General features: G+C 38.7%; 1 protein-coding gene and 1 non-coding gene across 5 annotated transcripts; one reads left to right on the top strand and one right to left on the bottom strand.

The window, feature by feature from the left end:
* Positions 1–43,310: 43,310 nt before the first annotated feature.
* Positions 43,311–119,434, top strand: lrfn5a (leucine rich repeat and fibronectin type III domain containing 5a). 4 transcript variants are annotated; one of them, XM_077621567.1, is made up of 10 exons: positions 43,311–44,128; positions 77,871–77,957; positions 96,837–97,059; positions 98,354–98,482; positions 98,572–98,752; positions 100,008–100,163; positions 100,335–100,594; positions 101,837–102,304; positions 115,987–116,260; positions 118,138–119,434. In XM_077621567.1, the coding sequence occupies exons 3-10, from the start codon at positions 96,863–96,865 to the stop codon at positions 119,017–119,019; spliced, it is 2,547 nt and encodes an 848-aa protein (XP_077477693.1). In that variant the 5' UTR covers positions 43,311–44,128; positions 77,871–77,957; positions 96,837–96,862; the 3' UTR covers positions 119,020–119,434. The 4 variants fall into 4 exon arrangements, with proteins under 4 accessions (XP_077477693.1, XP_077477696.1, XP_077477695.1 ...); XM_077621570.1 differs by lacking the exon at positions 43,311–44,128 and adding an exon at positions 71,162–71,225; XM_077621569.1 differs by lacking the exon at positions 43,311–44,128 and adding an exon at positions 72,161–72,190.
* On the bottom strand, positions 55,478–55,550 carry trnaq-uug (transfer RNA glutamine (anticodon UUG)). The gene has a single exon. It is a non-coding gene; the product is annotated as a tRNA-Gln (tRNA).
* Positions 119,435–144,179: the final 24,745 nt, after the last annotated feature.

A 144,179-nucleotide genomic window follows, 5' to 3' on the forward strand; every position in this document is an offset into this window, starting at 1 on the left:
AAAAATGTAAATTGATTTTCAGAACCTTTAAAACCTAGCTTCAGTGATTCGTTGAAAAATATATCCAGTGGTACCTATACTTACAAAATTAATTGGTTCCAGAACTTTGGTGACTTGGATTTTTTTGTAAATACAGTATTTTATATTTAAGTTCTCTAATTCGTTCCACGGTGCTCAAAAAACTATGTTTTCTATTTGTGCAGGCGCATAAGTGTAAGGAGGAACTTACATTATGCAGCAACTTCAAATTACGAATTCAAAACAACTTAGCATTAAATAGAACTTGCAATATCAGTCACGGATGGATAACAGAACCCACGTTTATATTTCATTTGCACCTTTAGTGTTAAATAAAAGAACCAAGTTTCTTTAATAACACTCGAAAAACGAAAAACAAACAATTATCTTGGATCTTGTTTTTGTATATTGGAACAGTCATTTTCATATCAAAGGGTTTCATAACCTGAAAATATTGTATGATGAAGCATTTGCAAGTAGAAGTACCACTGTATATTCGTTCTCAGAGCAATATAAAAGGGCCAGGCATTAATGTAAACTTATCCAAGAAACTCACATTGAACACTAGGATGTTGAATTCTGATGAGCAAATGTAAAATTGAAGTGGAAGCAAGAAGTGTTGAAGGGTCCCCATCAAATTTCAAACCGCCTACATTTGAATTGCAAAATTTGGCACATGAAGTACGGATTTATGCATAGTACAGTAGACGGTCATGATATGAGCACCTTAGCTTACACGTTTTTTATGATATGAGCACCGTCATGAGAGAAATTGCTTGTCATTACAAGAGCATATTTTCACTATGGATGAGGAGCGAAATCCAGAAAAGCCTCTCTCTCCCTTAACGTATCCGAGTGCCTTGCAGTCTCGCCAAGTGGCATCTAAGCTCTTGTGCATTGTCTGCCCAAGTGTCTTGGCGTGCCCCTATGGAACATACAAGAATCTTGCATCAACAGAATCCCCCATCTGCCCACTTGCCGGTCGTCCTCATGTCCCCGGTGAATTTTGTATCGAGGTGCATACGAATCATTTATGCTTACAAGTGAAAATTTTGTTCTGGCCGTGTTATGCAAGTTCTTTTGGTACTCGGACGTTTGGTCGCCGGACGTTTGGTCGCCGGACGTTTGGTCGCCTGGACGTTTGGTCGCCCGGACGTTTGGTCGCCGGACGTTTGGTCACCGGACATTTGACAACATGACAGAGAGTTTACTGGTGAAACCAGCTCTCGAAATGACATTCATGAGAGAGAGAGTTTAATATCTAAATATCAACTGTTGAAACCAGCTCTCAAAATTATATTCACCCGGGCGAACAAACGTCCGGGCGACCAAACGTCCAGGCGACCAAACGTCCGGCGACCAAACGTCCGGCGACCAAACGTCCGGCGATCAAATGTCCGGTCACGGTTCTTTTAATGTTAAGTTGTACATACTATGGCTTTCTCTCCTCCTGCTCAGATGGCTAACATTTTCATTGTGTCGCTAGACTTCAGTCATCAAGGAAAGTGCTTGAAGATATTCATTCATCTTCAACACTGCTTATCCTCGCCAGGGTCAGAGTAGTGGAGCCTATCCTAACCGAAAAGCGGGCTACACCCAAGACTGGTTGCCAGTCAGACGTAGGGCACACAACCATTAACACTCACAATCACACCGCCACTGAGTGGGAATCGATCCCACGCTACCTGCGTTGAATGAACCGCTGAATCGTCTGGTGGCAGCTTGGATATAAATAACATTTATTTATTATCCATACTATTCATCCTCAGAAGGGTGGCTAGGGCTGGTGGAGCCTATCCCAGCCAATTATGGCACCCAGGATAGACCCTGAATTGGTGGTCAGCCACTTGCAGGACACAAGGTGACGGACAACCACTCACACTCATATCTAGGGGAAAATTAGAGTGTTCAACCAGCCTACCACTCATGTTTTTGATGTGGGAGGAAATCGGAGTACCCGGAGAAAACCCACGCAAGGGATAATTGCCGGGGAGAACATGCAAACGCCAGACAGAGGTTGGAAGCCACTTGGGATTGAACCCTTGATCTGAAAACTGTGAGGTCGACACGCTAACCACTCAAACACCGGGCTGCCCATGAAAATAACATTTAGTTTTTTATACTTTAATTTCCTTCTACAGATTAAGAAATCCTTAAAATGATCCCTTGATTTATTATTTAAGAGAAACATGACAGGTCATGGGAAGTGTTGCACACATTAACCTGAATTCATTAATTTAATAATGGGAAAATCAATTCATGCTATGTTGACATTCACCTTATGAGCGTGGCCATGGAACAATTGTGCTCGTATCCAGAGGGTCCACTGGATTGAAGCTAATCTTGTATTTGAAACCATTATCCCCATGTTTAATGTTCGTACACGTATGTGTAGAAAAGCCAGAAGCAATCAAAGTCTGACTTACTATCTTGCCCTTGCTCAATGATCAGCATTTTTCTATAAGTGAAAAATGCCAGTTGGTGATTATAACTTACCCTTAAAAAGACACAAGGAATGTATTGTATTTTATAATTTTGACCAGAGAAAATATTTGGGAATTAAAATTGCCAGTCTAGACTACAAAGTTCACAAGACCTTTCATAGATGGTATCGAGAAAAAGTCTGTCCTTTGAAGTTGTGAATGCTTTTTTTACTAGACAAACTTTTGGAAGGTGAAGTCTGAAGTCTGCCATGAATGCTGCTAATGACTGCAACAGAAAAGAGGCTCTTGGCTGTCTTAACTGACATGCCAGCATGCTTATCCAAGATTTCAGAAAGCTTTCTGGCATCTGTAGTATTGCTGGCGCATCTCGGTGGGCCAACTCTAATACAAAAAAAAAATCATGTCAATCACATTGCCAAAGCACATGACTGTTACTTTCCGCAATGTTTTATACTTTTAGTTCTAAACTATTGCATGGCTGATAAAGTATTTACTGAATTCAAAGAAACTGAATTGTTTTGACATTCTGATTAGTGTATATCTCGCCTGGCAAATATATTGACACATGCCTGTGCTTGTATTTTTGATGCATACAGAAAATTAGTAGCCTGAAGTGCAAGTAAATACAATTCCAGAGAGAATACATACATTCAATTAGAGAGCTTCCTCAATGAACTTCGCAGTTCTAACATGAGGATACGAGTATGACAATCATACACCCGTTGAGACACACATTGTGTTCTACCTTTTTTAAAAACCCTCCATTTAGATTTCAAAATACTGTCAAGGGGATATCAAAACAACACTCTGAAGGGGTAAAGATAGGTGTAAACATGTTTTTTTGTGGAGGTAAAAGTGGAGCAAGCCTACAAATTGAGCATATAATTCATATTTCTTTCTAAAAGTGGATTCTGGAAGTGGTGCATCTGCTAAACTTTGCTTAATATGGCACCTGCTGTCATATTTTAGCCTTGTTGATAATGAAATGTTAAGATGCAAGTTTTTGATTTTAATGATAGTTGTAGTCGAAACTGAATGCCATTCACAAGAGATTTTGCTTGCTGTCCCAATGCCCTGCCCATTCGGCTCAATCAGAGGCTAGTATGACAACAAAATAACTCAGACAACAAACAGATATGACAGTGATCGGCTAACTTTCTCTTTGCAATCTAGCAGTTAATTGAGATTAACATATTGGGTTTCTCTGTTCCAGACTATAGAATGATATAAATCAAATAAATGAATGAATCAAATGTTTTTTGTGCTTTTCCCCCTTACTCATAGAGTGCAATTGACGGTGCTAAATGTCAAATGTATTATGACTGCGAGAGCTGGCAGCGATTATTAGATTACTGAATTGGATTAAATACCTATCACTGTCAATAGCAGTGAAACATGAATGCTCAATGCTAGCCATAATATTTTTTTTAGTATTTAATGTCAATCACTGGCAATGGCAGTGAATAAGTTAATTTAAAAAAAACAAAGCAATAAATTTTTGCAATTCCAAAATTATATGTTAGTAATTTCAAACTCAATATGCAATAAATGATTTCCTGACATTTTGGCCTGGAAGGAGACCACTATGATGTAAAGGAGGTAGGAAAGGTGTTCATATTCTTCAGAATTTATCACAGCAATAATTGCTTTAGGAGCCAATCAAATATTTCTCTTGGGCATGCTTAATGAAAACCTACTTCTGTACTTCACATGCACATTTTCTCCAAAGGACACCTAAGATTTATTAGGATATGGGGCATATTGTTCACTTGATCAGATCCATTAATTGCTTCCTCTTTCTCCGCTTCAGTTTTTTCTCCAGGGGAATGTGTGACAGGGAAATGGACGCTGGAGTTAAAATGTCACCTTCATTAAGATGAAACATAATCAATATGTGGAAACTGATAAAGTCCCACAGTGGCTAATCATGCTTTTAGAGGTCAGAGCGGGCAATAACGTGCCACAGAAATTGTTCCTGTAAAATGTGTTAAGTTGCAAAGAAGGAACACAACGTGCACACGCACACAATCTTGAGACTGGGGACCCTGGGAAGAAGTCATTGCAACTAATAGAAGCTAAATTCGGATACAGTGGAGATCAAATTCATTCCCCCGACAATTTCCATTTCATAATTTAATCATCTCCGATTTTGATAGGTTTATCCTTAGGTATTTCCAAATTCACCTTTCAATAAAAGAGGCATCTGAAGTCACATCTTTTAATTCTTGCAAGAAGAGAATACATCCACCCGCGTGTCCGGTCAAGATCATTCTCCTAACTCGATGTCGCTCTCGCTTACTTATTCATAAGATTTTAATACCATGCCCCACAGAAGTCTAAACATTTTTAGAGTCTCATAACAATTTATCTCAGTTCTCAAAACAATTGCAGGTCTGTCGAATCTTCCCAAGAGAGTTTTGATGTGAACCATCCTGAAAAGATGATGCTTCCCAAAGCAATCCACCGTTCGATGTGAACCATCTTGATGCACAGTTCTCTTGATGCAAACCACAGTTATTACTTTTGCAAGAGATGTATTCAAATGCCCCTTGTATTAATGTCAATAACTCTTCGTTTGCAAGCACATATATAATATAATAATATTGATTTCAATAGTTTTATTTGACAGTGTTATAACATTCAAAGAACAATCAGTACATTTACATGAAATAAATAAACAAACATTTAATTTTCATTTCATGAAGGAAAATAAAGTACATACTGTCGGCCCTCGCTACTTCACGGCTTCAAAGTTGGCAGCTTCAGTCAATCGAGGTATTTAAAATAAAAAAACGCTCATAAAAATTAAAAAAATCCTCAGTCTTATTCTAAAATAAAGTTCTTCTGGTTGGCAAGATGGTCGGACGCCGCAGAGGAGCGGAGTGGATGTTGGATTTTTCCATAAGTGCGGGCACTGGGCGGAAGCTGTCTGACTTTTCTGAAAATAGAGCTCTCCAAACGTCCTTGTACAAAACTATATTTGTACAAAAAAACTTGGAATAAAGCACTCAATAACCTGTGAAGTAAATCTTAATTTTCATCATCTTCACTTCACCTTCATTGTACTGCACAGGTCTCTCTTCATTTTTTTTTTAGATTAAAATCAAGCGAAGAAGAACTATAGTCATATTGACTAAAGTACTTAAAGTATTTAAACATTTATTATATATACATTCTATTTAAATATTAATACATTACAATATTTACATATAGATATAACTGTGTAACAGTTAATATATACACTTCTTGATATTGAAGTATAGGCGCGAAAACATGTAGTATGCCAGTAATAACAGGGGGATCCTACTTTACAGTTTTTCGATTATCACAGCTATGTCTGGTCTAGATTATCACCGAAAATGGAGGGATGACTGTATTTGAATGAAAAGAAAAACATGATTTAAAAAATCATTTGGGGGCAAATTCAGTCAAACAGACCTTTTTTGTAGAAGCATACTAGGCTGGCACACCCACCACGAGTCGTTTTAGTCCCCTCGTCTCTGCAGATAATCCCCAAATCCTGGAGGTTTTGCAACTGTCATCTGGAAACTCCAATTTTCAGCTCCAGCTGTAGATTTTCTATAAAATGAATTTCGGAACCTTTCCGTGACCTTCATTTTTTTGAAGCTGTATTCCTTTGTTTCTCTTGGCTGTATGTTTTAAATTGTTGTTGTGTCGTCTGCGAGCAATTTTCATTATCTTGGAGGGAGAAGGAGGTTGTCAAACAAGATTTGGCGATATGTAACCCCATTCATCTTCCTGTCTGCCCTTAGAAGGGAAAGACCCCCAAAGCATAATGCTTCCATCACCATGCTGCTCAGAGGAAACTTCTACGACAGCAGGTTTTAAAACCCCTGCATCTCAACGGATTACCAATGAGTTTCTGGGTGTCACTTGCCTTGAGATTATTAACCACCTAATTTGTGTAGTACTAGACCATGGGTGTCCCAACAGATCCTCAAGGGCCAATTCGGGTTGAGGTTTTTGTTCCAAACGATCCACCAAAACTGTCTAACCAATGAGGTTTCTGCCAAAACAAGCAGTACCTGACAACACTCAAACGATTACATCTGTAAGAGACCAGATTGGTGAAAAACTGTCCTCTTGCTCCGTTGAAATTAAAACCTTTGTTGAATATTTTGGACACTCTTATTTTATATTATTGCGATACAATGACAAAAAAAAAACAAGAAGCGAGAATTAAGAAGTAAGCGACAGCAGAACAGATGCCAAACAAGATAATATGGCCCTTTATATAGAAATGAAACATGTATAATAGAGTCATATAAGGCATATCATACATTTCTATAGGTTGTCTACAAGAAATTCATGAATAGTGAATAGTGTTACCTACTAAAGCCACTATACACCACCCACTACTGCTAGGTGTTGAGTGCTTCAACAGTAGGCATTCTTTACCCTCATTTTTAAAAACATATATATTTTGCATCTGTGATGACACCAAAAACAGATGACAATGAATTACTAAACTACCAGGATATTGTTAGTGTTAGAATCTGTTTATTTTTCAAATGGAACTTTTTATAGATATAACATTACTAATTTAAATAGCATGTCAGCCACTTCTGTGGAATTATTCAAAGAGGGCATTTCTAATTTATTTAGCATTCCAAAGTTTTATGAAAATACTGTACAATGGATCCGATGGAAACTACTGGTGTGTCTTATTTTACACTTGTTACAAGTGTGCAACAAAACCATCAAATTACATACAAGTACCCACATTGATGTTGAAGTACGTATTTTGGGAGGAGGTTGTTATTGAGTCAATTGGTGGGTTTGAAGGATGTTTCATTATTACATCAGGGATTTAGACTAACACATTTTACTACTTGCACAGTATAACCCTTAAAATAATTTATTTTCTGTTATTTATTCTTGTTTTTCAACTTCATTACTCTTGTGCCTCCTGAATCTAAGTGCACTCAAGGAGTCCCCTCTGGCCAAGAAGCTCTTTGTCAGGCAAGCATTTGCAAAGAGTGAATAGAAAGCTTTTAAAACAGTAGTGCAAAACCAATTGGAGTCTATGGGCAAGTCGCAATACTTTGAACGCTTGATCAGTTATGCATAAATGCGTCAGGTTAACAGAATATTCTACTTTTGTGTAAAACTAGGGATAACATGAATAATTGTTTTGTTTAGTTTTTCCTTTTTCCTTTTTAACTTGGCATTTCAATATTTTTACTCATGTAGAATACTGTGTGTGAGGCTTTCAAACTGAGGAACTTGTATAATTTTTGATGGCCCCTGTTAGTTGCGCTACATTTCTGTACATGAACACATTTGTAATACACTCTAACATGTCATCATCCTGAGACACACCTTTTAATTGTTGCACTAACACTCACACTAATGTCATTTAACTAAGTTGCACTAGATTTCTGTACATGAACACATTTTTAATCCACTCTAACCTGTCATCACTCTGAGACACACCTTTTAATTGTTGCACTAACACTCACATTAATGTCATTTTACACTCGAACCGTGTAAATTAGTACCATAAAGGGTTTAAGACTTCTGTTTGTTATATAACAACAATAAAATGGTAATGTCTGCTTACAGATGACTCTTGAATGAATTATTCAGAATACTCTATTATAGTCTTGATCATAATCTTAACACCAGTTGATAAATGGTTAGAATTTACCATCAGCACATTTGGATCTAAATGAGGTTTTAAGTAGAGCTAAAATATGCAAAAGGTAGAAGGTGGAGTGTGACGAAAAGCACTTTGTAAAACTCATTTAATGAAAACAACAAGAAAATGGATGTAGGCAGTTTATCATCTGATCAAATACTTAGAAAAATGACAAAAAAAACTCCAAACCAGAACCTTTTCTCTGGGAAAAATTTAGCAATGAGTTGCTCCACTGGATTGAGAACTGCATCGTTGTTCTATTGAAAACCCCATCTGTAACCAAACAGACGAGGGCCCTCAGTCATGAGGGAACATCTGCACATGATCAGCCGGCGTTTGATGACCCTTCACAACCTGAAGCCTCAGTGCTCCACTGAATGTAAAAGCACCGCTCCACTGTGCCAGATATAAAACATATCAGGTAGCATCTACTTGTCATGCCAGTAACGTTGGAAGCCATCTGAAGGATCAAGGACATTTTTTTTTCTCAAGAAAAAACTTTTTTTCCACCTTTCAATGTCCCATGCATGATGCTCCTTGCCAAAGTCTAAATCAGGGGTGGGCAAACTATTCCCGAAAGGGCCACTGTGGGTACGGGTTTTCGTTCCAACCTATAAGAGGAAACCTTTCCACCAATCTGGTATCTTAGAAGTGCAATCAGTGGATTGCAGTCAGGTGCTTCTTGTTTCAGCAGAAACCTCATTGGTTGAACTGTTTGTGTTGGATCGGTTGGAAGAAAAACCTGCACCCACAGCGGCCCTTGAGGACCGGTTTGCCCACCTCTGGTCTAAATGGACAGTTTTGTGCTACATTTGATACCAGTAGGGGTCTTGATTTGGGTCGAGGACCACCCTTCAGCTTGACGGACAGCGGATGGGGCCCTTTTGGCTTAGCGCATTCGTTCATTCATTTTCCGGACCGCTTATCCTCACAACGGTTTTGGGGGGTGCTGGAGCCTATCCACACAGGAAGGTCCGGACATGGGATCGAACCCTCAAACTCAGAACTGTGGGGCCAATGTGCTAACCACTCGCTCAGCGGTCATCGCAGGTGTAATTTTTACTACTACTTGACTTTTATCTTTGTTCCATAATGGTCAGAATTTTTCAAATACTTTAGGATGACTTTCTTGCTGCGTCCAAACTCAGCGGCAAGGGCACTCTGCAAGAGGTCGTGCTCATGCAGCTCGATGATCCAAACACATTCAAAAAGAGAGATTCAGCCATCAGGAGGACATGACCCTGTGAATGCCTGAGAGAAATTGAGAATTTTGAGCAGATTTTGGCTTTCATAGCCCTTCTTCTTAAACTTTTGATCAGGTGATGACCTATTTCAGGCTTCTTTTTTTAATTGAAAGTTCCACTTTGTTTTCTCACTCCCCCTTGTTGCTTTTGCATATTGTAGCTCTATGTACTTATACCTCATTAAGGTCCAAATATGTAAAAAGCATATTCTAGCAATTGGTGGAGGAACAGAATGTAGTACTAAAACAACCCTCAAAAGGGGAACATATGTTTTTGATTCAGTTTATTTTTGGTTAGTTTTTTCGCAATTAGCTTTAGGCCCCATGTATTGTATACTGCCATCTCATTTCAACCTGATTGTATTGTATACTGCCATCTCATTTCAACCTGATTTTTTTGTCCTTTTAATGGTGATTGCCTTCTTAGGCCTAAACCTCTTTAGTTTGCCACTTGGTACTTGGACATGTGCATATTTTGCCCAGCACACTCAGTGTGATGTTCTTTGCTAGTTTAAGACAGAAATGCCTTTTCTCTTCTGTTTAAACACGTTAAAGCAGTTTTCCTAACTATTTGTGAGCTCCAGCACACATTTTGAATTGAAAAATCTCAAGGCACACGTTATCTGAAAATATAATTTAAAGCTCTGTTACCTATATTTACAATATAAAGTCATTCTCATCAAAGTTTTTTCAACAGGAATCTAAGTAACACAAAATAAGTATTTCGATATTTAATTTTTCACGACCCAATGTCACCAAATTTCATTTGTTATATTTACATTTATAAAATGTCCTTTCTTACTAACTTGTTCATGTAGTTGGAAGTAACAAATAAATAGGCTAGTATGTAAGCAACATGTGTGTTCATGCTTCATCCCAGTGAGCCTAACAACTCCTCAACACTTCATCCATTTGTTTTTGTTGTTGTACCTCAAATGGAAAAGTAACTTGGTGGCCCTGAAATATAGGCAGCTCAAATCTTACAAAATAGAAAAAAGGATACCTCTACTTTACTCATTAAATTGAAGATACTGTACTTCTTCTACACTATATGGAAAATGTTCTAACAGTGTTGATGTTGATGTTTCTCACTCATCAGCATCAGAAAAAATTCGGTGGGATTGCTGTTGTCCAGATTTGATAAAATACAAAAATATTTGTTCTCTTGGTGTAGATATCCACATTCTGAGGTGCTGGAATTTATATCATTTGCAGTGAATGGCTTTTTGTGTAAAAAGACATGTACTAATGACTCATTTGTTAAAAAAAATCACCTAGTTCCCCAAGGATACAACATCTTGTCTAGATTATATATTTTTTCTTTTTATTTTGTTTTAATTCTGGAGTCATTTTTATGCTCACCTGAAAAACATCATAAATGTGGCCAAATCCTTTTTCACTGAAAGGCAAAACATTTAAAATGTTGAATAAAAACATAATGGTATATTTTATCAAAATTTCACAACATAGTCAGCACATTTTATAAAGAGGTAAAGGTAAAGTATTTCCCGGAAAGTTGATTTTAGTGACGGTGATTGGTGAGTTGATTTCACACATTACTTTTACTGTGTTTTTAACCTTAGGCGTGAATGATGAAAAATGAGCCAGATGAAAATTTTGATTTATTTCAGTTATTCCATTCAAAACTTCGAAACTTTTGAATTATATCATATCCTAATACACAAACTGACATTCATTCATTAATTCATCTTCCATACCACATATCCGCATAACGGGTGCGGGGGTTGTTGGGTCAATATCAAAGAGACTTTGTGTCAAACTTTAATGACATAAACTCAAAACACTTGGTCTCATCCAATTGCACCAGAATTATATTTACTTTGACACTTTTAACTGTTTACCATTAAGCAGTTGTCTGTATCAGAGCTATTTCACTAACCGAAATGTTAGGTTGCTCATTAAAATGATAATTCCTGATTTCATTCTTTCTGGGATTTTTAATGAGCAGCCTCCGTCTGCCTTTCTTGCTGTCTGTCTACTTTAATTCCTCTCACTCTCCTCCCTTATTGCCTACTTATTCCCCTTCATTTAATTCTGATTAAATTGTGTTCAATGATGCCCTCCGTCATTCAATCTTGCCCATCCTTTCCTTTCTTATCTGTCTATTCTCTATATATCATCTGAGCCATTCTCAGTTTGATCGTGTTTACTCATGGTTTACAATTCTGTCTTCATATTGCCACAGCCCCCCCGAGATATGAAATTGTGTTTTCTGTCTCATCTTCTGGCTTTAACAGATTGTATGAATTGTGATGTCGCACATCATCTGACTTTTACTATACATATGTTGTATGATCAGTGAACGTATACAGAACTGATAAAAAATGACAACCCTTCAAAATCTTTTACAACCCAATGACAAAAGATCTGTTGTGTATGGCAAGCCGTTGAAAGGTGGATCCACCCACAACTCAGGAAAATGAATTAAGATTTACAAAACTAGTGGTTACAAAGGGGGAAAAAGCGAGTAAATAAACCACAAAAAGCACCACCGACTTGGTGAATAAAACTAAGAATCAAGAAGAATAACAGAACACCACGACAAAATATGCAAGTACAAAATGACACAAAATACAACCTTGTAGGAGGTCTCAGCGAAACAGCTTTATCCTGACTTCGAACACAGCGTGGGGGCTACCCTGAATTGGTGGCCAGCCAATCGCAGGTGACGAGGAGACAGACAATCATTCACTATAACACTCATGTCTAAGGGCAATTTTGAGTGTCCAACCAGGCTAACGTGCACATTTTTGAAATGTGGGAGGAAACAGGAGTACCCACAGAAAACCCACGCAGGGCCTGCGAGAACATGCAAACTCCAAACAGCTGGACCGACCTGGATTCGAACCCAGGACCCCAGAGCTGTGAGCCCGACACGCTAACCACTTAACAGGCGGGCTGCCTTAAAAAAGGTTTTTATGCATTTTAAAATAAAAATGAATCTGGAGATTAATTATTGATCAAAACCCTTTTGCTGAAAATGTGAAAGGATTTTTTTTTTCTGCAGTTTTCATAATTGTATCATAATTTTTGTTCTAAGCACGTTGGCCTCACAGTTCCGGGGTGGTGGGTTCGATCCCAGGTGGCTCCCAACTGTCTTCTCCCCAAGCGTGTGCTGGTTTTCTACAGGTACTGCGGTTTCTTCCCACAACCCCACAAACATGCTGGTTAAACTCTCTAAATTGACCGGTACACGGTCGATTGGTCGCCGGTCATTTGGTCGCCGGCCTTTTGGTCGCCCGGAAGGTAAGTGATAATTACCATTTAAATCGTTGCTCAAATTCCCTAAATACAAACTGCAAATTACTATTTAGTCATACTTAATGCCCTAGTGAATATTAGGCTAAAGAAAAGCTCAAAATTTCCCGGACTTGTATTGTTTTTTGTTGGAGAACTTGTTAAGACCCTGACTGACGTAGCTTCTTAAAGGGACAACGCATGTACATACAAACTCTTATACACTCACACGTCGGCTCAGTGAAGCTGCTCATGGCCATTGTTGGCTTTTATTGATGCGTAGACCGTGTTGTTTTACCTTGTTTTGTCGCCGGTCTTCTGGTCGTCGGTCTTTTGGTCGCCGGTCTTTTGGTCGCCGGTCTTTTGGTCGCCGGTCTTTTGGTCGCCCGTTGTCGCGGTCGTGCGACCAAAAGACCGCGACCAAAAGACCGGCGACCAAAAGACGGCGACCAAAAGACCGGCGACCAATCGACCGCACACGAAATTGACCCTATGAATTTGAGCATGAATGGTTGTCGGTCTTCCGCCAGTTCGGAGTTCCCTGCCTCATACCTATAGTTGGCTGGGTTAGCACCCCACCATGACCCTTGTGAGGATAGGCGGTACAGAAAATGAATGAACGTAAAAGATAGGTTAAACCAGCATTTGGAAATAAAAAGTACATGAAGCGCACCATTGGCACTTTATTTCTTAGTACAACCTGTTATGTATAATGTACTGAATTGGTACTGATACCTTGTCAAATAGCCAACAATACCAAAAGGTTAGAATGTCTGAATTCTGATTTAAGATATTTAGATTAATCTCACTCGTATTTTGTAGTTTAATGATGATTCTATCTTACTTTGTGTTCATTGGAACGGCGCAGGCAAATTTCTACCATTCACATCTGCCTCTGAATAGAAACACAACATGGGTTATTTGTCGTGCTTGTATGTACTTAAGATGCCCTCCCTCTGATTATTCAAATTTAACATATACTTTTACTGTATTTAATTAACCCCCCATGCTCCCTGTCAAAAACACACACACGCACGCTCTTCTTATTCTTGCCTGTTGTTGTTGTTGTTGTTTTGGTTACGCTCCAGGCCAGCATTGACCTTTGTAAAGGGATAATCCACTAAATCGCTCATGTGGTCATAAGATTTTTTTTTATTTACTGCACAGTGTCTGCTGGCATTTCAAAGCTTTCGTGATCCTCCCACTATTTTCCTGCCTCCACTGGCTTCCATCTCACACGACTGCAATGTAACACAGACAAATCAAGACCAAATTTGTGTTATTTGTTTATTTAAAAGCTCCTTGATGGTGCAGTTGTTCAGTCGCCTGACTTTGATATGGGCAGGCGTGGGCTCGATTCCCACTGGAGGCTGTATGATTGTGAGTGCGAATGGTCGTTTGACTCTCTGTTCGCCCTATGGCTGACTGGCGACCAGTCTAGGGCAAGGGTGTCAGACTTGGGTTGGTTCGCGGGCCGCTTTAACGTCAACTTGATTTCACGTGGGCCGGACCATTTTAGATTTTTTTTATAAATGGATTAAAAGAACTGGATTAAAAGCCCTGAATATTCAGTTTTTATAGATCTAAAACAATGTTTATTTTAGCTTTTTTAAAATATATTTTTAGATTTTAGAAAATGATTTTTGAACTAAAAACACAGAAAAAATGATTAAAAAATTACAATTATTGAGTTAAAAAGGGGGAAAATCAGGAAATTTAATATACATCTATACTCTTCATTTTAATTTGATCCTAAAACAGAAAGTCGGCACTCATGATTTACTTTCCCGGGCCACACAAAATGATGCGGCGGGCCAGATTTGGCCCCCGGGCCGCCACTTTGACACATGTGGTCTAGTGTGTAGTCTGCCTTGTGAGAATGCACGTTTTTTGGAAGAGGAATAAATGAATTTTTATGTAAAGTAACACATTTTTTAAAATTCTCTATATTTTTCTTGTATTTCCTATTCTTGTTTAAATCTCTTTTTATCGAATCGATCAAAAGAAGTATTATAAAAAAACAAGCCTTTTTGGACAAAATTCTGGTGCCTTTGGAAACATGCGCGTAACATCCAGTAGCGTAATTTGTTTAAACATAGCATTCATGCACGATTTGAAAGGACTTCTTTCAAGATCAGTGGTCAAACAGAATTTTTATGTATGTGTATGTGTTCCTTTTTGTGACGGTCAACGAACACATTACACTCAGACCAAAATGGTAAAATGCCTGATTTGAATATCTTCATAAGTTGAACACACTGTTTGTGCAAGCTTTAAGCTGATTAAGGACAGTGAATTTTGATCACCGGGGAAGAGGATTATACTGACAATGAGACCATGTTGTAGAGGAAGCCTGACTTAAAAACAAACCTATAATAGCTGGAAGGTGGTATGCAAAGTTGAAGAGGTAAATTTAGGGCTAGGGGAAAAACAACATTAAATTGCAGGGGAAAGGGTTTTGATGCAATTCTATGCAAATTGTTTAGCACAGTAAATGATAGGGTATTGTATGAAGCAAAGACAAGGCACACAGAGAAAGCACCTTCCATCCTGTTAGCCACTGTGCAATGGGAAATGGGATTTATGTCACATTGATCTGGCAAATTGCTGCACAGTGCTGTTTTAGAGAGTGAATGCACCTTCTTGACATCTCAAGCTTTTCAGAACATAGCACAGGATTCAAAGCTAAACTACTGCAGAGCTTAAATAGTTGTTTGCATCATTCAAACTATAAGTCAATGTCTGGCGATGATACTATTCCCTTATATTGAATTTACAAAAAAATCATCCCAATCTAGACATTTTGTGGGATCCTGCTGATTTTAAAATAGCCTTATTGACATTTTCTTCAATGAGATAGGAGACATTTGTCGTTCGTTGACAAAAAATATATTTTCTTAAATCAATTCATTATATTTATATGGTATATTATCATTTCCAGTGATTGGCTTGCAACCAATTCAGGGTGTCCACCACCTGCTGCAAACCCTGTGAGGATAAACAGAATGGAAATGCAAAAATGAAAATTATTGTTCATATGTTAAGATTACGGTTCATACTAATGATTTCATTTACTGACAGTGGTCACCATTAAATGCTATCGAACTCGAATGCAATCCGATTTGAATAGGGGACTGGCAGCAATTGAAGAAGAAATGTCCCCAAAAAATATTTATATCTCATTATTCGATCACTGCTAGCGCACCCTTTTAAAGTGGGTTGGACGTCTAGCGTAGTTAATAGCAACCAAAGAGTTAAAGACACTGTTATTTTAATGATTTCCCCCCCCTAAATACAGTAGTACCTCAACTTACACAATAAATATAATATAATGTCATATATAAGGAAGGTATAGTTTACCTATGTTAAAGTGTGCTAAAAATATAAGATTTAAACCATTATTTCAGTATATACATGTAAATACACTTTAAATACATAAAAGTATTTTTTCACCAGGGATAACACTCACTGAGATAACTGAAAATAGTGTTTCAAGGAAGGAGATAAAATTGAGATTTTTTTAAATTGGACCAGTCTGACTATTGAAGGTGGCTTGCTGAGATTTAAAAAAAAGCTTTGAGACAATCTTAAAAAACAAAACATAAAATAACTCACTGGTGGCCCCTGCCCGAGTGTTAGTGTGTCTCCCTCACAGTTTTGAGATCCTGTGGGCAATTTGCATGTTCTCCCTGGGCTAGCGTGGATTTTCTCCGTGCTCTTTGGTTTCCTCCCATATCCCAAAAACATGCATGTTAGGCTGGTTGAACACTCTAAATTACCTATAGTTATGAGTGTGTGTGTGTGTGAGTGCAATTAGATGTTTGCCTTTTTCCCTGCAATTGGCTGGCCACCAATTTAGGGTGTGCCCTACCTGGTGCCAAAAGTTAGCTGGGATAGGCTCCATTAGTTCTCAAAACCTTCTTAAACAATGTTCACTATGAGACTTATTTCTCATGAGACAAATTTGAGAAAGCTGAAAATGTCACTCTGGTCCTGATTGTTGATCACTCATTTCTCAGAGATATGCAGACATGTGTAGTCTTCAATTATGCTTTCCTATGGGCAGTCTTAATTACAGAAATGAAAACAGACTGTAGAGTGACGGCAGGTGCAAGCCATTACACTAGTCGACTACTTAAGCCTGCTGTTCCTCTTCACACAGACCAACACTTTTGGAATACATCCAGCATTCAGGTATAAATGACTATTATCACAACCGACTAATCTAATTTTTTTGTTCTTTCCAAACATCCCCTGTGGCTGACTTCTCATCTGTACCACAGCCTGAATACTGTCCCATCATTCTGCCCTTGCCAGCTAAGAACCAGTCTGCAATGTGCACCTGCTGCCATTTTCACTCCCCTGACAATAAGCTTTGTATTACCATCACTGCCATTATCACTTGTCTGGTTTGGGGTGCACCACGCAGCACCCACTAACAGCAATTTGAATTAACCATAGAATAGAGAACAAGAAGCTTAAAAGGTGTATTCTATGCTAACATAATGCATTATCAGACTCAGGGTTAGGCAGGTTGGGTAGATGTGCCTTTCGCCCAATCACAGTCCCAGGACCAGATGGGTGGAGCAGTGACAGGTGCCAGCAATCATCATCATTGACCTACTTAAGCCAGTCAGAGCTCAACCACCTCGGTGTGTCGTCTCTATCAGGTTACTTCTCGTGTCACTTTTTGTTGCCTGATCTCCGACTTCTTGTTTTTGCCCTAGAACCACGGCTACGCCCATGCCTCTTGTACCTTTGCCTCAGATTCTCCTAGGGACCTCACGGCTCTCGACCTCCACGCTACGTTCACCGGCCTGTCTGATGCACGCCTCTGTCACCTTCGCCCAGGCTCATCAAGTTCCAATAAAGATATATTGTCACCGTCAGAGTTTGACTCTTGCCTGCTTCAGCTAACTACAACTAAACACCGAACTGAGGAGAGATAACAACCATAAACAATCATTACATGGTGTTAGAATTTTATAAACATGTATTCTAGTGAGGCGGCCTGGTGGCTGATTGGTTTGTGCATTGGTCTCAGTTCTTGGGTCCTGAATTCAAATCCAGGTCCGTCATCCTAAGGGACATTTGCATGTTGTCCCTGGGCTAGTGTGGGTTTTCTTTGGGTACTCTGGTTTCCTCCTATTTTCCAAAAACTTTGGACAATCTAAATTGCCCCTAGGTATGGGTGTGAGTATGCATGGTTGTCGGTCTCCTTGTGCCCTGTGATCAGGTGTCCACCGATTCAGAGTGTGCGGTTCAGAAAATATATGTATGAATGAATGTATTCCTGTGATAGAAAAATATTTTGTTTACAAAAACATTAGAGTAGCCACCTTGTTTTGGCAAGACTTAATCAGGGGGCTTCCATGATGTCCGGTAGAAGTGCAAAGCCACATTTGTTTGACCATAGCCCCTCTGCGTACTTTTAAGACGCATTTTTGTTGTAGAGAAAGTAAGATAAGTCTGCACTTTTTTCCCGAAGGCAAAAAAGTTACAGATAAATTGGAGGATGCGTTTGGATGCTTCCCACTCCCCCACAGGTTTATTATCGCTTTGAGTTTATGAAAGCACTTACTGGTATGTCTGGTTACAAATGACGACTTAAACCCAATGGGGTATATATGTATAGGACATTATGTGTTAAACAACTGGGCTACCATTCACAGGGCCAGAAATGAAGTGGAGCTCTCCATCTGCATTTTTGGTGAATATTTTCTTCAGACATTGGATTGGATTGGATTGGATAACTTTATTCATCCCGTATTTGGGAAATTTCATTGTGACATTAGCAAGAGGGTGAGAATGCAGATACAGGAAAGGCATAGTTACACATAGTTACAAGTTAGACAATACAGTCGCAAAGGCCGCAGAACAACAAAGCAAAAGTACAAAGTACACAAAAGACATGACATTGAACATGATCATTCCTCCCATATTTTCTACATTTACACAAAGTTATTACATTTTAATATTTTCGTTTAGCGTTGGCTTGAAATGAAGAGACTGACTAGTTGACCGAATTGCCATTGATGTGGGCGGCATCATTTTAGTTACTACCCAGAATACATTGGGACATAAAGGAAAACATAACAATGTTTTTTGATATGATATCAAACTAACAATGAAATAAAGAATATAAAACCTTCATGTCATTTTAGTCAGAGTTCCCGTTGAAAAAAAATCACATATAAATTGCTTCAGATAAAAATTTCACCCCCGGCCAAACTATTAAAAAAATTATAGTCCAAAAAAATACTGTAAATTCCTACGGTAGTTCTTATTCATGCTTAATGGTTTCCCAGCTCATTGTGGTGTTTGTCATTTTTACTGGCAATGCAGTTTTATTTTTTCACAGCAGGATTGTCTTCACATTGTGTGACAACTGCAACATTTTTCAAGGCTGACAGACGTGTAACACAGAAGTTAGCCTTTTAAGCCACACTCCTTCTGAACAACACATTCATCTCCTACCAGCAAGTTACATTGGCAGTTTGCCCCTTTGCTGCCTGCTTGTTAGCGTTTTCCTGTGGTGTCGGATTGACCTCAACCCTGCAGGCTACTGCCACGAAATTGACAAGTATGGCGGCCAGCTCAGAATATTTCCCTTCCCAGAGTTTTAGCACTGCTGCTTCAGGAGATAATGATATGTCATAAATATACATAAAACTATTGGGATTTTTAATTAGATGAAACATAGTAGCATTTTAGTTCAAAGCTAGATAATAGAGAGTTCTAGATTCCGCTGTGATATTTACAGCTGCTTAAACATGCTATTATAGCACCGCGCATCATCATAGTCCACATTCGTGACCAGACGTTTTGTCTAAAGACGTTTGGTCCCCGGACGTTTGGTCGACCGGACGTTTGGTAGAACGGACGTTTGGTAGAACAGACGTTTGGTAGAACGGACGTTTGGTCGCTGGGTTCGGTCGCTGTCAAATTATGACAGAGTTTGCTGTTGATATTTTGATATTAGATATTTAGATATTAAACTCTCTCTCTCTCATGATTCTAATTTTGAGAGCTGGTTTCAACAGTAACAACCCAGCGACCAAAAGTCCGTTCTACCAAACGTCCGTTCTACCAAACGTCCGTTCTACCAAACGTCCGTTCTACCAAACGTCCGTTCTACCAAACGTCCGTTCTACCAAACGTCCGTTCTACCAAACGTCCGGTCGACTAAACGTCCGGTCGACCAAACGTCCGGGGACCAAACGTCTTTCGACGAAACGTCCGAGTACCGTCCACATGTACCCCCTTTACACCCAGGAAACCTGGGTGCGGCCACACCTCCAGCAGCCCACTCAAACTATGCTGAACGGAGTGGCATCCCATTATATTAGCAGCCTCACATATTCACATTTATACATCAATGGGCAGCTGCTGTCATGGAAGGTGCTGCCAGGCCCTCTGGGCAGTGTTCAGAGCTCCGTGTCCAGACAATGGACTTGCAACTGCAGGCATCTGAAGCTTGGAAACAAATATTTGATTCACTCCTGTCTTCCTCTCACTCTTTCGGTTTGGGTTTCCTACTTGAACGCCGTCCAAAGTTCCCAAGCTGTTGGCACTGAATGGTTAGCAGGGTGTAGCTCCCTCTGGGTTGCGACCCTCTCATGCACTGTGTCTTGGGGGCCTTGTAGAGTCTCACTGCTTTCCTGGTGAGGAGTTGTGGCCATGGTTGGGGCCTGGTTTTGCATCTCTTTTCTTCCTGAAGGCTAGTTGAGGGCGACTCAAATCGTGTGTGGTCGATTGGTCGCCGGTCTTTTGGTCGCGGTCTTTTGGTCGCGGTCTTTTGGTCGCGGTCTTTTGGTCGCGGTCTTTTGGTCGCGGTCTTTTGGTCGCGGTCTTTTGGTCACCCCGACCGCGACAACGGGCGACCAAAAGACCGATGACCAAAAGACCGGCGCCAAAACAAGGTAAAACAACACGGTCTACGCATCAATAAAAGCCAACAATGGCCATGAGCAGTTTCACTGAGCCGACGTGTGAGTGTATAAGAGTTTGTATGTACATGCGTTGTCCCTTTAAGAAGATACATCAGTCAGGGTTTTAACAAGTTCTCCAACAAAAAACAATAAAAGTCCGGGAAATTTGGAGCTTTTCTTTAGCCTAATAATTGCTAGGGCATTAAGTATTACTAAATAGTAATTTGCAGTTTGTATTTAGGGAATTTGAGCAACGATTTAAATGGTAATTATCACTTACCTTCCGAGCGACCAAAAGACTGGCGACCAATCGACCGTGTACCGACTCAAATGTGTCCCATTAGCTTTTGCATTACCAGTCAGCAAGAGTCGCAAAGAATACATTTTCACCAAGTATCTTAAAAGTTTAACCAGTCGATTCCAGTCAGGTGCTGCATGTGTCAAAAGTAACCTAATTGGTGAAACTTTGGAAAAAGCATTTCTTTGCTCACTATGCAACCCACTTCTGAACCACAAAACAAATATAGTCGTCACAAAGACAACTTAAATAAGATCTAAAAGAAATGCACATTTTATGGAATTGAACCAAAAAAACGCAGACCTCTGGTTTCAATTTAGGATTTACTGATCCTGGCCTTCCTGAGGGAAGTTTGCATGTTCTCCCTGGGCTTGCAAAGGGGTTTTCTCCGGGTACTCCGGTTTCTTTCCACATCCAAAGACATGCTGAGTCGGCTGGTGGGACACTCTAAATTGCCCCTAGGTATAAATGTAGCCTGAATGGTTGTTTGTCTCCTTGTGCCCTGTGATTGCCTGGCCAACAATTCAGGATGCCCCCCGCCTGGTGCCCATAGTTTGCTGGGATAGGTTCCAGCACCCTCCGCAACCCTTACGACAATAAGCGCTATGGAAAATTAATGAACAAATGCTCTGAGCCAAAAGGATCCAATCGGCTCGCCATCAAAATGCAGGGCAGTCCATTGACCCAAATCAAGGCCCTTACTGGATATAGTACGTCAGGATTTGCAAAACGCCATCAGAATAGTACAGTGTTTCTGGTTTCTAGACCCATGATCAAGCTTTATTACCCTGGGAAGCATATTTTACCCAAGAATACATTGATATTCTGGAGAATTCATTGTACCATGGCACCGATTTAAGAGGTTCTCTAGCAGATGAAGCACTGTAGTAAATGCAAAAGAGCCACCTCCATGTCTGACAGCAGGGACAGTGCAAATTAACGTGACCATTGTGGTGGTGGTATGTCTGTGTGCATCTTTATCTATTTATTCAACATAAAAACGTTAGAAAGGGACAGTGTTTTGACAGGAAAGGGAAATACGAATGTCAACTGATTGAAAATGTCTCTGAGTGGGGTTTCAAATAAACATGTTTTATCATTTCCCAATGTGTTTACCAATCATTTTTCTATTTTTTTTCATTTATAACCCTCTATTTCTGGTTTGTATTTGTATAAAACCCACGCAAGCCTGGGGAGAACATGCAAACACCACATAGTGAGGACTGATGTGGCATCAAACACTCGACCACAGAATTGTGAGCCTGACGCCCTAAACACTCGTCTGCCTGGCTGCTAAGTATTTTTTATATTACCTAAATATTAAATGTTCTTTAAAATTGTATCTTTTCTGAATGTCACAGCTGTAATTCCCTTTAGACATAGTCTGCTTAAGTAACAGCTCTTAGCAGTCACGTCTTGCACATCGCTTTTTTTGTTTGTTTGTTTAAGTGTGCATTACTCAGAGGTGAAGGGCAGGGAAAGGAAAGACAAACACCATCACACCTGTCAATCACATCATAACAGAAAGAAAGTGACGGAGTAGAGTACTGATAACACAATTAGGAGAAGAGGGAAGTGGAAAAAGGAGATCAGATCTGTACAGAGGATTAATCATGATTGCAACACACATTGATGTAACAAAGAGTTGCTTTAAAGGGTAGACAATTAAAAAACATCTAGCGTTTCCTTGAGTTTACTTGCTACTTTTTCTTTCTTGCTCTTTTTTTTAAATGAGCAGAATAGAACAGAAGTCCAATTAATGGACATGTACATTTTTTCTATCATGAAGCGATCTAGGCGGCATGGCGGCGCGAATGGTTAGCACGTCGGCCTCACCACTGTAGGGTCCTGGGTTCAAATCCAGGTCGGTCCACCTGTGTGGAGTTTTCCATGTTCTGCTGGGCCTGTGTAGGTTTTCTCCAGGTACTCTGGTTTCCTCCCAAATTCCAAAAATATGCACGGTAGGCAGATTGGACAATCTAAAAATGGCCCCTAGGTATGAGTCTGTGCGAGCTTGTCTGTCTCCTCGTGCCCTGCGCTCGGCTGGCCACAAATTCAGGGTGTCCCGTGCCTCTGGCACGAAGTCAGCTTTGGATAGGCTCCAGCACCCCTCGCGATCCTAATGAGGATAAAGCGGTTCCGAAAATGACTGAATGAATGAAGCGATTTTAAAAGCGGAATGTAATTATTTTACACACACAAAAGTGATATATATAGAATATTATAATTAGTGAAACCTTTTATACACTCAAAAATAGTGAGCTGATTGAATTAAATTGATTGTAATGAGGCATGAACAATGAATAATTCTAAGTAATATCTTCGAGTACTGCTCACTGAAGTGAGTTGGGTCAAATACATACGTGAAGTAAGAAAATGTCACCGAAATGCTGTGTTGACCATATATGAATAGCTTAGTCGAAGAGACTAAAGTATCTCAGTAAAAGCAATTGAAATCGTTTGAGAAAATAAAGTCAAATTTGCTCATGACAAAAAAAAGTGTTCTTTACAAAATGAAAAGGTGGTAAATATATTTCCTGGCATATTTTTAAAAAGCATATATCTATGAATTTCCGAAACTCACAATCACACCGCCTGAATCGGTGGCACCCAATCACAGGGCACAAGGCGACGGACAACCATACACACTCATATCTAGGGGAAATTTAGAGTGTTCAACCAGCCTACTGGGCATGTTTTGGGGATGTGGGAGGACTTTCTGCCTGTCACCGAGATAAAGACAATTTAGAGGAGCCAAACCACAGGATATTGATAAATGGCTGTCCACAAAATGTGACAAAACCTGATGAAAACTCCTTGAAGAGATTAGTTTTTGTATCATCCATGTGTATACTATAAAGTGTCAAAAGAATTGTGTAGTATTTTAATCTTGCAAGGTTAGAAATTCAAAAAGGTTATTTCAAATGCTAGCGTGATCTCTTAAAAGTGACAAATATTAAAAAGAAAAACAACATTAAAAATGCATTTGTAGATTTAAAAAACCTCTCCAAATCACTCTCCCTCAGGTTGCCCTTTTAAATTTCATTTTGCCTATATCTACAATGAACACACGACTCTCTCATCTAATTTTGAATCACTTATTTTTTTGCTGGCCCTTGTCCTTAACTGCACCGTTATCCTTATTTAACTTCAAAATTCAGTCCAAAATCCCATCTCCCTTTCCATAGTTGACCAAGAGAGGGGAAAACGCGATAATAAAAAGGGCTGCATGTAAGCTTTTTTTATGCTTAATGGGAAAACTTCCCTTTAAGTTATTAAATGCAAACAGGCATGATATTCAGGAAAGTGCGTGAACATTATAAAGTGAGGTCAAACGTATTGAAGTTGAAAGATGTTGGGCTGACTACCCAAGATGAGACCACACGATACACATACTTAGTCCAGCATTTTATTCCATGTTATTTGAAAGTCTCAAAAAGTGGGTTTTCCTTGACCTTGATAAATATTTTTTGTTATTGTTGATTGATTCATTATTTAAATGTGCAATTTTCATAATTCTTTTTTGAGGTTTCTTTCACGATTGACGCTGATAGGCATCCAATCGTCCGACCTTTTCCATTTATTTACTGTGATCTGGAATGTTTAACACTTTATCACTAGTAGATCTCCAATTCATTTAAGATGGCAGACTGACAGCAAATAAACGTCTAGGATTGTCAATGACAGCCGATGATAAAAAGAATTTTGGCCATTGCTTCTCTTTAACTATAACAATTCAGCACAGCCCTGAAAAAATGTCTCCAACGTATGATTGACAACTCCCCAATGCTCAACAGTTGAATGCTAAAGCTCAGAGACCCTCTTTGAATTGCCTTAATTCTATGGCTGTTCCCTCCCTGCCCTCTTCTCTTACGTGGAGTAGTTTAATATGAGATAAGTCACCGCAGATTGACTTCCACTACAGAATAGAGGGAAAAAAGGATGAGCTATCACGTTGCTCCCAGCAGACCTGCGAATATGGATGCAATCTAGTCAAAGTGCGGGAAGAACATCTCATATGGGCTGGCATGAAAATAGATTTTAATAATGGTGAAGCATAGGGAAGTGGAGGACATGTTGAAGTTGGGAAGTTCAGAAAATCAGAAAATCTCAAATATCATCTTATCATTTTATTGTAATCACCCAAAGATAATTGAGATTCTTGCAGCGAAGAAATAGAGAAAAGACTACTTTTGAGGTAATTGATTTGATACATAAAAGCGTAACAACAGTTAGACAAGGGAAATAAAAAGAGATAGAACACGACACATTTCTATAATCATGCTTTTCCTAATCAGAAGAGACACGTTAAGATGAACCCATGATCCTGTAGGCTCTCCACTGGTGTTCCAATAGGTTGCCTGGTTCCTTTTTAATTGCTTTGTGTGCACTCTGCACTCTGTCACAACAGCCAACATGTCGAATTCCTTACCAAAGTGATCACTGCCAACCCTGCACAACCTATGGTTGTCATAAAAGAGTCATGTTTATGGTTCCCAACCTTTCCAAGACTATACCTACAGTATCAATAGGCCCATTAGCTCATTGGCTGCCTATAATGGCGCTAGACGTCCAATCAACTTTGACTCAGAGGAAGCAAATAAACATTCTCCAAGTCAAAGAAATTTGAATATCTAAGCACTGAAAGATCAGCATTCACAGCCAGTCCTCCTACTTTCAATGAATTGGATATTTCTAGGTAATAAAATAAATATTTATATATCTTTTTTTAGTCATGTCTTTCTCCCTTTCATTCTATTGAGAAAAATGGTCAGTGCCCTGATGGCCTCTTTTTCTTTTTCTCATTCAGCTCACATCATGTCTCACTTCCTCTTGACCTTCCTTAGATTGTTCCCAACTGGTTGAGCTGATCCTTCTCGTTTCATTCTTTACTGTTATATTGCTCCTATCCCAAACAAAGATTCAATATCGCTGAGGTGACCCTTCTATGGATGACACTATGGTGTAAAGAAACATCAGTAGCACTCAGTATTTTCATAATATTGCTGCAAAAACATGCAAAAAGTAAAGGTATGTGTAAGATAAGATGACAAAGTCTCTTTACAATTGCTTGTTCATATTGTATCAGTTTTTGTAAGTGATAGGTTTATTATTAATATACTTTAATCAAACAGGAAGACATCTTTAAACATACACTGGCTACAACTTGCAAGGAAAATCACTCCCGATTCATCTTCATCCAGGATGATTCTGAAGAGCGGCATCCTCTTCTGTCCATTTAGTAGCGCATAATTCAAAACATCTAAGGTAATCTCATTCAAACAATTGCATAAGCTAACCGAATAACACCATCGAGGTCAAAACAATTGCAACAATAATCGCATATCAGGTATTCGATTATCGCCACCTGCTCCGGAATCCAAGTCCAAGCAATTTAAGAGTCCTTCGCAGATCTTCATTGCAAACTTGCATCTGGGTAAAGGGTCGAGGTGTATCTCCCAGTAAACAGTCCTTGGAGCCGAGGATACGGTGAGGTGTTACGTCAACAAGCTGGAGCCAGCTGTCCTGGAGGGTGACCTCGACTTTGCCCCAGTCTGAAATTAAAGACACTCTTATACAAAATTAATAAAAAATGCATACATCTATAATAGTATCCAGAATGACCCCAACAGTAAGTATAAAGCATTGTTGTCATACAAACTGTGAATGGTTGACATGTCAGCATAAACACTTAGCTGTCTGCTTATTTTCAAGTGATCATGCAATCAATGGGACCTGAGTAGATGAGCTGTGTGGTTGTTTTGCAAAATTTACAAGAACTTCAAACTAGAGTTGGTCTAGCAGGCTTTCTTTTAACTTGAATTTATTACATATTAACCTCTTTGAATTCTTGGAGGGTCTTTAAAATGTATTCTGACATGTTTAAAAGATAATTGTAGTGCCTGTTCCTGAAGTTGTTTTACAGACCTAACTGTATGGACTCAATCTGACGCTTATTTTAACTGCGCAGTGCGTTTAAACATCACTTAAAAGTAATTTTCTTATACTTGCTTTTTTTTTTAATGAGATGTTCTTACCCGTATATGAAAGTGTCTTATGTCTAATGGGGGCACAAATCTATATCACAATTTTTGTTTTCCTTTTCTTATTTGTTGTTTTGCCCGTGCAAACTACACACCAACTAAACCTACTGTCCAGTATATATCCATTGAAGCATGCTCGTGTGATTCATGCATCAATAATCTTACACAAAGCACACACACGCACACGCACATACATATAAATATTGTGTATTGGACACACGTACGTACACTACCTTTCATTGTGTTTCCCTCAGAATTAGGGAAGAGGTGTGACAGCACTAATCTGCCACAATTGGTCTCCCTCATTCATTACTGACACTATAATCCAGCACACCTCTGATGTGATCAACTTCCAATTAGAAAGCCATCAGACTCTGGGTGCGTTTAATTGCCTTCTCAGAGCCACAGTTCCAAAGTAGTATTCCCTTCCTCTTTGTAATGCTGTGCTGAGCAGCAGGATGCAACACCGAATAGTGTTCATCCATTAAATATTTGCACTAACATCCAGTACTGAGTTTGTTCATAGAGCTTATGAAGAAAGCGTTTTGCTATTCAAAATGAACCATGTTCGTTATAATGTTTTGAAGAGGTAATAAGCCGCTTAATATTCCTTAAAATTACATGTAATTACATCAAAGTATTTGCTGCACAGAGCTTTGTCTATTGCAGGGATAGGGAATTTATGTCTTGGGAGCCACATGTGGCTCTTTTGATGGGTGCGAATCGTGACCGGACGTTTGGTCGCCGGACGTTTGGTCGCCGGACGTTTGGTCGCCCGGGTGAAAATAATTTTGAGAGCTGGTTTCAACAGTAAATATTTAGATATTAAACTCTCTCTCATGAATATAATTTTGAGAGCTGGTTTCAACAGTAAACTCTCTGTCATGTTGTCAAACGTCCGGCGACCAAACGTCCGGTGACCAAACGTCCGGGCGACCAAACGTCCGGGCAACCAAATGTCCGGCGACCAAACTTCCGGCGACCAAACGTCCAGCGACCAAACGTCCGAGTACCGGTGCGAATGGCTCTCCGCTAACATGTGAGCAAAAATATGGAAATCGCTGAATACCGAATGCACCAACAGGAGAGTCACGTCAGCCCTGTGGCGTTGACGCAACCTTTAGTGCCGCTTTAATCATCATTATTTTTATTGTGTGGCTTTTGGGGGGGTTCTTTTGACACTTAAAGTACAAAAAGTCTCAGAATTATTTTATCAACATTCTTACACTGTTGTTAATCAATGAGGATCAATGAGAGTGGGAGTCTAAGAAGAAGAAAAAAAGATTATAGCGGCGGTAGAGGTACATTTTAGCTTACAAGTTAACGGAGACCCATATGCACCCGACAAATGAGCCACATATGGCTCACGAGGCTGCATTAGAGTCTGCTGCATGCATACTTTTATTGATCCTGACTGATTAGCAACAGCGTAACAATGTTGTCAAAAGAATTCAGAGACTCTGTGTACTTTAAAACTTCATATATTTTGACTTTTAAATTCCGAATATGTCTCTCAAGGAATAACATTTCAATATATGAATTGTTTACGGCTCTCTCTGTCAAAAAAGTTCCTGAGCCCTAGTCTATTGTTTTGCTTGTCTGTAATGACATCATTCTAAAAAGTGGAGACTGATTTGAAAATACAAACTGATGAAGACAGCTGGTGAAATGTCTAAGCATGATAGTGAGTTACTCTTTTTATCTAAAAATATTATATGACAGATTTCTATATTTCAACACAAAAAAAACCCAATTATTGCTCAAAGACAGGCACACAGCCACATGGAAGCTTGATTTGGAAATAGATGATAATCCACAAAAAGGCTTTCACCACACATAGTAGTTCGACAGACAAAAATATTTATACTTGTTATGAAAGTGTTTACAAACTCACTGGCCACTGTATCAGGTCTCCTGCGGGGAAAAATTATATATGCGCTTATGATGCCTTTGTGGAACACATATTTCATTCTGTACTGCTTCTAGTAATAAAAACACAATTTGTGCTTTAGCCTCAAAGGCATATTTATCTGGCAATTTAAAACATGAAAAATGCAGCACTCTGAAAGTCTTTCAGCACCATAATCGTCCATTTCCAACGCCGTTATTCATAGTAGCACCGTCCAAAAGTGTCCCGCATTGGCGCTGCTATGCTAGGTGACACCGTGAAATGGTCACTCACAGGGCACATGATGGATGACCATTGGCATCTACATTCATTGAGTGGGAATTGATCCCATTCTGCCCGTATCCAAGGAAATGGCATAACCTGAGCTACTCTCCAATTGCCATGAAATGCCTTGTACGGGGTAGATAACAACCACAATTAGCAGAATTTTGCATAAAAGTCAATGAATAGTTTTTTTCTAAAGCAACTACACATTCTCATGATCTAAACCAAGGGTGTCAGACTCGGGTTGGTTCGCGGGCTGCTTTAAAGTCAACTTGAATTCACGTGGGCTGGACCATTTTAGATATAATATTTAGATTTTTTTATAAATGGATTAAAAGAACTGGATTAAAAGCCCTGAATATTCCATTTTTCATAGATCTAAAACAATGTTTATTTTAGCTTTTTTAAAATATATTTTTAGATTTTACAAAATGATTTTTGAACTAAAAACACAGAAAAAATTGATTAAAAAATTACAATTATTTATTTAAAAGGGGGAAAATCAGGAAATTTAATATACATCTATACTCTTCATTTTAATTTGATCCTAAAACAGAAAGTCGGCACTCATGATTTACTTTCCCGGGCCACACAAAATGATGCAGCGGGCCACATTTGGCCCCCGGGCCACCACTTTAACACATGTGGTCTAAACAATGAAAGATATGCTTAAGAGCTTCTGTAAACAATGTAATGTACTTTTTTCAAAGTAGAAAAAAAATGGTAACTGGAAAAGATTTCAAAATTTTTCCCCCTGCCCTCTGCAATAAATTCTGCTTCTGATTTGGGACGCCTTAATAAATAATTGCCCACCCCTGGTGTAGGGAATATGTGAACAATTGTTCACTTCGCTAAGCAAAAGACCATATTTTCTTCCATAATGATCATATATGTAGATCAGGTCCATGGTTAGATCCAGTCTGGTGTAAACCTTTCATCTGTGCCTTATAAAGATAACACTAGTTCCTGAGGGGCAAAACAAGCTCTACACTCTGCCGCCCTAATGACAGTGTAGTGTGCATTACTGCTGTGCAGCATTTGTGTTCTCCAAAGGGAGATGTAGACGTTCACTTGGCAGATTTTATATGCAGTAGTTGCTATGCAGCAATGCGTATCTTGAAAATAGATGCTCATGTCCACCCACTCTGCATTGCTGTTATGATGTAGACAGGGTCTACATAATCACATAGGCTCATGGGAGAGGGTAACTACAGAATATTTTATAGATGGTTTTACTCCGAATGCCACATCGTTATACTCAAAAGTATACTGTTAAAAAAAATTCCCTGAATGAATATGGAACGTTTGCTATGATTATCTTTTAAACATGTCAGAATACATTTTAAAGACCCTCCTAGAATTCAAAGAGGTTAATGTGTAATAAATTCAAGTTAAAAGAAAACATGCTAGACCTACTCTTAGTTCAAAGTTCTTGTAAGTGTTGCAAAACAACCACACAGCTCATCTACTCAGGTCCCATTGATTGCATGATGATCACTCGAAAATAAATCAGTATTGTCAACAATAAAAGATTTAATTAGTGGACTAAAAGAGCAGAAACACAGACAATGTCCCAATTTAAAATCTATTGATTTAGGTCTCAATTATTGCTACCGCTCTAGTTTAAAATGCAGCAGTTCCAGCTGAGCACAAACAGCCAGGTTATCTGACTTGCTGCTCTTGTGTTAGTCCAAAACGTTGAGAGCAGGCAAACCTGTCTCCTCCATCTTCTCATGTGTGACGAGGTTTAAGTGATGGTGTAAAGCAAGGTTCAGCAGAATGAGCATACACAGAAGAATGGTGTGTGGCTGTGTTTTCAAGCCAAAAGCCACAAACCGGCAAAATGTGGGATTTGTAAAAAGCCAGTCAGGTTTAGTGGAAACTCCACCAATTTATATAAACATATGTTTAAATATATATATATATATATATATATATATATATATATATATATATATATATATATATATATATATATATATATATATATATATATATATATATATATATATATATATATATATATATATATATATATATATATATATTTCCAAAAGAAAACATGTTTTCTCAAGAAGAACACGGCATATTCCGAAATATAAGTAACACTTTTTTATAGTTTGGCTGGGCTTGCAACTTATATATGTATTTTATTTGTTTCATACTGTCAGCCAACAGTTTATGTTGTGTTTTTTAGGCTGCGTTTATCCATTAACAGGTTTTGTCTCTTGTTCCCTATTGTACTATTTTAGTGTAACTGTATAATCTTTGTTCTGGGTTTCCTCTAAATTTTAAAAATCTGCCCCCAAAAATGTACAACCCTTTTATCGTCCATTATTTGGCTCGTGCGACTATAGGTCAGTCCACCTGTGTGGAGTTTGCATGTCCTCCACGGGCCTGCGTAGGTTTTCTCTAGGTACTCCAGTTTCCCCCCACATTCCAAACACATGCAAAATAGGCTGATTGGACACTCAGAATAGCCCCCTGGTATCAATGTGAGCATGGATGTTTTTTTTTGTCTCCCTGTGCCCTGCATAGTAAATATTTCCATTTAATTGCCCATTTTTTGCTAGTTATAGTCTGAATTATATGTTCCTTTTTTTTCTTTAACCGCAACATATCCTCGCACAAATTACATGCTGCTACTGCTGGTGTGAAAATGTTAGTGCTGTTTGATTAGAACAAGTCACCTATGGGCACTGAGTTGTTATCCTATTTCTTACCATGTAAGGCCTAATCTCTACCTAAGCAGTTGCATACCAGTGTTTAGTGATACTTATTCATGCGTGTACTCATTGTAACCCGTGTCAGAAATGTGGTGAACTGAGTGCAGGAGCTGTCAGACCCAAACGACATCTCCCCCGCCACCCTCGAGGGGAGTTGACCCAGTGCACGGGGCCTCAACCGATGGGATACCATCTGTAGGGCATGGCTGTCATTCATCGAAATTTTTGAACCAACAGAAAGTGTGAGTGCTCAGTTTATTAATGATTTTGAAGATAAAATTTAGGATCATTCATCATCATCTTTTGAAATTTTGAAAGCTGAGTTAACTGCAGTATTAAGACTTTACTTGTCCATTAAACCAAGCAAACATCCCTCTGATAGAATTGAGGTGACCTTTACTAAAAGAAAAAAAAGAGTGAAGTCAGATGGATGAGATTAATCTCAAAGGGTAACACAATTACACCAAAATAGAGCGCAATACTCTCGCTTTGGTTTGATTGCCTCACTTGATTGTGTGTTGATTTAGTTTTATTTGATACAGAAACAAGATCAGTAAGTCATCATGGTAAAGTACTTCATTTGTCATTAGTATAGAATATTATGTATGCGTAAAAATATCAAATGCCAATGAAGGCTAATTGTGAAGTAAATTAATAGTACAGACTCCATTTACACAAAATTTATGAAAAGACTTAGACTTTGCTAACATTCTAATTACACTTAGCTTGCATCTAAAAATTTGTGAATTGAATTGAAAGGAATTCAATTCAATTAGTGCATGAGAAGAATATTTGGGTGGGCAGACCTGTGACCAAGAAAAATAATGTGTTAGTGATAAGAACAAGACAGTTGACTGAAAGACGAAGACATAACTGATGGACATAACGTTCTAAGATGACGCAGTCAAGCCCACTTCCGAATTATGCTGACTGAAGATAATTAGCGTTGCCCTGACCACAAAGATGCAAACTCTTACCTCAAACCAAGACTGATCCCAACCCCAGACGACACTCCACTAGCCAATCAGAACCGACACCCCATCTAACAGCACTCTTAAAACAGACTGAACAATTCTATCAAACATCGTTACTTCTCTGGATGCTTATCGCCTGTGGCGATGGCCCCAGTTTTGATCCCTGTTGCTCGTTCCCTACGATGTTGTTAGTATATCTTTTCTTCAGATGACAAATTAATGTTCTTGGAGCCAGATAGTAGGTATAACAAAATGGGACTATGCCATTTGGCCAAGAAGTCAATAACCAACAGAAGTTAAGCAATACTGTTGCGATCCTTGAGCCCACCCATAAAGTCTACTATTATTCAGCTAGCCACATCTCAAGTACCAGTTGAATTCCTCCATCCTCTATATACTGTGTTCTTCCCACTGCTTACCCACACTGTTTGAGTCAAGAATGGAACCCACATGCTGTATCAGCACACCCGGGAAATACCTGCTTTGTACAAGCCACACCGCCAACACAGACAAGTGCTTAAAGATTGCTCAGGAGGCATCTCCAAAGCAAAAATGCATCACATCCCTGGAAACTTTCCGCCAGAGGGAGAATAAAGCTTCACTTATTTGACTCAGGAATCATTGAACTAGAGCCAACAACTGCAGCCAAGCGAGGAGGATTGCTCGACTTCAAAAGGGGGCTTTCAAAAAAGACACAGATGCCCAATGGATCACATATATGAGTGAGCCAGTTGCAATTGACTGAACCTTTGTTAGAGTCCGGTGTCCACTGTAGCAGTATCCACACACAGTAGGGCGGAAGAAAACCTCAGGCAAAGAAATTGATTTTGCTCTATTAATGGAGTATGGCATGCAAAAACTAGGATAACACTGGTTACGCAGCAATTCGAGATTTGATAAACACTGGGTGGCTGTTATGGACTGTGACACAGGGGAAATTACCTTCATAACATCTCCAGAATACATTAACAAGCACCTGCCGTGACCCTTGTGAGGATAAGAAGTTCAGATAATGAATGGGTGTTTGATTATTTTTCAAGCAAACATACCATATGCTATAATTTAATTCATTTCATTTGTTATGAGAAAGGCAACATTTTCCTTTTGACATAACCAAAACATGTTAGCCCCATTATGAAATCAGGAGTAATTGCCTGCAAAGATGAGCAGAGAAAATATACTAGCTTTAAACCTGCTCACAATGACAAAGCTAAAATATGTCCATGAATGCCATGTATGCTAGTTAAAGTCCTAGTATCATGTGTTTTAAAACACTAACTAAATGATAGAATCTAGTCAGAGTATTCAAAAATATACTTTTTAATAATTACACAGATCCATAATTTTTTAAATTGTCTAATAAAAATATTTTTGTGACCATTTGCTTCTGAATAATTGAAATCGTAGGCATAAGGGGACAGGCCATATGACTCAAGGGAAAATGAAGAGACTTGTCTTTATTGGGGTGGAGCTCGAATATTTTCCCTGTACCTGATGGGTTTTCTCCGGGTACTCCGGTATCCTCCCATATTTCAAAAACATCCATGGGTAGCTTGGTTGAAGACTAAATTGTCCTTAGGCTTGAGTTTTTGTGTGAATGTTTGTTCGTCTCAATTTCCCCTGTGATTGATTGACAACTAATATAGGGTGTCCCCGACCCACTGCCCTTAGTTGGCGGGGACAAGCTCCAACACATCCATAACCCTTGTGGGGATGAGTATGGAAAATGAATAAACAAATGAATGAAGTTCAAACCATAGGCAAAATCACCACAACGCGGTGGGAGCTAATGAGAGAGAAAATTGGATATCTTGGGCTCATTAACATCAGATCTCAGACACTTAGTGAAAGGTACAGTTCTTACTTTTATGACTCTTGGCTCTACAAGCAAACAGAGACAGAAAAAAATGAATAATTTATCATATAAGAATATTAAAACCGATAATTTTTACTAATGCACTTTTGGCAACACCAAGGCGAACAAGGCCAGCTAAAGCCTCATTGTTTCAGTTTCCATCTTTTTGTCAAAGACTTTTTATCATTACTATTAATATATTCTTTGTCAGTTGGTTAAAAAGTCTTCAGTAAAATGTTTTGATCAAAACAAGAGCGCAGACTACTTACCACCTTGTCCACTTTCTTCTGTGTGCTCAAAAAACTCAGCTCACCGCTTGGTTGGACAGAATACAGCAGTGTTCATTTTTCAGCAATTTCCAACACAACATGTATTAATATTTTTTTCTGATAAAACAATTATTCTTTGTAAAAAAAAAAGAAAGAAAAACAATTAAAAATGGATAAGAACGCAGTGTGGGAAGAAGTCAAACCCTGCTACATCACTTCTGATAACAACGCTAGCTTTCTGGTCAACAGCGAAATGGGGTTAAAATTGTGTTTTGCACTTTTATGGTTTATTACACAAAGACAAAGATGATGGCTTGTGTTTCAGTGAAGTCAAATCTATCGAATTTAGTAAAGTATCCCCTAAAGTGGTATTGCTACTTAAAAGGAAGCAGATCAGCATCCACTTAAACATACAGCAAGAGCAGTGAAGTTGTTTCCCGGTAGTTATGCAAATTACAAAGTAAACAATAAAGTTATGACTATACCTTGGAGGCTGCCCCAAGAGTTCACTGTTTTTAGAAATATGCTCCGGTTTGACTTGTGTCCAAGCACACCATTTTACCGTACCAATGCCCTTTTAAAAGGTCAGATACTTTAACACAAGAATAGCGCAGACAGTTGGATGGTAGCTAGTATTTTGGACATTAACCCACGGGCACATCCATGCACTCTGACAGGAAAATAAATATTGAAAGAAAAAACAAATACAACATAACCATGCACATTGTACATTGTTATTTTGTATTTGTTTTCTAGCAAAAGAGCAAAAATAAGCAATATGGTTTAGTAAATTATAATCCAGACTATTTTTCCTTACACGCAAAAAATAACAATAGTACTTAGATATACTCTTCTAAAACATTTTTCTTATTATTATTATGATAATAATAATAATTATTATTATTATATGAAACTTACTTTCTACATTATATTATATATACTTAATTGCAAGTACTTTGCAGTCAATTACATCCTGGCCAGATGCTGGATTTCATCCCTGGTGATTATTACCAGGAATCCATGGCAACGATCCCCAGTTTCTGCTAGCTCTTCTGTTGTTTTTCTCCTCAATCTTAGTCGTTTGTAGGTGACCTCCATGCTCAACTGGATAGATTTAGGTAATTGACATGGTCCATGTCAGAGCATTCCACATATTTTCCATAAACTCAATTTTAAAATATTGCCACAATAAAGACCGTCATTACAGTGAAGTGCTGTCTATTCCTTGTAAAGTATTAGGTTGAATTGTAGCACTTGCCCAAAACAGTTCAGAAGCCAGCCCGTAGTCAACAATCTCATCATCCCAAAAAATAAAATAATGATACAGTGGAACCAGCTAAACTGACAGCTGTATATGTCCATACATGCTTATAATATTTTGAGATTTGACTACCACCTTACATGATTAAGAGTTAATTATTTCTTTAACTCAACGTCAACTGTTTGTCTTTGATGACTTGTGGAGTCATATAATGCTTTTCTATGCATACTTACAGGTCTGTTTTCATATATTTAAAAACATAATTTAAATTCCTTCAAAGAGGAGTATTAGGCTGTGTTTATTAGTAATCCAACAATACCAACCGTTGATGCTGTTAGCACTGAAAGAATAAGCAATCAGTTCAATCTTATCCATCAAAATGAAGGTGCATATACTAGCACAGTATAAAATAATAGTCATTACAGAATTGACCATTTCTATAAATATACAACCACACGTTTATTTGTGTGTTTAATGCTCGTAACCAACCTTTTTAGAGACTGTACAAACAATCTCATGAGCATATGTACAAACAAGCTTTGTTTGGTCACAGTGAGACATGAACAAGATGGGTGATTGTGGCCTGGCTTGTCTTGTTAGCCGCTGTGTGAATAAGAGGCTTGCAGAGAAGGCTTATCTGTTTGGCAATATATACATATACACACACGTGCACACACATGCACACACACACACACACACACACACACACACACACACACACACACACACACACACACACAAATACATATCCACACAGTTGGAATGCTTATCTGAGTTGAGGTAGATAAGACTGCAAGGCGCAAAGGCAGGTGCAAATCTCACCATGAATGGAACATGTATTTTGCTTAGGGGACTAGTCACAGATGCTCAGTTCCCTAGGTTACAGAACAGATGCTATGACTTGAAGCAAACACTACATTTGGTTCTAACAGCATAGGGTGTTTGGCGGCATGCATGAACAATAAAAGACATATGGCGCAGCTAACTGGTATAGAGAAAAATATTTTGACAAAGAACAGTTTAACTGCACAGGACAGTACAAATTTTCAAATAATAACAAAATAAAAATTACTGGAATGTCGCTTGAATGTTTATCAGTAAATTGATTTAACAGACAAACAGTAAATATAGTTGTGAAGTGGAGAATATGAATATAAAAAAGTGGTTCCTAGACTTTTCTAAGATCTGCACTTAGCCATGAGGCCAATTTTGAATCCCACTGCAGACAAGATGGAGTGCAGGAGGTGTTGTTGCGGAGTGTCTTGTATCGACCGACCTAGCAAGGTCTTGAGGAAGGAAGGGAGGGCCATTTGAGAGTCTTCCTGCAGTCCTTCATCGTATATATGTATTTTGGGACGAAATCTTGATGACTCAGAATGTACGGTGGCACTTCTACTTATGAATGCTTCAACTTATCCAAGTTACGAAACATTAAAAGTTTTATTATTCATTCATCTTCCATACCAAGCATCATCGGTGCTATGACTTGAAGTTTTTTTTCTCCAAGATGGCGCCGTCACGCGGAAGGCAGTGGCAGTAGCTCTGTCCACTCTTATGTTTTTCGTGTTTTACAGCCCTTCTATCTTTTTTTTAATTAGATTTTAATATTTCTTAATACATTCCTTTTTCTTTACTTTGTACTTTATACTTTTTACTTTAATGTTTTTACAACTTTCTTTGTTCTGTTAGCCTGGCTTCTTTCTGCTACTTCTTTTTTGGAACCATTCAGCCATGCCTACGCTGTCACACACATGGGACTAGCTGTTACAATAGCCAGCAGAAGGAGCAACACCTCAATTACCGCTGGAAATTCGGAGCTGGACAAAAGTGCCGGGAGAAGAAGCAACGCTTCTGGTCAACCATTCCATCATGGGATAAGATGGAAGAGCTGTCGGCCCTTACCAGGCCGGAAACGGAGTCGAGGAGTTCTACTCTGCTACTGTTGTCTTCAGCTCCAGACTACTGAGGAACTGTGCGGATAAGCTTGGAAGAGTGACTCTGCATATTCTCTACCTTGGTCACAGTCTGCAGAAGTTCCCCATCTTGTGGAAGACTTTCTATGTGTGGTTCCAGTTTTTGTCCAACTTTACCACGTCTTTTTGAGTCTTTATCCGTTTTAGCTACCACAACCAAGATGGCGCCGTTCAAGTGGCAGCCGGCGGCGGTAGCTCCTTCCACTCTTGCTCGTTTTGTGTTTTTGCTGCTTTTCTGTCTTAATGATTTGATTTGGTGATTCTCAATGATCCAATTTACTTTGATTTGCTTTGTACTTTGTGCTTTTGCTTTGTTGTTCTGTCTAATCACCCTCTAGCTACTGCAACAATGAAATTTCCCGAATACGGGATGAATAAAGTTATCCAATCCAAACACTACATTTGGAAGGGTTGTGGGCGTTGCTGGAGCCTAAACCAGCTGACTTTGGGCAAAGGGCAAACTCCACCCTAGACTTGTTGCCAGTCAGTTGTAGGGCACAAGGAGTGATAAACAACCATCCACACTCCCAATCATACTGCCATCAGCAGGAATCAATCCCACGCCTGCTCGCACTAAAGTCAGGCGAGTGAACCTCTACACCACAAGGCGGCTCCACGAAAAGTGATATAGCATATAAATTAAACAATGAAATGCCGCAAGGCATGCCATAGACTTCACTTTCTACAGCCATCATGCAAGCCATAATTACTAGTTATACTCCTTCCAGCAACACCACGCTAGATAAACTGTCATGATCGATGATCTGCACAACACTTTACGGCCAGAGTGCGCATCAATCAGCCCTTGCGCCCATGAATGCACCACAAGGAGCATCACATGGCCACATGGCACCAATGTGAGTGACGAAAGAGAGTGCAGAGACGAAAGAGAGAGAAAGAGATTTTCACTAGACCAACCCCTTCAGCAATTGCATATTTGAACTGAGGTGCTTTTGATTTGTTATTGTTTGGTTTAGTGTTTCAGCGTCATTTTAATGATTTAATAAATAGTGTATATTTTTGCTGTGTTTTTGCACACAGATTTGCAAACATATTTCATACAAAACTGGTGTACTTTTAACATTTTTAAGGGTTTATAGTGCCTAGTATTAAAGATTGTGGAATGAATTATGCTAATTCAATGTAAATGCTGCTTACTAAAAATCCAAATCACCAGACAAGTTCCGGAACCAATAAATTTTGTAAGTAGAGGTACCAATGTTTGTTGAAAGAAAATGGCTTGAACAGGTGAAACGTGTTATTGTATGTTGGTGGAACCTACCAGACTACTTTAAAATGGCATTCTGATGATAGTTTATTTCTTGGCTCTGACAAGAGAATAAGTCCTAGTAATTTATTTCCCCAGACAGGCACATGGGTCTTGATAAGATGGTTAATGTCCAGAGTCTCTTGAAATTTTCAGAGCAAGTGAAAAATGTCACAAGCAGAGGTAGTATTTAACTGAGTGGTTAAATGGAGCATGATCACTGACCACAGGCATGAAAGCTGCTACCCCTCTGGGTGCACTGAGTTAAAAAATCAGATGGTGTAAAAAATGCCACAGCCCAACAACACCTGCTTTTCACCAGCAAAATCAACACACTAAATTACATTGTTTATCATGTCCAAAAACTTTTGTCTGACAATTGTCACCAACATTTCACTGTAATTTTTCTACACATACCATCTTCGACCTCAGAAAAAAACTCCATGCAGTTGCTCTAAAAAAAGAAATGAGTAAGTAGCTGCAATTCCCATTATATTTTTTTCCTTTCAATCCTTTCAGTATCCTTTCAGTTTTTTTTCTGTCATGTTGCTCACTCAGTCCTACATTGTTCTGCATGCTGCCATATCTTGTTTGAATACGTTTACAGTAGTTTTATCCATTCATTCATTTTCTGTACCGCTTATCCTCACAAGGGTCGCGGGGGATGCTGGTGCCTATCCCAGCTGACTTCGGGCATCAGGCGGGGGTCACCCTTAATTGGTGCTCAGCCAATGGCAGGGCTCAAGGGGACGAACAGACATTCATGCTCACACTCAGCCTAGAGGTAATTTAGAGTGTTCAACCAGCCTACATGCATGTTTTTGGGATGTGGGAGGACTCCGAAGTACCCAGAGAAAACCCACGCAAGTCTGGGAAGAGCATGCAAACTCCACACAGTGTGGACCGACCTGGGATCGAACCCTTGACCCCAGAACTGTGAGGCCGACACGCAAACCACTTCTCTGCCTGGCTAGCTGCAGTAGTTTTAGTTCCAGTAATATGTTTTTATACATTGTTCTGTTTGTGTATTTTTAAATTGCTCCAAACTCACCTTTCTTGTCTCCTAGGTTCCTTGAAAATGCTTCCACCCTAACTCGCTCTTAATTTCTCTGACAAACTTGACAGCAAACCCCAGACACAACGTAGTACATATTAAGCATATTTGCTTAGGTTCCAAATTGCTCGAAGAAAAAAAATATGGTTGTCGCTCAGGAAGATATAGTGTCAAAGTTTGAAATATTACCTCTTTGGATGTCAACTGGCTAATTTGCCAGAAAAAAAGGAGTCCGGACCCCTATACATATACGGGCGACTGAGAATGTGCTGAAAGTCATTACAAAAGTGACTATGAATCCTAACTGGATTTTAGGGGATTATTTTGAGTGCTGATATTTTATTGACATACAGTGTATGTCAATAAAATTACATATGCATATGTTTCACTATAGGTCTATGTCAAGGGTGTCAGACTCGGGTTGGTTCGCGGGCCGCTTTAACGTCAACTTTCACGTGGGTCGGACCATTTTAGATATAATATTTAATTTTTTTTTAATAAATGGTTTAAAAGAACTGGATTAAAAGCCCTGAATATTCAGTTTTTTATAAATCTAAAACAATGTTTATTTTAGCTTTTTTTAAAATATATTTTTAGATTTTACAAAATGATTTTTGAACTAAAAACACAGAAAAAATGATTAAAAAATGACAATTATTGATTTAAAAGGGGGAGAATCAGGAAATTTAATATACATCTATACTCTTCATTTTAATTTGATCCTAAAACAGAAAGTCGGCACTCATGATTTACTTTCCCGGGCCACACAAAATGATGCAGAGGGCCAGATTTGGCCCCCGGGCCACCACTTTGACACATGTGGTTTATGTCATAGACCTATAGTGAAACATATGCAACAGTCAACAGTCCTTTTAAACTGCTTATCTGTCTTTAATTAACTAAAATATAATTAATTCCATGCTCAAATCAAGTAAAGGCTGCTCATATACATATATATACAGTAGTAGTTTACTGCTAGGAAGGTATGCTGTCAGACAGATATGTGGTCAAAATTGCAATTATTGCTCTCATAAAGTGCCGCAAACCCTTAATAAAGTGAAAGATTTATTTAATCGTGCAAGGAAGCACAATTTGAGTAGGGCTGTAGGGTGTGAAGAATTTGATTAGGCAATAAAATTCTAGTGGTTGTCCATTGCCAGGGGTGTCATTATCATATAAGGAGGGATGGTCAAACCGGTCCTCGAGGGCCACTGTGGGTGCAGGTTTTTGTTCCAACCAAACCCAGCAGAGACACTTTGACCAATGAGATTTCTGCAGAAAACAAGAAGCACCTGACTGCAATCCACTGATTGCACTTGTAGGAGAACAGATTGGTGAAAAGGTGTCCTCTTGATGGGTTGGAATGAAAACCCACACCCACTGCAGCCCAGTGTTAGTGTTATAGATACATAACATATAAATACATATATGCACGCACACATATGATAAAGATATACATACACACAAATGATAAAGATATACATACACACAAATAGACATAGATATGGGGGAGTATACAGTGGTACCTCGTCATACGACCGTTCGTCATACGGAATGCTCGTCTTACGGGGGAAATTTCGATCGAATAATTCGCCCGTGATGCGGTCAAAGTTTCGTGATGCGACCAAGCCAGGTTGCCATGGCATTTTTTTTGGCATATCTTTCGTGTATAACAATATTTACGAGCACCGGATGAGCTATTCAGACCAGGAAACGCACAACGCGCATGCGCGGTGAAAAGAGGGCTTTCTGGGTAATGAAGTATACTCGTGCTCGCAAAAGTATCCCCGGTAGCAACTCTATCATAGGCGCCGTTCGATGGGACGCGAACACAGATGCTACAAGCTAAAAGGAGCCGCTAGCCAGCGCCCCTGTAGCTCCCATGAGAAATCCGACTCGGATCGCTGCCGCCTGTGCGACGAGGAAACAGAGTCGTCTGAACACTTATGGCTCCGCTGTCCGGCCTTAATGACCGAACGCTACCATCGCGGCTTGGGCAACTCCCTGGATGAACTTATCCGTGTTCCAGTGGCAGCCCTAGCGCTGCTGAGGGTAATCCTCAGGCGCCTGAGGTGAAAAAGAAGAAGAAGAAGATGAGCAGCGGGGCGATCGCTGACAAGACTGCTTGCTGCTCGTTGGCAAGTGGTCGTGCGTTCTCCGATTGTGAGGACATTTGTGTGCATCATTTTCGGAATATTTTGAAGGGAATAGTACGACAGCAAACAGCCCATCGATAGCGAACGTGAGGGTGGAGTGTTTGTTCTGTTTACGAGTGCGTTGTGTGGAGGGAAAAAAAAAACGAAGCCCCTCTCCCCTCGGCGAAATCCGGCCAATTTTAGTTAGATTAAACACTTTATTTTTATTAAACCACTCGTTATTTATTACTTTGTCAATATATGGCGAATTATAAGAAATAAAACATTTTTTTTCAATCCAATATCCTGTTTCTGGTGTTTTTTTCAGAGAGTTGGAACGAATTAAATTGTTTCCCATTCATTTCAATGGGAAACTTTACCTCGAGTTACGAGTAACTTGTCATACGAGCTCAGTCCCGGAACGGATTAAGCTCGTATCTCGAGGTACCACTGTATTATACTTTGAGTAGCATTTTAAGCATTAGTCTGTCATCTTTGTCTACAATAGCTTTAATTTGAAAATAAAAACCCATAACGGAAATTATAGTTATCCGCTGCTAATGATTATAAATAGTTTCGAGGAAACGCTTCTCAAAAATTTCGTTTATTACTCAAAAAATGCAGTTTCAAAATGTTTTGTTTTGAAAATCTAAACACAGGAAGTAGCTTTCATTAAACACAGTAACCTGACTGTTACTCTATGCGCTGTTCGGATTAAACGCGCAAGAGAAGCGAACACCGCGGACCGAGGATCAGCGGAGTTAATGTACTAACCCGTGCACGAACTTCAGTGTAACCTTTATGGCTGCAAAAAAATGTATATTTTTATTTTATTTTTTCCCGCGGTCTTTCATTGTAAGCAGTTACAGTGAAGGCGCACATTGAATTGAATTGGCAAACATTCAATGCCAGAGGAGAAAAGGGGAGACAAGCCGTTTGCGTTTTGAAAGTGAATGAAAACATCATTCTAGATATCGGGACACGATAGGACTTGAGATTTTTTTTCTCTTATTTATATAACTGAGCTGGTTTTGCGTCACTCGGGATATCGGGTTCTTGTAGTGGAATTCTTGGCTCACCTGCGACAAAGACCGGTGCGGAGGGGGAAAAGCCAGCATTGGGGCGACTGAGTGGAAGAAGCAAAGGTAAATGGAGGAGAGGGGCAACGGCTGAAGAGGTTCTGTGTGAAGTTCTCTCGAATGGGATTCTTTATTAAACCTGCGGATGAAGGGATGAGACACGGAGGAAAAAACGGGGAGAGAGAGCAAGAGCGACGAAGGCGAAAAGCAGGACGCCGTCGACCGCTGTGTGAATGCAGAACGGACGCACCCCTCTGGAAGACCTCCATCTAAAACTAAACGGGATATACATTTCCCTCTTATTCATGTGTATCCTTTCATTCTTCCCATTATTTCAATCGGAGCCTTTAATTGTGGAGTTACGTCCGTCAATGATTTCTGACGATGGGATTTGAAGAGATAATTGAACCCTGACGCTTGGCGATCGAAGGAAGCCAAACAAGGCGATACGTCCACGAAAGGAGGTAAAGTTTTTATTTTCTTCCCCTAATATTCTTTTTATGGGCAGTTTTACTTCCCAGCATGCTTTATGCTGGACGCGTTTTACTGAGTGCAGGATTCGAATGATGGGATGAATGGTGGACAGCTCCTTGGTGCTGAAGAAGATTTATTAGCCCCCTTTTCTATGTTGGGTGTGCACCATGGGACGAGGTAGTGGGCGGAGGTGTAGGCCTTTGGCTGGGTATTGGTTACTGGAGGAAACGAAGACATCCCAAGGTCACTGTCTGAGTCCACAGCAAGTTATACAGGTGCAGAGTGTGTGTGTGCGTGTGTAGTGCGCGCGCGCGTGTGCGTGTGTGTGTGCGCGCGCGCGCAAACGTTTCTGTGCGTGCGTAATCCCAGGCTAAAATCCACCAGATGCCCGGGGTGAGCAAACTAAACGCTGCGTGTCAAAGAAGTGTGACTCAAATGCACTTTCTCGTGTGTACGGATGATACATGGAGTCAATTTACGCTGAAACAATTCTTCAGGATATAAAGCAAAACCGCACTACCCTCAGCTCCTCATTTAGTGCGTCATATTTTTGCACTTGCGTCTAACCAGAGAGGGGCGGGCAAAGACTAGGTTTGGGACATTATATTTGTGTTTCGGAGTTCAGAGTGTGGAATGAAAAAAAATGTCTACATATTGTGGAATAAGAATGTGAACAGTGTGTGTGTGTATATATATATATATATATATATATATATATATATATATATATATATATATATATATATATATATATATATATATATATATATATATATATATATATATATATATATATATATATATATATATATATATATATACTTCTCATGCTCTCCCTAGGCTTGCATGGTTTTTGTCCAGGTGCTCAAGTTTCCTCCCATATCCAAAACACAGGCATGGTTGAACACTCTAAATTGCACCTAGGGTATGTGTGTGACTGTGATTGGTTGTCCATCTCCTTGTGCCCTGCAATTGGTCACCGATTCTGGGTTTTCCCCGCCTGGTGCCCGTAGTTAGCTTGGGATAGGCTCCAGCACCCCCTGCTCCCCTTGTATATATGAAATGTAACAACATAAAATAGCTCTCCAACGCCCAAAGTGAAAAACATAAAACTAAAAGATCATAAATGAAACCTATTATAATCCTACCGTTACAGACGCCTTATTGAACGTCGTTTTTAACTTGTTGAAACCAACTGAAAGCCCACTGCAACATGTTTAGGACCCTTGAATGGGCCATCAAAGTGCCTGTTACAATACACAAACACAGTGTAAGTGTCCACAGAAAATGCAGCACATTAAGGAATTTATGTACCTATGACAAATCTTTAATGAGTTTTAAGATAGCGGGGAATGTCATATGAGGAAGTGCAGTTCTCAGTGGCTGTATCAGCAACATAAAATTGATTTATAACTTTTTTATTGGGCCTTCAGCATTTTCAAGCTATATTTAGACTGATTCCTAGACCCATGTAAAGATACATCATGCATCATTTCAATCCAAATTCACTTACGGTTCATTTTTTTTAACCTCTTGTCTCCGCAGTTTCTAATTAGCTGTTCTCGCATGGCAAATGATGGACACGATTGATGACATTAACGGGCAGTGTTTAACTTTTTTGTTTAATCATTAATCCTAGTATGCAACATTAAACATAATACATAGCATTATTGATTAGTGTTGCCAAGTAGTATCTGGAACGGAAATTTGAATGCTACAGTATTGGTACCCATTCATTTGGTTTTGCAGTTTTATTAGGTAAATTTCATTTTTGCACTACACTTATAGAAATAGTGGATATTTTTGCATTTTCATTGTTGACACATTGGATTCCTTTGTCAGCTTCAAACTTATTGAAATAATGTTAATCTGTTTTGATAGCCATATTATTGAATGCCTATCATTACCATACGTAAAGGAACCTTTACATAATGCAGGAAGACAAAACTTTAATTTCACACTGGTCAAAACCGCCACTTGTCAAAAAATCCCCCACACTCAAGTAGATTGAATTCCAAAGACTGTACTCTCTTCATGATTGATTTTTGTCACCTTCAAATAGATTTTATGGAATTAAAAATTCTCTTTTGCTATGTTTGATCCTGTGCAGCATGAGCTCAATTTTGAGGCAGTTGCAGACTTGAACATAATGATGCTAAATATGAAAACAAACTAATAACAAATCACAAAATAAAAGCCAAGGTATTGTTTGAAAATACCCGTGTTTTTGAATGGTGTGTAGCCTTTTCATTTTCAAAGACAGAGAACCATTCACACTTAGAATCACACCACCGGTGAGTGGGAATCGATCCATGCAGCAAAGTCAGGCAAATGAACCACTATACCAGGGGCCCAAATTTTCTTCTTAGCATATTTTGTATATACTGTGGCTCTTTCCCTCATTTTATGTTTCTCTTATTTTATTATCTCTTAAAACACACTCAAATTCACCAGGGCCTGTTAAAAACAAATAATACATTATAATTACAAAATATTTTGCCAGATTGGATTTTTTATGCTGCACCTGATGTAAGGTGTGGCTCTTTGACTCTCACAGTTTAAAATTTTTGCTCTATGTCTCTAACTTGTTCGCCACCCCTGCACTAAAAGATCAGTAAATTCAAACCAAACATAGCATTATTCCCTGTGTGTCCCACTTTACCTGCTTTGTCATATTTTGTCCCGATGAAAACATTATGCAAATGTTCTCTGGCACTAAGTAGAGTGAGCACCTGAGAACGTGTTGAACTGGTGCTTTTCACTCCATTCTGTTGAAGTGTCCTATTCACATGTAAAAGAGTAGTTTGCTTTTCTTTTAGCTTCAGAATAAATGGCCTCGGATTGCAATTTTGACAGAAGATTGAAAGACAGAATGAATTGCTCTATTTTTAATCTTTGCCTGATTTCATCGATGTTTATCATTTAGACTTTTTGCTCTTTGACTATTGCTCTAATAGTGCATATTTTTCTTACTAGGTTTGTCATATTTTTTGGAATATCTTAAACCATTTCTTCATAGATTTGCAACCACTCTTCAGTGAAAAATGTATCTATTTGTAATTTTTGTGATTAAAATAAAAACTATTTGAATAGACATATTTTCATCTTGATAGCAATATTTAAAAAAAAAACTATATTCCATTAAATGGTAAATCGCCTTGCCCCAAAAATATGACACTATTGTTTTAATACTCTATTATTTTTATGAATGAATGACCTGGAAATCCCTAAAATCATCAGGAAAGGATCCAAAATTTACAGGAAGTGACCTCAGGTCCCACAATGTACCAGACATGACCCAAACACAACAGAAGTGACTCATTAACACTCTAAAATTAACAAGGAAGTGACCCGCAATTAATTAATTACCATCCTATTTATTCTATTTAAACAGGGAGGAATGACTGTGAATGTTTACCTTTCATTGCCATTGACAATGCTGAACATCCCATTGATGTTGACAGCGAGGGGTAAATAAACAAATGTTCATACATCTATTCCATTGAAACTCAATAGGACGCCCATTTCCATCAATGGCAGCCAATGAGTTAACAAAGGAAATGCAAAACTTTCCTCCTTTACTACACTAGAAGAGCAGTGTGAAATCAATGTTCAACTTTTGTAATCAAATATCGTAGCTTGATACAACATTTCAGTATTTATACTTCTATTCTACTCTTGTGGTAAGCTACAGTGTCTTCTTTTAGGGTCATGTTTGTTAGATTAGCTTTGTGATATATTTATGCTTCAAACAATTATTGTTGTCTCTCGCTGTCAGCAATGGTGTCTTTCTCTCTATTCACATCAAACCATCGTGAACAATCTCATTTTTGTCGATAGTTTACTTACGCCAAACCTCAGGAAAGACAAACATACAGTGTCGACTGTTATTAAGCCTACAGTACGAAGAAGTGGAGGTTGTTAAGCTCCTTCTTTATCGGAAGAGGGGGATTTTTATTACACTCTCTTCCCTCTTTCCCTCTGTTTATCTCAGCTTTCCACAGCAGCTTTCATTCACTCTCTCTTTAACTATCTGACAGAGGGCTGCAGGATCCTGCAGAGTCGATGGTGGAGCTCTAATTCAATTTATTCTACTGCTGAGAGACAGAGAGCAGAATAAAGAGAACTAGAAAGAATCAAAGGGAGTAAGAAAGCTGGTGACCACACGTTACTTAAAATATTCAAAGAGGTAACTCAAAGATTATAAGGGCAGTTTTCAGATCAACTCAATCAATATTGGTCAATTTCCATTAGAATTATTTTTCCTATGGTCTATTTGAATGATTGTCAATTGTACAAAAGGAAGCAGACCTTTATGTGGCAGCGACCAATTGGATGCAATTCTGCCATGGACCCGCTGAATTTCTAGTCTTTCTTCTGAGGTTTGGAGCAAACAAGTTACAACCCCTCATCAGTAAAATGCATATTTTGTTGGGTGTGTTCATCAAATCTGGGTTTTGTGTAATAATTCATGTCCGTCATCACAGCATGTAGCTAAACCAGTGGCGGGCAGTTAGGGCCTTCAAGGCATTCTCTGCTGGCCTAAGAAATATCTGAATCATATATTATGTTTTGGCCATCAATACTTATTAAATAATTCCAAATTGTCTGTTAGCTTCCTTTGCACTGCTTCCAGATGTGTGTTTTCATATTGAAGCATTTAACCAATCACATTTCAGCCATTATTTGTTGCCAGGGTCAGAAATCTGCCTCAAGGCCTTCACAATCAGTTCTGCGGGCTCTGCTGCATTAATCAAGCGTCGATAAGACTGTTGCTTTAACCAATCAGATTTTGAGTTGGCAACACCACAATGCATTGTCGCAGGCGTAGGGATACGTCATTGCCTTGTCGCAGGCGTAGGGATACATCATCGCTTTCACCAACTATGATTGGCTAGTGGTTAGCCATAGCTACCAAACTGTATTTGGAGCGAACTGCACACGCAAATATATTGTTGTGTTGATTTAAAGCCATTTTCAAGACGGACTATGCCAGAAATACGACAGGACAGGCTCGACTTTCAGCATTAGCTTTAATGGCGATAGAAAAGAAGGAAGAAAGAAAGGAGGATGGATATTGTGTACAATTAAAAAGGATTTTTAGTAAAATATGGCTATATTCCTAAATAATATTTCAATTGTGGGCCAAGTTCTGATATCTGAAAAGCTTCATTGTTTGTATTTAATCACTAAATGCTGCTAGGAAGTGGATTTTACCCGTTGAAGGCGCTACAAGAAAATGCACGGACCGCCACTGAGCTAAACGGACCAATCAAGAACCTTATCCTCTAAAGATTTTTCCTTGAAATGCCCTGTCTGATTTTATTTCCACGATTTAGTTAAAGAACTGTCAATGTGTTATCCTCCATGAATTGTTTGGAGACAGGTGTACGGGATAAGTCCGGACTCTTCCTGTAATTGAATCTCTTTATGGCAATGTAAGACCAATAACAACGATAAGAGTGTCATCAGTGTTTTTTGTTGTTGTGGCAGACGAGGGACTGTATACTGAAGAGATTAACTGTTACATTTAATTAAGAGGCCTGGATTCTGGATCTCAAAGATCAGTGGTGATTGCTGCCAAAGGTAGCTTCATTTAGCCTAGATTGTTTTAACACATTACATCTGTTTATGCATTGAGACAGAAAAACAAATGCTATATGTATTTCTGTTGCAATAGACTAGCCTTATTCAACTTATTGACAGCGACTGAACTGATGGGGCCACCAGTGATAAACTCAGAATTCAGAGCAGAAGGATGAAAAGAGTCACATGATTGGATGTCTGTCTTCATCAATGACACTGAAAAAGATGAAAGGTTGCGATCAATTCAAACTCCAAACCAAAAAGTCAGCAAAAGCAAGGACTGAAAATATAACAAACTGTGCAAATAAATACATCTCAATCAACATGCCTTCGCCTGATGGGTGCAAACATAAAGATCAAACATGGAAAATATAGCAAGTGTTCCTAAAGTTATCCAACCAACCAAGTGAAAAATAAAAATATAAGGTAAAATTTATGAAAAATTCACATTATACAGAAATCTGAGAAATTCAATTTTTTTAAATACCATTTTAGTTCATGTTTATTTTTTAATCCTTATGTTTTTGTTTTCTTTTTATGTAATTTTTGAGACAAATCGTTGTAATTGGTTTTATTGGTGTTTTAATTATTATTATTTTTTTTAAATGTCTGTGTAGCAAATCTAACGAGCCGAAAGTCCACAATGCTTGAAATAGTACGTTTCGGGAAATAAGTAACGATATACAATAGTAATAATAATAATTGTGTTTAATTTACTCTGCGGCTTAAGTTCCACATAGCATTACAATTACATTATCCCCACAATATTTAAATTTGTTGATATTATTTTGACTTTTATTTTTAAATTTCCAGGCTTGCGTCTTTGCTTCCTTGCACTCAGGTCTACCCCGCATATTTCTCCCTGTGACACAGGCCTGTGGGTGAAAAAAAATGCCTTCCAGCTTTTCCTTGAGTGCGAGCAAGATTAGTCAAGAAGGTTTAGTTACTCTTTAGAGTTGAACCTTACGCTATCTTAATCTTATTAGCGATTTAATCTTCTAACCTGAATGCATTGATGGGTGGCAGGATTAGAATTGAGTTTTGTGTACAACAACAAGTCAAGATGCTAGGGAAATGCTTGTATTGAACAAACAGTAAGAAGCAAGTCGGGATTATTTTTGTGCTTGCCAACAATTTTTAATTCTAGCAGGTTGGGCCTGCAATGCAACACCAAACAAAAATCTATTCATGTAAATTATTATAAAAATCCAAATGATAAACACTTCCTATCAATATTGTAACCGATATCAATAATAGCACTGAAACTGCACGTTGAATGACGTCATTGGTATTGGGGAGTAAGAAATAATATGTCGATGCTATGCAATATGTACTCTTTGAACTCGAGGGTCTTAATTGTTTGTTGCCCTTCCCAAGATGGCCAGTTGCTACGCAGTATGCACACTGCTGTGGAAAAAGGAGGCCTTGTCACTCATCCCAAGATGATGATAGGCATTTAATTGTGGAGCGTTCAATCTTTCTGCTGTTAATTTAAAAATTAAATAATTTTTTTTTAAAAGTAGTTTATGTCCAATACAGGGTGGCAGCGATTGAATGACTATTCAGTGAAATATACAAGTTCGACTGGAGTATATGTTGCATTTTTGGGGTTCAGTTTTGTAATTTATCAGAAACCAAAAACAAACATTATACAGAAAGTAATAGTAAGACAACAGACATAATAGACACTAGTTAATGTAACATATTAACAGTTTTTTTTAGTTATATCTTAAAAACAACATATGCTGTTGGAGGTCAGAATGAAAAAAATAAAAGAAATATAATATATATAATATGTATAATATATAATAAAGATATAAAATATATATAAGTTGCAGCCCCAGTCAAACTATGGAAAAAATATGACTTATTTTGCAAAACCAGATTGTATTAAAATAAAAAAAAGAAACGCGTAAATTACCCAACCCAAAAGCATGACAGTACAGTATTGGCCGATATGTCAGGAGCAGCTCGTTTGTCGCTCCTGGCTTGCCGTTGGGTTCGAGCAGCTGTGAGTGATTCATGATTACTTCCTGATGTGTGTATTTAAGCACCACGGAAGTGGTAGTCTTTGTCGGATCGTACTGCGTGAAACTGCATACATTGCTGCTACTGTTCTCCATGCTCTGGTTTTGTTCCGTTTTGGGATGTACGAGTCCTTCTTATTTTGTAAGGCGTTTTGAGTCATTAAAGTTACTATCATGAGCACAGTTCGTCTCGTCCCCTCCTGCTTCCCCGCTACTGGGTCCAAATCCCTCCGATCGCGCCACGACGTCTCGGCACGATCGTAACACGATACCACACAGACCGAGATCAGAATCAAGAGGCAAAAAATAGTATCGGTCCAACACTAATCTACAGTATGACAAAATCATTTAAATGCTGGGCCAGTCCCCCTACAAAGATCAGATATCGAAGAGGGCAGCACCACATTTTCATGTGCCAAATAATTAGTCCCTTTTCCACTTTTAAAATCAGTCCTGGGGCTCTGTTGATGACTCTTTGCCAGGTGGTGGGCTTACCATGTGCAGGTGTATTGTAGCATCCAGTGAGTCACAGTCAGTGACCTATTTGAGGTTTGCCGCTCACGTGACCCCATTATGACTATGTAGTAAAACAAATGTAATGCTCCTGCAGCTCTTTTTTCTTAGCCATCTTTGGGCATGCACATGATTTTAGATGATGCTGAGCTTACAGAAAAAAACAAGTCTGCCTTTATCCTTTAAGAGAACGCGAGTATAGCTGTGTCATTGTGCGTGTGAGAGAGTAGGTGTGTGTTTGCTCATAATGGATGTGTCATATGTAGCACAAAAGCTCACACAAAACCACACAGTACGTGTTGAGAGACTCTAAGCTTGTTAGCAAGGCTTTGGCTCAGAGGAAGTATCTGATTGTGCTGACAATATCGAGGCAGCACTTTGCTGTGTGTAGGAGGGTAGTGGTGTGCTCAGGGAGACAGTGTGCAAATGAGAGTAGAAATACCTGGGCGCATGACCTCTGACAGAAAACAAAACGGTTTAATAAGTGAGTGGGTTTTTTAAATATACTGCAATGTGTAAAAACGGGTATTGTATTTCTTGTTTTTTTTTAATATTGCAATGATGCTGAATTTTCTCTAAGCACCCTGTTCTTTTTCTACATTCCAAAAAACACGCATGGTAGGAAGGATTAATAAAATCCAAATTACAGCTATCAACAATCATATAATCTGTCATTATTTTAAGTAAGAACAGTGAGCCTGTCAGTTTCCCCTCATTTTATCGCAAAAGGTGCTGAGAGGTGCTTCAGGGTATTGTTATCCAATCCATTCCACTTGTTCGTATAGAGAACACATATATCATTGTAAATCCAGTTCTCGCTCTTCCTGTGACCTTGCTTGCAGTCCGTAGGTGCGGTGTTGTGTCTTTGAAGCACATAAACCTAAACAGTAGGTGGAAGGAGAATTGATGTCAGACAGTTTTCCAAGAAAGTATTCATCACTGGTGGTAAAAACAGTTGGTTCGCTCCAGACTCTGGGTAACAGCAGAAAATCCCATGTAAATAATACACTACACACTCTATGCCACCTTTTACCAAACTACTAAATACGCATTTTGTATAAAAAATATGAAAAAAATATTTCAAATTAAATGATTAAAATACTTTAAATTGCAAGGTATGATTGTGAGCGTGAATGGTTGTCCGTCTCCTTATGCCCTGCAGTTGGCTGGCCATTGATTCAGGTTGTCCCCCACCCGTGACCGGACGTTTGGTCGAACGGACGTTTGGTCGACAGACAGTTTGTCGAACGGACGTTTGGTCGACAGACAGTTCGTCGAACGGACGTTTCGTCGAACGGACGTTTCGACGAACTGTCCGTCGACCAAACGTCCGAGTACCTCCCCCGCCTGGTGCTTATAGTTAGGGCTAGCCTCCAGCACCCCCTGTGACTCTTGTGAGGATAAGCGCCCAGATAATGAATGAATATTTTGTCTATTATTTGTTTTATTTATTTATTTATTTTTTTAACTATGTGAATATCGTACCTGTTAAAATTCATCTTTTGATCATGGTAAAGGAAGAAGAGAAAGCAATCTGTTAAGATGTGCTGGATTTGACCGAGTCAAAGGTTTCTAAATGAATGAGTGGAGCACATATATGCCTTCTTTCCTATTTTTCCTTTTTTTTTAAAAACACATTACATTTTATTGAGTTTCTCTACCTCGTTCAACGTATGTAAGACTCTCTGTTGCTATGACAGCTCTTGTTCTGCCATTACAATTTTAGGATATTGTCAGCGGTTGCTTGAAATGGGTCAATAATTCTAGTTATTTGTCAAGCCAATTAAAGTTTAAATGATTGTGATATACTTTTGACGGAATTGTCTGCATATAAAAATGTTATCTTTTTGCCTATATGTGTATGAATATATGATTACTATGTTGTATTCCCGGTCCATCTGGGTTAGTTAGCTATTATGCACATTCGGTGCTAGTTATAATGAATATTTATGACAAAGGGCTAAAGTAATATGAATATTCATTTTGCCTCTAGGGCACAAATTGCCAGATCGGCTTTTATTTCAATCAAGAGAACAAGAGACTTGCTGAACCTTTGATTTGTCACTCAAGAAGAATTGATGATTGCTGTGCGTCCCTTTGTATGCTGGGTGAATGGCATATGTACTAGGTCGAGGAGGTGATTATTATTACTACTGTGTAATAGCTGTTAATGCATCGTATTATATGTAGGTAGCAGAGTAGGCAGACGATTACCGCACCCATACTTACAAGAAAGCCCAAATTGAGTTGGATATATTAATTTAGTATTTATTTCCTGATCATATACATTAGTATTACTTATTTTACTATAACTAAAAAGTCTGACAAGTAGAACAAACCTTCTCCAAATACACACAGATTTTATCAGTGATCTCTATACTCTTTGAATTTTTTCTCACATTACTTCCTTTTGGATAAATTAATACTTTGTGGTGGTTGTCTGGAGATTGACTTAAAACTAGTTCTTTCAATCAATGAAATTCTTTTTCTTGTTCTGAGAGAGTGTTTTTTCTTGCTCCATGATGAAAGATTTCCCAATGGCTTTTGGCACGTTGTTTTTTTTCCCTTTAAATTTCAAACAAAATAGGGGTGTACCTAGAGTGCCTTTCGCCCAAAGTTTGCTTGTGAGAATAGGCGGTACGGAAGATGAGAGAGTGAATTAATGTTTTGTGACTTACATCCATTGTTGCGGAGATGTCACTGCTGACCAGGGAGCTAACCACAGTGCTGCAGCCGATAAGGACGATGTGGTGAGAGAGAAAGGGGATAACCTGCATAAAATGGTGCTTCTGCCTGAATTTCACAAAGCTATCCTTTGTAAAATGATCACTCTCTGCACTGGGTTGGCATGCCTCAGTGACAGAGTGTGCATTAAGTGCTTTGAGTGCATTGAAGGTAAAAATCACTATACTACAAGTGTGTGATCATTTACAAAGTTGTTTAGATTGGGGACTTGTACACCTCTGTTATCGGAACAGTTGGAATTCCCTGTTAGTTGATTGAGTAACTACCGTAACTAAAGCTTGAGAAGGGGAGAAAGCAAAAATATGTTTTCATATTCGTCATTTTGTAGTTACAAACATGTTTCTCCATGTTGTTTAGTTGAAATCAAATCAAATGCCTTTATTGTCATCAGTCACAGCTCCATGCAATGAAATTGGTGAAAACCTTTATGGTTATCATACACAGCTGCATATAAGGAAATTGGTGGAATGACCACAAAGGGACTTGAACCCTCAATCTTCTGATCCAAAGTCAGACGCCTTATCCTTTAGGCCACGTGGCCACTATTTTAGAATAAAGGGAATGCTTATCAAAGCTATTGTGGTATTGGTTATTGCTGAAATGGAAAACCAACTGACCAACTAGGGGAGCCACTGATAGTGCGTTTAGGCTTATAGACCAGTTGGAGTGGGTCAGAAAGCAGGGCGTGATGACACCCGGAAGAGTGTAGGTGGCATGGATGAATGACCATTAATTTTGACGGTGTAGAGATGATCGTTCAAGATAACATTTAATTTTGCAGCAGTACGGAACACCACCCTTAAAGGTAGTATATATACACTGTGGGTTTTGGTGCAAAATCCAAACAATAAAACCACAGTCACACACATTACTTTTCATTTACACTTTTTAGTACCGCTTTTAGATATGATTATATATTTATATTGCGTGACTTCTCTGTGTGTACCTGTATGAAAATTGGGAAAGTCAAAGACTGGAACAACTTCACTACTTCTTAACCCCAGAAACACTGCACTCAAATGCGCACATGAACCCAAGTGCTTAGGAAGAAAACACTAGGGAGGAGAACAAAGAGCCTCCTTGAAGAGCAGGCATAAATAATTCACTTTGTCAGATAAGAGTAGATAGAGGAAATGAGACATAGTCAGGAGTGAGATGTGATGCAAAGTAAGAAGCAGACAGATGGACACACAAGGATAGTCAGTAACGTTTGATTGCCTTAGCAGTAAAGTTTGACTGAGACATTAAGACTCTCCTCAAGAGATTAATGCATGTTCAATGCCTTCACACTTTAACTCTTTCTTTTCATCCTTCTGTTATCAATTTAAATTAGTTTATGACCACTAGACGTCAAATACATATCAACCAGCAGGTCGGAAGCAGATGAACAAATGCAAAAATTGGCCACTACAACATAGAAACTAAACGGATGAGGGCACTGCATGCGAAAAAAAAAGCATGCCTTCGCTCACAACACTCCCGGTGACCGAATGTTGGCTTCCTGGCAACCAGCGAAATAGGATTAAAACTGTTTAGCCCATTCTTTCGGTTTATTTTATAAACAAAAGCACTACAGGTTGTGGCACAGTTTAAGTCTAATCTATCAAATTCAGTAAAGCTCCTCCTTATGTGACAGTGGGACTTTAATGTAAAATTAAGCTCATTAAAATTATTTTTTTCTGTTTGTTGTACATTTTACTATTGTATCAGTTGGGCTTATTGCTTTATTGCTGTTACCCTAGTATGGTGCAAAAATGGTCCCTCGTCAACAGGAAAAAAACTGAAATGGATGGCGACTCAAAAATGTATTTTCTTCTAAAATGGCTGTAAATCCATCAAATGAGTCATGTCAAGCAGCTGTTTGGGTTGGCCTCAGTCAGTCATAAAGTTTTTTTTTTTTTACACATTTTTGCCTCAAAAAGAGAATGAGATGTCGCAGAAGTTCCTAAATGGATGTTATTTGAATATGTATGCCTGCTGCCTGATACATTAAAATAATACTGTTGCAGTACCCATTTGCTATAATAGGCATAATTGCCATCACAGTAGAATACAAAACAAAAGAAGAACATGGTTTGGATGGGACATTAAAATCTGCCCACTTATAACTTTTGTTGTTGGCCTTTTCTCAGTATTCATTGGCTGTTGTAAACCAAGCTTGAATTCTTGTAGTTATCGGGCTTTTTTTGACAGTCATTATTGTGACAGTTTATTTTCCGTACCGCTTATTCTCACAAGGTTTGCAGGTGGTGCTGGAGCCTATGCTGGATAAAATGCAAACTCGAAATAGGAAGGTCGAAACAGACCGGGTTTCTGCATGTAAATATTAAAAGGGAAATTTAAATTTCACGAATACGGGTTAAATAAAGTTATGTAATCTAATCTAAATCTAGAACTGGATCACCAGTCCATGTTTCTTTAACTATCCCAGCTGACTTTGGGCAAAAGGCCGACTACACCCTAGACTGGTCACCAGTCAGCCATAGGGCACATAGAAAGACAAATGACCATACGCACTCAATCATATAATCATACAACCACCAGTGGGAATCAAGCCCGCGCCTAGATGCACCGAAGTCAGGCGAGTGAACCTCTACACCAAGGGTTGGGAACCTTTTTTGATGGGGAGAGCCATTAACAATTCATATTTTCAAACATTATTCCTTGAGAGCCATACTCAGAATATAAAGTAAAAATAGATGAAAATGTGTGCATTTATTAATCATTTCACCACTTTGAAAGTAAAAAAAAAAGTGAATTGTTTTGAGAACATGTTTTAGCAAGAGACAGCTGTATCTGCATATTTACATCAGCCCTTGAGGCATTGAGGCATACAGAGAGTAACGGTCATAATTTTCTCAAGCAAAATATTGTTTTTCTCTTTGGTTTTAATTTTATACTTCTATATTTGTTCAGAAGACGGAACACAGTACCAGCGTTGTCCTGTTATTTGGTGCACCCCAAGAGCGCCATTGCTTGACTGGGACCACCCTTGTAAAATAAAAGGCCAGACTAAAGCTCTCAAGAGTTCTACGAAATCAAGTGGATACCGGCCCGATGGCTCTATCTACTTATAAAACAGTCTAGTGCCGGCAGCTAGTACTGCACTTACAATACCTGTGAGGAACCAGAGACCTAATGGAATCCACATAACCGGCTCACACAATCTTTTAACAACAACATTGGGCTGTGAAAGCTTAAGTGGTGGATAGACTATTCTATAAACACACACAATGCCATTTTAATACAAAATAGGGCTTGATTAGACTTGTGAAAATTTCATTATAATTCATAGATGTTTTTTATTTTTAGATTTTTCCATTCAAATTTTACCTAGGGAGCTGATAACGAGGTTCTTTTATTTCCAACTCTACTTGAATCCTTCATTTTCAATCATGCTTAATAGTAGCACATCATCTGTGGATTTGGACACTTTTACCTGATACCTCATTTACATATCCAGTGGACCCTCATGATACGCACTTCACCTTATGAGTTTTTCACAAAACGACTATCTTCACTTGATAAATGTTATTATGCAATCACATTTTCAGTTTACAAACACGAGAAAAGACTTTCTCTTGCTTGGTGTATCCGTGCACTTTCTTTTGCATTGTCTCAGCTTCCCGCTACATGGAATACGAGGATCTCACATAAACAGAATTCCTCAGTATCCAAGGCAACTAAGGGCACCAGGGAGAGGACACCCTTAATTGGTGGCCAGCCATTCACAGGGCACACGGAGACGGACAACCATTCACTCTCACAGTCATACCTAAGGGCAATTCAGTGGTCAACCAGCCTACCCTATATGTTTTTGGGATCTGGAGAGAAACCGGGGTACCCGGAGAAAACCTACGCAAGAACATGCAAACCTCACACAGACGGACCTGAGATCAAACCCGCGATCGCAGAACTGTGAGGCCGACGCCCTATCCACTGCACCAACAGGCAGCGCACATCCAGATTGGATTCAACATCCTGGACAAAAAAGTCATTTTTTTTGGTCCAACGCCTGTTTTTTCCTGTCAATGACATTTGTGTGATGTATATCGATTTATATGGTTAAATAATAACGAAGCGTTGTGACGATAGTCGCTTTGTGAAAAGCTCGTAAGGCAGGGGTGTCAGACTCGGGTTGGTTCGTGGGCCGCTTTAACGTCAATTTGATTTCACGTGGGCCGGACCATTTTAGATATAATATTTAGATTTTTTTAAATAAATGGATTAAAAGAACTGGATTAAAAGCCCTGAATGTTCAGTTTTTTATACATCTAAAACAATGTTTATTTTAGCTTTTTTATATATATAATTTTAGATTTTACAAAATGATTTTTGAACTAAAAACACAGAAAAAAATGATCAAAAAATTACAATTATTGATTTAAAAGGGGGGAAATCAGGAAATTTAATATACATCTATACTGTTCATTTTAATTTGATCCTAAAACAGAAAGTCGGCACTCATGATTTACTTTCCCGGGCCACAAAAAATAATGCGGCAGGCCAGATTTGGCCCCCGGGCCGCCACTTTGACACATGTGTCGTAAAGTGAAGTGCGTATCATGAGGGTCCACTGTAATATATATAAATCAGGTATAGTAAGGTAAAAGTGCCCACATTTACAGATGACATGCTACTATTAAGCATGATTGAAAATATAAGATTCAAGTAAAGTTGGAAGTAAAAGAATCGCGTTATCAACTCCCTGGGTAAAATTGGAATGGAAAAATCTAAAAATAAAAAAAAACATCTATCAATTATAATGAAATGTTTTCATGTATAATCAAGCCCGATTGTGTATTAACAATGGCATGAAAAAAGGGGCTGCTCTGATACGATACGAAATGTGCGTTTTTGATTTGTTACATTCCTTTGTGTGTGTTTATAGAATAGTCTAACTCCCACTCAAGCTTTCTCAGCCCAATGTTGTTGTTAAAGGATTGTTTGAGCCGGTTATGTGGATTCCATTAAGTCTCTGGTTCCTCACAGGTATTGTAAGTGCCGTACTAGCTGCCGGGACTAGACTGTTATATAAGTAGATAGAGCCACTGGGCTGGTATCCACTTGATTTCATAGAACTCTTAAGAGCTTTAGTTTGGCCTTTTGTTTTACAAGGGTGGTCCCAATCAATCAGTGGCGCTCTTGGTTGCTCTACTGGTTTATATATAGCACTGTATGTACTGTGTATTTTCTATTTTATGATTATTTTTCGATTTAGACCAAAATTCGGATTACGCTGTGTCTCAGGAACAGATTGACGGTGTAATCAGAGGACACTGTATTCTATGGTTGTGACTTGCTTCAAACTCACGCATGACCTTGACCTGCGATGTCACATGGTTGGATGGGGCTTGAGAGAAAAATTGATGAAGAAAAGAAATGGATAATTACAAGGCATTTTCAAAAAGATATTCATAAAACATGTATGTGTATTGTCCCGCTTTATATCACAATTTACTGAAATACCTGTAATATTGCGCAACTCTAATTATGAGTAAATTTCCTTTCCTAAATGCACGGTATCCAGGCTCAATTTACTGAACCTGTGGTGTATTTGTGTGTGAATTGTGGACAAGCGATAGAAGTGTCACATTTTAAAGCACAGCGTGTTGCGATAACCCTTCATAAACACGTTTTCATTGGTTATTGGACTTTGAGTTGCAAAAGGATTTTATAATATTATTCCTATCATTAGTGATTGAATGCCAAATGAGCACACAGACAGCACCTCAAACAAACCGGCTTACAAAATGCACAACTGACGGTGGTGGTGTTTAGTTTTTTCTCAAACACGCATGCTTAATTTCCCTCTTTTTTATTGAAAATTACTAGTGTTGGAAAATAACCTGAAAACATTGATAGCATTTTGATTTTTTTTTAAATGTTGTTTATTTTTATCTGTTATATTACATTTCCATTTACTTTTTCATATTTTGCATGGAAATTTATTCGCCAGAGCTAATTATTTTAAAATTTAGGTTGAAGAGAAAATTGTGCCACTATATACCATCCAGTTGTTATACTGAGTAGAAATTTGAAAAGAAGAGAAAGCTATATGGGGGAAAAGAGGATTGGCAATAAAATTTGTATCCAGTGCACAGGTGTGTAAATTACGGGGTCATTACCACCATAATTATGCTTTAATAACATAGTGGAAGTAATGGGAATGAAAACACTCATCTCTCTCCTTCTTGAACTGCATGTTTTCAAATCCGTTCATCTCTTTCTATTCATGATGTTGCAGCAATAAATCTGTGTGAAGATTATTTACTGTGTACACTTAAGAGATTTGTGGAAATGATCCGTTTTCATTTTGATCATGATGGAGGAATTGCTACTTTGTACGGCGGGATGCATGACTGATGGCCAGTCGTTGCTAGAGGAAAGTGGTTGGGACATGTGACATGCATTGTGCGCAGTGGCGTGACAATGGTAGAACTGATGTGCCTATTTACCCTGGCATACACACACATACGCACACCCCCACACGCATGTACACACAAATACAGATGTATGCTGAACAACCTGTCAGCCTTGCATTAGGGGCTTTTAGCAGCTCTTGGGAAATCCTCATTTCTTGACACTGAAAAGATACACAGTGAAGAAACAACACAACACAATTGGGAATATTTTGTGATCCCACAAAATCTTTTATTAACCTCCTTTATAGAATTTGGTACAACACTTCTCGACAATCAATATTTTATCAGTATTTCAGATGCAGTGTGTTATCAGGTCACGTCCACCTGTGTGGAGTTTGCATGTTCTCCCCGGGCCTGCGTGGGTTTCCTCCGGGTACTCCGGTTTCCTCCCACGTTCCAAAAAAACATGCATGGTTGGACAGTCTAGTGTGTCTAGTGTCAGTCTAGTGTGAGTGCATGCTTGTCTGTCTCCTTGTGCCCTGCGAGTGGCTGGCCACCGATTCAGGGTGTCCCCAGCCTCTGGCCTGTAGTCAACTGGGATAGGCTCCAGCACCCCCCGTGACCCTAATGAGGATGAAGCGGTTCAGACTTTAGGGTTAGAGAGAATTTAGGGTGGGGGTTAGACTTCACGGTTAGAGACAATTTAGGGGTAGGGTTAGACTTTACGGTTAGAGTTAGGGTTAGGTTTAGGGGTTAGGGTTCCTAGTTTATTGATTGACATTGTTGCTAACTATGTTTAAAGAAACATTTTATCACATATGTTAGGCTAATTGGTAGCGTACCTATGTTATGCTAGTTGCTAGCATATGTTAGGCTAGTCGCTAGCGTATGTTATGCAAGCTTCTAGCATATGTTATGCTAGTCACTAGCGTATGTTATGCTACCTGCTAGCGTATGTTATGCTAGCTGCTAGCATATGTTAGGCTGGCCACTAGTGTGTTTTTTTATAATGCTTTATTGAGGTATAAGGTATACTCTGACATAGATGGTTCAGCGTGCTAGGCTCCACTGTCCGAGTTGTGTATTCCGGGAACTTGATTCCAGCTTTGGCAGAAGCTCGAACAAGAGTGCTGGCCGACACTTGAGCCCAGTCATCCACAATCCATTGTAATCCATCCATCACTCTCAAACCTTCTATTCTCCTCGCTGTTATATTGTTATACTGAAACGAGAAGCAACTGACTGCAATTCATCGGTTGCAGGCACTTTGCTCTCATACGCGAGCAAAAAGACTGGCATGAGCAGGCATTTAACGGTTGAAATCGTCAAACATCTATATCAGGGGTGGCCAAGTCTGGTCCTGGAGAGCCCCTATCCAGTCTTTTTTCCATATCTCCCTCCACCAACACACCTGAATCAAATAATCCGGATCGGTATGAAGTTTCCGGACAGCTTGCTGATTAGTTGATCATTTGCTTCAGGTGTGTTGGTGGAGGGAGATATGGAAAATGGGGATCAGACTCTGCCACACCTGATCTAATTTATCATCTAAAAGATGTAAATGTCGATACAGTCTTGTTTAACTTAGATTTTGTTACAAAAGACAGGCTTTAATCTGTTATCGTAAATCACCTTCCCTCCTCCCGACTTGGGTTGGGAGTCCCGACTCCTCACAAATAAAATAAGAGGTCATGTAATTGGTCTAAGTTTCAAGAAGTGGAATCTTTAATTTATGTCAACCTGACATTTTAGTCTTAAAATGCTTGCAAAGAGTGAAACAAGTTCATAAGTGTCTCTTTGACTTTTTTACACTGTAAAAATCTCCATGTGCCATACATACCTTAAGCTTTTGTTCAGCTCCTGATATTACCTGCCACTTTTCAGGTGGTGCAGATCATCCGCTTAGTGAACCTGCAAAATGAATTCAGCTCGACATATCACCAAAATGCACCTGAATGAATTTAACGGTCTGGAACAAACACCAGCATTATGTTGAGTGGATTACCTTTACAGATGTTCGGGCCACCCGTTTCATGAAATCAAAGTTGGCACTGATCACAAAATATATGAGTTAGCATCAAATACATGAAGTAGTATTTAATTTAGGTTTGACGCAGTAAGAGCGAAGTGTTAAAGGAAACACTAAACAGCTCTTTTGTTTCATGCTGACTCGCTTTGCTATTTTAAAGGTCTTAAGTGTCTGAATTGTCTGTAACCTGTTAAGCATCCTGAACAGAGAATGTGATTTTGATGAGTGGTGTGCTCGTTCATTAGGCTTCAACAATTAAGGTAATGCTAAATAAATACCTCATATATTTGCTCATGTCTTGTTGAAAAGGATATTTTTTGTATATCGAGCAAATATCTATATGCATTTAATCAACATATGGTACCACATTATTTTAAAGTGGAACAACATTTCTGAAGAGATTTCAAACACTTCTGTGTGAGTGGCTATTTTTTAGGCAATTGGTTTCATTGTGGTTTATATTCATTTCAGAACTTGACCACTGAGGAAATATGAACTTGTCTTTGCATCATGGCAACTGGAAGCGGGACACCCTTGCTTTAACAAACTTCTTACATTGCTCCCTCCCTGACATTCCCCCTTAATGTCGTCACTCTTACGTTGGTTTTTCGAGGTCAGCCGTTGAGTATATAATAGAATTTTACATTTTACTAAAGTCTGGGGGAGAGTGAACTATAAGCCCAACTTATGAATATTTTATACTTATTCAGAAAAAATAGCCCTTATCATTACTCAGCAGTCATGCATGGCTGGAAATTTTTAAGATCCACATTTCTAGGCTTTAGGGTAGTATGTGACATTCATAACTAAATTCTTATTTATTTATTTTTTTTAAAGAACTGAATATGGTATTTTGTAAGACTACATTGTAATCTACCCTGCGTAAAAGGATGTAATGGAATCTTTTCCTTAGCGTGGCAAAATAGACTTGCTTTCCTGGGTGATTATTTTGAGAGTTCAGATTCCATCATGTATAAGTGATATGTGGTGATGTGTATGTGAATGTCTATCAAAATCTTTTTTGTTTGGGAAGCAGTACCTTTTTTGGGGATAGGGTTGTTTTCAAATGTGAAGCCATTTGTGACGATGTGCATCGTTCTTTTGGTAGTGTGAATACAGCTCTCTTATGCATCCAAAAATATATTTCCTATGAATTGTAGTCAGCCCAAGCGTTAGCTAAGCGAGAACCTGCAACCTATCTTTAGGGGAAGTGGGACACGGGGGAGAGGATCAGCACAACACATGAGGCGGGATCCGTGAATAAGGCAGAGATCGGTACTGTGTTGTGTGTTTCAGTAGCTCTCAGCGTCAGACAGGAGAGATTCAAAGATTTCTCAAGCATATTTGAATGGTTCCAAAAACTACTCCAACCCAGTTTTTAAGCAGGGAATAACAATGTAGCTTGATTAAAAACTCAAAAAGTGGAATTTGTATGTGTCCGCTCTTTAAGTGAATATAAATTTTGAAAAAGGAGGTGTGCATTTAAATTCATTATTTTTTTTAATGGTGGTTGATTTCATAGTCATGACACAAGCCTCAATCCATTCCTATTAAAGCTTGATAATCCTCCCAAGGCTGTGGTTATCCCTGTGGCTGTGGCACCTTTTTATACCACATTTTCTTTTCCACTCATTCTGTCAAAAATATTTGGATAAAGCACTCCATGAAATCCAGCTTCTTCCTCAGAGGATTTTTGAAACTCGCGAAGGGTTTTGATGACATATGTCAAGGCAGCAATGTAGCCCATGATTGTGTAGTTTTCTAATTTAGATAAAAAGGAATTGAAAAGGCTGAGGAAATCTTTGGTCGTATTTTGAGTTACCGAAAACAAATAATCAGGCTGTTAGCCCTTTAAATCTAGTATTTTTGAGACACTTAATACTTTCATTATATATAGACCATACATTAATTCACCGCTTATCCTCACAAGGGTCGCGGGGCGTCCTGGTGCCTATCCCAGCCAACTACGGGCACCAGGCAGGGGACACGTGAAATTAGTAGTCAGCCAATCCTAGGGCACAACGAAGGGCAATTTAGCGTGTTCAACCAGCCTACCATACATGTTTTTGGGATGTTGGAGGAAACTGGACTATCCGGAGAAAACACACGCAAGCCCTGGGAGAACACGCTAACTCCATATCGTGAGGACCCACCTGGTATCGAAACCTCAACCCCAGAACTGTTAAGCCAACGTGCTAATCACTCCCACTAAATATATACCATAATCATTCGAATCATTTCAATCTGTGTGTAGTCCATTGGTAGATAGATGGGTACACGGTCGATTGGTCGCCGGTCTTTTGGTCGCCGATCTTTTGGTCGCCAGTCTTTTGGTCGCCCGGAAGGTTATTGATAATTACCATTTAAATCGTTGCTCAAATTCCCTAAATACAAACAGCGAATTACTATTTAGTCATACTTAATGCCCTATTAATTATTAGGCTAAAGAAAAGCTCAAAATTTCCCGTACTTTTATTGTTTTTTGTTGGAGAACTTCTTAAGACCCTGACTGACGTACCTTCCTAAGGGGACAACTCATGTACATACAAACTCTTATACACTCACACGTCGGCTCAGTGAAACTGCTCATGGCCATTGTTGGCTTTTATTGATGCGTAGACCGTGTTGTTTTACCTTGTTTTGTCGCCGGTCTTTTGGTCGTCGGTCTTTTGGATGCCGGTCTTTTGGTCGCCCGTTGTCGTGGTCCGGGCGACCAAAAGACCGCGACCAAAAGACCGCGACCAAAAGACCGGTGACCAAAAGACGGCGACCAAAAGACCGGTGACCAAAAGACGGCGACCAAAAGACCGGCGACCAATCGACCGCACACGAGATAGTTGTGTTCTAGATGCAAATAGTAAAAATTACTGTTAATGTGATATGCTTAACTCTGCCTTTCACATCTCATTCGGCCTCATAGAGTTAATAGAGAAAATACTGTGGCTCAGCAGCACAGGGCTATCTTTCTCATCAGTACAATTTAACATGGTCTCAGGGGGCTATGTTCAATAACTGGACAAACCCACTTTACCTTTGAGCCATGCCGGGTGAGTTTAGAGGGTATCTCAATTGACTTTTTTTCCATCCACAGCTTGTAACTGTCATAAATGATAAATGAAGTTCATCTCCTCAGAGTGCCAAGTGCTTTACACGTCTGTTGCTTTTCCGTGAACGGTAGCAACACAAATACATTTTCAGCTTCAAGCTAGAATTCCAAGTGTGTTGAATGAAATAAAATATGTCTCAACAAATCTTTATGTACACATTGATGTGATTTATCCATTCTTCAATCCATTATGTGCTCCGGTTATCTTGATCGTGGGGTTGCTGGAGCCTATTCTCACAATCGACTGTGAAAAAGTAAAAAACAAACCCGTAGTCATGTCACTTATAGCAAAAGCCAGCTTCCGTTCACTCCCCGATGTTTATTATTAAGGGTGCCATGAAAGCCTCCATGTTTTTCATCCACCATGGAAAACCCCATATAAGGTATATCTGATTCATTCATTCATTCATTTTCAACACCACAGCAGAATTCGGGCACAAATAAAGACAGACAGACCATTCGCACTCACATTCACACCTCCTCCGAGTGAGAATCGATCCCACACTGCCCCCATCAAAGTCAGGTGAATGAACCACTACTCCACCGGGTAGCTAGAAATTGTCAAATTAAAAGAAATACATAAATAGAACAGCATGAGTAAACAGCTAGGTGTCCATGTCGGTAGGGGCATGGCCTAGAAAGTAACACATATTGGCTATTTTTAAAGTAAGTGTACGCTATAATGATTGTACTACAATAATAATAATTATAATATAATATAATCGGACATAGGCCCTGTCGTCATCATCAACAACAAAAGCCTACTTGTCATCACACCCAGAAACTGCGCATGACAAAATTGGTAAATTATAGCAATAACAATAATAATAGTAATAATAATAATAAAAATAATAATAATGATAATAGAAATAACAACGACAACACCAACAATAATAATAATGATAATAATAATAATAATAATAATAATAATAATAACAATAACAATAACAATAACAATAGCAATAGCAATAGCAATAGCAATAGTAATGGTAATAATAATAATAATAATAATAATAATAATAATAATAATAATAATAATAATAATAATGATAATAATGATAATAACAATGTTTACCTTCACCCAACTGTCACTAACCGATGGTGTTGCCGTTCAGTGTAAATTCTAACTGCACCAGGCTGTCTCAATATTGTTTTGTTTTTATGGTGCCATTTCACAGTTTGGAATGGGGCTCTATGGAAGATTGCTCTGTTTTGAAGCCAGCCTCCTGTGTCAATCTACGGTTCTGAAGCATTTTATTTTCCCAGATGGGAGATTGTGCCTTCTGAACATATGTAGGGATAAACCCTGAACCGGCTGCCAGCAAATCAGAGGGCATATAAAGACTAGCAGTCAATCCCAATCACATCCAAACTGACTTTCAGAAAACTCACATCCAGTACATTTCTTAAAACATGATCAATAAAATAAAACAACACAGATTTAGAACAAAAGTGTTAATGCATATGATTTTGCTCCTCTAAGATATTTTTTTTGTAGTTTGTCTACTCAGGAAAACCTAAACAGGCACACCTATGAGAATTTGCCAGTGTGCCTCTCATCTTGTATCATATTATTGTACTAGTATTCTAGGATTCTGGATTTATTCCCATTATAGTATGAAAGGCATCAAAATTATACTCTAAAATAAATACTTTCACTGTCCACTGGGACACTTTCATCTTGAGCTTACAATCAGATGATCCATTTGCCAAGCTTTCAAACCAATAGAGAAATAATAATCCCTTATTTTGTATACCAAAATGGATGCCAGATTTACTGAGTTAAAGAAAGTTCTTTCATTTTGTTGGCTGCCCAGTTCTTCGTGCGTGTGTATTTTTTCATTGTTGTTCAATTTGTCTGATCAGATTTCAGCTTCTTTGTGCCTTAATTTTGTACAAGATCAAAATATAGACTAATCTCGATTATCTCGAACCTTTTTGTGTTATTTCTCTACTGCTCTGATTATTGTAGCAATTATGTGTCAAAGCAAGGCAAAGCATACTGTCTGAAACGCTCAAAAAGTCCTAGCAGACTTTTCAAGATAGACTGAAGATTCATTTATCAACACTTTTGGTAGCTGGCTTGCTTCATGCCCTGAAAGGATTTACGGGTATTTAATAGCAGCGTAAAAACCACTGGAAGGGTATTCAAATATTTAGTTTTGCTCAACCTCTGCAACAAAGGACACGCAGTATTTCCACTTTTGGCTGATTTAATTAGACACATTCAAGGAAATGCCACAGTAGTTCCATCAAGACTTTTGTCAAAAGAACATTTGTGGTCCTTTAACTTTTCATTGCTACTTTATTTGAATGTAGTTGCAGCTGGCGCATCCCTCAGAGATACCATTATTCTTTCTGTACAGTGCATGTGTTCGTTCAGCAGGCACAAGGCTTATTTGCAATTCAGTTTTATAGCTGCTCAATGTCGGAACCTCACAGCGGTGAAACATGATGTGCTTTTCCTTCCTGAAAATCCCTATTTATGCAAAAACAGATGTGAAAAGCATAAAGATCAGAAAATCCTTCTGTTTCTCAGTTTTGCAATCAAGTGTAGTGGTGCACTATAATGGAAAAATATTCTAATTATGTGTTGAATGATTTTTTTGTCCCATTTGAGTTAATAAATCAAAATGACGATTCTGTGGAATTTGTCATGGTGTTTTGGATGATTTAAAATGAGATTACACGAATAAATTATATGATTTTGTGCATGTTTCTATGATGAATGTTTTGTATGTTTAACATCATTACAATCTGAAACATTGCCCTTCTTTCTTCAGGTAGTTTTACATTACAACTACTATGAGTTGTAGTTTTATGGTAGTTTTGTTTTAAATTGTGAAAATAGATATATTCTTAACTCTTGTATGCATGTATGAATAAACCTTCACTTCAGAAACTTGAGAGTTTCAATGAATTTGTCACTAATCCACGTCCATTCCCTTTAAGGTGGGAGGCTAGCAGCAAATATTTTTTTTCTAGCATACTTGGCCAATGAACATGATTCTGATATGTTCAGTGACTCATCTTGAATTACTACACTACTTCAGTAGACCTTGAGTTGGGTCAGTATTGAAAGGTATTCAAATAGTTTGCGATTTTTGTTGTTGTAATTCCAGTAAGTCATCGTCATTTGAGGTTGGTAAATGCTCCCATACTAAATTACTCTTGTTGTGTTTACAAATTCATTATATAATTCTTGTGTGAGTACAAATTAAAGATCTTAGCGAGTAACATGAATACACACATTTGGAAATGACTGAGTTCAATGATTTAATCGTAGGTTTTGTATATTTGTTTTGTAAATCAGATGAACGCATGATTGCTCAAGACTGTTTGCTGAGGGGTTTTGTTTACTTCCTACACCAGGCTTCGACTGAAATATATAAGCATTCAGATGTCTCAGGCAGTGCCCAGATACTCTATATATAGAATGCACAGATGTGGATGAAAGATGTGATGCATTGCCACAACCAGAGGCTGGTTAACACCACAGGTGACATCCCTGAGGGTTTGTCCAATTATTTTCTTTTACACACTTTTGATTTGGCCAAGACTCTTTCTAGCGGCCCTCTAATTAATTGAGTTTGACATCCCTACTATTCATTCATTTTCTGAACCGCTTATCCTCACAAGGGTTGTGGGGGGTGCTGGAGCTTATCCCAGCTAACTATAGTCTATGAGGAGGGGACACTCTAAATTAGTGGGCAGTCTCCGCAGAAGGAAATGGACAACCATTTACTCATACGGTACTCGGACGTTTCGTCGAAAGACGTTTGGTCCCTGGACGTTTGGTCGACCGGACGTATGGTCGACCGGACGTTTGGTCGACCGGACGTTTGGTAGAATGGACGTTTGGTTGAACAGACGTTTGGTAGAACAGACGTTTGGTAGAACGGACGTTTGGTATAACGGACGTTTGGTAGAACGGACGTTTGGTAGAACGGACGTTTGGTAGAACGGACGGTTGGTCGCCGGGTTGTTACTGTTGAAACCAGCTCTCAAAATTATAATCATGAGAGAGAGAGTTTAATATCTAAATATCTAATATCAAAATATCAACAGTAAACTCTCTGTCATAATTTGACAGCGAGCGAACCCGGCGACCAAACGTCCGTTCTACCAAAAGTCCGTTCTACCAAACGTCCGGTTGACAAAACGTCCGGTCGACCAAACGTCTGGGGACCAAACGTCCGGGGACCAAACGTCTTTCGACGAAACATCCGGTCACGTACTCATACATAGGGGGAATTTAGAGTGTTCAACCAGCCTACCATGGATGTTTTTTTTGGGATGTGGGAAGAAAACCCACACATCCCTGGGTAGAACTATTATGTACATTAAAATGTGCTTGCTCACTGCGAGCCCAAGGGAAAATTAGAATTTTTAACATTATTTAATGTAAAATGTTAATCCATTTTTCAGTAATAAGTGGTACTACTTTGAAAGAGTCACATGAAGTCCAACCTCTCATAAACCATACCCTTTTGCTAATCTCAGTTTTGTTTAGTCCAAAGTCTGTGTGAAAAGTACATCACCTCAAAATCCATAATGAGTTCCCTAGTCCTAACTCTTCTGAAACTCCTGCCAGGTCTTTGAAAGGAAGTTGGACATGCTGTCATCAGCAATGTTCAGTTCCCTCAGTAATGCATTGTCTGCAAATAGGAGCCATTGACGTTCCTCTCATCGATTTTTCGCCAACCTTCATATTAGGTCAGTGAACATAAATAAATTAAAAGTCTAAACTGTGTAGTAGAGTCTTGTAAAAATGGAAGTCCCATTCCACCCTTTTCTTTGCTGAATTGCAACATCTTATATTCTGGTCCACTCTCCTGATAATGATCAATCAATTAACTGTTTGGGTGGTATTGTTGAAAAAGTTACATCCGCCATGGGATCACTTAACCTGACTGACTCGATCCATTGATTTTAATTCTGGCCGATGGTTTTCATACATTGTTGCAAAGATGTAAAGTTGTGAAAAACAGAATTTCTGAAATACTTTGGGAAAGTCTTCTTCTGCTAAATTTATTATCAATGTACCAAATTGTCATTGTGTGATAATTAAGGTTATTCTCTTCTCGTATTCATCCTTTTCATCATTCGCAAGGCTTATCCTTGCAAGGGTTGCGCTGAAGTCAGGCGAGCGAAGCATTGCACAATAAGGTGGCTCTCTTCTCACATGTGATGAATTAATGAATTCTTATAGTATTTGTAAGACATATTTTTGCAAATATGGAGGTGAATAATTCGTAATCAATATTTAGAATAGAGACTGGCGATAACTACCACATTTAGTTTGTCTTTCCCAAGTTTCAGGATAGTCAAGAGTTAGTCTTGTAATGTGTACTCTAAGTAAGCAGATAGGAGGCTACAACAATGAGTATGTTCTGTAAATTATATACAGTAGTACGTCTACTTACAAATGCTTTAACTTACAATTTTTTCCGGTTATGAAACACTTTGATATGTTAATTATTGTTCCAAAAACAATAATATTTTCAAGATATTAAACATCAAAATGTCAGGAGCAGCTTGTTTGTCCCTCCTGGCTTGCCGTTAGGCTAGAGCAGCTGCGAGTGATTCTTGATTACTTCCTGATGTGGGTATTTAAGCACTACGGAAGTGGTAGTCATTGTCGGATAGTACTGCGTGATACTGCATACATCGCTGCAAAGGTACTGTTCTCCATGCTCCGGTTTTGTTTAGTTTTTGGGATGTACAAGTCCTTGTTATTTTGTAAGGCGTTTTGAGTCATTAAAGTTACTATCATGAGCCCAGTTCGTCTCGTCCCCTCCTGCTTCCCCGCTACTGGGTCCAAATCCCTCCGATTGCGCCACGGCGTCTCGGCGCGATCGTAACACAAAAGAGGTATAGCATATATACTTTTATCATTTTTAAAGGGTTTATAGTGGCTAGTATTAAAGATTGCAGAATGAATTATGCAAATTTAATGTAAAATGCTGCTTACGAAAAATCCAAGTTACTTAACAAGATTTGGAACCAATTAATTTCCTAAGTAGAGTTACCACTGTACATCTCAAGTAGCATTGGATTGATGATTTTTTTTCTAGATTTTCATGCTGTAGCACTTGTTTGTTGAGAATTTTATGTTGTTTGTAGTCCAATATTTACATTTTTATTTTCATTCCAAAATATGTCTCTGACAAACTCAACATAAAAATCCAGTCACAGTTCTTATTCATGGTCATTAGATTCTGTTTCCTTCATCTTGTCGAAATTGTGCTTGCAAATAGAATCTCTTTATCAAAACGTCTTATTGGCTGTTAATGGCTCATGAAAATGTTTGTGTGAGAATTTGAGCGTGCGTAACTAATGTTGAACGTTTGGGTTTGTGGTGGGCAAAACATTCATTTTTGTCTTGTAGGCAAACACACAAATATTTTTGCAAGCCTAAATTTGTATTGGCTGAGCACAATTTGTTCTTGCAAACAAACATTCTCTTGATCCCAGAGTTGATAGGCGTTAAATTTGTCCAGTATCATTATTATTTACAATTTATTTTACTCTGCTGCTTTTTGCTTCAATTTACATACACTGAATGTCATTGAGCCGTTGACACCAAATTCCCTGAAACCAATTAGAGAAACAGAATAGAATCCCAATCCATGTGATACTTGAATTATTATCTCTTTTCTACAACAACATCTTTTTATAAATTTGTTATGGACAGTCTTTTATTAGTACCATGGATCTGTTCTGGTCTGTTCATTGACAATTTAAAAACCCCATACACAGATAAACACATCCCCGTGGTTACTGACCTGTATTAATAATTCAGAAGACTGACTTACTGCCTGCATGCCAATTGTTGCAATCAATGGACAGTGTCTACTAGCTATTGCTGAGCTTTGCAGTTTCACATCATTAAAGCTTCTCAAAAGAAAATACCCTTCGCTTTTGTCCGTGACCGGACGTTTGGTCGCCGGACGTTTGGTCGCCCGGACGTTTGGTCGCCCGGGTGAATATAATTTTGAGAGCTGGTTTCAACAGTAGATATTTAGATATTAAACTCTCTCTCTCATGAATATAATTTTGAGAGCTGGTTTCAACAGTAAACTCTCTGTCATGTTGTCAAACGTCCGGCGACCAAACGTCCGGGCGACCAAACGTCCGGGCGACCAAACGTCCGGGCGACCAAACATTCTGCGACCAAACGTCTGGGGACCAAACGTCCGGGCGACCAAACGTCCGGGCGACCAAACGTCCGGCGACCAAACGTCCGAGTACCGCTTTTGTCTTGTAATTTTAATAAAATGTGTTGTACAGTCATGTACATGTACGTGTGTGTTAATGTATTTGCTTTCATGACTTTCATGTTTGAGGTTTTATTAAATCTTTTACTGCCATTGACAATGATGGATCTGTAATTTTGTCTTTTTTCAATTGGTCTGCTGTGTCGCCATCCAAAGCATTTGAACTGGGAGGGTTTACAGCAAATGAACAAATGCCACCCTCCCAGTTCAAATGAATTAAGAGTCTATTGATGTCAATGGCAGCAAAGGAAATAATATCAATGGCACAAAATACATAGTTTATTGCCTGAAGACAGAAAATCCCATGAACAAACGGCAAGTAAAAGTGGCATGTGAATTCACACATGTTCAAATGTGTTCAGACCATGATTGATGACATCGAAGTGACATATTTTGCTGGTACATACGCCCGCCCTCTGACAGAAAGACTACGAATGTGCACCGTCTGTGTACATTGCTCATGCTGTTAGCACAATAAACACATGAAGCAGAATTCCTGTAGTAAGGCTATTTGAATAGGCTTCCTCTGTGTTGTTAAATTATATGTTCCACGCGTAAGGAAATCATGCTTTTTCTCCTGAGTTGTAATATGCATATTTTTGTTGGGGGCCCATATTCCTTAAAGGCAACCCTTCATTTTTTTGGATGTGATTTTCAAATGAGTAGCTCTCTAGTGAGTACCTTTCTCCACATAGGCAGGTTCAAACTGAAAAGGCATTTTTGTAATTTCTCTGAGCTAAAAAGTGTCAGATTCGATTGACACAGCTCTCAGGGACATTCTCATATCATACTGATCCAAGAAATAAAATATCATGAGAAAAAGTTTGCTTATCTTTTTCCAAGTCTATCATTCTTCTGATATTGAGTCCAGCCATTTTGAATGAGTTCTTGTTGTGAATAAAGCGTGACAAGGTACCATAATTGGATTTCCAATTTTTGCATCGTATACATAATATATATTTATATTTTAAGACGACACATTGTTTATGTTTCCACTAGACAACAACTAAGTCATTATGTTACATAACCACTGTTATATCATGCATTTAATTAACGTGGAATTAAAAAATGTCAGATACCTGGGAACATCTGGGTAGATTTAATCTTCCAGCTGGCTCATTGGAATGGCCTTTAGTAGGATTAGTAAGAGAAATTCGAGGGCATCGGCCATCAGATTGAGGAATGTTTGTGTGGACCAGACTTGACAGAGTATTCATTCATTCATTTTTTGAACTGCTTATCCTCACAAGGGTGTAGCCTATCCCAGATAACTATGGGCACCAGTCGGGGGACACGCTGAATTGGTGACCAGCCAATCGCAGGGCACAAGGAGACGGACAACCTGCAGTGGAGACCGCCACTTGACTTGCATTTAATTTGCAAAATCGTGCCTGATTTGTTAAGATGCCTGATGGTGTAGAGCAGGGGTGTCAAACTCATTTTTTGTTGCGGGCCACGTTGTAGTTTCGATTTCATCCGGAGGGCCAGTATGTCTTCCAACTAGGCTGCCAAAATTAATTGAATAAAAAATTGACAGCTTTTTAAATCGTGCTGATCGATAGATCATTTTTGGACATTCAAATTTGTACAAATCGTCTGCAATTATTGATTTAAAATGAGCAAACACAGGAAATATTCCCTATACATCTAATCTTCATTTGAATTTGATCCTAAAACAGAAAGTCGGCACTCATGATTTACTTTCTCGGGCCACACAAAATGATGCGGTGGGCCATATTTGGCCCCCAGGCCGCCACTTTGACACCCACCTGCTGTGTAGAGGTTCACTCTTCTGAATGCATTGCGGGTCGATTCCCGCTGGTGGCGGAATGATTGTGGGTGCGGATGTTCATTTGTCTCTGTGTGTCCTATAGCTACCTGACTGGGGACAAGTCTGGGTTGTAGTCTGTCTTTCGCCCAAAGTCAGCTGGGATAGACTCTGGAAACCCTTACGGGGATGTGTATTACGTAAAATGAATGAATGAATGCTTGATTTGTTGAATTATATATATTCAGTTGTACCATACTTAAATTGTATCTACCATAATTTTCTGACTCCAAAACGCTAGTCCCCCTGCTTTAAACTTGTGGTTTATATTCAGTGCAACTAATTTATGGATCTATCTGGTTTATGACTTGGGAATTTTATTTTAAATCTCCTATAATATCATGCACAGTGCGTGGTATTTATGCTCAAATATTTTTTTCTTGTAAAATCGTTTGGGTGCCGCTTATACTCAGGTTATTCTTATAGTGTAAAAAAAATAAGTATTTACATTAAGTGTTTCTCAAGGCCCCTAAACCATCTGACACCAGTCTAAGAGTGTACCCCAAAACATCTAACATACAAATTGTAATAAATCAGTAACTGTAATAAATGACTTCCTTATTAGAGTGGAGGGTACTGGTTTTACAGCTAGATTTGTGCTTTATGTTCTTCATACAATTTTTCACACACAAAGACATTCTCCCTTGTTTAATAAAAGCCCCGAATGTTCAGGTGATAGGTTCATGTTAGAGCTAACTGTAATGTAGGGCACAACATTTCTTTTGAGTTAACGGAATCATTCGAATCATTTATTCCCTCATTTTATTAACCGCTTAGCTTCACAATTGTCGTGAGGGGTGCTATATTAAGTGGCCCGGCGGCTTAAGTGGTTAGTACGTTGGCCTCACAGCTCTGAGGTCATGGGTTCAAATCCAGGTCGGTCCACCTGTGTGGATTTTGCATGTTCTCTCCGGGCCTGCGTGAGTTTTCTCCAGGTACTCCAGTTTCCACCCACATTCCAAAGACATGCATGGTAGGCTGATTGGACACTCTAAATTGCCCCCAGGTATGAGTGTTAGCATGAATGGTTGTTTGCCCTGCGATTGGCTGGCCACCGATACAGGGTGTCCCCCGCCTCTGGGTCGAAGTCAGTTGGGATAGGCTCCGGCACCTCCCGCGAGCCTAGTGAGGATAAAGTGGTTTGAAAAATGAATGAAAAAAAACATATACGTTAATTCATGATAATAAATACAAATGTTTTTAATTTTTCACAGCCCCACTTCTGTTTTTCAATATCCCTTATATTGTTGTAATCCTATATGTCTTATTCACTTATCCCTTAGTTTTTCATTTCACTCAATCACTTGCTCAGCCTTAACCTTTGCTCCTGTTCTCTTGCCTTTGCCTTCTTTTTTGACCCACACTTTACCTTCAGCCTGCTGGCTCAGCTCTTGTGCAATAGCCATTCTTTGTTTGAAACTGTCCTCAAGGCTTTGAGGGAGGAAAGCTGAAAGGGGAGAAGAGGATGTATAGAGACCAATCAAGGCATACAGTCTGACCAGGGAGAGGAAATTCAATTGGGAAAACAGGATATAGATGTTAAGCTCTAAATAAAAGGTCAAATTGTGAAGATCAATGGCTAACAGGGTTTCACTTATTGACATCCAGCATCTAGATCTTTTTTTGTGTGGGATTGATGGGGTCAAGATATTTTCTCTCATTTCCACTTGCGCATTGCTGTACAGTTGCTGCTCTATATTTTTCAGACAACAGCAATCCAAGTAATCAAGCTATTGACAGGCCAGTAGAATTGTTGATTATAGAAGCCAATCAAGATGTTATGAAACGGCAAGCCGTTTAAGGATAGATCCTAACACAGAAATAGGAGTACAAATAAGCAAACAACTTTATTTGAATACAAAGAGCGTGCGAGTAAACGCAAGCATGAAAAAGTACAACATAAACACCACAGCCGAGTCGGCGAGTCAACTTAGAAATGCAAAGTCCCAAACTCAGCACAACAAGAAATACACCCATCTGAAGGAAGGAGAATTTAGGAGCGATGTCAGGAATACATGGCAGAAAGCAAAATGCAATAGTCCATCAGCCTCTGACACGAGTCCTTAAATACCGAGTACTCACAATGCACAACAGGTGTGCAGCTCCGGCCCACCCAGTCAGCCAACTGAGGTGCTGGAAAATCGGAAAAGAAAGCCGGACAAAGACATGACACAAGATGCTTACCAGACTATGAAACCTTTCGATGCACCAAATACCATGTCTAAGTCATTTATGTTCTTCTCTACTCTCTAGCTAAGAAAACCACAAGTTTCAAGCTCAGCTATGAAAATCTTAACATGTGAATCCTGAAGCAGATTGCCAACTTTCACATCGGTCAAGGTATGAATGATTTTCTTTAAATAGTGCTACTTGAGAAACACAATACAGTCATGTTTTTCAACTTTGTAATGATTTGGAAGAAAGGGAATGCAAACATTGAAGTTTTTTGCAGTCACTTTGGTACATATCACAAATTCGTTTTTCATTTCTGAACCGCTTATCCTCACAAGGGTCATGGGGGGTGCTAGAGCCTATCCCAGCTGACTCCGGGGACGAGTTTTGGGACACCCTGAATTGGTGGCCAGCCAATCGGAGGGCACGAGGAGACGGACAACCATTCATGCTCCCACTCATACCTAGGGGCAAGTTAGAGTGTTCAACCAGCCTACCATGCATGCTTTTTGGAATGTGGGAGGAAATCAGTGTACCTGGAGAAAACCCATGCAAGCCTGGGGAGAACATGCAAACTCCACATAGGAGGACCGACCTGGGATCAAACCCAGGTCCCCAGAATTAAGAAGCCAATGCGCTAATCATTCACCTACCGGGCTGCTCACATTTTGCAAATGAGAATTGAAATTTTCAGAACTATTCGCTGAACCTCTATAACAGGGGTGGCCAAACTATTTCACGAAGTGGGTGCAGGTTTTCATTCCAACCCATAAAGATGCCACCTTTCCCCCAATCTGGTGTTTTACAAGTTTAATCAGTGGATTTCAGTCAGGTCCTTCTTGTTTACTGCAGAAATCTCATTGGTTAAACCATCTGTGCTGAATCAGTTGGAACAAAAACTTGCACCCACAGCGGCCCTCAAGGACCAGTTTGCCCACCCCTGCTCTATAACATTGTTGAACTTGTGCATATGAACAAAGCAGTTTCTTATTTCTTTAAACAATTTACGAATGCATTGGTACATCCATGCAAATTATTCTGTTAAATTCTTAGATATTTTTTACATTATTTACCACTTATCTTACGTCGCTCAAAGTGTATTATCACGGGTCTGTTTTGAATAGTCACACTCGCTGCATTATGTCAGCATTAGTTCATTGGGTAACAATAATAAACATGCTCTCTGGCTGAGAATTTTGTCATAATATGTCAAGCATATTTCTTGACATTTTCATTATTATTTTCCAAATAAGTGGTACATTGCTCCCAGGTGAATCTTGACTTCCTCTACTGAAGATTAGTTTAACCAAATACCAACAAGTTCCCTGAAAAAGCACCAAGGTGCATCTTATGCACACACAAATGTATACATATAAATTAGTGTATACATATGTACAATGTAAGGACAGGAAATTGGATAGGGTCAATGACCAGAGAAAAGAGGTAAGAGGACATGTGCATATTCTTGTTGAGATATGAGTAAGAGAGTAACACTTGTAGACACTATTTTCAATCATGGGCTTGCAATAGCTTAGTCTGGTAGAAGGGTGCTGCCAAATGTTGGGAGAGCAATTGGGAGGATAAGTGGAATGGAAAACGAAAGAATTAATGTTCCTTTCATTGGCTCACCACCTGTTCGAGGGGCCAAAGAAGTAGGGCGGATAGGCAAGTGGGTGACAGCCAAAGGAGGGGTCTTCGGCGTTCCAATCCCCAGCTGCAAAAGTTTGCTTTTAGAATGTGGATGTAAGATTATATCAGTTTTTGTGAGTATAAAAGCATCGTTCTCATACAAATTGTGAATGGATGACATGTCAGCATAAACACTCAACAGTCTGACTGATTAATCAATCTTCGTCTTGTGATTGAGTTGACATGTCAGCACAAATACTCAACTGTCCGACACTGATCAATTACTTTTTGCCCTGCAAATGACTGAAACGTATCTGTTCAAAGTCCTGCTGACAACTGTCAGTTTTGCCTGTATATAAGACTCACTCACTGGTCATTCATTGAGAGCTGCAAGGACAACAGACTGTGAGCGATCACGCTGTTTGAGCTCTCCCCATTTCTGCAGTCCGGTAATGAACTTATTTCCTTTAAATTGGTCTCACTCTTTATTAACCTGCTCCTTAAGTTGTTTTTTAGATCTATCAGTGGATTATCAGATCTCTAGTCAGGGAGGAACTCGAGATAGGGCTTGAGGTTCAGAATTTCGGACTAGTAGTCGGAACCCAAATGCTCTGTAAGGGTCCGCTGATAATGGCTAGCGGAGTCCTCTGTCAGGAGTTTTAATTCCTATCTCTGGCGGAGTCCTCTGTCAGGAGTTTTAATTCCTATCTCTGGCAGAGCTTTGCCCATGTCAGGGGAGAGGCGATGGACCATGTTCTGTGCCTCATTTGGTGTGGCGGCCGACTAGAGCTGTGTTCATAAGGTGATCGGTGCCTGTTGCGGCGGCTATCCCAGAACCCGCTGCAAGGGTGCTATCGGGCCTTTTTGGCCCGCGGGATCCTGCAGGCAGCTGACGGTTACGGGTTGGCCTTGCGGCAGGCAGGCGCAATAACACACTACGAAAGATGGCTCTATGACTCCTTTCTCAGTGGCACATTTGATTGCAAAGTACGTATACAGGTCAGAGGTCAGTGATGGGCTAGTATTGTTATCACAGTCAATTATAGTATTTTTAAGCCATCTTCTTAGGCAAATAATAATACTAATAAAAATAATGAGGAAATGTATCCGACACTTGTATGAGAACATTAAGAGAGGTACATTGGGAAAAAATGTTATACATAAACAATAAGTATAACATCTTCCACATTTCAGAAGAATTGAGAAACCTTACATGTTCGCAATTACCATGGAAATGAGAATGACCCCATTTTGCAGCTATCCCTCACTGGGAATGTACAATTGCAACAGAGGTGTTCCAATTTGCTTGGTCCCATTGAATCCCCACAACATAATCAGTCTGAGCTATGGAAATTAAGACGCCACCATATTGACTACTGAATTTATAGTTTGGAAGAGGATAGTAAAAATGTTGCTGAAGAAATAGGTGAACTAGATAGTGTGTAAATAAACATGCCGTCTAGCATTTGGCGTTATATGTGAAAAAGCATCAATCTTTACACAACATTAACTTGGAATGAAAGAAAGTAGGAAGAGCAAAGTAAAGGCAAATAAAATGTGGTCCTTGTACGTGTGACGAATATGAACGCAAAAGTACTCAAAACTGAGCCTCTACTTGAACAGGACTTTTCAGTGCTGCAGTACCCATATTTTCCTATTATGGTCTATAAAAATATGTACAGTTCATTGTGCCCCAAATTTCAAGGGTTTCGTGTAAAAAAAACATATCAATTAATCAGTCCGTCAATTGGATACTTCCGTAGTTGAGCTTCAATCTAGTTTTACCTTATAAGTTGATGTCCGTTATACTCGCAGGGTTATATTTTTTGTCTCTTTTTCTTCAGAGGGAATCTTCTTTCAGGAGAACAGCCCGAGAGATTCCTATACAAATAACAAGAGATCAAATAACACAGTGTTTTATATTTTTAATGAAAATCAAAAGGGACATTTTTGGGAGCTTTGTAGTTCACTGAGAACTATATGCTCATCTTTCATGCCATTGAATGCACTTGACATCAAATAAATATTTAAATATCCAAAAAAATATTTCAAAGAAGAAATAAATAGGATAAGAAGGTCTTCACCATGACATTTTAATTACATTAAAATCCATCCCAGCATTTACCACCGGCTTCTCAATCCACCTGGCACACACTTGTGGGATGGAATACAAGCTGTGATTTATTATATTTACCTTTCAGGTTTTTCCAAAGTTGAGGTTTTGTGAGAGTAGACTGGCTTCTTCTAATAACCTAAACATAGAAAGAAAAATATAGTATACTACAATAATATGAATACATTTTTCACAAGTTTTAAAGTAGGGATATGTGGAAAGTAACTTTTCCCAAGAACTCGATTTGGCTTGTGTTTTAGTCCACAGTGGCCTTTTGTCTGTACTGAGAATCAAGCCTCAAGCCATTTTTAAATTTCTAAATAAATACATTCAGTTAACTGTGTCCAAAATGTTATGAGCTGTTTGTGAAGTACACAAAAAAGAACCAATTCATTCATTTTCCGTACCATTTTTTTAACAGACATTTCCAATTGTTCTTTTCAATTGAGCAACTGTAATTCTGAAACAACCATATTCTATGCTCAATGCATTTGTCAGACAGCTTGAAATGGGTACCTTTGCTGCCCCAAAGCTAACTCTCTTTTAAAACCTGCCTTACATTGCAAACTCATCTTTCCTCTCAGATATCTCTTTTCCACACTGGTGCTATACTTTTTCATTGTCTCTCATCCTGTCTTCAGTTACCAATCACTATCCTTTTTCATCCTGTCTCATCTCTTATTGAAGAGTTTATTCCAGCAGGAGTTTTTAAACCTAGCTCTACTTTCACTTTCACGGCTAGAGTTTCACTTTCTTTTTTTTAACTCGTCTTTCTATGCCTCTATACCTTTCTATCCCACGACAGATAAACAGCAAATATCAATCATCCTTGAAAAACTGCTTGTTCTAATGTCTATTTGCCTTCACTAGCAATACAGTAAGCTTGCAAATGTATCTAGTAACACATTAATGCTAGAAAAATAGCAATAAATCTAAAACTGTTTTCACACAGAAACTAAAGAAACCACAACTGTCCTTCTCTTCAAACATTCATTCATTTTCCATACCGCTTGTCCCACCGATGGTAGTGGGGGGTGCTAGAGCCTTTCCCAGCCAACAATGAGCACCAGGCAGAGGACACACTAAAATGGTGGGCAGCCAATCGCAGGCCTCTGTTCACACAGCTGAAGTTTTTTTCCTTCTTTAAAAAAAAATAGTGGCTCCCATTGACGGCAATATACATCCATTTTCCTCAATCCGAGTCCAAATACATTGCATATCTATTGCCGTCAAGGGCACAGAAACATTCTCAATGATGGTTGAAACATGATTGAATGCCACCCATTACAGTTAAAATGGATTTGAAAGTAGGACTTGGTACATTAATTTAATATCAGTTATTCCTCAGCTTATCTCTGCGTTTTTGCAAAACACACAAATCCACTGGCCAAATGAGTACCATTCAAAATGTATTGTAATACAAACAGTTTTAATAAGTATGAGAATTAATTTAAGGTAATAAAGCAATGCCAACCATTTGCCCAGTAAATGTGCAAATAAACAAAAGCCTGAATTTAATTGTCAGATGGTCCTAAAGGCCCTTGTTTACCCAATTGTGGTGCCCCAATAAATAGAAGATTGAAAACACAATAGAGCAATTTGATTAAGTAACATTCATTTTCTGTACCGCTTATCCCCACGGGGCACAAGAGGCCTTCAATCGGTGGCCAGCAAATCGCAGGGCACAAGGAGACAGACAATCATTCACACTCACAATCATACCTAAAGGCAAATTAGAGTGTTAAACCAGCCTTCCCTGCATGTTTTTAAGATGTGGGAGGAAACTGGAGTACCCGGAGAAAACCCACACAGAACATGCCAAGTTTACACTGTGCGGACCGACCTGGGATCGAACCTTCAACAAAGAACTGTGAGGCGGTTACCCTAACCAGTCTGCCACACTGCATTAAGTAACATTTCCTTTTTTAATTTTAAGCAAAGGCCGTACACAGAAATCTACACTAACCATAGAAATAAAGCATGTACTCAAGCTACATTCAGGCCAGCATTTGTGTGGTCATAGACAAACACGCAAAGTGGTGATCTGTGTTTAACCTTAATACTCAAGTGATTAGCTGGTGGCTGTTGAAAGTCCCACACATCAAAGCAGCAGACCCCAGCATGTCACTTTAATCCCACCATTTACTTTAAGTAAATGTCATGTTTGGTATGTTTAGTCATGTTTTTTTCTCTGTAAACCTAATGGAAAAACAAATAATTCTTACTACAGTAAGATTTGATGGCAACATGATAGCCAGCCTCCTGCCCATAGTAAACTGGGATAGGTCCAACCCATCTGTTAGGTTCATCCAATAGTAGGTTTATTCCTTAGGTTTTCCCAATTCAGCTTTCAATAAAAAAGGCATCTGTAGTCACATCACATTTAATTCTTGCAAGAGAGAATACATCCGGCAGCTCGCCCCACCCAAGATTATTCTAAAGAGCGGCATTATGTCCTGCCTATTTAAGGCTTCAAATCAAAACAATTACAAGGTTATTGATTCCATTTGCGTAAGCAAGAAACAAAACAATTCCATTTGCGTAAGCAAGAAACAAAACAATTCCATAATCAAGCAACCCAAGCGTCAACCTAGCGTCACAAATTAAAACAATATGCTTGATAGCCATCCGCTGACCCAACAACAATTTAAGCGTCCTTCACCGATCTTCATTGTGAACTCGCATCTGGGGAAAAGGTTGAGGTGTATCTCCCAGTACTCAGTCCTCGGAGCAAGGACTCGGTGTATTGTTTTATGTCTTTGCCTTGTATCTCTCGCTGGAAACCAGCTGTCCTGGAGAGCGACCTTGGCGTAAGCGTTTGTCTTCGTTGGAAGCGATCAACACATATTTTAATATAGTTACACATTTAGGATGAGCATTACTATTCCTAATAAGCAAATATATTGATTAATATAGTAAGAATAATATTATAAGGCTTTATATTCATTGCAAACACATTTATAATAATGATTACCCCAACACCATCGGTGTATCCTTCAGGAAATGCACTTCAGATAATGAATAATTGTATAAATAATGAATAAATAAATGAATTTCATATCCTATAAGCACCACCAGAAATTGAGATTTTCATTTTTTGACAATACAGTGGTACCTCGACATACGACCACCTCGACATACGAGCATTTCAAGATACGAGTAAAAATTCAAGCAAATAATTATCTCTAGATACGAGAAAAATTTCGAAATACGAGAAAGCCAGGTGGCCAAGACATGAGAGGCTGTTTATCATTGTAGCGCACTGTCTTTTTTGCCGCATCTATTTCGTTTATAACAGATATCTACGAGCACTGGGCGGAGCATTGCATTTTTTTCAGTGTTTTTTTCCGTCACTCAGCGCGAATGCCGGAGCGATCGCTAATACGAGGAGTATAGTATATTACTTCTCGTTGGCTGCTCATAAGAACATCAGGGGCACTGGCTCTCTCCCCTGCAACTCCTCGTGTAATATCTCTGGTCGCAACTACCTCTTTGTAATGTCTCTGCGAGCACGGGGCGGAGCGTTGCATTTTTTCAGTGTCCCCCACAAATTTGCTTGAACCACAATCAAAAAACTAAAAACAACCAAAACAAAAAAAACATGGAGACTTGTTGGGAGACAGCCAATGGGATGCCAGTAGCATTTTGCTTTGTTAATGACTTGTGCCATTGGTCTTTGTGATTAGTACTGTGTTGTATGTGCAAACTTTTACCTATTGTTATTTATTTGATGTGCATGTACATTTAGACTACTTTTAACTGCAACCAAATATACCTTCGGGTATGAATAAAGTCACTGGACCTTACCTTACCTTACTTTACCTAATAATTGTTAAATTTGGCCACACAGCACGTGCCAAATGCATGTTTGTTGAGCAAATCTTTACAATATATTGATCACAGTTGTCATTAAATATATCAGGTCATCTAGGTTAATGAGTAGCACCATAGACATTTATGTATCCACGTTAGAAGGAAAACATTACACAAACACTGTAGTCGTCATTTGACCTGGGAAGCCTGGCTGTGGCTGCTCATGTTTCAGTGCCATTAACAAGACTTGACGTCCCATCCAAATGGACATGAGAGACCGTGAATCTCAATCCAACTGGACAGGACATCTTGCGCCATCACTGTCAGCCAATGAGTTAATTAGCTAAGAGAAATTTTGCCCCAGACTTTTCCATCTGAAAGTTCATCCATTTATTCATTTATTCATTTTTAACACCGTTCATCTTTATCAGGTGCTCGAACCAATCCCAGGTGACTTCATACCGTGACCGGACATTTAGTCGACAGACACTTCGTCGACGAACGCTTCGTCCCCGGACGCTTCGTCGAACGGACGCTTCGTCAACGGACAATTCGTCGCCGTACACTTTGTCGCAAGACAGTTCGCCTAACCTTAACCACTAGACATCAGATAGATGGAGCTGTGCTAAAAGGAAATTCATACAATAGTTAAAAAATATTAAGCCATATATAAGGGACATCAGATTATAAGGCACACTGAGAGCTTTTGAGAAAATTTTATTTTCAAATACATTAAGTTGATAAACTTATTTTAAACCCGATATGATAGGTGCGTATAGCTGTATCTTCAAAAATAGTTAAGTAATATTTTTCCGTGTCTTGCAGCTTGCTCTTTGGTTCTTTATCTCATTTCTTATTGAGTTCCTTTGATATAAATATTACAAAGTAAAAACAACTTTTTGAGGCAGTCGACATCCCCCAAGATGACTCTGCAGCAACACTTACCATCATCTGTTTCAAAGGATTGCTGTGGTTATACTATACCCGCCAAACGAGCTCGCAGGGGAGAATAAGAAAGCTCTTTATTCATACATTGATAACAACAGGGCAGAATACACAAAAAGCAAGCACAACGGAGGGGGCTCTCGAAGTAGCTCATCAATATTTTAAGGTAGTCGTGTCCTCTGTTACACTAGCATTCTCACGATGGATGTTTTTAATTAAATTAAAAAAACACGATGATATGCAAGCTGTTCTCTTATAAAACTAACTAGGATTAGGATTTAACCAATCATCCTTATTATGTTGTTCACATTTTCACACCGTGAGCCAAAAACAACACCTGGTAATTGATCAGCGTTACTTGTCACCGGGAACATCATTTTAAAAGCTGCCTTAAAGAATTAGTATCTATATGTTGCACAATGATACAATTTGCACCATTTGTTTTATACATGTCCCGTATGGTCATTTGTCATTTGAAAATAGAGCATTTGTCACTGTGGAGAATTGTCATTCTTCCAATGGTTCATAAAAAAAACTGACTTTCGTTTTGCCTGTAAATATGGCCTTGTCTTTATTAAGTTCTGGGTTTTTCACCCATTAAAAATTGCCTAACCCACAACCCTTAGGAGGAAGAAATGGCCTTAGAAAATAAGACAAAGGCTGCTTTGGTTACTTGTACTTTTAGGGAGACATAGTTATGCTACCGGATCTGAGAGGCAAGTATTATGATGATGCAATATGCCTAAATCTTCTTCTTGCTGGAAATACTTTTTAAAGTTCTTAAGATTCAGCATTATTTTTATTGGCAAAGAACTCACCTGATGGTCTAGTGCAGGGGTGGCCAATTCCGGTCCTTGAGAGCCCCTATATTAAAAACATATTATAATGTCAACACAAAAGCCATTAAAACGAAAAGTACATTTAGGACGTAACATAAAGTACACCGAACCACGTGTTGATGAAGTGCAAATGTGCTGAACAATTACCACTGTTAGTGTGCCTTACATGTGTGTGTTTTTTTTAATTCACTTCATTTCTTACGTAGCATTATACTTCACAAAATTCCAACGAGTACATGCTGCAAGTGCACGTTTTTCGCATTTTCGCATGATATTTCAAACGTGCTGTGCTTTGATTTGATTTCATCCATGCAATAAATGCATATTTTTCTTGGTTTCATGTCAAGTAGCAAAATTTGCCATTGAGCACAGCAGTAGGACCTTGTTTATGCTCTATTTCGATCATTAAGAAAAAGGAATATGCTTTGTTGAAATAGATTCTGTGATAATCTAAGCCTCAGATTAATCACAAAATCAATCAATTAATTATTTAATTAATTGCTAAATCTATTTTAACAAAGCTTAAATTCTAAGGTATACATTATATATATGATAATGATTTGTCATTAATGGTTGTCTTTTCACTGCCCTAGTAACCCCCTGTCTCTCGGTCCAATATAACATGAGATTGTGGAAACCTGAGTTAGTGATTACACATCTACCTTTATATGTCCAAACAATATATTCAGGTACATATGAAAGAAATGTGTTATTACAAAATAAGACAGTCATTATACTGTCTGCTAGCCATTGTCTTGCATACGACAATTCGATATACTGTTCTGCTGTTGGACAAAGGCAGTCAGCATGTGTGTACTTGGCTTTGTGTTTGTGTTCTTATGTAAGAATGTGGCCTCTTCATGCTTCAAGGATGAGGGTGATGATGGAAACTGTTTTGTCATACTCCCACCTCTCCATGTCCTTCCCTTCCTCGCTAAACATCATTCAACTGTGAAAATCCCTGCTGCACTGCAAAGCGGGACATTTCTAGCACTGTGTTACTGTGTAAAGCCAAACTAATCATCAAAGTCAAAAACTGGTGTAACACTATACACACTATGCTTCCAAAGCAGTGTCACAGCTCTCAACGTGTTATATCCTCCAACACTGACAGCATTTGGAAAGGATGAAGTCCGAGGTCTTCCGTCAAGATCTGAGATCCAGTGAGGAGTCAGTGATGTATTTATTTATGAATGAAACACAATGACATCCATCACACGTTTCAGCTGAGCTGCTTATTTATCTGCCTGAGGCTAGAAGGGAAGATCAGAAGTCTACTTTCCGCCAAAACTTAGAATCACTATTTGTACATGAATTTTTTACTTGCAGGGGAGATGCCTGCAAAGACATGTCCGAGCTGTGACGTTATGTCTATCGTACCTCGAAACCGACGGATCGGCGGAATTGCAAAACGTATGCAGGATAGTATGTGCCTTCAAAAGGGATGCTGTGTTGGCATATAAACTGAATTTTTAGACATCTGTTGACTTAATAAATGGTTGGTCGATGTTCAGGAAGCAGATTAATGCAGTATCTCTCCAACAACCAAATACTAATTTAGAATATATGTTTAATCAGATCCAAAAGCAAAAGCCCTTCTGTCGCTCCAATTTGAACTTGCTTGCATTTTTCAGTTTTATCAGAGCTTGTTTTTCTATTACTGTGATGCAGTCCATTAGTGCCAATAGCTGTGTCTGATATATTTTATCATGAACCTGTGACCCAATTCCAACTACTTGGTTGAAATATTAATAGTTCCCACCCATTTATACTGTTAAAGTCTCTCTATTCACCTCAGTGAGCCTTTTTTTGAAAATACAAATTCTGCATGTAATTTTCTTGTTTTGAGGTTTGTGATGTTTTCAGATTGCAATATCATTGTACAATATGTGTATGCATACATATGAAATACCGTCCTAAATATTTAATTGAGTTTCTTGGGATATATTTGAGGCCATATATAGTGTTATCAAATTAATTTGGGATGGCTGACATTGAGTTGCACAGTAAGCTGAGTATAAAGGAAAGCATATGAAACAGTACAAAATTATGATAAATAATTAAATTAAATACCTTTATTGACATTTGACAAGTACAATGAGATCTTATAAATATAATAAGTGCATTTTTTGAATCGTAAACTTTGCTGTGATTTATCTAATATTGCCATATTATTGTGTTAGCATGTACACGGATTGTATTGTAGAACATGAAAAGTTCAATTTTAAGTGTTTAGCAGTGAATATATTCAATACATTTTTTTCAAGTAATTTTTATACAACAGTGGGTTTATATCAAAGAAAAAATAACAACGGGGTGTGTAGAAACCAAATAGAAGGATAGATAATGAATATTATCTTCCCTACTTAAAGTATCAAATCTTGGCCAATACACAGGGCGTATACAATTACAAGCATTGTTCTTGCGTCGTGATTTGTTGGGTCGATTTACGTTTAGACCAAGCACATACTTTTAAGTGTTTTTAAAGGTGTAAAAAAGTTTTTAAAAAATCCCTATTTTACTATGTACACCAAGGGGTGTCAGACTTAGGTTGGTTAGCGGGCCGCGTTAACGACAACTCGATTTCATGTGGGCCGGACCATTTTAGATAAACTTAGATAGACTTTTTATAAATGGATTAAAAGAACTGGATTAAAAGCCCTGAATATTCAGTTTTTTATAGATCTAAAACAATGTTTATTTTAGCTTTTTTTATATACTTTTAGATTTTACAAAATGATTTTTGAACTAAAAACAGAAAAAAATGATTAAAAAATGACAATTATTGATTTAAAAGGGGGAGAATCAGGAAATTTAATATACATCTATACTCTTCATTTTAATTTGATCCTAAAACAGAAAGTCGGCACTCATGATTTACTTTCCTGGGCCACACAAAATGATGCGGCGGGCCAGATTTGGCCCCCGGGCCGCCACTTTGACACGTGGTGTACACTGTAAACCCTAATATATTCACAAAAAGAAAGAAATATGATATAAACAATTACCCAATAATATTTTGTGATTTACTGTATGGTTCTTGTTTTGATCGCACCACACAAGCTCATTCATTCACCTTCCATACTGCGCATCCTCGTGGGTGTTGCTGGGGCTTGACTTCAGGCGAAAGGCAGACTACTGATCACCAGCCAGCCGTAGGGCACACAGAGAGACAGACGACCATTCACACTCACAATCATACCGCTACTACCAGGAATCGATCCCGCGCCTGCTGCACCGAAGTCAGGCAAGTGTACCAAAACACTGCCAGGCTGCTACCACACAAGCTAGATATAAAATATGAAGCCCTGATGAATTTAAGTGGCATAAATGTTAACAGGGCTTAAAACTTTATAGCTCAGTCAACTGCGTAATGGCATTTGACTGTCATGACCTTAATAGTGATGAGCCAGTTCAACTGTTTGGAATTACAGTGCAATGAAGTTGCTGATGTTTGTCTCAATGTGCTCTGAGACTGATTAGTTACCAGTGGATTGTGTAGTCTGGCTTTCAACCAGTCATCTGGAATAGATTTGAACTCCTGTGACAAAGATAAGCAATTACAGATAAGATTAAATTCTGTAATAAAACAAAATATTCTAGAACATTGTAACTAATGTAATAATGTGAAAGTTTGGAAGTGATGTCTCTTCATCCCTTCATTCATTTTCCAAACTGCTTATTCTCACAAAGGTTGCAGGGTGTGCTGGAGCCTATCCCAGCTAACTATGGGCACAAGGTCAAACTACATATTTGACATCTATAAGAACTCCATTGAAATCAGTTTAATAAAACAAATAACCAAATTAACAAATAGAAACATTTTTGATTATTGTAGTTGCATCTTGTGTGTAGTATTTATAATCCGACACGCTAACCACTCACCCACCGGGACGCCCCTCGTGATGGCTCTTATAACAATATACTATATCAGGGGTGTCAAACCCGTGTGCGTCGATTGGTCGCCGGTCTTTTGGTCGGCGTCTTTTGGTCGCCGGTCTTTTGGTCGCGGTCTTTTGGTCACCCCGACCGCGACAACGGGCGACCAAAAGACCGGCGACCAAAAGACCGACGACCAAAAGATCGGCGACAAAACAAGGTAAAACAACACGGTCTACGCATCAATAAAAGCCAACAATGGTCATGAGCAGTTTCACTGAGCCGACGTGTGAGTGGACAAGAGTTTGTATGTACATGCGTTGTCCCTTTAAGAAGCTACGTCAGTCAGGGTCTTAACAAGTTCTCCAACAAAAAACAATAAAAGTCTGCGAAATTTGGAGCTTTCCTTTAGCCTAATAGTTATTAGGGCATTAAGTATGACTAAATAGTAATTCGCAGTTTGTATTTAGGGAATTTGAGCAACGATTTAAATGGTAATTATCAATAACCTTCCGGGCGACCAAAAGACCAGCGACCAATCGACCATGTACCGTCAAACCGGTCCTCAAAGGGCCGCAATGGGTGCAGGTTTTCATTCCAACTCAACAAGAGGATACCTTTTGCAAGTTTAATTAGTTCATTAAAGTCATGTGCTACTTATTTTAGAAGACACCTGATTGGTTAAAATGTCGGCACTGGATCGGTTGGAACAAAGACCAGGACCCACTGCGGCCCTCGGCGGAATCGGTTTGACACATGTGTACTATATAAAGGTGTTGAAGAATTTAAAGAGTCTAGTTATTATTATTATTTGAGTTGACACTGGTGGGTGATTGTGCGTTTAGTTTGCACATGCAAGCTGAGTAATTATATAAAGTGTAATTGAGATGCATTTAAGCAGCTGCTGACCCCTGTTGTTCTAACAAGTAAATCCATTTGCTTCACCATAAGGTGTATTCTTCCAGAGAGAAAAACAAAGTGAGAGAGTGGAAGCCAAAGCACAGGAAGAAAGAGTGTTAGTTAATTGGCCTAGGGGTTTATGTTAATCTGGTAGGCAATTATTTATTACCTAAAAATCATTACGCCATAACTGCTTCCTACCTTCTGCTATAATATGGAATAGACCGGCGTGGGTACTTCTCACGCTGTGTTAATGCTAATGTGGGCACTGACATGCCATGTTTCTATTACAAGATTAACTAGTTTTAGTGTTGTAGGTGCATTTTAGACTTCAGATCAGATGAAGATGTTGAGCTAAGTTGATTACTGACTAAAACCCAAAATACAATTCTACCTTCAAAAAAACATTGCACTCTTCAAGAACATGTTCCCATAAGAAATGTTTTCCCAGCTCTAAAATCTTTAGATCGGCTTTATTTGCACAAGTACTTTGTATTGCATACTGTGGTTTAGCTGGATTCTGGAAAGGAGGATTGGCTATAGGTACCATGACACTTGCCATGTTCTGATTAATGACCTAAGTGGGCCTTTTCATACAGTATATAACACACTTCATGTTCTTGAGTTGCCCTGTCTAAGATCAGGACTCCAGTTGAGGGCTGGAAGCACTGGAAAGGACTGGAATGATTAAATTGGAGGTTGTCAAATGCAGCAAATTAGTTATGACTGTTTTTAATTTTTGTTTTGTTTCGTATAGGATTCCAAATGCAATCTATTCCTATTGTAGCCATTATACAGAAACTACATAAACAGTAAGTGGATAAAAGCTGCAGAGGAGCTTGTTAAGTCTAAAGAAATCATCTGTTATGGGGTTAAAAAGAGCTTCAAAAGATTTGGATCGCGTGGATCCTTCCAAACTGCGTTTTCTAGCTGCCAAGTCTCGGTTGGTTAACCCAATAAGATTTTTTTTTGGTACCCTGTGAGATTTGAATAAAGAGTAAGATCAGTTTCAGTAAATGGAGTGTGTGGAGAATCCATTTGTGCAAGCCAGAAGTAAAACTGGCTCGATGGCAGACCCCCAGAGAAGACAACCGTCACAGTGAAAGGAAAGAAGTGGATAAGACTGTTTGCTCATACGTATGTGAAACAGATTTAAATTTTATACACCACTACAAACATTCCTTTTTTTCATATACCTTACATCATCCCTTTGGTTAAGTCACAATTCTGTTTCTTCCAAGTTTCTCTTCATGTCACCGCTTGCTTTAGTCAATTTTATTTTATTATTTTATTTAGCTGCCACCCAATAGTGCAGTGTTTTATTTATTTATTTCTGGGATCAAGTGTTTCCTGTGTGGAGTTTGCATGTTCTAACTGTGCCTTGGGTGTACCCTGCCTATAGCCTGTTGTCAGCTGGGGTAGGCTCCAGCACCCCCTGACACTAGGCTGTGCAGTTTTAATGTGTCACATGTGAGTTTGATGTACTCCGATTGTGGTTGTTCGTAGTGTGTTGTTTTCTCGCTGAAAGCAGCTGGATAGAAAATGGTTTGAGGGAAATGCTACTTAATACAAATAGCATTTTTTATAGATCAAAGTGTGTGAATGGGTGAGTGATCAAACAATGTTGTAATGTGTAGTGAGGAACAGTAAGTATATGTCACAACTAACGTCAGAATAGTTAATTTTTTGTCACCCATGTGTTTGAATGACGTATGGCCTTTGCTACCTTGGTTTAGATGTGGAACCTTGGGTGACTTCCCAATATGACAAGATTAGCGATATAAGACTCACGATAGCTATATTTTACAGTATGCCGATACAACAATTGTTGACACAGCCTTAGTAATCAAGCTACAATATTGTACAATGCAGTGGCGGTCCGTGAATTTCCGAGTGATGCCTTCAGCTATTGGAATCAATCCAACCCTCAAAAACTATTTTATGGCTATAAAACCAGCTACAGCTACGACAGATAAAAAATAATCAATAATAACCTCATACAATTGAAATATTATTTAGGAATATAGCCATATTTTACTCACCAAAATCCTTTTTAACTGTACACAATATCCATCCTCCTTTCTTTCCTCCTTCTTTTCTATCGCCATCGAAGCTAATGCTGAAAGTCAAGCCTGTCCTGTCGTATTTGTGGCACATGTTTTTATTCGATTTAGTGTTGAAAATGTTCGTTCCCGGTTGTGACAGGCTTGCTTATTTTGGAGTTGTCCGACCTTTCTTAATGATGTCCAGCTTTTTTTTCTTGAAAATTCCGTCTTGAAAATGGCTTTGACAGTAATTCTGCAAACAAATCAATTTCTTCTCCTCCTTCAGCCATTGGGGGTTGACAAAACCGCTATTAAATCAACACAACAATATATTTGGTTGTGCATCTTGCTCCAGATACACTTTGGTAGCTCTGGCTAGTCCACTCTATCACTAGCCAATCATAGTTGGTGAAAGCGATGACGTATCCCTACGCCTGCGAGAAGGCCTTGGTGTCACCAAATCGAATTCTGATTGGTTAAAGCAACAGTCTTACCGACGCTTGTTTAATGCAGCAGAGCCCGCAGAACTGATTGTGAAGACCTTGAGGCAGATTTGTGACCCTGGCAACAAATAATGGCTGAAATGTGATTGGTTAAATGCTTCAATATGAAAACACACATCTGGAAGCAGTGCAACCAGGGGGAAAAGCAATGAAAGGAAGCTAACAGACAATTTGGAATTATTTGATAAGTGGACAAAATATAATTAACATCAGTCTGTGATTCAGATATTTCTTAGGCCAGCAAAGTATAATTTTAACATTCGGATTATAAAAATATCTTTCTTAACTCATTGTCTGACAATGATAGACATCCAATTCATTTTAACTTGGAGGACTGGCTTTGAATGCTCATCCATGAGTGCCATTGACATCTTGTGCTGTAATTAGTAAACAATTTGCTGGCAATCAATACAGGGTGTCCCCTGCCTGGTGCCCGTGGTTTGCTACGGTAGGCTCCAGCAGCCCCGCAACTCTTGTGAGGATAAGCGCTTTGGAAAATGAATGAATGAAAGACAATATTCAAGTGGAAAGTTCTGCTCTAGTGGAAAAATGTCATAGCAATCAGCCAGTTCCTTTATTGAACAGTGACATATTTTTAAAACAATATGAATCGATTCTTGGCACAAACATATCACTAACCAATTGGTATAAAAAAGTGCAATATAGGCATCTTTTTCTACCTGGTTCCCCCTTTGTGTAATTCTCTCCCCTTCCACCCCTGTTCATACCTCAGCGCTCATTTAATTAATTAGGGAGTTTTCTGATCTCTCTTTTTCCTCTTGCTGCTAATTCTCACAAGTTTATTTTCCATTTCTAGTTCTCACTTGCTCCTCTGCTTTTATTAGAGCCGTTGCTTGATGTAATTAATGAGCTCATATCTGCTTTTGTGTCATAAGGGTCATGAGCTGCTCTCATTTTCTGTGTAGTGCAAGACGTTAGAAGACACTCTATTTAAGCCCCTTATTTTTCTCTTTTGAGCAGCAAGAGAAATAAGAAACCAGGGTTCATTACTTAAAACATTTGAGATTAATTTTTGCCAATTTTACAGAACTTAGTATTTTTCTTCAATATTTTAATTTTTAAAAAAATATGAAAAATGAATTTGATTAACATTATACAACCTTGTGGTGGGTAGTCTCTGCTTCTCCCATTAAGTGTTAGCATTATTTGAATTTACATTAAATTATTGCCATTAAAAATGAATTCACATTAAAATAATCATCAAATTATGTAATATTTTCAGTTGAGATTTATGACTATACTTGTTTTTATCTAATTATTTAATTAATCTTGTTTATAACGGTGTTCGTGTATATTTTGTTCACTAAACTGTTTATGACAAGCACTACTGCATGACATTTACAAAGTCTATGTCTTTCTATTTTTTTTCTCAAAGTTAACTTTCATGCACAAATTTTATTTATTTAATAGTGGAGGGTTTTTTTCAAAATATTTTCCCTTTTTCATTTTATTTTTATTTTCTAAATGAATAATAACATTGGTCTCAAATTTCTGGGCCAAGGGCCAATTTCAGCTTAGATGACAATATTTTCCAGCCCCCATTGAAGGCTTTTGCAGTTTCTTTGTATTAGACGTGCCAGCTATGTACAAAACTGAAGCTTGTAACAAAAATCAAATTTTCTGAGTTTCTGGTTTTAATAAGCTCTCAATCAAAAAAGTTACAACAAGGATCTACTTGAGATTTGTCAATTTGCATGTAAGCCAATAAAATGTGCTAAATCAAACTTGTACTTGATATTCTATTTTTTCAGGTAGTATTGCATATAGTTTTCTTTTTCGTTTTATCATTTCTTGAGTATTGAGGGTATATGATCAGATCAAATGATATTCAAAAGGCTGAATGTTAAACCTGAGTAAATTAATAATGAAAGTTAAAAAAGTGTCTTCTAGTAAGTTCAACTGAGGATCTGATGGCCTTGTAAGATTTAGATCAAATTGAATAATTATTTTTATATGTTTTATTCTGACGTGAAAGCATGCATGCATATGCTTTTGGGCATTGATCCTCTAATCCTAGTTCTGCAATGTCCTTCAAATTCTGACTTACAATTTGGAAAATATGGTCCTCACCTTACAAATCCTCTTTCAGTATACCAGCAGTAAATATGTATATGCCCACTCAAAGGAATCAATCAAAACGGAGCATTTATTTTTCTGAAGACATTTTTTATGCACCTCTTGAATTGAATCTCTTTTGGTTGTGCAAGCAGTCAAGGTGCTCTTAAGAAATATAGTAAAACTTCCTAAATGACTTTTTTCAAACATTTTTTGATAGCCACTGAATAAAAAACATTCCTTGTTTGTTCTTTGAATGTGTCTCATAATCTCTCCTTTCTTGCTCTATTGATTTTATTCTTCAGGTGTCCAGTTCTGACGGGCGGAGACCATGGAGAGGCTGTTCCTGTGTGTGATGCTGGCAGTTGCCATGGCAGTCCGCGCACAGAGTTGCCCAAAGCGTTGTGTATGTCAAATCCTGTCACCCAACCTGGCAACACTGTGTGCGAAGAAAGGTCTGCTATTTGTTCCACCAAACATCGACAGGCATACCGTAGAACTGAGACTGGCTGACAACTTTGTCACAAGGTAAATATCACAAAACGTGTAATTTCAACCAGCCAATATTACTGTAAATAACTGAAAATATACTTTGAAAGCCTAACATTGTTTCTTGATGTCACATTCGTTGCTCAATTGCGCAATCAGCACATGGACGACAACAAGTGAAAACATAATTTGGTGCCACGTATATTTCCTGGATATAAAAACCACATCCAGGCTGCGTGGTCGTAACAGTGACCGAGACAGGTATAGCCTCCCAGGGCAGCCATTTCATGAGTCATGCTCTCTAATTTGACAGCAAAAAAAGTCATGAGACTGATTGTGCTGATCCTACAGCCTGGGGTACCATGAAGTTCGCTTTTATGCTTTGATAATTTAATTTTTTTTATTGTAGCAGTGCTAGAGGTGTTGGCACCACAATGGTGTTGCAATACAGCACTCCTATTGGTGCGTTCACACACGCAAAGACCAATGAATGCACTGCGGCACTGCATGAACATAGCAGTGCACGATGGTAAATTGCGGGAGTTTAGCTAATTAAAAGCGTGTTAAACGTGAATGCTTATTTAAGTAAAGTTAATTTTAACACAAAATATTCTCTTGTTCACTCGACCGTGAGTTAGGCAGTGTGAATGCACGATCATATTATCACAGCTTGTTTTTGTCGGCGAAACCAATTAGACAACTCAGTTTACAGGATTGGCGGAGAGCCAGATACACTCATCAAAAGAGCCAGATATGGCTCATGAGCCGTGCACAACCCCTGATTTAGAGGGACCATGATCAAAAGTGTTGCATGGCGAGTGTTTGGTTATATTTTCCTGGCAAAATAGAGAAACATAAATAAGCCATTTTATTTGTATGACTCCATGTGCCACACCTGCAGTATTCATCTCAGTAATCAGTATAAAAATGCAATATTCATAGAGAGATCATGATTGTTAAATAAACATTTAATTCTGCACAAACTGATTTTCTGGTAAGTAAAGTGCTTGCAGTGCAAAATGCTCACAATGCCCATTTAAATGTATTGATTTTTAGATATTAGAGAAGTTTACTTTTTTTTCCTCATGACATAGTTTGATTAAATCTTTTATAGATTGTTGAATGAAAAGTACCCTGTAAAAGGAATGCACACGCAGACAAGGTTGTCTACCAAGGACTGCATAGAATATATTTATACAGCACTCTCTTCAATAATAATTTATAGATTCACTTCCAAATCCTTGTTCCTTTTCCAATAATACTGTGCCAAAATTCCTGCAAGAAAAAATGATGGATATGTGAAGTCATTCGACACTACATTCTTCTGTCTCAGTGTGAAGAGGAAAGACTTTGCAAATATGACACGTCTTGTGGACCTATCGTTATCCAGAAATACCATCTCCTATATTACACCTCAGGCTTTTGTTGATCTTGAGAACCTCAGAGCTCTGCATCTCAACAGGTAAAGCAGAATTACGCTGATGCTGTTGTTACCTCAAATCTGCAGGATGGGATTTTCATAACGGTTGCCTGCCTTTGAATATATTTCAGTAATCGGCTGACAAGGATAGCCAATGACACATTCAGTGGGATGTCTAAGCTCCACCACCTTATTCTTAACAACAACCAGCTGGTACTGATCCACCAGGAAGCATTCAATGACCTGCTGGCACTAGAAGAATTAGATCTCAGTTATAATAACCTAGACTCCATTCCATGGGACGCTATCCAGGTAAGAGTCTTAACAAAATATAATTTTTCTTTCAAATGTTTAAATTTTAGTGGAACGTGGGGGAGTGGTTAGCACGTCCCCCTCACAGTTCTGAGCTTGAGGATTCAATCCCGACGGATTTCGCCCTTCTGGTGGTTGCATGTTCGCTCCATGCCTGCGTGGGGTTTCTCTGGGTACTCTGGTTTCCTCTCACATTCCAAAAACAGGCAATAAAAAATGATTAATTACTCAAAATTCTGCCTATTTATGAGTATGTGCATGAATGGTTGTTTGTCTCCGTGTGCCCTGCGATTGGCAGGTAACAATGTCAGGGTGCCCCGGGCTTACTGCCCATAGTTGGTTGTGATCCTTTTGTGGATCATTTATAATCAGAATTCCCAAATCCGGTACCCTCTTGCTCGTTTTCAAATTATTTAGTCAATGTTCCCCCCTTTAAATACACTAATTTAAGTCATTTTCTGTGATCGACAGTGTCAGAAGTACAGTCCAGTAACAAAAAAGATAAGACACCTAGCGCCATCAATGCCACTGAGCATTCACAGCTTGGACTCCCAGTTTTGAATGATTTAGATATCTGTGTCAATGGCAGGCATAGGGCTACTCTTGAAGTCACTTCCTGCAAATTTTGGGACATTCCAGGCTTGTTTAGTGTACATTTTGGATAATTTCCTATTGTTTTTAGGGCGTTCCTGGGTCACTGCCTCTTTTTATGTCAATAGAAAAATAGTGATGAATCATAAAAATAGTAAATAATAATATTGATTTATTCATTTTTGGAATCGTTTATCCTTAGAAGGATCATTGGGGTGCTGGATCCTACCCCAGCCAATTATGGGTACGAGGAGGCGGACACCCCAAATTGGTGGCCAGCCACAAGGAGACGGACAACCATTCATGCTCAAATGCTACCCACAGGAAATTTAATGTGTTTAACAAGCCTATTGTGCATGTTTTTGGGATGGGGAGGAAACCCAGAGAAAACCCACAAAAGCCGGGGGTACACATGCAAACTCCGCAGTGAGGACCGACCTGGGATCGAACCCTCCACTCCAGAACTATGAATCTGATGCATGAACCCTTCGATCACCAGGCCGCTATAATAATAATATTTAGGTTTTTTTTAAATGACCAAAAGTGGTCACTTGCTCTATCAAGTGTTAACGAATTTAAATGTTAAATTTGAAGAGCTGTCCAACATAGTGACACTGTCCCTGAAAGGGTTTGAATGTATTTTTGTATTTCATGTCCGTAACAGAAAATGATAAGCCTCCATACTTTAAGTTTGGACCACAACATGTTGGACTTCATTCCAGAGGGGACATTTTCATTGCTACAGAAACTCAATCGACTTGATGTCACATCTAATAAACTCCAAAAGCTCCCGCCAGACCCTCTATTTCAGCGAGCACAGGTTGGTTGATAACGTCATAACATTGATTTCTTTAACATGTACACACGTGTAACAAATTTAAAGAAGTAAATAATAAACCAATAAATAAAATTGACTCACAAATTTAAGTTTGTATTTATTGATTTCTTAGTGTTATTTGAATTTAAAAGGATGTTTTGAAATCAAATTTAGGTTTTGGCTACATCTGGCTTCCTGAGCTCCTCAGCCTTTGCCCTGTCATTTGGCGGAAACCCATTGCATTGTAACTGTGAGCTACTTTGGCTGCGAAGACTCAACCGCGAGGATGACTTGGAGACATGTGCCTCACCTCTGCACCTATCTGGACGATACTTTTGGTCCATTCCTGAGGAAGAGTTCCTTTGTGAACCCCCTCTCATTACCAGATATTCTCAAGAAATGAGGGTTCTTGAAGGCCAGAGAGTGTCACTCAGGTATCTATATGCAACACAATTTGCATCAAGACACAAGTGTTAATTGTCTGTAAGTCACTTTCGATCAAGGCTCTTTTTAATTTCCAAGTCCACATCTAGCGTTTAATTATTTCATTATTTTTTGAATATACCAAAACAATACACAACAAACTCTAAAAGTTGTAGCACACTTTAGGTTTATCCTGAAGTTTCACCCCTAAGTAAGTGCAGATTCTTACTCCAGATCATTCCCGTGAGAGCTGCTGATCATAGTTTCATATAGTGCTTTCTTAAGACCCCTAGTTGTCTTCCTAAAAGACTTATTTCACTCGAGTCCAAACGTAGACATTAACAGGACAAAACATTAACATTTATATAAATCCTACTGACGTGATAAAACAAACAAACAAAACAATATTTTATCAATGAAAAAAACGGATTCAAGTGCAACATTACCAGAAGCTCTTCAAACCTGGGCTTGAAAATTTGGACATTGTGAACAGAATCGGTGACAAAAGTTAGCCTTGGTGGACCCCAGTGCACACTGGAAACAAATAACTTATAATGAGTATAAAAGTCTGAGTCTTTCAGGGAACAAAGAGTGCAGGCTGCATTGCTTATGTTACTTTAAAAGAACGGATTCACTTTTGGCAAAAGATTTTACAGGAACTGGACATTGCTGTATTTATAAGAGACTTTTGCCTTTCACTATGGAACATTTTGAAGAGCGCCTCAGGCGCAAAATGTTCCAAGTTATGTCTTTAGATGTGATTGTATATACACTTTATATACATATCCTACTGGGTCACACACAACACACACTTGTTTGTAAGGGGTAAGACTTACAAAGAGCAAAAAGCTCTAAAGATCATATCTCGTGTGATCATTGTGACTCTCCAAAAAAGACTTCACGATAGCAAGCCATGCCGGAGAAGTTCATAGTCAAATACCATGTTTTCACTAAGTCATTATGTACTGCTTGAAAGTGAATCTTAGGAGAATAGCACAATTATATGAAGCATAAATTGTCATAGCACCATGTTTGCTTTACACCGCAAGTTGCAAGTGAACAGCACAGACCTGAAAATAAAACCCACTATAATTTGATATTTACCCATCACTTGTGTATAAACATTAATAGAAAAGCACACTGCATAATTTCATACTGTATGAATGGTCGCTTATTTTGTTTTTCATCCTAAAATCATCAAGAATCTGGGCAAGTTGTATGTTATGACTTGTTGGATTTTCCCTGCTCAACAGATGCAAAGCCAGAGGTGACCCAGAGCCAGCAATACACTGGATATCTCCTGATGGCAAACTAGTTTCAAACACATCAAGAACACTGGTCCATACCAATGGAAGTCTGGACATCCTCATCAGTACTGTCAAAGACACAGGCTCATTCACCTGCATCTCCTCTAACCCTGCTGGTGAAGCCCACCAAACCTTATCTTTAGTTATTATTAAGCTTCCACAAATCTCCAACAACACCAACAACATCCAAGAGCCTGACCCAGGATCATCTGACATTTCCACATCCACTCGAAGTGGGAACAATGGAGGCAATGTAACCGGCGATGTGAAGGGTGGAGTAGAAAAAACAGTGGTGACTGCTGAGGCAACATCATCAACCGCCCTGATTAATTTTAACTTCCAGAGGAATATTCCAGGTATTCGGATGTTCCAGATACAGTATAATGGGAGCCAAGATGACTCGCTTGTATACCGGTAAGTCTGAGAAAGTCACAACACTCACTCAATAAAACACAATGCAAATGCAGTTAGATTATGCAATAATAATTAACTACTGTATTGCCATTTGATATGAGCCGTTGGCTGTTTGAGAACTTCATACGAAAATAGATTCCATTACGAAAAGTGCCACTAGAGAAACAATGCATAATGAAGAGGAATAAAATATACATCATTCGTTCACACTGGGGTATTAGCAGCATTTTTGGGAGAGCTGTTTTTTTTTTAAATTTGATCGGAAACCAAAAACCAGCATACATCAAAGTATTTTTTTAAATGGAGAGCAACAGACTAAATAGGCATCTGTCAAAATAACAGATTTTTTTAGATAACTTTGCCTCCCCCCATAATTTTTAAACAAAAAAACATCCTGTCGGTGGTCAGAGGGAAAAAAATCTCGAGTATTTGTCGCAGGCCCAGCCTAACAATGAAAAAAAGTGTGACTTATAGTCCTTAAAATACATGTACATGCATTCTGTGTTTGGATTTACCAGGTTATCACACATACCGTATACAGCTTGTATAACGTATTGTAGATACATAGATCCACAAAAATGTTAAAAAGAACAGGTACATATGTGTGTAAAACTAATACTTGCTTTCCTTTTATACGTCGCTATTAAAATAAATATCACTTTCAGACCCCATTCAGAGAGGCGAAGTTTTGACAGATATTGCTAGGTTGAGACCATAAATGTGCTCCTTAAATTTCGCAATATACTTTAGAGCTTTAAAGTGTTGCACTAACACTAATTTAGTGTGAAGACTCAGATCATCGAAGCCGTCGGGAATGGTTGATATGTCTATTTCACAACGATCTGAATAGTATGTTTGGCAATAAACCTAGCTGTTGGTCTTTCAAATTTGCTTTTCAGTTGCTTCTGACATCATTTATGATTATTCTGCGTGTGCATGTTACTTTTTCTTGTGGCAAGGTGGATGGGGAACTAGTCATGTGTGTCACTGTTAGGGCTGCTGGGAAATGAAAACAATGATATGAACGTCCTCACAGGATCGGCTATGACAAAATAATCAAATGCAGACCTGCGGTCTCAATGTGCCACTGGGAAAAAATTCACGTAACCACCCACTCAGTCGCCTCAATAGCCTTTGACAGGGAAAATGCGCTCTTGTGGCATGTGTTGTTTTCTCAGGTTTACATAAATTAAATCAAACTCTCTGAGCGTGATTGCTATTTGAGCTGAATGTTTGCTTTTGTGAAATGGTTGGATGGAATTATTGGGCACAAAAATGCTTGTGGGTGATCTATCAGAATTATCCGCCGTTAATATCCATGGTAATCCTCATACATACTTAATCTGTGTGCAACATCATCCTGAGATAGGAGATCATCGCGATTGAATGCTGAGGGATACGAATATTGGTGACAAAGACTCTAATCAGGTTCAGTATTTTTTGTTTGCATGGAAATTATCTGTGCAGACAGTCATTGAATGACTGGTTTTACTGAATGTTCATGTCAAAGTTGTTTGACTTTATGAGGTGGCTAGTGTGTATATTATACTCAGACGGATTGAAAAACTAATGATGAAAAAAACAGCATTATTTATGACTTGAACTTGAAAATAGACACAGGTCACCACACCAGTGATTGCAGCTGCACCAATGGTCAGATGTTAGTGGATGTTTGGTATTTTGGAGATATAAAAAGACAGGAAAAAGAAAGACCCTGTGGACTAATAAATATGATGCTGGACTAAATTATTATTCATTCATTTTCCATACCACATATCCTCACAAGAGCCATGGGTTGTGCTAGACTCTATCCCAGCTAACCATTGGCAACAGGCGGGGACACTCTTAATTGGATGCTAGCAATGTTCCCTCTAAGCTGCGCGCGTGCACAATTGCGCACTACTGTCGTCTTCTCTGCGCACAGCAAATCATATGGAGCGCACAAAATAAAATCCCTTTTTTTTAGCTGTGAGGTCGACGCGCTAACCACTCATCCGCCGGGCCGCCCATTCATAGATATTAATCATTACATTTTATTATTACCAAATCATTTATGTGTAGTAGACATGCACCTGCTTATGGCAGGTGTGATACTGGTGTGTGCCCATAGCGAGCAATGATGATGTTGCTCACACTAGTACTCAATGTGCTCAGGGAGGTTGTCTTTCTGCCCAGACAAACAAAAAATTAGAGGGAACATTGGATGCTAGACAATCACAGGGTACAAGGACAACCATTCAGTCTCACACTCATACCTAGGGGCAATTCAGAGTGTTCAACCAATCTACCATACATGTTTTGGGGATGTAGGAGGAAGCCGGAGTAACGGGAGAAAACTCACGCAAAAAATGCGAACCCCACACAGGAAGGTCGGAACCCACCAGGGATTTAACCCTCGATCTCGGAGCTGTGAGGTGGATACGCTAACCACTCTCTCCCCGGGGTACACATCTAACTATAAGCATTATTATTTAGCCCAAAAAACACACTAGCTTATCAAATGGTCACTCCCAAATGTTAAAGCAGCAATACTGGGTAGAGTTACAACTAGTGTTACCAAATGCTCCAATTTATCAGAACTTCCTTCAGAGCAATAAAATTATGAAAACAATAAATAAAAGTGTATAACTTAATCTTAACATACTAAATCAGTACGGTTAACTATATAAAATGGGAAACATAACTTTTCATGCCATGTGACAACAAATATATGGTTTCAATGACCAAGAATAGTAACAACTAACAACAACTAATCCAGTTTTAAGTTATTCATACAGGCTCTTAACGAAATGCAGTGTATGTACATTAATATGTAGATGAATGCACTTTACACGTTTTTGTCTGTCTTTCATTTATAACCACTTTCTGCCCAGCACTATTAAACACTTTGAATTCATTAGTGATTCTCTGTTATTTTCCCCTCCTTTCACAGAAAAATTGAATTCCTTTCAACACCACGGTTGGCAAAACAAAAGTCAACAGCATTGATTCTTCCTTTTCATTAACGAAAGAGCAGGCAGGGAAAACAATGGGAAAGAGGCCATAAAGTGTAAAAAAGGTTAAAGATTAGGGGTGTATATGAAGAAATAGGAAGGACTATATAGAAATAAATGAGAGTAACAACAGTAGCACACCCACGCACGCACCCCGACACACAAACAATATTTATGTGCATCACACTAAACAAACCAACTGTAATGTTATTTCATTTTTAATCCAAGACTGGCTGTGAATGCTCATCTTTCTGTGCTATTTACTCAATTAATTTTACTTTCACCTCATATGAATTCAGTCGCATTTACAATTTGACAGATGAGTAAATAAAGAATTCTTGCAAAGTATGGTTATATTGCCACGCGCCATTCTGCTGACCTTGTATACATGCAATATATCCCATAGCTGTAATGTAATACTTAGAATTTTTGATTCAGTATTGATCGCAACAGGAAAACCTCATTCAACATGCTCCGAATGGAAATGAGATTCAGGGTGCTTACCGACACAGTTTTGCTCCTTGTGTATTGTATTTCTCTTCCGGGGGGGGGGGGGAGATCTAATTCCTCGTCCTGACTCCAGCAATACAAAAGAAAATTAATGTATCTACAATAATTAATTTCTAAAGATTTGTTTTTGTTCACAGAATTACTAAAAGTGCAGACTGTAAATTCAGTTGAGACTCAGAGACGGTGTTTAAATGTGAATTTGGAAGGTTGCCAAGTGACTGAGTGGCTACCAGTTCAGTAGTCTGTCTTTTGCTTCAACTTGGTACAGAGACTCTAGCTTCCTGTGATGCTGAACAGAAAGAACAGAAGAGACCTGTGAATGGACAATTTACACGGTTGCCAAGAAATTTGGCGAATTTGAAGATCTATAATTAACCGCATGACTTGGCATGTGAAGAATTGAGTTTTACTAAAAAAAAACAGTGAAATTCTACCCTAACAAAATCCAAATTACTGTGCTACATATATCATTGTGGAATTGAATGCAGCAGTTTTTTTCACCTGAAAATCTACACAAATGCACTTTGTGGTGTACAGTAGCACATTTCTCTATGTAGTGTCCTCAGTGCAAAGAGGGTATTTTATCTTCTGTATGATTTATTGTCCCATTCAGGACTTGAATCGAATAGCCTGCAAAAAATCTTTTGTTTTTGTAGGCCAATGTCATGTAAACAATGACTGCCCAAGGCACCATACAACATTGCACTTCACTAGTTTTACCAAGCTATTCACTGCTCAATTAATGACAATTGTAAAACTAATTGGAATGATAGTTTTTTTTATGATGTCAAAACACATTATGCTGTCATATAAACTTCCCTGTGTAGTAATGGATTAAAAAAAGATAATTAATAACCCACATGAAATAGACCATACATCTATAAAAAAATGCAGTGGTTTCCTTCTCCGAAAATTGCTAATGACAAAGTACGTTATAATTGTGTAGTTTTAAACATTTTTACGTAAAAGATAAATTGATTTAAATCTTAATTTTCTCCTCAGGCTTTAATGAAGATCAATATATTGTTGGTTCCAGCTGTGAAATACAAACTTTGATGTATTTCACTTTTAAAATGTATTTTGAAACAGCAACATAATATTTTTTTTTTAAATGCAGACACCATTAAGAGCAAATTCACTTTGTCCTTCGATGGTGTTCGTTTCCTGACCCCTGTGTAAGTAATGAGACCCAAACACCATACAGGGATTAAGCCAATTCCCCCCTGACAACAAGAAGAGTTTAAGAGAGTCAAGAGAGTCCATTAACCACTTAGGGAGATTTCAAGATTACAGGACAACACATGGTTGCACATATTTCCTTTGGCTGTAAGGCAGCACATTTTTAAGCAGTAAAGCAAGTAAATTAATTGCACCAAGGCTCCCCAGAAGTGTAGAACCTTGGAAAAGCTCCTGAGGCGGTGTTTGCAAAACTTTGTAATAGCAAGGGCATTCTAAATTTCCCCAAAACCTCATAACTTGGGAAGGTTATCCCACTTTGGTCAGCAACTGCACTACCTTTCTTATTGAGCTCACCATGGATGAAAAATGCAAGCTGTCCACAAGCCCAAGATTATGAAATATTCAGAACTAGCAGCTGAATGCTGGAGGGCATCATTTACCCGATGCAGGTAGATGTGTCGTCTTACAACACAGCAAGCTCAGCAAGTTGATGGAAAATGTGCCTCCTAGTAAGCCAAAACCTCATCATGAGTGAATCTTTTCTTTTTTTCCCCACCTTGCTGCTGGTAATAGCTGCCTCCCTTGTTTTCCTGTCTTAGGTTACAACCTCTTCCAGGTTCATTTTACCAGTAAATTATATCATTTTCTCCAAATTGGTAGAATGTAGGAGTTTATGAGCCGTGTCATATTGGCACTGTTTCCAATATCTGAATATTCATTAGGGAGGAAAAAGTTACAAAAATATCGTGTATGCAGGGAAGGTTATAGACAGGCACATATTAAGGGGACAGTCATAAATGCCAAGGGAGTCTATTGTGTACAACCCAAAGGCCAACGGCCGGAGTGGGGAATTAAAGCCCAGAGATGGTTTATAAAGCCTACAGTACAGGAGAATGCCACTGGAAACCAATGTTCCCTCTAAGCTGCGCGTGTGCGCAATTGCGCACTAGTCTCATCTTCTCTGCGCACAGCAAATCATATGGAGCGCACAAAATAAAATCCCAATTTTTTTATTTATTTTTTAGCTGTGAGGCCGACGCGCGAACCACACATCCGCCGGGCCGCCCCATTCATAGATATTAATCATTACATTTTATTATTACTAAATAATTTATGTATAGTAGACATGCACCTGCTTATGGCAGGTGTGATACTGGTGTGTGCCCATAGCGAGCAATGATGATGTTGCTCACACCGGTACTCAGTGTGCTCAGGGAGGTTGTCTTTCTGCCCAGACAAACAAAAAATTAGAGGGAACATCGCTGGAAACTCTCTTCCATAAGAAGACATTCTAAAATGTCTGATTTCACTATCCAAATAAACCTCGTTACAAAATGTGAAATTCGATATCGTATGAGGGGGATTTCTGTTTGTGCCACAATTGTTACATTGTAATCTCTAACAATAAAAATGTGTGACTTTCTGGCTCACTCACACCCCTCTGTCACCATAGAAATTGAGCTGTTTACGTATGATTTTTTTGCTTTGTTAAAAAATTAAAATTTCTCTGAGCTATAATTGAATACCAACCACTTCAGGGTGTATCCCGCCTCTTGTTAGTTTAGTTATTGCTAGCTGGGAGAGGCTCCAGTACTGGCACAACCCTCCCAAGAATAAGTGGTACAGAATATCAGATCTAAAGCGGCAAACACAGTTTACTTTTTGTTGAACACAGAATAGTTTTGTTAAGAAAAGATGAATGTGATAATACACACACACATATATTCATCCATTCCTTCATTTTCTGAACCGCTTTATCCTCACTGGGGTTGCGGGGGGTAAACTGGTCACTAGTCAGTCGTAGGGCACACACAGAGACACAACCATTTGCACTCACAACCACTGTGCGGGAATAGATGCCCGCACTGATGCCAGGCGAGAGAATTTGTTCTGTCACAAAAATATCTAGTCAAAATAAATCTATATTTCTTTATGTGCTGACTTCATTTACCATTTTATATATTTTACTAATGATGGAAAATTGCAGTTTACAATGGGTGACTTGAGTTGTGCAGACAGACATATTGCTATTTTTTAAACTGAAAATGTACTGTACCATCATGCTGCAGACTAAAAGAAAGACTTAGAACACACACACACACACATCTCCTTTAGAATTTTATTCTGGCTTGGATAAATCAAACATGCACGATTTGATTTACAAAGGAATCATGGTAATTGCAATAGCATCAACACTAGCAAGTGCTGATATGATTGACAGGCCTACAGAATCCTAGCACTGCCACGTCAAGCTGGATTTCTCCCTCTTTAATGCCTAATTAAAAGTAATCATTTTTTATGCATTCCAATTTGTCAGGATTGTTAACAACGGTCTTTACCTTCGCTCAATCCAACAATTTATTCATGTTTTCTTTGAGTTTACAACACCTTTAATTAAATGTTTGTATGTAGTTTGATATGGTTGGATGCTTAAGTGAGTCTGGGTGATTTGAAGATGGGGTGTACTGGTAAAAGACCCTTGTAAAGATAAGAATCAATTATACGACATTAAACATATGTTGCTGTGTTTGATAAATTGTGAATGCACCCCCAAGTGACTCTGTAACTTGGAGTCACACACCGACACATCACTAAGCGAGGCGGTAACGTATTCCTAACTCATTAGAAAAAGGGCCAATATTGGAGGCTTTATAAAGTGCTATCATATCATTTAGATCAAGTACTACAGAAGTGCACCCAATTTTCCTTTTTGATTAAATATGATCTCTCCTCACCAAAATCTGTAACCTTTCAAATTCATCGGAAGACTGCTTGCTACTTGCAGCAAGAACAGCAGATCAGGATTTAGAATGCGACTCTAAACTCTTATGTTCAGAAACAAAATATTGTAATCCCTATGAAGTGCATTTAGAGCCAGTAGCTATGGGGAGCTTTTTAGTATGAATATAAATACATATTGGACATTTTTTTCTTTTTGCAATATGACCCTTTCAGTATGTTTTTTTGTTGGAACTGTAGCATTTTCAGTTGGCAAAACAGCTTATTCGGCTAGTCGAATGCAACATAATGTTTAGCCTATTTGTGAAGCACAGAAAAGAAAAAGAACTTAAGGCTATGCGGACATCCCAAGTGTCCAGCAAGTTCTGTGAGTCTTTATGATATTAATAGTGGCTCCCTAATGTCCGCGGGTTGGATAAAATATCCCGTTCTTTTTTTGTGTCTATGCGTGGGAGTGTTTTTTTATTTGTTTGTTTTGACAATGCGAGTGAGAGTGTGCAAGTGAAATACTAACTTCTGCATGTGTTTTAATAGCCTTCTTCAATCAGATTAGGAAGAGCAGAGAGAGTGCATGATGCGTGTGTGTGTCAAAGCGAGTGCTTGATAGAGAGTGTGCTGATTGTTTCAGTCAGCAAACTAGCCAAAAAGCTTTCAGTGTGGGCGTGCTTTGATTTAGTGCCTGCAACCGTCACGGAAGTTATCGCTACTCTCAGAAACGTCAGGGCAACTTGCATGATGGCAGAGGACGAATCCACCAGTAATAAATGAAAAGAATAAACTCACTTTATAACAGAATTTACTAAAGTATATAGAGGATTGTAAACCTGAATTAAGTTTTTAGAACTTGGGATGCCTCATCTATGGCACAATGAGTACAACATGTCAATGGCGAGAAATAACACAAATGGGCGTCTGAAATGATGTAGTGAATAAGACCCTAACATTGACCTTACACCACCCAAGACTTAGACTTTTAATTGAATGCTAGGGCCATGTCGGAGGCGATTCTCAAGCCTGTTTCACCTTCAAGTGTCAGTGTTCATCTAGTCCAGGGGTGGGCAAACTATTCCACAAAGGGCCGCAGTGGGTGTGGGTTTTCATTCCAACCCGTAAAGAGGGCACCTTTTGACCAATCTGGTGTCCTACAAGTGCAATCAGGGGATTGTAGTAAGGTGCTACATGTTTTCCGTAGAAATGTCATTGTGCTGGATTGGTTGGAACAAAAACCGGCAGCCCTCGAGGACCGGTTTGCCCACCCCTGATCTAGTCACTCTGATTCCTCCCAAACTCTTTGTAACAAAATTGGGGTTCGTCAGAGGTCCTCCAATCGCATTCAGACATATTCTATATTTTTTCTTGGTCGGGTAAACTTTGGAGCAGCATTGGGACTGAACAAGATACACAATGTTGGTATAAACATTAAAAAATGGATAAAGCATTTATTCTTTCACATGCTGTAACGAGTCTGGGTGAATGTGGTCTGCGGGTCACTGTGCTGAATGTAATTATCACTGTATTTTCCAAGTTATACCTAAGCACACAGCTGATGAAAATAAACATTCTCTTCGATTCGATTTCTATTGCTCCCTGAGAATGCAAATGCCAGCAGCGTGACACCTACACATGTCCCTTCACCCTTCCTAAACAGTGAATGCTATTTTTTCATTTTGTTTATAGCAAATGTGTTGATTCGAGCAGGGCCGACGACTGTCAGTATTCTGACACAAACTGTCTTCATCGCTATTACTGATTGACAGCAGCTTGCCCCGCCTCCCGACGACGTCAGCTGTCAGGCCCTGCTCTTCGTGGCAGTAAGCGATGCTCAGGCAGCCTCTGGTCTTGTAGCATGACAACCTGTCCGTTCAAAGACACACTGCGACATTGTGACACAATGTCATGTAATCTGGCACTTCCGCCGTCAAGAACGACTAAAAACATCGTGCACTCTGGGTCAGGCATAATAAAACCTAAAAAGAATAATACTGAAGTTTGGTGCTATAGTACTAATTGTGGCATATTTCTCTTGATTTATTGTTATGTATTATAACTTTTGGGCCTGACTCAGTCAGGAGAGATTCTTGTAGTGCGTAGCACCCTAGATTTTCTAACTCCTGTGGACCAACTATGTTTAGATATCTGTCTTAAGAATCTGGGACATTTCTTATGTAGTCTTTCAAGCAATCAGATAAAATGCCTAGAAAATCCTGTAGTGTAAGAGAAGCATGCCGAGAGTCCTTCAGTAAGACAGTGAAGCACATGCTATGCCTTCCTGATGATGATATCCCCGTCTACAGTATGTGAACTTATTCACTTCAATACGTTTAACCTAAAATTTTAGTCATTTTGTGTTCCAGGGATATATGGCATTGCAGTGGTGCTCCGTGAATTTTCTCGTAGCGCCTTCAACGAATCAAAGAATAGTTCACCTTTGCTTGACTCAGAAAACTGGGTTCTATCTCTTTGTGCTGGTCAAGAAATAAATCAATTTGCAGCTATATAAAACCGCTAATGATCCAGTCCAGTGCATTTTACATACTGTAGCATTGCTCAGTAATATCAGCCACACGTGATCTTCTGAGAAAACCACCGCAGACGTGTGTAAATTACAACTTCAGCCCCCTATTCCTTCATGAAAGCCAAGATCCCCTTGTCTGTTGAATCATTATCATTGCCATGAATGCTTGAAGGATCATGTATGGCTCTGGCCTGAAGGCGGTGTCAAATCATTCATCATATTAAATGGTCTGAAACAAAGCAATCTGGTGTAAGAGTTTACCAATCTGTGCATGGATGAACGCATTCATCCTGAAAGGAAAAGATGAAAGTGACTAATGAAGATTGTACTGCCCTCCTGGCTCTGTCCGGGCCTGTAAAGAAAGAAGGGAGGCATGAGTGATAAATGCACACGTGCAATAAGCCGTACAGAAAAGGATTTCGGTCTGTATCTGTGACAAATGTCCATCCAGTGGATATTTTTGAAATGAATATCTCCTTAGCTCTTGAGCTTCTCATTACATTTCTGCTGTAATTTGAATCCTAGCATCATAGACAAATGTCATTTTTATTTATCAGCATGAGCTCTTGCTGCTACGCTGCATGTAATGAAAGTGTATTGGAAGAACAACGTGCAATAACATGTTTCACACCCAGGCACTCATGGCTAAGGGCTTGGCATAGCAGAGTGGATAGATTAGTGTAATAGCCTCAGCCAGGGCATTTGTCTGTCCACAGCAGATCGTCAAATGTTGGCAGTAGCATTCAAATCAAGCACAAAAAAGATATTTTCAATGATTGGGTCCATATGAATTAAGTAAGCATGATAGAACTCCAATGGTTTTACAGTGTTATCATGCTTGAAGTGTCAACAATCCTGAAATGTGTATTTCTAATTAGATGATACTTAGATGTTTTGAATATAAATGATAAAAAATTGCAAAGACTCAAATCTCTGGCCATGTAGCTATAGTGTTAACCTCTATTCTCCATTTCATTTTTCTTTGGTTTTTGGGAGGGACATGATAAGAACTGGGCCAATGGTCTGAGTTGTTTCTCTCTACTGGACTGTGAATAGGAACTAGATCGTCTTTGTTTTCATCAATAGTGTGTGTATTCCTTTCTACAATCACAACAATATTTCCCCTTTGGTGTTTATGGCACCACAGTAAAGGAGCTAAAAGGGTGTGATCCAAAAATTATATATATTTGTATTTATTATGAGAAAAAGGTAAGGAGCATACTTATTGTTAGGAAAATTAAAATTGTACAAACATAGTGAAGAGACTTACAAAGGTTTGTAAAACGGGGCACAGTTTGTGTTTCATAAGTCACAATAAGTGAAATCTCAAGATGTTTTAATACCTCAAACTCCAAACAAACTTACTTCACTCCTGTCTCACGCCAAAACATACACTATGGGGTTTCCATGACATGTACTGTACATAGTGCTGGTGTGGTTTTTCTTAGATAAAGGTGATCTGCACTCTGTGCCTCTTAGCCCAGATCCACCATGTCATCCTTATTATTAAGAAATCTTGTTCCCCTTGGTTTTTTACCTTTGCTGCTTTGGAACCCTGAAAAATGACACGAACAGGCCCAATTGGCCATAACCTAATTGGATCGGGGACATCCCTGGTTTTGGACCTCAAAAATACGCATAGTACTGTCTATTAACGTATTGACTATCATAGGCTATAGGCGTCCAATTAATTTGAAGTGGGAGGCTACCTGCGAATGAACATTGCCACTCTCTCCCTCCAAATGCATTGGATGTCAACCGGTGATAACATTTAAATTTCACAGCGGAAGGAGAAAAAGAGTCACGTGATTTGAATTCTGAAAGTGTTGTGTTCTGGCACCTAATGGTTTACAAATTGAGCACTGGTTTTCATTAAAAATATTCTCAGTTATGAATCTTCACCCCCATATGTATGTATGCAGTAAATCATTTTGGCAATAAGCAAATACTATTATTGACTGAAAGGCTTTCAGCACTGAGGAGTACTTTGTGATGACTTAAGTCGAGTCATAGGCCATGAACTGTTAATTAAGTTAGTAAATTTAGTTCTTCACTTGTTTGTGTATAAATAAGCGTGAGGCAGACACAAAAACACATTTTCAAAGAAATGTCATTTCCACAGCCATATAGGAAATATATGCCTATCTGTGTGCAAGCTGTGTTGACATCTACTACAAATGCAGGACTTTCACTGCTGCCATTAACCTGCAGAGAGAGAGAGAGGGGGGATGTAAGCAGCCATGGTCAGCTCAGTGTTCAAACCTTTTAGTATTCATGGGCTCACAAAGATGGCCACAAGGAGCCCCACATACTCTCCTACAGCCATGTGGTGTTATTTCACAGTGGGCACTTTAACGACCTTTGGGTAGATTTCCCTCAACGCAATACTATCCACTAAACCATCACATGCTGTCTAACCTTTGTCTACCTCTAAACCAGATACTCAACTACGCAGTACAGCCTTTCGCTCTGCTCAATGCAGCTAGGCTAAGCACTGTGAACTGCTTCTCACTGGTTATAATGAGAAATTTCATTAGCATTTTAATGAGGAAATCCAGTAAAGCTGACAAGCCATTTTCAAAAAGCTGAAGGACGAATGAGCACATTCCCACATTACCAAGTGTCCAGTAATTAAGTTAAATTGATGGCAAAGTACCCACTACAGTATGTGAAATGATGTCAGAAGTCCAGATTTTATCATATTTCCATCAAAATCATACTAATTAAAGATAGTACTTTGTCATCCTTGAAACTAGTGCTTTTCAATTACTTTCGGTTAACACCGCACAGGAAGAGGAAAACATTTCATGACACCCTCTTGTGACTATGAATAGTATCATTTGTCTATTAAATTGTCATTACGCCTCTGCACAACAGTGTATCCTTATTACCCTAATTTAAAAAAACAAAACAAATGACTTTATTAACACAATTTAAATCATTCATCAGGTTTAAATTGTATTTCTAAATTTATGTACAAATTTGCCTGAAAAAATATTCATATAAACTGTAAACTGAGTACGCCATATGCATTGTCATTTTTACTATTTTTAGCATTTGGGTAACTTTCTTTTCTCTCTTCATCTCATCTGTAAGAAAGAAAATCTTCAGGGCTTGCTTACTCTCTTCATATCGTTTGCTTGGTGTAAAAAAAGCCCCCACAAGACACCACCATATTCTGCACTGGATGTGCATTCATTCATTCATTTTCTGAACCACTTTATCCTCGCGGGGGGTGCTGGAGCCTATCCCAGCTGTCTTCAGGCCAGAGGCGGGGTACACTGAATCGGTGGCCAGACGATCGCAGGGCACAAAGGGACGGACAACCATTCACACTCACACTCCTATCTATGGGCAATTTAGAGTGTCCAATCAGCCTACCATCGATGTTTTTGGAATGTGGGAGGAAACCGGAGTTCCCGGAGAAAACCCACGCAGGCCCCGGAGACCATGCAAATGTGGATTCGAACCCAGAACCCCAGAGCTGTGAGGCCGACGCGCTAACCACTCGCTTCACCGGGCCGCCCTTTTGTATATATTTATTGTGATAAATGCTGAATGAGATGCCACATGTTTAAATTACCGGGCAACGGATGTTAATAGGAAACAAAGCAAAGTAATTTAGAACTTGAGTTGAGCTCATGTGCCCTTTATAAGCCCATATGGATCACAGATAATGTTTTTGATGATGCCTGTAACACTGAATGTTAATTCATTGCCTTTGTCTCCTTTCTCCTGTAAAACAGAATGATCCCGCCATCAAGCAAGACCTTCCTAGTCAACAATCTAGCAGCAGGAAGCTTGTACGATCTGTGTGTGCTCGCCATTTATGATGACGTAATCACCTCCTTGACGGCAACCCGAGTGGTAGGATGTGTGCAGTTCACTACAGAATCAGAGTATATGAGGTGCCATTTTATGCAGTCCCAATTCCTCGGTGGAACTATGATCATCATCATCGGAGGGATCATAGTTGCTTCTGTGCTCGTTTTCATCATTATCTTGATGATACGGTATAAGGTGGGTCTGTTTGTCACTCACCATGTGTTTTCTCCAGTTTGAAAACGTTCTGAAAATTTATAGGTGTCTGGATATCCCCAATTGGATAAACGTGCCTTGCAATGTTATTTTCAGATTATTATTATTTTTTTAAATATTTTTAATTTTTAAACTTAACAAAGCGACAAAATCTTATCAAGTAATCAAAAATAATTTTAAAGTATAAATAAATTATTCTCAAATATTAAATAAAAATCAATGCAATTCCTGGTAGGTTTAGATCATGTAGCCATGGAAAATGTTAGTTATGAACAATGAACTAAATCAAGGGTGTCAGACTCGGGTTGGTTCGCGAGCCGCATTAACGTCAACTCGATTTTATGTGGGCCGGACCATTTTAGATATAATATTTAGATTTTTTTAATAAATGGATTAAAAGAACTGGATTAAAAGCTCTAAAATAATGTTTATTTTAGCTTTTTATATATATTTTTAGATTTTACAAAATGATTTTCGAACTAAAAACTGAAAAAAAATGATTTAAAAAATGCTATTATTGATTTAAAAGGGGGAAAATCAGGAAATTTAATATACATCTATACTTTTCATTTTAATTTGATCCTAAAACAGAAAGTCGGCACTCATGATTTACTTTCTCGGGCCACGCAAAATGATGCGGTGGGCCAGATTTGGCCCCCGGGCCTCCACTTTGACACCTGTGAACTAAATTTACCAATAGTAAACATGTAAGAAAAATCTGACATACTCAAAAGTTTCCACTAATTGTGTTAACTACCGTGAATTGTTTCTAAGTTACATTTCCTAAGGGTAACTTAGGAGCAAGTGATGACCTGAAATTGATTCAATTCATCACTGGGACCAATGAGACGGATTTGAGATGCTAAACACATTTGACTAGTCAGAGAATGAGATAATACCTCCTAGCTCATTTGTTTCTCCGACATCTCGTGTTGCTCAAATCGGATTTTCTTCAATTAGCTCATACCTTGTGTCCAAGGGACCCTAAGGACTGTTGAAGTTGGCAAATAAGAGAAGGTCATGTTGGTTTCACTTTTTCTATGAAACAATTTTGAAATGTTTCACAACATTATTTAACCCAAATGAAAAAATTAATTTGCTTCTGACATTATTCCTAAAATTGAGTACAATTTTGCAAGTGAGTTCAACTGTTTTGTCGTATCCTTAAACAGGATGTCAGGTATAAATATGATACACATGATTTTTGCATGAGTCCATGTCCAAGTCAACTTATTTTGACGATCTGGTGATATTAACTCCGAATCAGGCACTAAAGAAATGTATTAAAGTTTGTTTTTTGTGTGAATTTGAACCGATCCCAACGTTATAGCCATATAAAAAGAGGAGACAAATCCTTTCACCTTGTTGTGATTTTCTTGACTTTTTTAATGTCGCTGAATGTTTTGTCTTTTTGCTGGTGTAAATATCCGTATATGTAATTATATATAGTTTAAAACACAACTGAATATATTATTATTATTTTGCAATATCCTTATCCCAATGTCTTATTCTGATGTTTGTAACTCTTTCACACCCTTTCACTGCCATTGACATCAAATCCATTTCAACAGCTGGCATTGAGGGAGCATGTCTTACTGCTATGGACGGCAATAAACATCCAATCCAATTTGACTGCCAGTCCAAATATAGATTGGATGTAAATCTCTGTGAATGGCAGCCAATGTGTTAACACTTGTAAAGATAAATATGTACATTTTAAAAACCCAATCTTTTACTCCCCATTACGATCGTCTGAAAATTATGTGATTAGGCCTGATTTCTGATCAGGCGATCGGATCGGGGACATCTAGTCCAATGAGTGATGGGAGGAAAAACATATTTTTCTGTATGACCCGCAGGTGTGTAATCCAGGAGACGGTGCTAAAGGCATGTCAATGTCGATGACAAATGTTCACTCTCAGACAAACGGACAGCAGTCCCAAAGGTGCAGTGTGACCCCCAGCACCTCCAAGCATGGCTCATTTGGATTAGAGGACCTATCAGGAGGCTCAAAAAAGAAGAGTGGACCAGGAGGAGGAAAGGACGGGACAACTCTTTCATCAAACTCTTCCCTGCCAGACTGCTCTACAACGACATCTGTTCTTAGCCAGCAATGGACAGTACCTGGAGGTGAAGAACAGGAGAAAGTGTGTGAGGAGAGAGCACGAGCCTGTGTCTCCTCACCTGCGACAACTAGCTCACTAACTCGGCCAAAGCGTAAGCCCGCTCTCAATAAGCCGGGTTCGGCTTGTTCAAACACCTCAGCTGCCCTGGAGATTCTTCCAAGTCTATCCCCTCACCCTACTTCCTCTTCAATCTCCATGACTTCTTCCATTCTCCATCCTATAGATACCCTAAACACCAACCGCAACAATTCCACTTCACTTGACCAAGCACAGCCTCCTCCCATTGCCACCTCTAATGCACTTTCCTCCATCCGCTATCGAGAAACGCCCATCCTGCGGCGTGCTCCTCGCACCCACGCCTCCTCCGCCAAGTACCAGACTCTCCCTGTCGAGGAGGCAGGAGGAAGCCGGCCAAGGAGGAGGTATTCTCTCAGTGAAGGGGGGTCAAAGAATCTCTCGTCCCACCGAGGGAGTACGGGAGCACCGAAATTGGGACGTATTATGCGGGACAAAAGGAGTCAATCAATGAGTGGAATGCTCTGCTCCAAAGAAGGGGAAGGAGACGCCAATAAAGGGCGCTGTGATACTGACTGGATCTTGGAGAGCACAGTTTAAATTTTCAACCAGAAAACAAAATACACATTATATATTGTTGTTTATTTTGAGTGTGACAATTTCTGGGTTTTGTGTGTCTGTGTGAGTGCAAGGTAAATTGATTCTGCGACTTGAAGCAGTAACATTGTTTCACCTGATGATGGGAATGTTAGTGTTGATTTTTTTGAGTGAGCAAGGACAAGTTTATTTCTGGGTGACAAAGGGACAAGTCTTATTTTTCAAGCATTTTTTGTTGTCTTTTCACATCTATTTGTTATCTGTTTTTGCTCCTATTTTGACAGTTTTGTAGGTGTTTCAAATCTACCATTAAGCAAGCTGATATTAGTGTTGCACTGATGCTATTTTTTTGGCTTCCGATACCAATGGCTTTATCATCCGATGTCGATACTGTATCAATATCCCTAAAATACATTTTTTAAAATTCTTTTAATACTAAATTACTATATACTCACTTGAACAAGAAGTAATTGCTAACATGGCTTGGTCTGAGACTGTTTAAGTCAACTGCAGACACTCTGGATTGTTCAGGTCCCACCTTTCAGACAGAACTATATATTTGAGGCTTGCTGTCTTAAGGAAATCCACAGAGTTCAATTTGAGGGCCTCCTCCCCGTTTCTCATTGTATTTGCTGCTAGTAGACACCTAAGTGGAACAAGTAAGGGGAAGAATACAGCTCCTATTATGCTCTCATCCAATCGCTGCCTACATATTTTAGAATAAATTATAAAATTCCTTAATTTTTTTCAATGTATTGGATGGCATTGACAGTGCTAGACGCCTAATCCAGTTCAAATAGGACATCCCGCTTGAAAATGAACAGGATGTCTACCAGTTAACTATTAACATTCACTAAAATTAATTAAAAATTAGCTCCTTTTTTATGGCCGTGTGCATTTTTGGTGGCCATTTCGGGTAGGAAACCCGGTGGTTGGAAACAAGATCCCAAAGAGTACATATTGCGCAACCCCGCCATGTTATTTCTCGTGACCGGACGTTTCGTCGAAAGACGTTTGGTCCCCGGACATTTGGTCGACCGGACGTTTGGTCCCCGGACGTTTGGTCGACCGGACGTTTGGTCCCCGGACGTTTGGTAGAACGTACGGGCCGTCGACCGGACGTTTGGTCGCCGGGTTCGCTCGCTGTCAAATTATGAGAGAGACAGACAGAGAGTTTACTGTTGAAAGTGAGCAACCAGGTAATCTCTTGCTCTCAAAATTATAATCATGAGAGAGCGAGAGAGTCCGTTCTACCAAACGTCCGGTCGACGCCCCGTCCGTTCCACCAAACGTCCAGTCGACGCCCCGTCCGTTCTACCAAACGTCTGGGGACCAAACGTCTTTCGACGAAACGTCCGAGTGCCGTTATTTCTTAGTACTCCCCGATATAGATGACATCATTTTAGTGCCGAATCGGTGCTGATACTATCGGTATCAGTGCAACACTAGCCAATACCTTGCCTTGTCTTGTTGAGTCCTTGACTTTTCATGTTGGTTTCACTTTAGAGCACAAAAAAAATGCAAGACAATGGGCTCGCCACCTGATTTCACTTTACCTGCAAATAACACAAAAAAGGGAAATTTCACAGGTTTTCTGGTCCACAGTTCTAGAGTCATGCCGTACAGCACATGTGTGACTACGACCGGACAAGAGATAGCAGTCGGTGCCTTCTTTTGCACAAATACTCTCTACCTGGAAGTAGCGCTACATCACACTCCACAGAGTAGACCAGGCTGAGCAAAGAGTGGACAGAGGAAGGCGGGAGTTTTAAGCCTTTTTGACCTACCGAAGAATAGGTGGTGTTTCTTGACAAAGTGAGTGGGTAAATATTAAATGGAGACTTTATGGACCACTTATGATTGATATTTTCTAAATGGAATAATATAAATAAAACAAAGATAAATAAATAAAAGATTTTCGCTGACATTGGAATACTTCGGTCACGCACTCCTCGAAAGCTCATGTACAGAAAAAGACAACATGTACTGTGTTGTTATGTTGTGTAAAATAAAAAAAGAAAATGTCTGGTTTCTTGGTTGAACTAATGTAGTTATTACAATTTAATGTACTAACTTTAGGGACACTCTTACTTAGCAGTTGTATTATGTTTGGGCTTTCATGGCACCAGTGATCATCAAGATTGCAAATTGTTTTATTTTACAAGGAAATAGAAAAGGTCAATTATTTTCCTAATGAAACAAACTTATGACAAACATTACAACATTCAGCGATCTTACATAACATAACAATGTAACCTAACCTTATCAACAAATAACATAACAATGTAACCTAACCTTATCAACAAATACTAACATAACAATGTAACCTAACCTTATCAACAAATAATATAACATGCATTCTCAATGAATTTTGTATACTTCTACATCCACAAAGCTAAAGAAAGACAGTTGCAGACAGTGTTAATGTGTCTGCCAGAGTTACTAAATTAGTTTGTGGGAGGGTATCATATTCTGATTGACAATTAAAACGCCAAAGTTGAAAGTTACAACAAAATTTGAGTTAAACAACAAACAAACAATTAATTATATCCCTTTTTTTAGAATCAGAAGACAATTGCTTCAACTTGCATTCAATTTACAAACATGTACACCAGGGGTCGGGAACCTTTTTGAAAGAGAGAGCCATAAACAATTACTATTTTCAAATGTTATTCCTTGAGAGCCATACTCACAATTTAAAAGTCAAGATACATGAAAATGTGCCAATTTTTAGTCATTTTACCACTTCTAAAGTACAAAAAGTCTTTGAATTCTTTAAACAACATTGTTACGCTGTTGCTAATCAATGAATATCAATGAGTATCAATGAGAGAATAGATGCAGAAGACTCTAATGAAAAAAAAGTCAATGCCACAGTCCCGATGTGACGTTCCTATTGGTGCATTCGGGACTCGGCTTTCTCACCACCGGTTTCCATATTTTAGCTCAGAGCCATATGCAACCATCAAAAGAGCCACATGTGGCTCCCAAGCCATAGGTTCCCTACCCCTGATGTACACTACATGCACACACACACATAGAATATGTATTTCTTGTTTGGCCCTACTTCCTTGGTAAAAATATAATAAATTGATGCCAACATACACTGAGACAATTTTGTAAATGCAATTTTAAGGCATTCGAGAGTGGCATGCAATGACAGGGAAAACAAAGGGACTCAAAAATGATCACATTCTTTAATTTGTCTTACAATTCCATAGCTTTAAAGCCTTCAACTAAATTGTTTTCCTCTCTGTAGACATTTACACAGACATACACAGACAACCCTCCCCCCACACAAACTCAGCTGACCTTCCCAAGACATCCTTTGGCTGTGCAAATATTCTATGTTAAGAGGCTTTGTACAATGTGAATTTCTCATATTCTACTATCAGGTGCAACCTTAAATGAAATATTTGTAAAAAAATATATAGATCATATCATATGTCAGCTAACATTGACCCTCTAAGACATTATAGTGTCCAAATTATACTTTTGACTGATAGTTTTGAAAGACTTATGATTGGGGATTACTAGTAACTATCATACCAGGTAAAGGCACGCATTTGGTGGTAAGTGGCAGAGATGGTAAAAAAAACACTGAGAGAAAAAATCTAACATGAAGTTTAAATGAACAAGATGAAATTGTAAATGCAAATGCTCATTCAAGTTAAAGGATATCCTTTAATTGATCCATGCATGATCATTTTCTCCACAGCTCTCCATAACAGCACCTAACTTTAGCAGCCTTTGCACCTGGATCAAGAATGTGTTACTAGGATCTGTCTACCAACTGGGCGAGGTTGACAAATAAAATAAATTCATGAAGCACTGCAACTACATATGACCATAAAATAATAATGAATTAAATACTGACTATCTAATAATAAAAAAATATAATAAACACTTATTTCATATTAATGAAAGTCGCATTTTAATTAATTCATAACACATTAATACCAATTATTTTAATCCATGGATGTTTTAGTCAAACTATTCCTCAGAACCATGACATAAATAATTGCATTTTAAATAGTCCATTTCATTAATCTTGGCACTTTTAGACAAAACAAATGTATTTTCATAGTATGTACAACAACGTAAAATTGTTTCACATCACATGAAAACAGCAAGACAATTTTATTCCTCCTTACACTTGAGTATAACTTTAAGTGACATTAATCCATACCTGTCTGAATACTAAAAATATTTTTTTTAAAACAAGCCTGTCTGACTATATAATTTAGCCTTTATGTGGTTATGCAATTAAACAACATTCTTTTTTTCCCATTTTTTCCTTTATAACAAACTTCTCTCTTACGTGCTTGTCCTCATCCTTCTTTTTTTCTGAAATTCAACCTGGAAGGATTTCGTCTTTCTATGATAACATTTAGTCTAGCAAGTGTCTCTCATGTTAATTTCAGATGAGTACAGGCTTAAAAGAACAGTTTTAGGTAACTCCTTGGTCTGCAGAGGTGAGTGAGATTAGGGATTGTGGTGAAACAACCGCATCGTAGAAAACTGTGGAAAATGGGCAGAATTTTACATTAGAAAAGTATTACTATACGTACTGTTATTCTTTTGTTTTGTTGTGTTTTATCATTTTTTGATCACTGTTATTGTCAAATATTATTTGAACATTTCTTTTCTTGCCCTGCAGACCGCATCGGCCTGACGATGGCTAAGACAGATATAGTTGGGGCTAGGAAACAAACATCGCCTACACAAGCAATCCTATTTACTCTCTCAAGTACAAATGCATTTATTTTTCATTGTTCCACAAAATAGTCATGACTTTTATTATTTCAATGAGAAGGCAAGATTATTTGAGCTGTGAAAACGGCTTTACTAGCATTAATCATGAATATAATCATTCACAGTAACTTGAAAAGTTTTATTACAAACTTTGGTAGAATTTATTTAGACCAACAGAAATTCCAGAGTAGAAATGCTGTACCAGGCAAATTAAATCGAACACAATTTAACATTGTCAGTTATTTCACAATTTAAATGCAAAAACAAGTACTTTTTACCAAATTTATTTTCTTTTAATTAGTGTGATGGCTGATTTTTAAAAAAAATTACAATTGGTACCTCCCACATACACAATGGAAGGGCTTTTGTGTAGAAATCTGCATATTTCTACCGAACTAGACCAGTTATATTTATGGTATAATTGGGTTGCAGATTGTTTTTCTGATCAGGCAAACATGAGGTTCCGATTTCCATATTTGAGCATCGATGGCGCTTCATATGTGATGGGTTTAAAATGGAATTTATGTACTAATATTCTTTCCTACATTCCTGTGCCAAGTAGCCAGGTGGATGGGGACACTTGATCTAATCAACATCACAGCTCCTACTGCACAATTCACTGCTGTGATACATTGTCATCCTTCCCAACTTTGCGGCTTCAACATTCGTGGCTTCAGTACATTGCGTTTTTTAATATCAAGTATAGCCTCCCTTTACTTTTCCAATTCTAGCTTCAATGCAAACATCGCATATGTGGTACTCTTCCTTAACATAAAGCCATATTGCTGCTCACAAATACTTACTTCTGTCCTTAGTCTCGTCTCGACCACCTTCTCCCAAAACTTCATTGTATGTCTAATGAGCATTATTCCCCTATAGTTTCCACAACTCTGCACGCCTTACTTGTCAAAGATGGGCACCAGTACACTTCTCCTTCATTCCTCTGGCTTCTTATTCCCTTCTATGATTGTATCTGTAACTACTCTCCTTATTTCAAACATATTTTTTGTTAATGCTTCATAACCATCATCATAAGCCGAAAGCTCAATGGGGCAAATGTCACACACAGCAAAATCAATGTTAATCTTGCATCACTTTTTCCTCTATTAGTCTGGCCTTGACTAGTGTTGGCATAGCAACGCTCCACTTTGTCTAAATTACTGCGTACTGCGGCCAATCAAACACAAGCAGTGACCCTGTAAAGGCCCCAATAACAAATCAGCTTTGGAGCGAGGGTGTATCAATGTGTCAGGGCGGTTGTGTCTTACATTCATCATACTGTTTCTTGTTGAGCAGAGACCTTTGACTTGAGATCGTCTGGTATAGTTCCTGTTTTTCTGAAAATGCATATTCAGATGTTTCTGATTCGTCCATTGCTTTCATTTTCTCATTCTCTTTGGTGCAACAGTTTTAAAATAACGTATTATAATACTTTAGAGAAGAATATAAATCCAATGATAGAAAATTATTCACATGATTGGTACTCGGGTGCAAAGAAAAGTTAATTTGCTGCCACCCTCTCAGTTCAAATGGATTGAACATCTAGTAGTGAAAAATGTGTTTCAAATCAACAAAAGGATGACTGAACCGGCTCCAAAATGATCCAGTAGAAATTCAAGGATCAAGGGAGTAATTTTTAAGAAAACAGAGGACAGGAAATGTGCTCTAGTACATAGCACAGAATAGACAACCAGCGGTGGCACTGTAAAAAAAACCTAGTTGAATATTGGCATTTCAGGGTCAGGATTTGACATCTTGTCATACATTGCTTTTGGACTGATTTATAGACCTTTGTGACACAGGTGACAAACTATTTGTCGTTGACTGTCTGAGGCCCGAGTGACTTTGATCTGGATTAGAGCCAAAGGGTAATTGACAGACTCACTAATCTAACTGTGAGGGGAGCAGGGGTCAACAATCCAAGATTTACCACTCGATAATTGGCCTATCAGCCCAAAGCTGCAGCCTGGTGATTTATCTTAAGTGGGTGAAAGGAAAAAAATCCTCAAATGACACACATAGGAATAGACATGGGAAAACATGGTGTGTTAGACGTCAAACAAAAGAAGGCGGTACATGGTGGTAGGGCTAACAGCTGCTGTTATCAGATATAATGAACAGAAATGATAACTTACACACGCACACATGAATAGGCCGACTTGTTAGCACTCCGGCCTCACAGTTCTGGGGTCAAGGTTTTGAGCCCAGGTTGGCCCTCACTCTGTGGAGGTTTCATGTTCTGCTAGGGCTTGCATTGGGTCTTTCCCGGGTGCTCCGGGTTCCTCCCACATTCCAAAAACATTCAGGGTAGACTGGTTGAACACTCTAACTTGCCCCTAGGCACGAGTGTGAGCGTGAATGGTTGTTTGTCTCCTTGTGCCCAGCGATTGGCTGGCCACCAATTCAGGGTGTCCCCTGCCTGGTGCCCAAAGTCAGCTTAAATAGGTTCCAGCACCCGCCGCGACCCTTGGTAAGATAAGCAATTCAGTAGATGAATTAATGACCATACTGTATGTATTCATTCATCTTCGGTATCACGCATCCTCGTAAGGGTTACTAGAGCCTATCCCAGCTGACTTCGAGCAAAAGGCAGCTACACCCTAGAGTGGTCGCCAGCTAGCCGTAGAGCAAAGAAAGAGACACAAGACTTCCCACTCATAAGCATTCCGACACCATTGGCAATCGAACCCGCGCCTGCCAGCACCAAAGTGGGTGAACCACTATTCCATCAGGTGGATGATATATACATACAGACGCTCCCCTACTTACGAACATTCAACTTACGAACAACGGTACATACGAACATGTCTGCAAATTGCGTTTAAGTCCAAAAATGTTCGCAAGTCCAATTTTGTATTTCGCCTTTTTCGGAGTAGTACTTCTTTCCGCCGCTAATACCGACGCCTGGCGCTGTGAGAGCTCAGCTCACCCAGCATCTACCTTCTTCTTCGTTGCAATGCGGAAGTGCGTGAATGTATCTCCAGTGTGCAAAGAACCTTTTTCATTTGTATCATTAAATATCTCATGCATCCAATATTGAATATGGTTGGTAAAAAGCTAAAGGCTTCTATTGAGGGAGTTGCAAGGAAGAGGCAAGCCATTTCATTTGAAACGAGTGGCAATAATAACGAAGCTTGATGCGTGTTTCACGGGCATTGAATCGTTCGACCGTCAGTACCATTTATAAACAGAAAGATCGAGCAGCAGGACCCAAATATTGAACGTTGCACAAAGTTTGCAAATCAATTGAATGATGCCATACAGTGCTACCACATCATTTATGATGAAAAAAAGAAGAAAACTGCAATTGTCATTAGGTCGCTTCTTTTGGCCAGTTTCTAATACATAAATCTCTCTCTCTCTCTACAGTACTGTACATATTCTCTCCATTTTATTAAATGTTTTTTTTCTTCAGTACAAACCAATGCGTGTTACTTATACAAGCCTTAAACATACAAATGCACTTATATAAACCTTCAATATACTTATATCGGCCTTAAACATAAATTATAATACAAAATATAGCACTGAATCAACTTACAAACAAATTCAACTTATGAACAATCGCTCGGAACCAATTGCGTTCGTAAGTAGGGGAGCGTCTGTATATGTATAGGGCAGCCCGGCGGGTGAGTGGTTAGCGCCTCGGCCTCACGGTTCTGGTGTCCTTGGTTAAAATCTAGGTCAGTCCAGTGGAGTTTTTGATGATGTTCTCCCTAGGCCTGCATGGGTTTTCTCAGTGTACTCCGGTTTCCTCCCATATTCCAAAAACATGCATGGTAGGCTGGTTGGAGACTCTAAATTGGCCCTTGGTATGAGTGTGAGCATGAAACATGAACTTGTCTGTATCCTCGTGCCTGAAGTTAGCTGGGATAGGCTCCAGCACCCCCCGCGACCCTTATGGGGATAAACCGGTTCAGAAAATGAATGCATGAATTTAAAAAAAGAAAAAATGATTGATAAAAAGTTCAGATATCATGAAGCCTAAGGTAAGCATACAGTATGTCCACTTCAAATCAATAGAATCATGATTTTGCCATGCTGTAGTCTCAAAATAAAATTATTGAAATTCTCCCTTTAAATCCTTGAATTGACATTTTACACATATAAGTACATAAAGCATAGGGCAAATAAATAAGTAAATTAAAATAGTAGTAATAAAAATGTATTTTCTAGATTTTGTTCATTATCTTTTTGAACTCACATATTCTGTCAATTTCTGATGTATTGGTTGACTCATTGGGTGCAATTCACTACAACAGATAGTACCAATAATTTTTGACAGGGAGGGCGCAAATGAACATCCCAGTAAAAACTGGTTTGGAAGTCTATATCTGTCGCTGTCAAATGCAGTAAAAAATGATCAAGTAATACCATCCATTACATTTGAAATGGGTGAATGTTAGATCGATGAAATAAATTTGCTTTGCCATCTTTCACAGTGAATGAGGTACATGTAAATTCAGACACTAAGCAGTTAAACAATGTTCGCCACCCAGGTCTCATTCTCTGCTTTGATGCTCCTTTTTCAGCCTGTGGGAGCAAAACATTTACAACCAAAAGATACAAACAGAAGGAAAATAGGTTGGTCTGCCGTAGGCACACTTCTTAACCACAGCATGAAAACTAAGGTGTTTCTTGGGACTGCTTATTCACTTTAGCGTGGACAGAAAAGTAGGAAAAGAAGAAAGAATGTTCCCAGCAGTCAGTTTCCTGCCCGAGATAGGAGTAATCTTTGTTAAAGGATGTACAAACAGCATGGTGGAAAATGGGTGGTCTTAAATGTATACTGGTCGCAATTTTTTTTTTTAAACATTGAAATACTGTGAGATAAATGAGGCCATAATAACAGTGTTTCAAGACAAGGGATAAAAAGGAAATGAGATCGTAAATAGGTCAAAATTGCTGACAAATAGATGAAAGAAAAGTTGAAAGGAAGAAACTACATTACAGTTCCTGTCCAGCTGTTGAGAAAGGTCTGCAGTATCTAACACACCCACACTCAGACAAAATACAGACACAGGCTGACAGCTATTCTTGCCGATGGCTGACACAGATACTGCAATGCAGAGAGATGAGGGGAGAGAGCCAGCAAACAAGCCGGTTGAAAAGCGGCACGGAGAGGGTGGGGTAGTATCGGTGAGTGAAGATGTAGATGGAGGGATAGGAAACTGGGAGTGGAAGAAGAGGAGAAGAGAGGTTTGATGGTGAATGAGTAAGCAAAATGAAATAACATTACTACATTGTGAGGAAGGGCGAAAATGCAAGCATGGTGTGCAGCAAAGCCGGCCTGAAAAGTTTTTCTGAAGAAGAGATGATAGATTGTTTCCACCAACTCATACATCGTGCGGCAGGTTTTATTCAATAACAGTTAACTCTTCCACTGCGAGTATATGTATTGTATTCAGAGATCATGTGCGATTGTAGTTCATAAAATATTTGCATGGGAGATCAAGCAGCAATCATTCGTTTGTTCTTTGGACGTCTATTGCTTTCAATGGCGGGCAAAGAGTTAACCCCTTTGTCATGCCATATATATTTGAAGACAAGTGCTAAAAATATATATTTTTTACTGTTGTTTTACTGTAAACTAATTATTGCTGAGCAATAGCAATAAACATTGTTCACTTCGTCAGCTGGCAAGCGAATGAGAATTTCACGCAAGGCTTCATGGGGTTGAGGGCACGAGAGCAGTGATTAGGGTGTGGTAGTGCGGAATATCATAGATTGATTTTCGGACGCATGTATCAATAATTGTCGTATAGCCTTATTGTAAGTATTTTGGGAGGTATCCAGAGGTACTGCTTAATCTTATTAAGGATGTGGTACCAATCCTGCCTTTTATTTAAAATATATCTAATGGAAAACATTTACAATGGTACCTCTACTTACAAAGGCTTCTATGTATAAAATATTCAGGTTACGAAATGCTTCAATAGAGGCCGGCTGATGGTGTAGAGGTTTATTCGACTTACTTCAATGTGTGGTGGATGTGATGCAGGCTTCCTTTGCAGAATAACACCTAGTTGAGAACATAAATTCCACTCAATGGTTGACTTCAATGGGTTGTTTCCTCTCAGATAGAATATCAACTACTACATCTATTGAACTGCTACACACAACCTATTATGAACCTTTGCATTGAACTATATGCTCATATCAACTTGCATAATGGTCATAAATGTGGTTGTTGTTGTTTTTTAATAATTCTTAAAGCACAAAGGCTTATTCGTTGTGAGTCCAACACCTTTGTCGTTAATTTAATTGTTGCTGAGACTATTCATGGTGGGAATTTGTTGTTCCCCTGTGCTGTTTGAAGTACGTAGAATAGGTTGCACCGCAGAATAACACCTCCAGTAGAATTTAATTGGATAGAGACAAAAAAACAGTTGAAACTCTGACAGCACAGAAAAGCAAAAACAAAAACAACTAAGAAGCAAATATTAAATCACTAATTAATTTTTGGCACTTTGTCAAAATATTTAAAACTTTATAGTAGTGTTATAACCAGAATTCAAAAGATATTTTAAGCTATGGGACTTTATGTTGATAATTACAACTACCAAATGCAGTGGAATGTCTGTCACAGGGCAACTGGTGTAGAGACAAACGAAATAATATTATTAGCCCTCAGGGAATCTAAATCTACATTGATTAAATCAATAAAATAACTGACGAGGACTTGGATAATGGCAAACAATGCCTACAATGCCATCGCCTTGGTATCATGAAGATACAGATTCCTTGTACCTCACAGAGGAACTCTATCATGCTTATTTCAAAATTAGATACAGGGAGTGTATTTTCAATTCTCAGGGAATGTTGTTTTCACTTAACATATTGTAACTTGGATTTTTTAATATCTTGGAACAAAAGGTTTCCCCATTAAAGCATTTATAAGTAGAGGTACCACTGTATATATACTATAATTTGTTAAATTATTTGTAGAGTGTATATATACTTGTGTGGATTACAATTGGCTGTAATTTGCAATATGGCGATATCCTGCAACTTCAATGAGAGAAAACCAATGGCCAAATAATAATTGTAAAGCATGAAAGTATCTGAAAAACACATCAATGGATTCTATGACATCTGTTCAGTGTTGTTGTCACAGAGGACAGAAAATCCGGGACTGAGAGAAAGTGAATTGGCTGAGTCAGTCTGTCTTGAAATGTGATTAATTTACACATCTTATGTACATTTTTACACAAACCACATTATGAACACGCGATCTCATACGGATACACGAATGCTGGAGTGAAATGACACATTGATAATTTAGCATTGTGCAAAATGTGCGTGTCCTCTGTCTGTGGTGAAATGGTAGTTGTCAGTCTGAATTTCTCTCTCTAACTATAGCTGATCAATAATACAAGAGCCACTCATTGCTTGGCACACAATCAACAGCTGTTATGGCATTCTTCATTTTAGCAACTCATCATCTAACGTCATCTCTGATCAAACATCACGTGGCAGAGTTTTATTCTGTAAAAAATATTTATTGCTTAAAAAAATCTTTATATAATTAGGACATCTATACACTGTCCAGATTGAGATAAAATTACAATATAATATATAAGATAGGCTTTACCTCACCTCAAACCCTAGTAAGGATCACTTGGTTTGAGTGATGGATGAGCAAGCACATTATCAGAAGGAATCAGAATCCGATCATGGGATGACCCAGACAGTTATAACAGACAATTGAAATGTGGATAATTAAATAAGCAATGATACTATTATCGTGTCTTTCAAAAGATTTTGCTGAAAATTATAAGAGCACAGTATTTATTCATTTTGTGCAAATATTTAATTTTGCATCATGAAAAAATTATTGCACACTTAAAAGAGAATATGTAAATAATTCGCCTGAAGTCAAAAGCCAGAATCAGCTTTTAAATTTTATGGTCTTATACCAACCTTTTACCTTTGTGGTTGAAGTGTTTAACTTGGAAGGTACAGCAAGCACCTAATTAGATATCTCAAAAAGTATACATTGGTGAACAATGATAGAGGAATGTGGGAGTTGTTGTTTTTTAAGACGTTCCACAAGCATTTGGCCTCCATACACTCATAACAGAGGAAGTACGAAAGGCAGTAAAAGGCAGCACTCCAAAATCCACTGCACTCACTCGCCTTCATTACCTGTTTAAGTTTGTCATTGCATGTACCACAAAAACAACAGCACACCAGTTGTGACCACCCTGAGGCCTCTCAAAGGACTCTAGTGTAGCAACAGCTTCCATCACACGCACTTATTCAGAAATCTCTTTTGTGAAGAGTTGTGGGGGTGCTGGAGCCTATGCCAGCTAACTATGGGCACCAGGCGGGGAAACCCTGAATCGTTGGCCAGCCAATCGCAGGGCACAAGTAGACAGACAACCATTCACGCTCACACTCAGAATTCAATTTAGTAATGTGTGCCCTTATCAGATTTTGTAACCGATTTTGGCGGACGCGTCTATTAATTTTTGATAAGTCAAATTTGTTTTCTGCATCTATTATAGTTGTGACCATCCCATCAGGGTAAGTGAATAAATCTACTTGCTTCTGTTCGTAGGATGCATATTTTGTTGGTTCAAATGCACCTATCAAAAAATGCTCACAGTATTTACATACATTGATTTGTTGATCGATGAGATTCACCTCAATACCCCTGTGACAGTAATCACAGCGGCTTTGGATGTGTTTGTAATGACTTTTCAGCAGAAACATAATTTGATGGCTCAATTGCACCCCATTCACATAAATTGAGTTATAATAATAATCGGACATAGGCCCTGTCGTCATCATCAACAACAAAAGCCTAATTGTCATCACACCCAGAAACTGCGTATGACGAAATTGGTAGTGCTTCTCCATAAGGTGCGTTTTTTTCGGCAAAAGACCCAAATAAGTGATAATTTCAGACTCGTAATTTGGCATTCTGCCGTTATGGATACATCGCATCACCCCCCTGAGCGGATCACTTACCTCTCACTGTCTTTCACTTACCTTCAGTCAGCCAGTAGGAGGCAGATCACCGCCCAAACGTCTTTTCATATTACCTCAACCCGAAGTTATTACACAGAAGGGATTGTGTGTTGTGTTACCGCAAGTTTAGAGTCCTGATGGATGTGGGGGAAAACTGTCATTTTGAGTTCCAGTTGAGTGTACTAATCCGAGGTTTCAAGGCTTTTTGCCCAAAAAAAGAAAAAATGATTGGTGTAACTCAGATGCCCTAAGCGTGCACGCGCCGAACTGCAAAGTAGCAATTTCTGATGCTTAGCAAAATATGATAGAACACTGTGTTATGCAATGGGCTAGGACAGGGGTGCCCAACTCTGGTCCTCAAGGGCCCCTATCCAGTCAGATTTCCATGTCTTCCTCCACCAACACAACTGAATCAAACAATCAGGATCCTTATCAAGCTTCTGGACAGATTGCTGATGAGTTGATCATTTGATATGGAAATCAGATTGGATAAGGGCCCTCGAGGACCAGAGTTGGTCACCCCTGGGCTAGAGAACCTACAAAAGAGAGGGTCTTATCAGCATGAGTGATTACCCAACAAGATTCTTGGCACAGCAAATGATTCCATGACGATTGTATTGCGGATTGCCCTTGCCTTCTTAAGGTGACGATGAAAATGGAAAGGAAAAACGCAAGCTTTTAATTCTGAGCTCCAAAATGGAACAAGGCAATTACAGGGCTTACTCAGCCGGCCTGTAAACGAAAACGCAGCAGAGTCTTGCTCCGATGATATCATCACATATTGCACAACATTTTGAGCATTTGCAGCAAATGGTATCTCCCCCTTTCCTCCCTGCAACATTTGATCACGTTGTTTTATATATCTTCAAATAAACTACATCGTCAGGGGAGAAACATTAGATGTATGTAAAAATACTAAATGTTTTAGGTGGAAATACGTTATAGTAGTTATTATCGCAAGATGTTTTGGAGACACACTACTGCTGTGCAGGCGTTATGACGATTTGGGCTAACCCGTCGAAGTTACCTATAACAGCCTAAATTGAGCGCAGCCATTATCACGCATTGTCATGAATATTCTACTTCAATGTTTTCGTGCATATGTAATTGCTCTCATTGATAAGTGTTGAAAAAGCACCATAAAATAAATACACTTTAATACCAATGACAAGAGTAATGACGTCTGAGCCTTAACTTAATTTAATTGCCGTGTTGTATCTATGTATGTAATTGTTATTCATTTATTATTCCAGTTTTAATTATTGTGTATATATCATGTTTTGAATGTATGGAGTTGTTCAATTAATAAATATGTACACTCTAATTTGCCCATAGGTATGAGTGTGAATGTTTGTCCATCTCCTTGTGCCCTGTGATTGGCTGGCCACCAATTCAGGGTGTCCCATGCCTGGTGACCATAGTTAGCTGGGATAGGCTCCAGCACCCCGTGAACCTTGTGAGGATAAGTGGTGTGGAAAATTAATGAATGACTAAATATATACTAGTACGTATATATGAACTACCGTTTTGACTCACATTGTTGCAAGTGAGTAATATTTTGAAAGTGTATTTATTTATTTCAACTATCCAATGCATGTATAATTACATATGCACAAAATTTTTGAATATTGTGAAATAATGGCTGCAGACGAGTTACACTGCTTTTAACTACAACTATGACAGTGAATTTCCCGAGTACAGGATGAATAAATTTTATCTAATATAACTACAGGGAAGCTTACTTTGACAAAGGAGCCCAAGTCATCAGAAAACTGGTGCTTGATGCTCGCTTCTGCTTGGTCGTAATGTGGCATGGCCTAACTCTCAGCTCCCCAGAGTTCTCCTCTCCCTGCTTGAGCTTCTCTTTCCCCCCGTTACACTCGTTGAATTCCACATCCTCTTTTATTCTGAAAGACGGTTGCTTTTCTGATAAAATATCAACTTAAGCAAGCCATAGGTGGACGGTAAGACTATGTTGAATAAATAAATATGATAAGGGACAAACGTTTTAAATGTCTACAAACTTTTTAATGGTTTTCTCCAGAGCCTCCTAAACAAATACAAAAAAAAAAAAAAAATATTGTTGCTTTTGGTTCTATACGATTGTGCTGTATGTATAAATGTACAACATTGTAAATTTGTCCCAAACGGGTTGAACACAGCTGGACTCACAAGCACGAGACAGAGTCGAGAGGCAGGTCGAGGATAAATGTTTATTGCGCAAGCAGGTGCTCACAGGCCAGCCAATAAACATAACAAAATATCTGGCATCGAAAAATAAGACTCACCAGGGAAAGGTACAAAACCTATCAGTCCAGAGTGTAGTCTGCCTTTCGCTCAAAGTCGGCTGTGATTGGCTCCAGCAGCCCCCGCAACCTTTACAACGATGTGCGGTAAGGAAAATGAACGAATGAATGTTTAGGGGCGCTAAAGAATATTTTTAGGGGGTGAAAACCCTCTAAATAGGCCTAGTTTAGAATTTATTCTTCATCTTGAACAGGGGAATAAAATACAGAAAAAGAAAAAAACATTCTTTATCAATGCTGCCTAATGATTGTATGTAGATACAATGTCTACGCTTTTTATTCTGCTTAATAAGGAGCACCCACTGTGACGGGTACAACTGCAGTGAACATATTCTCACAAAATCACTTACAACCTCTGTCATACTCCACCATCATTTGACGATGACAGCCAATTACAGAGAGACAGTGGCGGTCCAGGAGAGTTATGCTAAGGAAAAGACACAGGAACAAAGGAGTCAAAGACAAAACATTGATTAAACCTGTGTAAACGATGATTGCTATCCCAATGCCGTTTTCATTGGCACCTGCAAGTTTGAGATTCCTGTCAAAATGAAGTAAAAACATTTTTTATTGTAATTTGCACATGAAAAGGTTTGTAACCATATTTCACGAACGTTTTTTTCTGACAGTCCTTATTTCTGCAGACACCTACTACTTTAGTTAGAGTGTGTTTACCTCCAGGTTAAGTGGAGGTGAAAAAGTTCAGGGTTGTCGAGGGCTTTCAACTGTTCTCTGTGTGAAAGAGAAAGTGGTGCATCTGGATTTAGACAGAGAAGATAATGAGGGCGAAAAGGTCAGTGTAGATGCTTGGCACTGAGTGTAGTAGATTGGTCTGGTGGCACAACCTCATTCCCTCTAGCACTCTTTGTGAGAGATTCGCATTCAGTTCAATTCTTGTAATTCACACATCTTTGTCACGAGGCGTTCATCATCGAGATGTTTTTTTTTTTAGTTATGGTTAGTAATCATTTCTTTGCCAAGCTAACTAATCTTTTCCATACTCCACCATAATGAGCTCTAAAAGCTCTGTAAAATTAACAGATCTTTCCGCAGAACATTTTTGCACACGATTTTTTTACACAAAACTTAAATGACAGCAATATAATACTACTCAAGTAAACGTATTGATCCAAAGAATACTCAACTTACTTGTAGAAAAGTATTCCTTGAAAAAAATACTCAAATAATAACTGCTTACAAAGTCAGATTTTTTTATCATACTGTACTATAACTTGACCATATTAGACTAAAGAATAAACTAAATTTATTGAAATCCAACCAGAAAAAATCACAGAAACTAAACATCACCTGTCCAATGAGCATGAGTGCACTCGAGTTGAGAAAACGTTTGAACATGCAATAAAATTAAAACAATCATATTTCCAGTTTCCTACGGTCTATCGGTACTATATATAAAAACTAGAACAGAGATTTAAATCTGCAATTTGGAGTAATGTTGACGGCAGCACTCTGTCAAATATCTTAATTTTTATGGTGCTTTAAAGACTCCACTTGATTGAACAGGCATGTGTGATAATATGATTTCCGACATCAGACAGAGTGTGATCAGATTATTGTATTGTTACGTCTGATTGGTACGTAGCATGTGATTATTGTTGAGTTGGCTCATTGGTGAGACTGGTAGAGCCACTGTGTGTAGAGTCTAGAACACGTGTCGAAGTGGCGGCCCGGGGGCCAAATCTGGCCCGTCGCATCATTTTGTGTGGCCCGGGAAAGTAAATCATGAGTGCCGACTTTCTGTTTTAGGATCGAATTAAAATGAAGAGCATAGATGTATATTAAATTTCCTGATTTTCCCCCCTTTTAAATCAATAATTGTAATTTTTTAATCATTGTTTTCTTTGTTTTTAGTTCAAAAATCATTTTGAAAAATCTAAAAATATATTTAAAAAAGCTAAAATAAACATTGTTTTAGAGCTATAGAAAACGGAATATTCAGGGCTTTTAATCAAGTTCTTTTAATCCATTTATATAAAAAAATCTAAATATTATATCTAAAATGGTCTGGCCCACGTGAAATCAAGTTTACGTTAAAGCGGCCCGCGAACCAACCCGAGTCTGACACCCTTGGTCTAGAATAATGAGGAAATATTTAACAACTTTAGGGTAGCCCAAAATAGCTGAGTATGAGTAGTCAGTCTATAATTTTCCTTTTCACAAATCAATTTAAATAAAAATAAAAAAGTAAAAAAAATACTCTTATAAGCACTTTTTTTTCTAAAAAAAAAAAAGGAAGGAAGGAAGTTATTGTCATTGTAAAATAAATATACAACGACATTTTGTTTGGTTGCATCCTTCTTTATAGCAGCAGCGAGTCATATCAGATAAAAATATAGAAAACCAACAAGAACAAAGTAGAAAAAAGAGAAAAAAACAGCAGTGATGAATAGATAAGTGGTCTGTGGTAAAGTGCAGTCTGTGTGTTAAGTATTAAGGTGCAAGAAATTCTCCGTTGAGCAGAGAGATAGTTATTTGTGTGTATGTCTGCCGGGGAAGCATTATGGCTGCAGCAGTCTTTTTACAGCCATTGGGAAGAAACTGTTCTTCAGACTGTTGGTGCGAGCTCTCATGACTCTGACTCTGCCAGAGGGGATGATGTGTGTGTGTCCAGGCTGGGCAGGGTTATCACGGATCAGAAGAGCGGGCTTGAGTAGATCTTCTCCAGTCATCTCCTGGGATCATTTAGGTGTTAATCCCCTCCACTTCTTTCCCATTGATGCTCAGACCTGTGTGGTGTGGTCTTGCTCTTCCGGAAGTCAATGATTACTTCTTTTGTTTCCTTGGTGTTGAGGTCAAGGTAGTTGTCACTGCACCAAAGCCACCAGTGCTTGGACCTCCACCCTGTATGGTGCTTAATAGGGTCCTCGGTCGTTTGGTTGCCGGTCTTTTGGTCGCCCGGAAGGTTATTGATAATTACCATTTAAATCGTTGCTCAAATTCCCTAAATACAAACTGCAAATTATTATTTAGTCATACTTTATGCCCTATTAATTATTAGGCTAAAGAAAAGCTCCAAATTTCCCGTACTTTTATTGTGTTTTGTTGGAGAACTTGTTAAGACCCTGACTGACGTCCCTTCCTAAGGGGACAACTCATGTACATACAAACTCTTATAGTATAAGAGTTTGTATGTACATGAGTTGTATAAGACTTATACACTCACACGTCCGCTCAGTGAAACTGATCAGGGCCATTGTTGGCTTTTATTGATGCGTAGACCATGTTGTTTTACCTTGTTTTGTCGCCGGTCTTTTGGTCGCCGGTCTTTTGGTCGCCCATTGTTTGGGTCTGGGCGACCAAAAGACCGCGACCAAAAGTCCGGCGACCAAAAGACGGCGACCAAACGACCGCACACGGCTTAATTGTCGTTAGTGACTATTCCAACAATGGTTGTGGCATCCGCAATTTTTATGAGGGTGTTGGAGCCATGTGTGACGATACAGTCGTTAGTGTACAGCATGTATAGGTAGGACGGAACTCAGAACGCTGCACAAAAAATTCATTCAATTATTTACTGAACTGCTTATCCTTAGTTGGGTCACAGAGGTTGCTGGAGCCTATCCCAGCCAACTACCGCATGGCACAAGGAGACAGAAAACCATTTTGGCTTACACTCATACCAAGGTGAAATTTAGAGTGTTCCACCAGCCTACCGTGCATGTTTTGGGGATGTGGGAAAAAAACAGAGTACCCGATGAAAACCTACGCTAGCCCGGGGAGAACATGCAAACGCCACAAAGTGAGGACCAACCTGGGATCGAACCCTCGACCCTAGAACTGTGAGGTCAACGCGCTAACCATTCTTTCACCAGGCCCTCCACCGGCACACCTGCGCCCACAAAAAGTTACTCAAGTATACCAAGAGTACCAGATTAAAGGTAATGCATTACTACGCACCTCTGCTCACTATTTAGTAAGTAATAGACCACCGTTCTCTTTAAAGCAAGGTTTTTGGAGGGATAACCAAAGTAAACCTTGAATGTGATATAACATTCTAATAGATGAGAGGAATGTTGGAATTTGATGCCTTTGAATCCTCCATTTTTACAAAATGACGATTCAGGGTGCTCCCCCCGCCTCTGGCTCAAAGTCAGCTAAAATAGGCCCCAGCATCCCCTGCGACCCTAGTGAGGATGAAACGGTTCAGAAAATTGACGAATGAATTAATGAATGTATTGGATTGTCTGAAGTTTTCCAATTTTCAGCTTTAACACTGAATGCAAAGACATTAACGCAAACTCCGGTAAATGCATAGATTCATAGTACCCTGGACACAAGTGAAAATTCCCTGTATCCCTGCATATTATAAAATGTTTCCAAAAATATTTGTGTTTCTTTCAGCAATATTTGTGTACCTCTGAATTATTTTGCTGCCATGTTCATTCAACATTTAGGAGTCTGTCTTGAAGCTGACTTCAATTTCACCCTGAGAATTGAGATCTAAAGTCCTTTTAGTGGGAATCTGGTGGTAGATGCCAGATTAACGTAGTGTAGGTGAGTGCAGGAAGAGTTCATGGTTATGCAATAACTCATGTTGTATGCTTTTTTGACAAGGCTGACATGACTGGTTGAAAGTACGGGACATTTAGTTTTTTTCCAGTAATTCCTAATTGTTTTCCACTTAAAAAATAAAATCACCAACTATGTTGTGTTTACTTTGGTTGTATTTAATGTAATGTTTGTATGTTTTAGGATCTTGAAGTGGGACACAATGCAGAACTAAAATTTGTCAATTGGGAAATTCTTAGCAACTGTCACCCAACATATATGTTTGGCAGATTATTTTGGTAATGACAATATATTCATAAATAATAAAATACCATTATGCATCATTACGTTCGTAAATATATTTTTCATTGTGGAGCTAATAAAGAGTTCAGACTTGAATCTTAAAGCTGAATGCTATCTTCCTCTGGCGTAAACTATAATCTGTGTTTGGCAAAGAATTTCAGCGAATAAAATCAATATCCTCTCACTCACTGTGACAAGCAATTTGTATTCTCCTCATCCCTTCTTTGCAGCTGTGACAATTAATTCTATCTACAATCAGACGGTATCTAATGAGAGAATATCTCATTAGATTCCAAAATCCCTGTTGGCTGTAAACACGGAACGGAAAAATGAATACATAGGCAAACTTGTATATATTTGTGAATGCATAAATGAGTTTATCACTGGGATACAATTGAAATCATTCACTGCCACCCTATGTCTTCAGTTGGATTTGACAATTTGGGGTCTTCAATCATTTGTGAAAACCAGATTACCCGGAGAAAATCTATGTAAGCATAGAAAATGGAAGAATTTGCACATTAAGCTGTTTTCCTCCTTACTTTGTAAGTAAGTGCAAACTAGGTGAACATCTGACAGAACTCAGGCCTCTACCTTTACCTCTACCTCTACCTACTGAGGAGACTACGGTCCTTTGGAATGTGCAGGACACTGCTGAGGACTTTTTACGACACAGTGGTGGCATCTACAGTGTTTTATGCAGTGGTCTGTTGGGGATGCGGGAGCACGGAGAGGGTCAGGAGGGACAGCTCTGTTCTGGGCGGTCCTTTGGACTCTGTGAAGGAAGTGGGAGAGCGGAAGATGCTGACCAGGATGATGTCCATCATGGACAGCACTTCCCACCCTCTGCATGAGTCTGTGGAGTCCCTCCGAAGCTCTTTCAGCAATAGACTGCTGCACCCTCATTGCAGGGAGGAGCGCTTCCGCAGATCCTTCCTCCCATCAGCTGTCAGGCTCTTTAACAAAACAAATGGAGTGTTAAGACCTACCGTATGCATACATGTACATCTATGTATATATACGTTTATAAATAGGTATGTATGTGTATGTATGCGTGTGTATATATATATATATATATATATATATATATATACATATATATATATATATATATATATATATATATATATATATATATATATATATTTCAGCAACACACTTATTTATTTATATATTTATTCATGTATTTATTTGATTTATTAACTTACTTATTACCTATCTATTTATGTCTAAAATGCCTTTCCTATATTTGCATTCTCACTCTCTTGCTACTGTGACAATGAAATTTCCCGAATACGGGATGAATAAAGTTATCCAATCCAATCCAATCCAATGTCATTAAGGGAATAGGATATAACAATCATCACAAATGACACTTTGAGGTAGCAAATAATGCACAAAATATTTTTTTATTTATATTTATTTTTTTATTATATATTATTATATATTATTATAATAATGTATATTTTACAATTCTATTTACGAACCATCACTGGACAAGTTTATTTTTATACATGATGTATGATTATAATTATTCCATATGATTGTAACCTGCAGTAGCATGTCACTTGACGTATTATGTCCTTGAATGCCTGTATGTAAAAATGATGCAGTTATCTGGCTGGTGTGTAACATATACAGTACAGTGAGTTTTAAAATATCTCTTACATTATCATGAGTATGTATATATATTCTAATATATATAAGACTAATGGTGTCTTCACCTGTTCAATTAAGGAGAGGCCTAGCAGTGTGCCTCTACATCCCCAGTGTTTGACCTCACCTTCAAGATTTAGATGACCCAGATAACTTGCAATTATGCAATTTCAGGACCATAACTGATTTATTATTACTGTCAAGGTGAAGGGAATTGGGCAGTCCCAAATGAGCTACGCTGACTCTTTTATTGCTTGCTCAGAGCGAGGACGGACTTTGTTTATATAATCGGTTTATGAATGTTTAACAATGGGGGGTGAAATTAATATTGGGACTGCAAACCTACTTGTTGGCAAAAGTCACTTGATAAATAATTGACTGTAACATGTACAATAGTATCCTCGTCAGACATTTTCAGTGCTTTGGCCAGGGTACTGGTTCAATATAACTATAGCGATCTTTCTTACTTGTTTTTATTGAATTAGATTGAATTAAGTACAAAAGTTGAGTTACTCAATAAATGTTACCCCTGAAAGTTGCAAATATGTGATAGGAAATGACTTAGATTTTGTGTATATGATTTGCTGTGTTTCTACACAATAAAACAATTCATTTTCATTCATTCAGTCATTCATTTTCTGAAACACTTTATCCTCACTAGGGTTGCGGGGGTGCTGGAGACTATCCCAGCTGACTTTTCGGGCACAAGGCAAGGGACACCCTGAATTGGTGGCCTGCCATTTGCAGGGAACGAGGAAACAGACAACCTTTCACACTCACACTCATACCTAGGGGCAATTTGTAGTGTCCAATCAGCCTACCATGCATGTTTATGGAATGTAGGAGGAGGTGAATCAAAATTATGTGATATGTATGAATCCATAATTTTTACCATTAGCTATAAGTTAATGTATAACTGTGAAGGTCGCAAACTGAACGATACACTATTTTTATTGACTTTTGTGAATCACGTGTAAATGAATATACTGTTTTTGTAATTTTACGAAAGTGCAACTTCCCTGTTCTATGACGGAACAGACAAAAAGATTTGGGGAAGGTTAGAAAAGTGTGAAAATGAAGAGAAGAAGGGATGTGAAGAGAGAGTGTATTATTTTTATGATGTATTGCTGATGGCTGCACTGAATTTGATAGAGCAGTAGCCTTGGAGCGGACCTGCGCGACCTCCTAAGGTGCTATTGAAATATGACTACCTATTATGTCTAACAAGCTGGACATGCGGGAGAACTTGGAATGGGCTAGAACAGGGGATGTGTAATTTTTGGTACAAGGCTATATATATATATATATATATATATATATATATATATATATATATATATATATATATATATATATATATATATATATATATATATATGGGGTCCTGGGTTCAAATCCAGGTCAGTCCTCCTGTGTGGAGTTGTCATGTTTTCCCTGGGCCTGCATGGGTTTCCTCCCGGTACTCCGGTTTCCTCCCACGTTCCAAAAACATGCATGGTAGGCTGGTTGGACAGTCTAAATTTCCCTTAGGTAAACATCTGGTCACCGATTCAGGGTGTCCCCCGCCTCTGGCCCAGAGCCGACTGGGATAGGCTCCAGCACCTCCTGCGACCCTAATGAGGATAAAGCAGTGCAGAAAATGAGATGAGATCAGATATAAATACGATTCAAACACAAAACCAAGAGAAAACATGCAGGCATGGATAAGAACAACAACAAAGACTGGGAACTGTTCTTTTCCTATATTTCTCCTGATCTACTGATTATATTCCACTTCGGCATGGTTTCAATCAAAAATTTAGACCTTTTTGAATTGCTACGTTGCAATCTCTGTTAGTTCCGGAGCAATTTAGACTAGCTGGTTGCTAGATGCAGCACAACACACGGAGAAACAATCTCTCAGGGTTGACGGACATTATCCCTGATTAAACATCTGTTCATTGGTATAACACATCAAACCCTCCAGCCTTTTGGGGAGTCCCTATGCATAAATTGCAGTGGTGTACCCATGCCCAATTTCAAGCAAAGCACCTCGATCAATAGTACCTCTTCAGTTCAAATTCAGTTCAGCGTTAATGGCCCTATTTAAATTTCACCAACTGTTTTATTTATTCTTTTTTTTTAATCATTAGAAAAGCACATTTAGAGTAAAGAAATTATGTATACATGTGCTTTCGTACAGTATTCCTAGCTGCTCTTAATACTATTTTACCTAATTTTATGCATTTTTTGCCGTTTGACGTATGTACGCATATGGACGTATCGACGTTCATCGCTGTCTTTTTACCAGGGAAATGATCCTCCGGGCCCGGTTCTGATGTCTAAAAAGCTCCAGTATTTATATTTAATCAATAAATGCTGTTTTTGGCTGGATTTTACCCCATTTTCAGGTTTTATAGCCATAAAATAGTTTTTGAGGGTTGGATTGATACATTGAAGGCGCTACGAGAAAATGCAGGGACCGCCACTGATATATATATATATATATATATATATATATATATATATATATATATATATATATATATATATATATATATGCACGACAAGTCAAAGACTCAATGCCTGTAGAATCAGCAGTCATTTTGTCAAATATAGCCCTCCTGAAAAACTGTTATGATATCCAGGTGTTTTGAGGCCAGAATGAGTATTTCTAAC

The sequence above is a fragment of the Stigmatopora argus genome, chromosome 15, assembly GCF_051989625.1.
Source record: "Stigmatopora argus isolate UIUO_Sarg chromosome 15, RoL_Sarg_1.0, whole genome shotgun sequence".
NCBI classification, from domain to species: Eukaryota; Metazoa; Chordata; class Actinopteri; order Syngnathiformes; family Syngnathidae; genus Stigmatopora; species Stigmatopora argus.

Coding starts and splice junctions, on each gene's coding strand:
- lrfn5a (XM_077621567.1), top strand. CDS start 96,863: ATGGAGAGGCTGTTCCTGTGTGTGATGCTGGCAGTTGCCATGGCAGTC. Junction 97,060..98,353: donor GCTGACAACTTTGTCACAAG/GTAAATATCACA, acceptor CTTCTGTCTCAG/TGTGAAGAGGAAAGACTTTG. Junction 100,595..101,836: donor GGCCAGAGAGTGTCACTCAG/GTATCTATATGC, acceptor CCTGCTCAACAG/ATGCAAAGCCAGAGGTGACC.